The 130789-nt window shown below is 36.9% G+C and overlaps 11 protein-coding genes, 1 non-coding gene and 1 pseudogene across 12 annotated transcripts; 7 read left to right on the forward strand and 6 right to left on the reverse strand.

Moving 5' to 3' along the window:
• The first annotated feature begins 13074 nt into the window (after window positions 1–13074).
• On the forward strand, window positions 13075–13883 carry LOC119987926 (non-specific lipid-transfer protein-like). Its single transcript, XM_038832832.1, has 3 exons — window positions 13075–13113; window positions 13420–13769; window positions 13874–13883. Exons 1-3 carry the CDS (start codon window positions 13075–13077, stop codon window positions 13881–13883), a joined length of 399 nt encoding a protein of 132 aa, XP_038688760.1.
• A 5110-nt stretch (window positions 13884–18993) lies between these two features.
• On the forward strand, window positions 18994–19426 carry LOC119987927 (non-specific lipid-transfer protein-like). Its single transcript, XM_038832833.1, has 2 exons — window positions 18994–19331; window positions 19417–19426. Exons 1-2 carry the CDS (start codon window positions 18994–18996, stop codon window positions 19424–19426), a joined length of 348 nt encoding a protein of 115 aa, XP_038688761.1.
• A 29711-nt stretch (window positions 19427–49137) lies between these two features.
• Window positions 49138–52052, reverse strand: LOC119989739. Its single transcript, XM_038835415.1, has 6 exons — window positions 51676–52052; window positions 51174–51595; window positions 50419–50868; window positions 50036–50339; window positions 49825–49950; window positions 49138–49417 (listed from the first exon to the last, which is right to left on the reverse strand). Exons 2-6 carry the CDS (start codon window positions 51576–51578, stop codon window positions 49404–49406), a joined length of 1299 nt encoding a protein of 432 aa, XP_038691343.1. The 5' UTR covers window positions 51579–51595; window positions 51676–52052; the 3' UTR covers window positions 49138–49403.
• Window positions 52053–52188: 136 nt separating this feature from the next.
• Window positions 52189–55973, forward strand: LOC119989740 (ubiquinol oxidase 4, chloroplastic/chromoplastic-like). The gene is made up of 9 exons (XM_038835418.1): window positions 52189–52526; window positions 52747–52942; window positions 53152–53245; window positions 53419–53534; window positions 54076–54184; window positions 54488–54556; window positions 54972–55043; window positions 55166–55213; window positions 55493–55973. The coding sequence occupies exons 1-9, from the start codon at window positions 52375–52377 to the stop codon at window positions 55723–55725; spliced, it is 1089 nt and encodes a 362-aa protein (XP_038691346.1). The 5' UTR covers window positions 52189–52374; the 3' UTR covers window positions 55726–55973.
• An 8680-nt stretch (window positions 55974–64653) lies between these two features.
• LOC119987929 lies at window positions 64654–66861 on the reverse strand. Its single transcript, XM_038832834.1, has 2 exons — window positions 66727–66861; window positions 64654–66621 (listed from the first exon to the last, which is right to left on the reverse strand). The coding sequence occupies exon 2, from the start codon at window positions 65977–65979 to the stop codon at window positions 64654–64656; it is 1326 nt and encodes a 441-aa protein (XP_038688762.1). The 5' UTR covers window positions 65980–66621; window positions 66727–66861.
• Window positions 66862–67003: 142 nt separating this feature from the next.
• Window positions 67004–69515, forward strand: LOC119989093 (tyrosine-protein phosphatase DSP1). The gene is made up of 5 exons (XM_038834400.1): window positions 67004–67605; window positions 67713–67806; window positions 68761–68818; window positions 68919–68962; window positions 69026–69515. The coding sequence occupies exons 1-5, from the start codon at window positions 67376–67378 to the stop codon at window positions 69194–69196; spliced, it is 597 nt and encodes a 198-aa protein (XP_038690328.1). The 5' UTR covers window positions 67004–67375; the 3' UTR covers window positions 69197–69515.
• An 83-nt stretch (window positions 69516–69598) lies between these two features.
• LOC119990280 lies at window positions 69599–69727 on the reverse strand. Its single transcript, XR_005466004.1, has one exon. It is a non-coding gene; the product is annotated as a small nucleolar RNA snoR111 (small nucleolar RNA).
• A 645-nt stretch (window positions 69728–70372) lies between these two features.
• On the forward strand, window positions 70373–73364 carry LOC119989092 (annotated as a pseudogene).
• A 1399-nt stretch (window positions 73365–74763) lies between these two features.
• LOC119988290 (1-aminocyclopropane-1-carboxylate oxidase) lies at window positions 74764–76348 on the reverse strand. Its single transcript, XM_038833270.1, has 4 exons — window positions 76155–76348; window positions 75799–76025; window positions 75359–75692; window positions 74764–75242 (listed from the first exon to the last, which is right to left on the reverse strand). Exons 1-4 carry the CDS (start codon window positions 76257–76259, stop codon window positions 74952–74954), a joined length of 957 nt encoding a protein of 318 aa, XP_038689198.1. The 5' UTR covers window positions 76260–76348; the 3' UTR covers window positions 74764–74951.
• Window positions 76349–87023: 10675 nt separating this feature from the next.
• On the forward strand, window positions 87024–89560 carry LOC119989953 (plastid-lipid-associated protein, chloroplastic-like). The gene is made up of 3 exons (XM_038835734.1): window positions 87024–87770; window positions 88521–88716; window positions 89083–89560. The coding sequence occupies exons 1-3, from the start codon at window positions 87313–87315 to the stop codon at window positions 89395–89397; spliced, it is 969 nt and encodes a 322-aa protein (XP_038691662.1). The 5' UTR covers window positions 87024–87312; the 3' UTR covers window positions 89398–89560.
• Window positions 89561–89794: 234 nt separating this feature from the next.
• Window positions 89795–90268, reverse strand: LOC119987930 (probable transcription repressor OFP9). Its single transcript, XM_038832835.1, has one exon. The coding sequence runs from the start codon at window positions 90266–90268 to the stop codon at window positions 89795–89797; it is 474 nt and encodes a 157-aa protein (XP_038688763.1).
• A 7447-nt stretch (window positions 90269–97715) lies between these two features.
• On the reverse strand, window positions 97716–99800 carry LOC119989862 (polygalacturonase 1 beta-like protein 1). The gene has a single exon (XM_038835602.1). It carries the CDS (start codon window positions 99584–99586, stop codon window positions 97796–97798), a length of 1791 nt encoding a protein of 596 aa, XP_038691530.1. The 5' UTR covers window positions 99587–99800; the 3' UTR covers window positions 97716–97795.
• A 19791-nt stretch (window positions 99801–119591) lies between these two features.
• Window positions 119592–121035, forward strand: LOC119989880. The gene has a single exon (XM_038835617.1). It carries the CDS (start codon window positions 119844–119846, stop codon window positions 120843–120845), a length of 1002 nt encoding a protein of 333 aa, XP_038691545.1. The 5' UTR covers window positions 119592–119843; the 3' UTR covers window positions 120846–121035.
• The last annotated feature ends 9754 nt before the right edge of the window (window positions 121036–130789 follow it).

Genomic DNA, 130789 nt, shown 5'->3' on the forward strand with positions numbered 1-130789 from the left:
CTTTTCGAAAATCCATTTACATCCAATTGTAGATCAACCAATTCTCAAGTAAGATTACTTATAATGGATTCTATTTCTTTGTTTACAGCTTCTTTCCAGAATAGAGCTTCTGGAGTTGACATTGCCTCATTGAATGTCTAAGGCTCACTATCTATCATGTATGTTAGATAGTGTAATACCCGGATTTTGTCCGGGTCATTTTTGTTATTATTTCTTATTTCATTCAAACATTTTCTTTTTAAATATATTGTGAAAAATCCAAATTTAGAGTCCAATTGAATTTTTGTCCAGATCCTAATTAAATGTACACCAAGCCAAATTTGTGTTCTAACTCAAAGCCCAAAAAAAAAAAATCCAACCCAGACCCAATTAATTCAACATAAGCCCATAAACTATAGGCCAACAAATAAAACCCATAAAGCTCAAACCAAAACCCACAAACCCTCAAAGCCCAATCCCACAAAAAACAAAACCCTAAAAATCTCTTATCATGATATAACAGAGAAAACATTAAAAAAGAAAGGGGGAGGTGGCACAGTGAAAAAAAGGAGAAGGAGGGTGGCGGCAGAAAGAATTGGAACACCCATTCTCTCCAAAAAACCAACTCTCTGACTTGGTTCACACGGATTTCATTTCCCAAACACCTCTCTCAAAATCTCACTCTCTTATTCTCTATTGTCAGATTATTTGGGTTATCTTCCTTTGATTTACACTTGCTGCTTTCAAAAATATCCTTCTTCAAATTCCTCTTCTTCGGTCACTACATAGTAATAGAGATTTAGGATATCCATTGAGTTTTGAAAGTTTCATTTGATTTTGGTGTCTTGGTGTCGTTGGGTTAGTGAGAGCAAAAGAGAGGAAGTAGATGATAAAGATAATGAAGATTTTCATCACGCAAAGTCAAGAGCAACTAGACTGCACGGCAATGCCAATCCTATTAATCATGCAAATGTATATTCCACTAAATCAGGAGATCAAGCCAATGGAGTTGATTATGCCCATTCCTCAAATCATGCCAGCAATAAAGCTAATGGAGATATGCATCACGAGAAGTCAGGAGACAAAGAGATGTCTTAGCATATTGTTATTTCATTTACGTGATTATAGGAGTTAGCATTTATGCTTCATTCATGTATATATATGAACTAATGAAAAGGTAATCAACTACGAAGGAGAATTACCAAAAACCAACAATTCTTCATGGTATCAGAGGCATAATCCCACAAGCAGTGTAAACCAATTTTATTACATCCTTCATATTTGTCTCTCATGGAAGAACCCAAACTCACAATTCAGTCTTTTCACCAGTGTGCAAGTTTGGTGTCTAGCAAACTAGGCTCCAACAACTATCTCATGTGGCGTTCACAATTTCTTCATCTTACTCGCAGTCTTGGAGTTCTTCATCATCTCAAGAATGATGGGGGAAAACCAGCAGCTTTCTTGGAAGATAAGTGTGTGAAGCCCATGCACAATGGATAACCAATGATGGTTTACTCATTTCATGGCTTCTTGGTACAATAAAAGAAGAGGCCCAACCATCCTTTGATGAAGATGCCACATCGTATATTCTCTGGAGTTCGTTGGAAGATCAACTGCTTCCAACAACTATTGAGAAAGAAGGGCCTCTCAAAAATATGCTTATGACCATCAAAAAGGGGTCACGCTCTCTTGATGAATATGTAAAAGAATTCAAGTCCATATGTGGCAATCTTGCTGCGATCAAGAAACCTGTTTTTGATCTTGATAAGGTGTTCCAGTTTGCTTGTGGCCTAGGCCCAAAATATGAGAACTTTCGGCTAGCTATGGTGACAAAGCCTCCATATCCTACCTTCAATCAATTTTTTCTTGCTCTTCAAAGGCATGAACAAACTATGGTTACTCAAATAGAGGAAGAAAAAGTCTATATCGAACACGCTCAGGCCTTTCTCAGCCAACGAGGCCGTGGGAACAGTGGTAGAGGTGGTCGCAATGGTTTTAATTCAAGAGGAAGGGGATTCACTCCAGCTGGTCATTACAATACTCAGAATCGAATCAACAACAGCCCTGGATCCACCTCCAAGAATCAACAACAAACTGGAAAACATAAAGCACCTGAAAGGGATGAGCAGGTAGTTTGTCAAATCTGTGATAAAAATAACCATATGGCTCCTGATTGTTGGTACAGGTTTGACTACTCACATCAATCTGAGGATTTTCCCCAAGCTTTGGCTGCTCTCACTCTAAACAAGAGTGACTCCTCATTTGTTGTTGACTCAGGTGCGACTGCACATATGACCAATGATGCAGGTATATTGTCTCATCTGAAACCTTATAGAGGAAATGATGTTATTTATGTTGGTAATGGAAAAAAAATGTCTATTACACATATTGGAGATGCTCATGTGGGAAAAGTGGACCTTAAAGACGTTCTAGTAGTTCCTCACTTGAAAAGGAATTTAATGTCTGTCAGCAAACTTACTTCTGACAATGCTTGCACTGTTGAATTCACATCTTCAGATTTTGTTGTCAAGAATCAAAACCAGAAAATAATGGTGAAGGGGCATAAACGAGGTCAATTTTATGCACTAGATCAGGGTCTTCAAGAGGCATTTACAGCAATAAAGAGTAGCAGCTCATCTTCATTGTGGCACCAACGACTTGGTCACCCAATTTCAAGGATCTTATCCTTATTGAAAGGGAGACAAGTCATTGATGTCACTAACTGGAAAACTAAACCACCTATCTGTGTTAGTTGTCAATCGGGGAAGAGTTGTAAGCTACCATTTTCCTTACATAATAAAATTTCAGATTTGTCTCTTTTAAAGGTGCATTGTGATCTATGGGGACCCGCCTCAATGAATTCTAACCAGGCATTCAGATTCTATGTTGTCTTCATCGATGATTTTTCCCGCTTCACTTGGTTTTATCCCTTGCGGCGGAAATCAGATTTTCTCAATTGTTTTCTTAAGTTTCAGCGACTTGTAGAAAATCAATTTGATAGGAAAATTAAAAATTTTCAATGTGATGGTGGTGGAGAATTCACATCGTCTATCTTTCTTAACCACATTCAAAATTGTGGAATTCAATTGCAAATTTCTTGTCCTGGTACGCTGATGCAGATTGAGATGGAAATATTTCAATTAAATATTTTATTTTGGTATTTTAGGAAATCAATTGTTTGTAAATCAATTATTATTATTTTTCTAGGAGTCTAGTATCTTTTTTATTAAAAGTATTTTTATATATTTACTTTTAGGTATTTGTTTCCTATTAGAAGTGTCTAGGTTTCGTTTAGTTTACTATTTAAGATTGTAACCCTCATTGAGGAATGGGAGCTATTGATTGAATAAAACACAAAACAGAGAATTTCTTCTCTACACTTGCACGGCCAGTTCTTGGTGAATTGTCCTGCTGTAGCTGTTCTAGCTTTATTCTTTCTCTTTTGTTTACCACGTCCGCATCATTTGGTATCGGAGCGAGGTCTTCCTTCGCAATCATGGTATACGACGGTAGAGCTGATGGAGTCTGTGAAGGTCATGGTAGTAGGCGGGTTCCGAAATGAAAATCATGGGAGTAGGTGGGTTCCGAAAGAGGAGGCCTATGAACATGAAAATCATGGTGGTGGACGGGTTCCGAGTGAGGAGATCTACGATCAAGCGAGAGATGTTCTTGATATTTTCGATTCAAAGGTAGTTCTTATAGAAGAACTGATCTTCGATCCAGTTGGAGATCCTATCTTTGATAATTACAACGATGTTGATGACCTAGAGGTAGATTGGAAGTCAGAGTCGTACTTGGCTAAATCAGTGTTTGATTATTATCCGAAAGATATAGAGGAGTTTCTATTAGAACAAGCTGTTGGTGTGGAAAATCCTACAAAATTTGTAGCTAAAGAATGATTTCATCAAGGGCTTGTTATAGAGATACAACATGTGGAGTTTATTATTCCAAAATGGCTTGACAATCCACGTGGAAAATGCTCTTTATTAATGTTGTTTCTGAATTTAATCAAGAGTTAAAAGTGCTATGGTTTGGAGGCTTGTTCTTTTGTTGCAATGACAATGATCGAGAAATCCAGAGTTTTCTTACTGCAATTCTTTAAAACTCGAGGTCGAGTTTTCTCCAACAAGGAGAGAATGATGCAGATTGAGATTGAAATATTTCAATTAAATATTTTATTTTGACATTTTAGGAAATCAAATGTTTGTAAATCAATTATTATTATTTTTCTAGGAGTCTAGTATCTTTTTTATTAAAAGTATTTTTATATATTTACTTTTAGGTATTTGTTTCCTATTAGAAGTGTCTAGGTCTCGTTTAGTTTACTATTTAAGGTTGTAACTCTCATTGAGGAATTTGAGTTTTTGATTGAATAAAATTAAGAGACGGCTAGTCTTTTCTAATTTTTTGGTATTCGTTAGAATAAACAAAGTTTTGATGCCTTAAATCTGACATTCGTGTGTCGAATCAACAGATTTAAGTAGACTTGTTCCTGGTATTCGTGTGTCAAATCAACAAGTCCAAGTGCGCGTTCCTTCCACCACATTGCACTGCATCATACGCCCGAACAAAATGGTGTTGTTGAACGCAAACATCGTCATATTGTTGAAACAGGCCTCAAGATGATGTTTCATGCTAATCTGCCCTTATATTTATGGGTTGAATCCTTTCTTGCTGCCACTTATTTAATTAACAGGATGCCTTCTGCAGTTATACACAATGATACTCCATATTTCAATTGTATCAAAAGGAACTCGATTATGGCTGTTTATGGGTGTTCAGCTGTTTATGTTTTCTGTCTCTTCGACATCAAGGAGGTAATAAGTTCACCAAGAAAACTTATCCGTGTGTTTTCATTGGCTACATTCCACTTCACAAGGGCTATCGCTATTATGATACTCGAACCAAGCGAGTATATATCTCACGCCATGTGGTCTTTGATGAGGCACAATTTCCGTTTTTATCAGTTCATTCCAAGTCACATCCCTCTTCTGCTGAGCTCATAGAATTTCCTTCCTTAGATGAATGGCTTGGGCCAGCACCTGTTACAGAAAATTCTACGGCACATGTATCAAGAGCTCATGAAACAAGTTCCAAGTCAGACTCTGCCATGCACTTGTCACATGTTATTTGCACCGATTATGATTATTCTACAGATGATCATATAGAGCCGACAATGGATAAGATAAGGACTTCTAATAATGACATGGTCAATTTCCAGTAATGTTTGTGATGCTACAGGTATTGATGATCACACCAAGGCCTACACTAATACCAATATCGAAAAGGTATCTTCTCATGTTGTTACCGAGGCCTCCACTGATATCAACTCCACTCACATGCTTTCTTCAGATGTTGTAGTACCAAATGCCAACATTGAAGAAGTATTGTCCCGACCTACAGGTGATCGGCGCCCTCCAGCTCACTTAAATGATTATATTTGCAATCTTGCTGACACTGATTCTCCTATTGAACCTCGCACTCTCCGCTCTGCACTTAAAGACTCTCGGTGGGTGGATGCAATGAACGAAGAACTTCAAGCTCTCCAGTCAAATAACACCTGGTGTCTAGTGCCTCGTCCGTCCAATGTTAATGTAGTTGGCTCAAAATGGGTGTATCGAATCAAACAACGGAAAGATGGATCCATTGATCGTTTTAAGGCTCGCCTTGTTGCCCGTGGCTTTACTCAAATTTCAGGTGTGGATTATGATGAGACTTACAGTCCTGTCATTCGTCATACCACTCTTTGACTGGTCATTGCACTTTCCATATCCCTCAATTGGCATGTGAGGCAACTTGACGTCAAAAATGCATTTTTACATGGTTATCTCAAGGAAAGTGTGTACATGGAACAGCCCCCCGGGCTTTATGGATCCTCATCACCCAAATCATGTATGTCACCTCCGCAAGTCTCTTTACTGCCTCAAGCAAGCTCCTCGTGCATGGTTCGATCGACTTTCCTGTTTCTTGCTTCACCTCGGCTTTTCTTACAGCAAAGCAGATCCCTCTCTCTTTAAATTTTAGCAACACTCAACCACTATTTTGCTTCATATCTATGTTGATGATATCTTGGTCACCGGAAACAATGTTGCCTTTATCACAACCCTCATCCAGCAATTGGGGTTTGAATTTGCTATAAAAGACCTGGGAGCTTTGCGCTACTTTTTGGGGGTTGAGGTTAAAACCATTGATGGTGGAATTTTTCTCTCTCAAGCAAAATATATTAGAGACTTGCTACACCGAACAGGTATGACTGAAAGTAATCTAAATGCAGCTCCTATAGCTCTTAAGGACAAGTCCCATGCATCTTATGATACTCTTGTAGATGCTACTATTTATCGAAGTATGGTTGGTGCTCTCCAATATTTAGCTTTCACTAGGCCTGACATTATTCATGTTGTCAGTAGGGTTTGCCAATTCTTCGCTAATCCTACCATGTTACATCTTAAGGCTGTTAAGCGAATTCTCCGTTATCTCAAGGGCACCCAAGAATATGGTCTACGTTTTGTCTCTCAAAGTCCACTATCATTGTATGGATTTTTCGATGCCGATTGGGCTGTTGTCCAAATACTCGAAGGAGCACCACTAGTTTTTTGTGTTTTTAGGGGCAAATTGCATCTCCTAGTGCTCTAACAAGCAACCCACAGTTGCTCATTCTAGCTCTAAAGCTGAGTACCGCTTTATGGCCTCTGCCACAGCTGAGCTTACTTGGCTCACAATCTTACTTCGTGACATTGGGATTTCATTACACAAACCTCCTCAACTCTTCTGTGATAATTTCAGTGCTCTTCACTTGCCTACCAATCCATTATTTCATGCTTGCACTAAGCACATCGAAATTGATTATCATTTCGTTCGTGAAAAGGTGGCTATGGGCACACTCATCACTCGGTATGTGCTGTCGTCTCTCCAACTTGCTGATATTTTACCAAGCTTTTACCACGTGCAACTTTCATGTTTCTACGCAACAAGTTGGGACTTCATCTTCATTCCGCCTCCACCTTGAGGGGGCCTGATAAAGATAATGAAGATTTTCATCACGCAAAGTCAGGAGCAATTGGACTGCACAGCAATGCCAATCCCATTAATCATGCAAATGTATATTCCACTAAATCAGGAGATCAAGCCAATGGAGTTGATTATGCCCATTCCTCAAATCATGCTAGCGATAAAGCTAATGGAGATATGCATCACGAGAAGTCAGGAGACAAAGAGATGTCTTAGCATATTGTTATTTCATTTACGTGATTATAGGAGTTAGCATTGATGCTTCATTCATGTATATATATGAACTAATGAAAAGGTAATCAACTACGAAGGAGAATTAGCAAAAACCAACAATTCTTCAGACGAGATTGTGGGTAAGATACGAAAGAGGAGAGAAGTGATAAGCTGGTAGGTTTTGGAGAAATTAATAAATAGCAGAGTGAAAGAAGGGAGGGAATTAGAAAGAGGAAAGAGAGAGAGGTGTTGGGTTACAAGAGAGAAAAATGAGTGGTTTTGTATTTAATAAAAAAAAATGGAGAAAGAGGAAAGGAAAAGGGTTTGTTTATTTTACGTGTTGTTTCTTGATTGTATACACAGATTGTGATCACTTTGTTTTGTTTATTTGAATTCTGTTTTTGTTTGTTTTTGTTTTATTTCTTGAGTTTTGATTGTAGTCTTTGTTTTATTGCCACTATCCAAGTCCATTGGGTTATCATTCTCCATGGGATTTTTGCCCCCGTATAGTTGAGAACTCTACCGCCAGCAGTAAGATCCTTAATTCGCAAACTCTTTCCTTCGTGGGATTTTGTCCCCGTATAAGAAGAGTTTCTATTTTTGGAGTCGGGCTTGCCGGAAGGTTGGATTATTTTTGGTTCTCTCCTTCGTGGGATTTTGTCCCTGTATAGGAGGAACACTGCCCTTCGTGGGATTTTGTCCCTGTATAGGAGGAACACTGCCACCACTTTTGATTTGAGTCTATTTTTTTAGTCAACACTTTATTGGTATTTGTTTCATTTTCTTTTAATCGGAATAGCTGCCATCCGAACAAAAATGGTTTCAAAGACTTTAATTCAAATAATTATTGTCAAATTCGAAAGTGGGACATCCAAATACTTTGTTTTATGAACCTTTGCAAGTTCCTTCTTCATGGTATTCTGTACCAGTATAGGAGGAATTTTTCCAAAAATATATCTTCAAATATATCTTTGGTTGAATTTTAGTCAGCTCCTTCTTCGTGGTAATTTGTACTCATACGGAAGGAGTTTTCAAAAATCAATTTTTAAAGATACCTTTGGTTGAATTTTTTGAGCTTCTCTCTCGTAGTATTCTGTATCCGTATGGGCAAAGTTTCCAAAAATCAATTTTTAAGAAAAACCAAAAATATATTAGCCCTTGTCCAAGTGTTGGTAACTGTGTGAGCGGGTGTTGTGGGGTGCTAATACCTTCCTCACACTCAATCGATCTCCGAGCCCAATTTTCTAATGGTAGACCAGTATTTTCAAAAGGTGATCAATTGCACCTCCAAAATAGTTGGTGGCGACTTCATTGTTTATTGTAAGTCTACCCGCGTCGTGATTCCTGTTGCGCCAGATAGTCTGAACCAAAGGATTTAGAGATTTTTGATCTCTTGCTCCTTCTTGGTTCTATTTTATCGGCCTCTTGATCTTCATTCTCAGAATTCGATTCTTTAACCATTTTCTAAGAGGTTTTTATATTTTTATAAAGAAATGTTTCCTCAAAAAATTCAACATCTCTTGTTTCCATAATTGTATTAACATGGATGTCATCAATTTTAGATTTGTGTACCGAAAATTTGAATGCACTACTATTTTGTGCATATCCTATAAATATGTAGTCAACCGTCTTAGGTCCAAGTTTGACTTGCTTTGGTGGAGGTACTGCCACCTTAGCAAGACAACCCCACACTTTCAAGTATTTGAAAGAATGTGTTCTTCCTTTCCATATTTCATATGGAATACTACATGTCTTTTTGTGGGGCATTCTGTTAAGAATATAATTAGCAGTTAAAACTGCTTCCCCCACAAGTTTTGAGATAAACCAGAACTTATTAACATGGCATTAACCATCTCCTTTAATGTTCTGTTTTTTCTTTCAGCAATCCCATTTTGCTGAGGAGTGTATGGTGCAGTAGTTTGGTGGATTATTCCAAAACTTGCACATAACTCATCAAATGAGGCAGAATCATATTCTCCACCTCTATCGGACCTAAGAGATTTGATCTTTTTATCAAGTTGAGTATCTACCTCATTTCTATACTTGATAAAAGCGTCCATAGCTTCATTTTTGCTAGCTAATAAATAGACATAGCAAAACCAAGTACAATCATCTATGAAAGTGATGAAGTATTTCTTACCACCTCTACTTTAAATATATTTCAAATCGCATAAATCACTATGGATTAATGCTAGAGGCTCAGTGCTTCTCTCAATTGAGTGAAAGGGTTTTTTTAGCAAACTTTGCTTCAACACATGTTCACATTTATGGTTGTCATCCAAATTAAATTAGGAAATTAGCCCCAAGTTTGCTAGTTTTTTCATTGTACCATAGTTTACATGTCTTAATCTACCATACCATAGACAATGAGAAACAACAAAGTAAACTGAAGGCTCTGCCTTAATATAATTGGCTATAACAGCCTTCGGGTACACAAATTTGGATTTTTCATCCATTACAGCAACACAAGCCTTAAAAAGGCCATCACTAGCATAACCCCTTCCCACATACATTTCACCCTTCCTAATAGTAAACTTGTCGGATTCAAACACCATCTTGAATCCCTTCTTTATCAGGATAGGGATTGAGATCAGATTCTTGCGAACCTCTGGAACATGAAGCACGTTCATTAGGACCAAGGATTTCCCATATGTGAACTTTAAGATCACCTTACTTGTTCCCTCTACAGTGGCAGTATCAGCATTAGCCATGTAGATCTTCTCTCCATCATCTTTCTTTTCATAGGAGGCAAAAAGATTCTTGTCAGTGCATATGTGAGTAGCTGCACCTGTGTCCACATGCCAATCTTTGGTATTTGCCACTAGATTCACCTGGGAGACCATAGCACACAACATCTCATTATCTTCTTCACCTTCTTGCTCGGTCAGATGAGCTTGATTGGCAGGTTTTCCCTTACCCTTTCCCTTGTTGTTGTTTTGGCGCTTTCTACAGTCTTTGGCTCTATGTCTGGGTTGTCGCAGACATAGCTGTTGCCCTGAAACTTTTGTGACTGCTTGCCTTGGTGGTCTTGTTTCCTTTTCCCATCGAACTTGGGCTTGGAAGTTTCTACCACATTTGCCTTGGGCACCCTCGGAAGTTTACCACTCTTATTCATATTTTCCTCTTCAAGCCTCAGATGAAGGCTTAGATCCTCCATATTTATCTCCTTAGTTTTGTGCATCAAGCGATTCTTATAGTCACTCCACCCAGGAGGTAATTTCTCTATGACTGTTCCTACTAGGAAAGCCTCACTCAAATTCATTCCTTCTGCTTCAATCTCATGCAGGAGAAGCTGGAACTCTTCCACTTGTGCAACAATAGACTTTGAGTCTACCATCTTGAATTCATGAAACCGGCTCACCATAAATTTCTTTATACCAGCATCCTTGGTCTTGTACTTCTTGTGAAGATCTTCCCACAATTTCTTTGCAGTCGGTATCTTGCAATACACACCGTAGAGTGAGTTCACCAATCCAGTAAGGATATAGTTTTTGCATAGATAGTCTCCATACATCCATGCTTGCACAACAGCAACAGTCGAAGGATCCAACTCATCCGCACTTATGGTAGGACACACTTCTATGAGGTATTTTGAAAGCTCACAAGTGGAGAAGTAGAACTGCATCTTTTGTTCCCACCTCTTGAAATTAATACCACTGAATTTCTTTGGTTTTTCTCCGAAAATCACAGAATTCACACGACCAGTCATAGGATCAGCTATCCTCACAATGGGTGCCATCGGAGTGGTCACACCAATGCCACTAGGGCCAACCATACCAGTCACGTTGGTAGGAAGAGTAGTGCTACCTTAAGTAGTCATTTTAGTCACGTGATCTTGGGCAGCAAGACCAACTGGGGTCAGACCACCAGTGGTATTCTCGTCACCTCCAGGACGGTCGGTGGATTTCTCAATGACATTTGTCATTTTCACTACAATTCAAAAAACACTTATCACAAATAATGCACAAATATATTTAATAAAATTTGTGAGGTTGTATTAATAGTGACCAGGTCGTTCCCAGGTAAGAGGGGGCCTTCCGTTAAAATGACGCTCAATTAAACAATTTCTTTCCTTAGACAAAACTTTCTAGACATCACTTATAATACTAATCACAAAAATTATTAAACTTGCAATTTCAACATATGCACAATTATCACAGAAATTAAATCATGCACCAAAACATATAATAAAATTTTGTTATTTAAATAATTATTCAAAATGAATTAATAATAAAGTAATTTTATTGGACAAAACTTATGCAATAGCAATTGATGTGCACGTACATATAATGATAGACAGATGTTCATGCAAGTACTTTGGACAAACTTGTAAGCATAGAATTCAACAGTTAACAAAAACAACCAAATTCACTTTAAGATTGTTGGATATTTTATTTTTATAATAGAAGAAAATTGAAATGCCAAGTCAACAACACTATAACATACAATATGCAAACCTATTTTAGATTCAACAAAAACAAACAAATTCACTTTAAGATTGTTGGATATTTTATTTTTATAATAGAAGAAAATTGAAATGTCAAGTCAACAACACTATAACATACAATATGATTTTACGTGTATTATGTGTTTGTATTTCAAAGTCAATATATATTAATAAAATTTGTAGTGAAAACAGATGAAACACTAGTTTTAATTTTTCATAAACACACCTTTAATCACACTTTAGATAAAACACTTGTTTCATACAAAAAGTCCAATCAAGCATATATATCACAAAATAGAATAAATTTTACCACAAGATAACGAACCAGTTGAAGAATTGTAATCGGATGAGTTGGAACGTGAGTATCTATCAAACAACAAGGAAGAGCGAGGTACGGTGTGCACCGAATTTCCTTAAAGTGAATTTGCTTCTGTCTCGCGGTGTCTAGCAACTCCGAGCAATCATCTCCTAAGAAACAACGTTCCTTTCACCACTTTATTAGTGACACTCCAAAACAGGTAGTACAAAACGAACCAAGTAAGAACAACACTCTCAAACTATAATTTTGGCAGAGTTTCAACAGGGGAGAAGCAGAAGAATTTCGTGGCAACAACAGAGAAGAAGAATTTTCGTGTCTTTGAAATGAAGCTGCAGATCTCCTTATATAGGAGTTGGAGCAACCAATTGCCCAGAAAAATCAGACCAGGAACTACCCACTGAGTCTCTTGTCCAAATGCATTGTTGGGCTTGTAACAATGTGTAAAAAATTTAAGATGTGAATTGGATTGGGCCTAACACAAACCCACCACGTGCGACCTAACCGAACCGGATGGAAGGCGGCGGCGCGCGTGTGTTTTTAATCAAAGCCCATAATGGGGAGTCTCTCCCTCCTACAAAAGTTTGGGTGCCCTTGAGCCCAAAGTCTTACTACAAAGCTTGAGCTTATAAATACCACATCCACATTGTATTTTTCCAATGTGGAATTCACACACACACACTTATTGCACTTTATTCACCATGCTCATCATGCTCACTTTGGAGTCTTTTACATTCAACCAAAAAATGATTTGGTGACACTAATTGTTTCAATTTATTGTCCTTATAACAAGGATTAATTATCCATAAATTTTATTCAATAAATATTATTGAGCTTTCAATTAATAATGATCAAATGGAACTATGGTTGACCATCATTTTTCCAACAATAACTTCTTCATTAACATAGACCATACTCGCTAATCTATGAGAACTCTTAAATCGAAAGAAGGGATACAAAAATTACTTTTTTAGATATCTTGAAGAGGAAATGAAACCAACAACTACACCGCTAACAAGACTCTTAATGTCTATGGGCTCGTACAATGACCATTTAGGCCGTGGACCTGTTAGGCTCTCATTTGTCGTGGGCCTATAAAGTTGCATGGGTCATGGACATGTTGGGCTCTTCTAGGCCGTGGGAATGTGAGGTCATTTGTCTAGGCCATGGATTTGTTGGGCTCTTATAGGTCGTAGGCCTATTGATTTTGGTCCATACATACATTCAAGTAGGTAGAACCGTTTAAGCTTATCTAAAGGTAAACAAATTAAAAAAAAGATAATTAACTCCAATTCTATGCATTTATAGAAAAACATCTTGTCAAATAAGGAAATACATTAACTCAAATTTAATGTCCAAGAACTATAAATAGAGAACACACACATACTTGATTCTTCACAATAGTAGCACCTAAATTTGGTCTTAATCTAAATCTAAATCTAAATCTTTTTCCAAGGGTATTGAGAGAGTGCAGATGCAAATGATGGCTCGATCGATCTTGGTTATTGGTTTAGTATTTTTGGTTGTGAGCGCAAATGCTTTGGATTGCAACCAAGCTGTGCTTAGTCTATCACCCTGCCTATCCTTCGTTATTGGTTTTGCCCCAACACCCGCCGCTCAATGTTGTGCAGCGGTAGCGAACTTGAACTCACAAGCTATTACGAAAGAGCTACGTCAAGAGCTATGCAACTGTTTGAAAAATGCTTTCAAAGATTATGGGTCGTATGTCGCGAAAGCTAAACAAATCCCAGAATTATGTCATATTTCAATACCTGTGCCAATCGATCCAAATGTTGATTGCAGCACGTAAGCTCTCTCCTTTTTATACATACATACATACATGTCTCTCTGTACATATACTGTTGTTTATTTTTATCTGACAATAATCTTTCTTTCATTATTATTTGCAGGATTAACTGACTGATCCAATTTCAAACACAGTATTAGCCTTGGAGAATTTGAGGAGTGAAGAATATATATGGTGCTAAGATGTGGTTTCAAGTTCAATATATGTATCGAGGATAAATGATATAAATAAAATTTTGTATTTTTAATCTTCAAATATTCTCCTACTCTTTTTGGTATTTAATAAATCACTTTCATTTCTCCCATTCAGTGTAAATTAGGCAACCTCAATATTTAACTGAGAAATGAAAAAAAAAAAGAATAATAAATTATTAGAAACATATTGACATCTCCGAATTACTTCATATTAATTAAAAGCAATGGTGCTACAAAATTCTTAGATATGTGAAAAGAAATTGGGTCAAACCTTGATAGGGGGTATAATAACAAGATAAAGAAAGAATTAATGCCAATTCAGAGATAAGAGATAAAAGGAAAGGAATTGACTCGAAAATGTACTGAGAAAGCTAAACTTTAATGCTGTGATATTGTTGTTGGGTGTTTGGTTGAATTTTTTAAATTATTTATTTTTTGCTAAATTACAAGAAAAGGTATTGTGCATATTAAATTTGTTACCACGATTTTTGTGAAAAAAGTATACAGTAAATTGAATACCAATATTCTACATATTTATATAAAAAGAAACAAATATTTATTCTCTTATGTATAAAAAGGAATTGCTTGCCGTTCATATCTTCAAGAGAACAAATTTAGGGTCTGTTTGGTATCATTTTTGTTTCTTTTTTTTGTTTTAGTTTTCAAAAAATAAAAAATAAAAACAAAAATATTGTTTGTTTGTATTTTCTGTTTTGGTTTTTATGAAAACCAAAAACAGATTTTCAAAATTTTTGAAAACAAGAAAAAAAAGTTTTAAAAGTTTTGGAAACAGAACTAGTTACACTTATTATAGATTACACTTTCCTTAAGATTTCAGATTGCAAATTGCATAGAGATATGAAGACAATTATCAAATATACTTTGGGTTATTATTTTATTTCTTATGTTTTTTTATTTTTGCTGATGTTTTCAATGGTGAAATACGGCAAAGGTAAAACATATAGTGGTGTGGATATACTCCATATTATGAAAGTAAACGCATAAACACACTTTCTTTCTTCTTTCAGTTTTATGCTTTCAGTTTTAAATATTCAACCAAACAAGTTTCAATTTTATGTTTTCATTTTATGTTTTATGTTTTATGTTTTTGTTTTTTATTTTTGTTTTCAAAATTTTTGGAACTGATACCAAACACAACCTTAGATTTCAATCACTTCTATATACTATATTATTATCGAAAAATTAATATTCAAAGTTTGAGCGTAGAGAAGCCATTGCACTAGTACTACTTACAAATATAAAGTACAAATATTTCAAAGCCCTCGCCGGGCGAGTTCCTAGCTAGCTTGGTCTTTTCCCGACTCGCGCGCTTCTCTATCATCGATTGCATATAATCCCAAAAAAAAATCAAGTAAAGACCTGATGATGAAAAAGTCGAAAAACACCCACATAGGTCAATTACAACAAGAAAATAAAAGACAAATAATATTCAGTGCGACTTCGAATTGGTGCATCATGCATGTATCTGCGGATGATTGGGGGGTTTTTTTGGCTTACATCGTTCATACATCTGCGAGTGATCAGCTTATTATCTGGATCCAGAATGGACACTACTATGATTTGTCTCCATCCTGGAACCGGCCGGGTGCATGCATCTGCCAGGTGGATGATGAAGAAAGTAATCGCACAAGCCCTCATGTGACGATCAGTTTAATCAACGCGCTGCCTGTTCTTTCTATCTTCGTGTTCGCTTCTCCTCATTTAATGCTTTCGATCTTCGGCAATAACATTTGGGTTGCTAATCACTCGCTCTGGTTCTTCGTCACTCGGGTTTCAACTCCAATGGGTTATTGGGGTCTTGCTGTGTGTTCCACTATCTCTATTCTAAGCTTGTAAGAATATAATTCTTGAGAAGAAGATGAGCACCAGCGATGGTATAGAAGCATGGGTGGTCTTGGATAAGCAAGAAATGGCAATATTTGAGAGTGATTCAGAACTTCTGGCATATGTCACTTTGAACCCAGATGTGTACTCCTAGGTTATGCCACTCTGTATGTTTTGTTTTGTTTTTTGATGAATAAGATTTGCGCTGCTGGAGATGGCCTACTCATGACGTTGGAAATGCCTCTTTAATATTAGAGGTAAGTTTGTTTTTGGATGAATAATAAGGTTTTTGCTCTATATATCTTTGTTGCTTATTTTGGTCATGCCCTTGAAAATATATAGGATGAAGTAATATTGCATGTGTTTGATGCTCTTGAAATTGGGGAAGTAGCCGATTGCGATGGTCATAGGGCAGATGCAGGAAACCCCAAATTAGGTTAGGGAGAGTGAACTAGTTGGACTATGGTGTTTGTTAAACACTGTGGCGTCTATGTGTGTTATATGGGCATAAACCAACTTCTATATTTATGTCTTCCTAATTATGTTATTTGATTTGATCAAAGATAATGTTTTTTGCTTCACTATCCAACCTAGAGATTTTCATGCTTTATCAAGTTAGAGACTGTGAAATGCAAAACTAAAGCCCCCCGGAGTAAAAATTAAGTATTTGTTGCAAGAAGAGTTCAAAAATACCAACATTCAAATGGCTGAACAAAGTAAGGTTTTGAATACCCTAGGGTAGAGAAGCATACCTAAAGAGAGCTATTTGACGCGCTTCACCGGGAACTTGAGTGAGTACTGACTTTTGTTTCTTTCTTTCTTATCTATTTATGAATACTTCACAAGGTAGCAACTTGAGAGTCTAATTGCAATGCTTTTGGAGAACTTTTTTAGCTTTATGAGAATATATGCTTAAGGATTGAGCATGCTAAATTCTACATCATAATTAAATTATCTAAAAATTGAAAAATGTCATTTCTCAATACTTGCTTTAGCCGATATCAAATTACTACTTATTATGGTGGAACTTCATGCATGAAAACCATCGAAAAAGTAAAACATCTGCCGTAATGCGCGGGTTTGCGATCGTTGAACAAAATATAGCATATGGTCTCTCAACTATACCTCTAGTTTCACTTTCGTCTTTAAACTTTTTTTGTTCCTAACTTCATCCTTTAAAAATTGAAAGGTACCCGTCTATCCCTCAACTGATTTCGACATGACATCGGAAAAATCATGTGGTATCCCACTTGATTTAAATTTTACACATGACATCCCACTTGGCGTAAATATTACACTTTATAATATGCCTCAAAGGTTCAGCTTCCCATGCATGAAACTATACGATGGCACTTCAGACTCTGATGATAGCATCATCCATTACAGGCAAAAGATGTTTGCTATAGCTATCCGACGAGACCTACGGTTGCGTGTGTAAAGTCTTCGAGTTCAATTTGGCGTGAGCAACCTTATAGTGGTTCCTCAATCTACGGAATGGCCACATTTCCTCGTTCACACAAGCATTAGATACGTTCATTCAACAATTCACCAGCAACAGAAGGTTAGGAAAGTGCTCTGACAATTTGTACAGGATTTGATAATGGCGAAGCCTTGTGCGACTATGTCAGGCGGTTCAATTGGGAGAAAGTATCCATCCCACACAGTCTTGAGGAAAAGGTGAGCCAATGATAAATGAGGCAAGAAATATGATAGGCGCTCAGAGTCACAATTTGGTGAGTCGAGTGACAAACCCGCCAAGAATAGCCATCCTCATCGTGACCACCGATTGAGGGTCCTTGTGTACATCCTCAACATTAAACCAGAAGAAGTGGTTGAGCTCAACACCACTCAGATTGCATCGCACTGAATTACGAGAAGGTTGAGCTCCTCAAAAGATGTCATCTCAAGGATCTCTTGAAGAAAAGGGGGAAAGTTTTGCTGCCCAGGAAGGAAGAACATGAAGAAGACTCTCCAGGACCCTCGAGCCAAAGAATACTGTTGACGTCACCATTAGAGGCTCAGAGATTAGTGGGGACTCCAACTCTGCAGCCAGGCAACATGTAAGAGAGACGATGAATCCCGACGCCAGAATTGGGAGATTGACGCATGCCCCAACAAACCAAATCATAACTGTTATTGATAACGGGGTGTCCAGTTCACTCAATCCCCACCACGACACCCTCAGCATGCAACGTCATTCTCAGGCGACCTTGGCTGCACGAGTTTAGAAGTTTGGTGAGTTTGAAAATTGGTCAACCTTAATTGATAGGGTTTTAGACGCCAGATGTTGGCTACTAGCACATCAGACTGTTAACTGATGCACCAAATCATTTTTTGTAGAAAGTTAATAGATAGTATATATTTATCATGGCAAATGCAAATATGTAATTTATTCCTTGAAAAACTACTTAATTATTAAATAAAAATGATAACAAATATGAACTGTATGATGAAAGTTAGTAATAAATCTTTTTTATTTTTGTAAAATTTAAAGATAAATTTAAGATCAACCGTTAAAATTATATATTTAAATGCATTATGTATTTTAAAAAAAAATTATTTGATGCAGTGGTTGATAGTTCGGTGCATAGTGCACCAAACCTACCCTTGTTTCGCTATTGCTTCCCTAATTTTTACTTTGTTCATCTTTCAAGTGTTTTTTAAACCATAAGCTTATACCTAGATCAATGATAAGCTTATACCTATTTTTAATTTTTAATTTTTACTTTGTACCCTAATTTTTCAAAATGATAGTATATGTATTTAATTAAAAATAAGTGAGGATTTCCAATCCTTAAGAAGGATTCCTCTCAAAAGGAAATTAGAATTTCTTTTTTAGGAGGAATTCAAAATTTCTTGAAATTATAGATTTTAAGAATTCCACCAACCAACTATAGTAATCATTAGCAAAAAGAAAACTCTTATTCCTAAAAACCTGGATTCCACGAACCAATCGACGCCTAAAGTGGATAGAACCATTTAAGCTTATTCAACGCTAAAGAAAATTAGGAAGGAATTAACTCAAATTCCTTGTATACATAGACAGATGAAAATCCGAGAAAATAAAGCAATACATTAATGTTCAAGAACTACAAATAGAGCGCACACACACACACTTGATTCTTCACAAAAGTAGCACCCAAACTTGATCATAATCTAAATCTTTTCTAAGGGTGTTGAGAGAATGCAGAAGCAAATGGTGGGTCGATCAATGTTGGTTATTGGGTTACTGTTTTTGGTAGTGAGTGCAAAGGCTTTTGATTGCCACCAATCTGTGCTTAGTCTAATACCCTGCCTACCCTTCGTTATTGGTTTTGCCCCAACACCTGCCGCTCAATGTTGCGTAGCGGTAGCGAGCTTGAACTCACAAGCTAATACTAAAGAGCTGCGCCAAGAGCTATGCAACTGTTTCGAAAATTCATTTAAGGCTTATGGTTCGTATGCTGAGAAAGCTAAACAAATCCCAGAATTATGTCATGTTCCAGTTCCTGTGCCCATTGATCCAAACGTTGATTGTAGCACGTAAGCTCTCTCCTTTCTCACCCTCTTTTATAATACATGTATCATTTTTATCTCATAATAATTTTTCTTTCATTATTGTTTGCAGGATTAATTGATTAATCCAATTTCAAACGCAGTAGTAGCCTTTGAGAATTTGAGGAGTGAAGAATATATACGATGCTAAGATGTGGTTTTAAATTCAATTTATGTATCACAAGAATAATGACATAAAGAAAGATTTGTATTTTTAATCTTCAAATATTATCCTACTCTTTTGAGTATTTTATAAACCACTAGCATTTTCTCTCATTCACTGTCAATCAGGCAAGCTCATTATTTAAGAACAAAATTAAATAAACTCATGTCTTCTTACATGAATTAAAAATTAAAAACACAAAATAATTTGATTACATATCAGAAACACAAATATTAAGAATTCTCACAAAAATATTTCATGATATATTAACAGGGACGCAAGGATATATTTGCCATCGAGCTTGAGGGTGTGGTTGAATTGAGGGATTTTTTTTTTGGGGTGGGGGGGAGAGAAGGGAAGAGAAGAAATAGAATGGAAGAAAATGAAAGGTAAAATATTTTTTTCTCATTTGGATAGATAAAAAAAGGGAAGGAAGTGATTTGTTATTTATCTTGTTTGGATAGCCATCATAAAAGAAAAGAAATTAAAGGAAATTATTTTAATTTACTATTTTATTTTTATTTTTATGTTAAAATATTATGACAATGATAAAATTTTAACTTATAAATAACTTAATTCAGCCCCCTTCACTCCAAATGATCCCATTTTGGGGAGGAAGTATTTTGACAAAAATTTGATGAAATCTTCCCCCAATTATCTTCAAATCTCTCCCCTTAATTTCTTGTAAACTATCAAAACAAAAGAATTGAAGAAAAATTGGATCCAACATTGATTTGGGATATAACAACAAAATTAAAAAATGTCATTACAAAGATTAGGGGCAAAAGAAAATGAATTAACTCAAATGTAACTCCCTATCCAAAAGTAGACCTTATACCAAGTATGTACACATCAGTTTGAAAAATTATGTGCGCGCGGACCTGATGGCTCAAATTTAGGCCCAAGTCAGCTATCCAAAGGCCAACCTTGTCTGAATTCTACTATCATTCTAGGTTACCAAACAAAAATAATCATATTTATTAAATTAAAAATATCATGATATAGAAGAAAAACATACAAGAAAACAGGTTTTTAGCGATGGATGTTTTGCGACGAAATAAATTCCGTCGCAAAATATATAGTTTGCAACGTAATTTACACAATTTTCCATCGCTAAATTTCGTGAAAATTTTATGACCTTTTGCGACGGACTTTGCCACGAAAATTTCCGCTGCAAATTCCATTGCGAGCTGTGACGCGAATTAAAGCCAGCGTTCGCAACGGAATTTGCGACAACATATAGCAACGGCTTAAGCGGCGAAGTTGAATTCCGTCATTAAATTTTATCTTCTGACACCAACTTCAGAAAATCTCGCTTTTTTGGCACAAATTAGCAACATAATTGTATTTTCGCTGCAAATTCCGTTGTAAACTGTGACGCGAATTCCCGCCAGCGTTCGTAACGGAATTTGTGACGACATGTAGCAACAACTTTACTTAGCAACGAAATTTTATTTCGTCACAAATTCCGTTGTTAATATGCATTTAATGTCATAAAAAAATTGGTTTCTCATTCCGACCTCATTTCCCTGTTTTTTTCATTCTGTTCTTCACCTTCATCTTCTTTGCTACTTCTTTCTACTTTTATAATGGACGTGCCTGAATCTCGTACATGGATGTACAATAGGTTCGAACTCAGTCGAGTGGGACCTAGAGATGAGTTTTTTAGAGGGGTTGAGGAGTTCATTATTTATGCGTGTGGAAATAACCTGTGATTTGTAGACACGGGAACAATAAAGTGTCCATGTGTTAGGTGTAAATGCACAAGATTTTAGGGGTTGGATGATCTAAGAGTGCACGTATATAGAAAAGGTTTTCAGTCTAGATATCATTACTGGACAGCTCATGGTGAAGAAATGCCTGGAAGTCCTCCTGTGTCCACTGTCGATATGCAAGCAAATGCTGCAAATTATTACTGTCAAGACGATAATTGGGCTAATTTCAATCCGTACAAGCAGATGATGATGGACATTGCTGGACCATCAGCTGGTGATGAGTTCTTACATGGAGAGAATAACAACCAATACTTTGTGTCGGAACCTCCTAATCCCGATGTGCAAGCTTTCTTTGACATGTTGTCTACTGCCCAAGCTCCACTATGGGATGGATGCGACTCACACTCAGAGTTGTCTGCTGCGATGAGGCTATTAAGCATTAAATTTGACTACAATATGTCTAGGGTTGTTTCGATGATGTCATTCATCTTATGAAAGAGACTATGTCGAAAAATAATACGATGCCTATTGTAGTAACCGGTTTTCGTCTGGCCAAAAATACAAAAAAAAAATAAATAAATAAAAAATATATATATAAGAAAAGGGTTTGGAGGATTTCGGTGGAAAAGAGAAAAAAAGAAAAAAGGGGAGACTTTTGGGGGAAAAGTAGGGGCCATGACATAATTAAAAAAATAAATAAAGAAAAAGCCAAGAAATAAGGAAATGGGGGTCATGAGAGAAAAAAGCCAACAAAAGGAGGAAGACAAGGAGAAAAAGAAAGGAAAGTGGGGGAATAAAGGGAGAAATGTATGGCACAAATTGGGGAAAGAAAAAAAAAAGGAGACAAAGAGAGAAATGTGGCACAAATTGGGGAAAGAAAAAGAATAAAAGAGAGGAGGCGTGAGAGGAGAAGGAGGCTTTGGTTTTTGGTGAAGCAAAACAAAATAAAACACAATTGGGAGAGTGGAAGTAGCGGCACAAGACAAAAGAAAGAAGAGAGAAAGCAAAGAGAGGAAAGGGAGATTTCGCTGCAAGAACCAGAGGAAAGGGAAAGCGGGAGAGGTAAATATCAGAACAAATTTCTATCATTCTCGGCCTCTTTGTCTTGGTGATAATCTGGTTTTCGTTGCTCTGGGTTTTGTTCTCTGAATGCCATGATTTACTCCCGGTAGTAGCTCTGAATCCTTCGATACATGCAGTAGTATACATCCTTGGTTAATGTCCGTTTGCAATACTTTGTTTGGATGCTTGGGATCCTAGTGTTTGATATACAGTAGCTATTCCATTTCTTTCAGAGATAAATATATGTATATATATGTATAGTGTATGTATATATAGGTGTGCAGTGTGTGTACATATATATGCAGTGGGCGTGTGTATATGTGTGCATTGTGTGCGCGTAGATGTGTGTGGGTGTGTGTATATATATATATAGTGCATGCATATATATATATATATACAGTGTGTATGTGTGTGTGTGTATATATATATATATATATATATATATATATATATATATATATATTCTGTATCTGTGTTTGTATGTATACATCCCGTTTTGTATATTTGTATAGGTATATTTGAATATATGTGTTTGTATATGTGTGCTTATAATGTATATGGACTTGATTTGATTTGAATTTCTATGGCATTTGAGCACAATTTTAACCCATTTTTGTGTTTGATGTTGGGTTTGGATTGAGTGGATCACATGGGTCAAGAGGTAACTTAGAGGACTTGGGCCGGGACACATATTTGGAGATTGGATTGGGCTTGAGTAATGGACCGGGCTCTGTGGCCATATTTGTATTTGTATTTTTTTTATATCTTTTTATTTTTTTATCTCATTTTTATTTGGCATGTATATTCTTGTAAATGTAAGCCATGTAATAGGGTAGTGGAAATAATGAAAGGTAGTGTAAAGTAGTGTAGTTTAGTTTATTGCATATTTAATGTGATTAGTATGCATGTTTAGGGGTTTAGTTTTGCCAATCCATCTATTCAATAACCACATCTCTACCAAATTTTCACATAAACAAATTAATAGATACTATATTAAAGTCAACTAGGAGGAGGACTTGATGACATTCAGCTCCTGCCTAAACTTTAATTATGTTATCTATTCAAATTAAAGTATTATTTGTATTCACAAACACAATGGTAAGTTAATTTACTAGATACCTAAATTAAAGTTCATTAGGAGGAGGACTTGATGATATTCAGCTCCTGCCTAGGCTTTAATTATGTTATCTTTTCAAATTAAAGTGTCATTTGTATTCCTAAACACAATGATAAATTAATTTATTAGATACCTAAATTAAAGTTCATTAGGAGGAGGACTTGATGATATTCAGCTCCTGCCTAGGCTTTAATTATGTTATCTCTTCAAATTAAAGTGTCATTTGTATTCCTAAACACAATGATAAATTAATTTATTAGATACCTAGATTAAAGTTCATTAGGAGGAGGACTTGATGACATTCAGCTCCTGTCTAGGCTTTAATTATGTTATCTCTTCAAATTAAGGTATCATTTGTACTAAAAAAATAATGGTAACTAAATTGAAGTTAATTAGGAGGAGGACTTGATGACATTCAGCTCCTGCCTATGCTTTAATTATGTTATCTTTTTCAAATCAAAATACCATTTATATTGGACAAACAACTTTTCAAGAAAAAGCACATAGATCAATCTAGGTAACCTTTTAGGGAGTTGTGGGGTGCCTAACACCTTCCCCACACTCAATAGACCCCCTTACCTATTCTCTGGTTCGTAGACCATTTTCTAGTGTCCAATTGCACTTAAATCAATTGGTGGCGACTCTAAATCATTTTCCATCCTTTCATCGCCGGTCCGCGTCGTGACCCCGGTTGCGACACCTATGAACTTCTATCAAACCAAGAAGTCGGTGTCGAAACTAGGACTTAGGTATCAACGAATCGACTGTTGTACGAGTGGCTATATGATATACTATAAGGATGATGCAAATGAGAAGCAGTGCAAATTTTACGGGCTAGATCGTTATATACCTCAGAGAACTAGACGAGGAAATTACATGGATATTCCAGTTAGACGTATGTGGTACCAACCTCTGATTCTCAAGCATCAGAGGCTTTATAGCTCAACAGATACAGCAAAGGAGATGAGATGGCATTATGAGCATCAGATGGAGAAGCATGGAAATACTTTGACCGAACATATCGATATTTTGCTTTAGACCCACAAAATATAAGATTAGGTTTCTATGCATATGGTTTCACTCCTTTCGAACAATCTGGCAAGAACTATTCATGTTGGCCTGTCATTTTGACTCCTCATAATATAACGCCTGGGATGTGCATAAAAAGGGAGTTTATGTTCTTGACAGTAATCAATCCAGGTCCTCAAAATTTGAAGAGTAAAATCGACGTTTATCTACAACCCTTGATATACGAGCTCAACCAGTTATGGTGCGAAGGTTTGATAACCTACGATGTCTCCACCCAATAGAATTTTGTTATGAGAGCTGTGCTGATGTGGACTATCAATGATTTTTCTATCTATGGTATGCTGTCTGGATGGATGACATAGGGGAAGTTAGTATGTCCTTGCTGCATAGAGCGTTCAAAGGCATTTACCTTGAAAAATGGTAGGAAAAAATCGTGGTTTGATCCAGATACGACATATCCTTTTAGGCGGAACAAGGATGCATTTTTGAAGAATCAAATTGAGAGATTAGAAACTCCTCCACATTTGTCTGGGGAAGAAATGCTAGCGCGAGTTTGGATCTTTCCAAATATTACTGATACGGGCCCATTATCATTGCCGGGATATGGCCAAGAACATAATTGGACCAAGAAGAGCATCTTCTTGGATTTGCCTTACTGGCAAAAAAATCAAATACGACATAACCTTGATGTCATGCATATTGAGAAGAACGTCTTTGATAACGTTTTCAATACATGTATGGACATTAAGGGAAAAACAAAGGATAATGCTAAGTCTTGATTGGACCTTCCGCATTACTGTAAACGTAGAGCTTTAGAGTTGGTGGAGAATGGCAACGATAAATCTCTCAAACCGAAAGCATAATTTTGTCTCAACATGAAGCAAAAAAAGGTTGTTTGTCATTGGGTCTCCAATTTGAAGTTGCCAGATGACTATGCCTCCAACTTATGCAGGTGCATAGACATGAGAGAAGAAAAGCTGTTTGGGATGAAAAGTCACGACTGTTATGTTTTCATGGAGCAGCTTCTTCCAATTGCATTTCAGGCATTGTCGGAGCTCATTTGGGCTGCCATTACTGAGTTGAGTAACTTTGTAGAGATATATGTTCAACTACACAACGAGAGGATCAATTGATCATCATGGAGGCGAGTATTCATGTGATCGTTTGCAAATTGAAGAGTATATTTCCTCTATCTTTCTTTGATTCTATGGAACATCTCCTGGTATAGCTATCATTCGAAGTAAGGATGGGTGGGCCTGTACAATACAGATGGATGTATCCTTTTGAAATGGATTTTTATTCATATTATTATGATTTGTCAATTGAAGAATTAATATTATGTCCGACAGATTTTTGTAATAGGTTCATTCACTTCCCAAATTAGAAGGTTAAAAATAAAGCTCGTGTGAAAGGATCTATATGTGAAGCATATATAGTCGAAGAGACATCGACATTTGCTTTGTATTACTTTGAACCACATGTGAGCTCTCGACGAACCAGAGTGCCTCGAAAATGACGGTGGTACTTTCAACTCGGAATTCCCTAGAATTTCAATCTTCAACTCGGAATTCCCTAGAATTTCAATCTTCAATCAACTTGGTCATCTTGTTGGTGAGGCTGGTAGGCGCTACCTAACTGATAGAGAATACGATGCAGTAACATTATACATGTTTCTGAATTGTGATATTGTCCAGCCTTTTATAAAGTAAGTTACTATAAATTGTGTTGGAATTATAATGTGAATTTCTATATGTGTTGCAGTCTATTTATAGGTTTTGTGCTAGCATCAGCACCAACACTAAATGATGATGAAGTCGACTATCAAATTGAGAAAGGTTTCGCATCATGATTCAAACAATACGTAAGTATCTGTCGATTTTAATAACATGACACGATTTGATTTAATTGTACCAATATATTTTTAATTAACTTGTCATTTTTATGTTTAAGGTTTATGACCCACAAAACAGGATTACCGATGAACTCATACGAGAGGTGTCCAGAGGACCATTGAGAAGAGTTGAGATATGGAATATGTATTATGCTAATGGATACAAATTCGACACTGATGCCAGAAGTGCAAGCAGGTCAACAATCAACAGCGGTGTATGCATACGGGGGACCGATTTTGGAATTGAAAGGGATTGTCCAATTGGATTTTCTAGGACTACTGAATAAAAAAATTATTCCTTTTAATTGTGAGTGGTTCGACCTAACTCCTAATCGAGGTACTCGAATCCAAAAACAATATAGGCTTGTACATGTGAAACGTAGAGGGAGGTACAAGAAGTTTGATCCATTTATAATTGCACAAACGGAGCAAGTCTACTTTGCTCCTTATCCGAAAGGGATACGTGATAGACAAAATTGGTGGGTTGTGATTAAAACGAAAGCGAGGCACACAATTATTGCACAATTAAAGCAAATGGATTATGCCTTCCAAGACGATAAAGTACCAGTTAGACAGTTAGAGTCTCTTGTCGACAATGAAGCTGAACCTGCTGAAGTGGATGAAGATTCTACAAGGCAAATGATTGAGGAAGAGACTAATGATGACGATGAAGAAAAAGAATCAGAATTTGATGATTCTGAGACAGAGGAAGAGTCCAAAGATGATTAACAATGTGTGTATTTATTTTTTAAATCCATGATTTATCTCTGTACCGTGTTGTATAAAAGTGCAATATGTTTTGCTATTGATTTTTATCCTTGAACAATATTGAATGTTGCGCACTTCTTGGGAGACATATCTTAAATATTCCTAATTTTGGTCGTCGTTGTTTTCGGTTTAAATTTTCAAAAGCAATTTCTTGTGATCATTCTTTAATTGTAGATGGCTAGTGATCAATTGAACCAGCGTGGCTGCACCACATCTAGTCCAAGTCATGGTCATCATCGAATTAGACTCAACGTAGGGAGTGTCCTTCATTCCGCAGCCTCCTCGTCCTCATACGTGAATTCTCTTCAACCAAACATTCAGTATTATAAAGCTTTATCATCTCCCAATCACTTCACCACTGAAATGTCGACCTCCACCTAGCCCTCATATCCCACAAGCACCCACTATGCAGAGTTCGCCACCAGACACACAGGTTGTCAGTGGCTCATCGTCATATCATATTGGGGTTGAGCCTTCGGCGAAAGGCCCTCTATGGATACGAGTTGTTTAACACTCTATAAGTACAATTTTGCACTCACTTTTATTTTAGTAAACATTAATTATAGAAATATTTATGTCACTAAAATATGTTCTTATTCTTTAATTGATAGTTTTGATCCTTTTAATGTTACTCGAAAGATAACCACGATCATTAAGAGCAAGTATGAACGTCTTGTCACACAATGGAGTGATTTTACTAACGAGGAAAAGGAAGTTTATTTTAAAGAGTTCAAAGTAAGTATAAAGTACAAATTCATAGTTTATTTTTTAAAAATTGGCTGCTTAGATGGATATTTGAGAGCCCAGGTCCTTCAAAGAGAAGACTACTTGCCGTCATTTTAGTTGGTCGATTGTCACTTGGGTGGTTGGGGTTGGGTTCAAGTCACTAGGATTTCTAGATATTGTCATTTTGTTATTTTCAATGCTACTGAGCATAAGATAATCATTGAATATTAGAAAAAATAATTTCACAATACCCTGCTTTTAAAAATTTTATTATGTTCATCTCTGTTTTAAAATAACATTGGGTATAATCAATTAATTCAGATAAGTTAGTCAAATGATTTATGTAATAATACCTTTTTTTCGCCCTATTTCTGCCAAAATTCATAGAATCATATGTTTCATACTTCAACAACATGCTTCCATGTACTGTTTTTATTCTCTTTGCAAGGTGTAAAGTTTCTATAGTACATTTTTAAATATCTAATATTTGTTGTTCTCAACACCTATTAGATAGATATAGAAATCTATTTTATGGTGATTTTAATGATTTGTTGTTTGTCATGTCTAAGATCATTTTTATTGAGAGAATACAATACAAAGTAAATCATTGCATATTAAGAAACAAAAAACAAGGCAGAGAACACCAAGAAAGTTATATACTTGTCTAAAGATCTAATTGTGTCATATATGTTATTAACCTTGTATATCTTGCAGACTAAATGCAAATGGGTCCCTGCTGAAGATGGTGCAATAAAGAGACTATGAAATAAGAAGAGTGCGGAATTATTTCGAGACATGATGCATAGGGCACGAGAAAATCCAACCAAAGCTAGGTGGATCCTTATGGATGTCCTTGTTGAACTTTTTCGTATTTGGGCTAAACCAGATTACATCAAAAAAAGGGAACAGGGAAAGAAGAATCAAGCATCTGAGAATGACTTTTCTCATACTGGTGGCTTTATTCCCCACTCGGAGTGTCGTAAGAGAATGATAAATTTTGAGTAAAATAACCATTTTCAACAAAATCTAAGTATCATTCATTTGTGATTTTAATTGTAGAGGGTGGAACTTGGTCGGGAACCTACCCAGACAGAGGTATTTGTTAGCAATCATCAGAAAAAAAAGTATGCAACAATTTGTCAATGAACGAGCATCTACTACATACGTAAGGATTCAATATGTTTAATTTGATGCATCTCCTTCAGTCTATTTGATACTTTGGAATTCTAGGAAGTTCACTTTGAAGATGATTCGGATAAAGGTCGTTTTAAATGTTATTTGTGTTGTTTGTCATGCTTTTTTTTTTTACCTATTTTGAAGTTTGATTGTTTAAGATTTTATGGACCTAATTCTGATGACAAACATGGTTTTTGAGCTGGATATTCATCAGATTCATTTCTTTAGTATAATGCATTGGTGTCCTTTTTTACAAGTTACTCATCAGATTCATCGATTTAGTATCATGCATTGGTGTCTTTTTTTGCATGAAAAATTCAACAAGCTAAGGGACGAGATGCTGACACAACAATCACTCTCCTCCACCAATGAGTCACCTCTTGAGCCGGTGGACGAGAGTTCTTTATTATTTAAGGTGGTTGGTGGGAAGAAGAAAAAAGGGCGCGTCTATGGGTTTGGATCTAAGGCAAATCTTTTGGGCAATACTTCATCTTGCTCTAGTGGGCATTCTAGATTGTTTACTCATAGTTGGAGGAGTGCATTACTCGGATGAACGCTAACTTATTAGATGAGGTCAATAACTTGCGAGAGCGAATACAGGATCAAGAACGCGTGGCTTGGATGAACTCTGAGTTGTAGGATGAGGTAGGTGACTTTGGCAGCTGATGTAGGATCAAGAGCGGAGGATGTAGGAGTTCTTTTCTCAAATGCAAATGCAATCCCCCATAAACAACCTTGAGGATTCAGAAAAATAATAGATTTAGCAACGGAAATTGTATTGCAAATTTCATGATAAATTGGCAACAAAAATTTTCGTCGCTGATCAACAAAATATTATTTTTTAATTTATAAATTTGCAACGGATATTCCGTCGCAAAGGTTAGCAAATTAGCGATCGTCGCTATTGAACAAAAATTTTAATTTTAATATATTTTTTTGCAACGCAATATATGTCAAAAAAATCCGTTGTAAAATAATTTTGTTGCTAAAATTCCGTCGCTAAATTCCATAGTAACGATTCTGTCACAAAATATTTGCAATGGAATATTTTCAATTGCTAATTCTGTAATTTCCTTATTTTGTGACAGAATATTCCATCGCAAAATACATGTTTTCTTGTAGTGATATCCAATCTAGATTCAACGCATAACAAGAAAATAGGAAAACAATTAACACAAACAAATTTCCATTGTTTAAAAAGAGCTAAAAGGCAAGAAAAAATGGAGCAACACTCGAATGCTAGCTCTGTATTGACGGATCGAGTTTAACACAAGAGGGGGGGTGAATTGTGTCCCCAAATTCCAATTGGAATCCCTTTTTCAATTTAAACAAATTAATGGCAATTAACAAGTAGCACACAAATTTGGACTCAAGTTGGTTAAGATATGATAATTGGAAAATTGATGTTCTAACTTAGTCCATGTATGTTTGTTTTCAAAACTTAATTTCCAGCACTATCTCAAAAATATATAGTCATTTAAATTCAATTCATATAAATCAAATATTGCTTTAATGTTTCATTATCATTTATAAATGATTTAATATCATCAAAATTAGACATATAGGACCATAGGTCCAACAATCTCCCCCTTTTTGATGATTACAAAACATGCATGATATAAATGTCTATTTGATTGTAATTGAATTTAATATCAATTCAAAGTGCATTAAAAAGTTTAATGATATCAATTTAAAACAATTTTGAAACTCATATACAACTTTAGTTAAGTAAGCTTAGCTCCCCCTTAGTTTAACATCTATTCTCTCCCAATCATGGCATATACACTCCCCCTTAAGTTATGCCTATATATGCATTTTGGCAAATGATTTTAATGCAATTTATCATCATGTCTCTCCCCCTTTTTGTAATAATTCAAAAAGTGGAGAACTAAGGGGTTGATGCAAGTTTTGTAAAAGATTTTATCACAAAAGTGATTTAAGACCATAAACATGCTTCAAATAATATCAAAACTAGTTCTCATCAACAAATAGTCATGACAACACACCAATTGAACTAATAGAACCCAAGTGACCCAATTTGGAGCCTATCACACTAAGTGACCCATGGCCTCCTAATGACACTAGGTTACTCCCCCTTCAATCATGCATACCAATTTATACATTTAGCTTATAAGCACATATCACCAAGAAAATATAATAAGCATTCAAGTTCAAACTTGGGATATCAATCAAACAAGGATATGCATTCAAGTAATATGCACTCAAGGTGCTTCACACAAACCCAATGCATTTCTTAGTTTTATGAATCTATCCTTAGCTAAAGGCTTAGTGAACAAATCGGCAATATTATATTCCCCTTCTACATGTTCAAGCACAATGTTCTTTTTAGCAACATGATCTCTAATGAAATGATGTCTAATGTCTATATGCTTAGCTTTACCATGATATCTAGGATTCTTAGACAAATGTATGGCACTTATGTTATCACAAAGAATTGGAATGTTTGAAAATTCCATATTAAAATCAAGCATTTGTTGTTTAATCCAAAGCAATTGGCAAGTACAACTACCAATAGCCATATATTCGGCTTCGGTAGTGCTCAAAGCAACACATGTTTGCTTCTTGGAGAACCAAGATATGAGCATATTTCCTAGGTATTGACAAGTACCACTAGTACTTTTCCTATTTATTTTGCAACCCGCAAAGTCGGCATCTACAAATGAATGCAAGTCAAATGAAGATTTCTTATCATACCACAACCCTAGGGAAGGTGTGTCCTTTAAGTACCTAATGTCGCAACCGGGGTCACGACGCGGACCGGCGTTTGAGGATGAAAAATGTTTAGAGTCGCCACCAATTGATTTAAGGTGCAATTGGACACCGAAAAGACCTGCGAACCAGAGAAAAGGGTACGGGGATCGATTGAGTGTGGGGAAGGTGTTAGGCACCCCACAACTCCCGTTTGAAAACGGTTACCCGGATTAATCTAATGACTATCTTATGGAAACTTGCTCTTTGCAAGGTGTAATTGTTAAAGTTTGAATTATTACTTTCAACACACTTATCAACTTATGATAGTGTTTGAAAAAGAAAGCTTGGAATATTACTATCAATTTATGATAGTTTTTATTTGAAAATAGGTTTAAAATAACACTATCCACTTATGATAGTTTTGGGAAAAGATTTGTAAGAATACTATCAACTTATGATAGCATTAAAAAAAAAATTGTAATATTACTATCAACTTATGATAGTTTTTTTTATTTGGAGACACACTACCAACTTTTGATAGATTTAATTTTAAAACACCAACTTATGGTGTTAACGATAAAATGTCCTACCAACTTTTGGTAGGTTTAATTTTGAACACCAACTTATGGTGTTAATGATAAAATATCCTACCAACTTTTGGTAGGTTTAATTTTGAACACCAACTTATGGTGTTAATGATAAAATGTCCTACCAACTTTTGGTAGGTTTAATTTTAGATACCAACTTATGGTTTATTTAATAAAATGCCCTACCAACTTTTAGTAGGTTTAATTTTAAATACCAACTTATGGCATAAATGATAAAATGACCTACCAACTTTTGGTATGTTTAATTTTAAATACCAACTTATGGCATAAATGATAAAATGACATACCAACTTTTGGTAGGTTTAATTTTAAATACCAACTTATGGTATAAATGATTATTTGGAAAAGTGTCATCTATCAATTTAACCTATTATTGCCAACTTATGGCAAATTCATAAATGAAATCAAATAAGGTTCATAATTCAAATAAAGGAAATCAACTTATGATTTCTTTAATTGAAATGACCTATATTCAATTTTAAGCCTATATATTCATAATCCACACTTGTACAAATAATCCAAATAATAAATGTCGAAATTATACAAATCGACATGAATAAGATAAATTACACAATATGGGGGGCCAAATATACACAAATTGTAATAAACCAAACAAAATCTTGAAATTGCTTAAGCCTCCATCAACTCGTCCAAATAATATCCAAGCCCGAGCCTCGTCCAACAAAACAAACATAAAGAGAGGGAAAAATAGAATACTCAAATGTAAATCAAGATTTAAATCGAATCAAGACCACATTATGAGATTCACACGTATCTAAACCAAGAAAATCAAATCCAAATATGGTCTCTCCCGCTTTTTCCAACAAGAAATAGAAGAAAAAAAAATGCAAAGAGAAAGGGCTCAACATATTAGTATCCAAAACACTCCTAAGCATCACATATGTCCAAGGTGAATGCAAGAAACACCATGTCTATTCTTAGTCAACATCCGAGGATGCTAAAAATGAATCAAACATTGAAATCAAGTGTAAATAGAGCAATACTTGAGTGAAAGATATGAGGGGTATGAAGCTTCTACCAAAAAATCCAAAGAATCGGTTTTCCCCTTCTCTCCTTCTCTCCTTCTCTCCTTCTCTTCTTCTCTTCTTCCTCTCCCCTCTCTTCCTCTCTTCTTTTTTTGTTTTTCTTCACCAAAAGCCAAAGCCTCTCCTTTTTTCTTCCTCTCTCTCACGCCTCCTCTCTTCCTCTCTTCTTTTTTTTTTCTTGTTTCCTCTCTCCCCCCTCTTCTTATTCTTTTTCTTTCTCTTTTCCTTCCCCTTTTCACTTCCCTTTTTTTTTACCCTACTTTCGGCCACTTTATCTTTTCCTTCCCCTTTTCACTTCCCTTTTTCACTTCCCTTTTTCACTTCCCTTTTTTTTTTACCCTACTTTCGGCCACTTTATCTTTTCCTTCTTTTTTTCACTTCTTTATTTTTTTACCCTACTTTCGGCCACTTTATCTTTTCCTTCTTTTTTCACTTCCTTTTTTTTTACCCTACTTTCGGCCATTTTATCTTTTCCTTCTTTTTTATATTTTTTTTATATATTTTTTTTATATTTTTTATATGATATATATATATTTTTAATATATTTGTTTTTATTATTATTATTTTTGTATTTTGTATTTTTTTGGCCGGACGAAAACCGGGTACTACAGCTGCCCCCCTTTGTATGTCTTTTATGAAATAAAAGGCAAACAAAGGCGTAGTCAACCGCGTTTCGTACGGGCCTGAAATGCGCGGGATCATTGTGGCCATTCCCGGCTTGGCTAAAAAGTTTGTGCAAGAAAATAAAGGGGCACGGGATCACAAGGCCATTCCCGGCTTGGCCAATGTTGGTGCAAGAAAATAAGGGGTACGGGATCACTGTGGCCATTCCCGGCTTGGCCAATGTTCGTGCAAGAAAATAAAGGGGCACGGGATCACTGTGGCCATTCCCGGCTTGGCCAATGTTCGTGCAAGAAAATAAAGGGCACGGGATCACAAGGCCATTCCCGGCTTGGCCAACTGTTTGTGCAGAAAAATAAAGGGGCACGGGATCACAAGGCCATTCCCGGCTTGGCCAACTGTTTGTGCAAGAAAATAAAGGGGCACGGGATCACAAGGCCATTCCCGGCTTGGCCAACTGTTTGTGCAAGAAAATAAAGGGCACGGGATCACAAGGCCATTCCCGGCTTGGCCAACTGTTTGTGCAGAAAAATAAAGGGGCACGGGATCACAAGGCCATTCCCGGCTTGGCCAACTGTTTGTGCTAGAAAATAAAGGGGGCACGGGATCACAAGGCCATTCCCGGCTTGGCCAATGTTTGTGCAAGAAAATAAAGGGGGCACGGGATCACAAGGTCATTCCCGGTTTGGCCAACTGTTTTTTTTTTTTTTTTAATCTTTGACTTTTTTTTTTTTTTTTTTGGTGAAAAGGTGCTCGGGATCACTGTAGCCATCCCCGGCTTGGCTGAAAATTTTTGATTTTTGATTTTTTTTTATTGTGAAAAAGGTGCTCGGGATCATTGTAGCCATTCCTGACTTGGCTGGAAAAGATTTTTTGATTTGATTTTTTTTTTTTGATTTTTTTTTATTTTTTGAGAAATAGGTGCTCGGGATCATTGTAGCCATTCCCGACTTGGCTGGAAAAGATTTTTTTTGATTTTTTGAAAATTTTGTTTTATTGAGAAAAAGGTGCTCGGGATCACTGTAGCCATTCCCGGCTTGGCTGAAAATTTTTTATTTATGCAGTGATGATGCATGCACTGACCTATTTTGCTCAATTATGAATGTCTCATGAATGAATGGATGCATGTTTTCTCATGGTTTTGCCATCCTCCAACAAGCGCACAATTACGAATTGCTAAACCAAATTTGTTTCTCTGTCAGGGTTGACTTTCTGACTCACTGAGCTTTCAATGTATCTTCTCTAATCTGATTAGTGAAGGCCTTTTTCCATTCTGGATCCCAGCTCTTGAGCTATCTCTTTTCCTTTTCCAATGTGCATTCCCATAATCAATTCATTTTCCCTGAAATTTGCATGTTCGTACGCATCTGAATTCAAAGCTACCCATTTATCTGAATTTCCTTATTCAAATCTTTTTTTTTTTTTTTTTTTTGCACGGCTTAGGAATGTGAGCTTCTCTTTCCTGCTAACACCTGCTTCAGCTTCAGGCTTTTCACTCAGATCCTTTCCAGCTTAGGATGCCAAAATCCATCAACTTCCTATCAAAAGTATTGTCCTGATGCACTCATTATATTTCCTGTCAAAACTTTGTCAGTGATAAATTCAAAAGTACAGCCATGCTTGTCAATTATTGAAAGCAAATGATAATAATTTTTGGAGTATGAAATGAGAATTGAATTGGGATGTGGAAAAGGAGACAACAAGCAACAAAATTGAAGAAATGAATTTCCTCACAATTTGTATTGAAAAGGATAGGTGGTAATAAAATATTTTAGAATGAAATATGTACAAGAAAGCAGAGAAATCAAAGGCAGAAAGGACAAACCGAGCTTCTTCAAGATGAAATATGTGATAATTCAAAGATTGTACCAAAATTGCCTCAATTTTGGTGTGCACCCAATTAACAATAATCAAATCTGACTTGTATGAGCCTATCTCTGAACCTTCCATTTCTGCCAACAAACTTCTTCTTCTATGTAACAGACTAACACCTTAGCAAGGTAAAATATCTGATGGTATCAAGAGCACCCCAAAATCTGCCCCAGTTTTGGGTACATGTCCAATTAACTGATCTCCAACCCTTCAATTACGAAATTAATTTTGCACTCCCACCTATGTCAATGTGAGACAAGTTAACAGCCAACTCAGGCACCACTCATCAATTCAACAAACTCGTAATCCAACCATCCTTCTTCAAACAATCTGAAATTTGAACTTGCAGCCCAAATTGAAACGCCTGTGAGGTTTTTTTCACTTTAGCAGAATTTTTTTTTTTTTTGCCCCTATTTTTGCCTAGAGCGCCCTTGCGGGTTTTCACTCTAGCGGGTTTTTTTTTTTTTTTTTTTTTGGCTACCAATAAAACTTAACAACTTCCTTGAAATTGTCCCGAATGCGCATTTTGAGGGGTTCAACTTCAACTAGTGTCTTCTCAACCTTTTGAACAAACTTTTCCAAGTTAATCATGTGATCTTCATCCTCACTTGGCTTGGCAATTATGTTATCCCCATGCACTTCAATCTCTTTATGCATCATATCATGAAACAGAATGACCTTGGTTTGCTGACAAGTATCTCCCGCATTTTTAGACCAAATGGCATGACTTCATAGCAAAAGGTACCACATAAAGTAATGACAGTAATTTCCTCTTTATCTTCTAGTGCCATCGTGATCTGATTACAATCATCCTTTTTCAGTACCGGTGCAATATTTCTATATCATTCGGGGTATTTTACTACAGCAAGACATCCGACATCAAATTGCTTCTTTATTTCATCTCTAATCTTCCAAGTTTGCACCAATTCAAATTTCCAACCCCAAATTAACAACCTCATCCATTTGAATTATCTTTTCTTTTTGATTAAACTTGTTTCAACATTTCTGACTATATCTCAGATTCATCCTCAATGTTCAAGTCAAACTCGACATTGTTAATGGGTGCCCCAAAATCTGGTTCATTCGGTTCATCTTTCCATTATCATCAATTTCAATCCTGTCAAAATGGAATTTGCAAGATTTGGAATTTGCAAGTGATGGACAAATAAAGGCAAATAAATGTGGGATGATGAATGTAACAGAGGCATCAAAAACACGGGAATTGGGCAAATAAATGTAGGAATGATGAGTGTAACAGAGCATCAAAAACATGAGAACTGGAAGCATTGAACATGCAAAAGCTGTACTAGAGAAATTTATCAAAGTAAAGTAAAGACATGCTCATTATTAAAACCCAATCAATGGCCGTGAGCCGGACCACAGATGGTAGTGCAGATGGATTTTACTCTTGAAGGCTGCTGACAGAATCTGGCAATTCCAAATTGGTCCAGTTACTGAGTTTAAAACATAACTCCCCAAAATTTCTAGTGTTTGGACTTCCGTACCATATCCATGACTACGGCCAACATGTGCTCCAGCCTTTGCTGTCCCTCTTCTAGTGTTTGTAGCCCCATCTCTAGCCGGGCTATCGCTGCACGCATGCGATCTGATTGTGGAGATGCTGCAACTGCTGATGAGGAATCACTAGGTGGTGATGCTGAGTGACCTTCTTGGGTCTGCTTCTTTCCAGCAGAAGTTGTTTTCAAATGGCTGATGCTCTGACGCCATGTCCTTCTTTCCAGCATGGTGATTTGATATCCCAAAGAGGCTCGAGGCCGAGGAGGTCGAATGCTTTTGAACAAAAGCAACCTTGTGATAAGCCGTGGGAAAAATAACTTCCCCACCTTTGTTGGCTTCTTCTCGACAAAATCCTTGGCTTTGAAGATCGTGGCCAGATAGATCTTCCCAATATCAAACCACTGCCCTTTATACATAGTAATAATCATACTGTTGGACAGGAATTTTATTCTAGGGTATAAAGAACATTGTCTATTCCATCTGCAACAGATCCAAGTTGTACTGTGATCTCAGTGATTGCTTCGTGTAATTTATCTGGGTCATGAGTACTTGCTTGTCTGCCCCATGACATATATCGAACACCTTGTATAGCATGCTTTGAAACCATAAGTTGCCTTTTGTAGTCTTGAACTTTGTCGGTTGCTTTTTTAAGTCTCATTTTGGTTTCCCTCAAAGCTTCTTGTAGAGATTCGATGGTTTTCTGGGGATCGTCCTCGTATACGTCTTCCCTTATAGGGGAGAGGTTGAATCTGGGATCATTTTCACCTTCCTCTTCTTTAGAAGTAGAACCTTCATCAGTTCTAGACCTTTTTGCAAGTGGAGAGTTAGGAGTATCCATCCTTGAAGATTTCTTGAGGAAGATGAACAAAGTGTTGGACCAAGACTTAGCGTCTAGGTCAACATTGTGTTTTTTATGATTGTGTATGATTGTGAAGATGGAGACGGAGATGAAGATGGCTCAGAGAGAAAACACGCTTTTGCCAGAAATGATTGAGATGGAGATGAAGACGAAGATGGCTCTGCATATGCGAAGACATTCGCGGTGCCTGTCACATCAGTACTTACTTTACTGTCACCTTCCACTGTTATTTTCCCCGCTTGAGGACAACTCTTTTTTTCTTCCTGCTTCTCTTTTCAACCAGATAATAATAAAAAAACAAAACTGTCACACTCAACTGTTCATTTCCCCGCTTGAGGACGACTCTTTTCTCTTTTTTTTTTCTTCTTTTTTTTTCAACTTAAATAAAAAAAAACAGAATAATAATAATAAAAAAAAAATTTTCACACTCCCCAAGAAATTACGAATATTTGCACAGTGAGGCAGGGGACATAACAGACGATCAGGATTTAATCCAAGCAGGACCTTTTAAGCTGTCTGATAAGAGATTCCAACGGTGGTGGAGAACATGGCTCTGATGGTGATGGTGGTAATAAACATAGATCACAAGTCTCCGGAAGCTTTCTCTTGTTGTTGATGCATCTCTCTTTGTTTCCGTCTCCGGTCATGTAACCTTTCAAGCGCTTCACATCGGACAACTTCATTGTCTTTACAATAAAATCCTCTACTCCTTCTTCCAAGCATCTGTCGATTCGAGTCACTACGTTCTCAGATGACCTGATTACCACCGGAATCTCTCTCAAGGCAGACGATTCCTTGATTTTCTTTAGCAACTCATCTCCTGTCATTCCAGGCATACAGTAATTGGTGATAATTAGATCCACTTTCAAACTATCAAACCCAACAGGACAATTATTCTCCTCGTCTAATCCCAGAAACTGAAGTATTCTTATTCCACTGTCCACTGCAGTTACTTTACAGGAAGTAATCTTGAGCAACCTTTCAATGACTGGTCTATTAACAAGGTTGTCATCGACAGCCAAAACGTAAACCTCCTCAGAATCAGACATAGAATGATCCATTCCCACTTGATCAACAAGAAAATTAAGAGTCAATTTCCTCACAAACTGCCCCATTATATTTTTTTTGTTGTTCATTTTCATTGTTTTAGCAATTCACAACTGTAATCTTATACTATAAGGATGGCAAAGACATGAGTGAATTGGTGTTTTTTTTTTTTTTGTTTTTTTTTTTTTTTTCATGCATGACTATGAACTTATTTAGTTTGACAAAATGCAATGACTGTGCCTACGTGAATGCATGAGAGAAGAAACCAATAATGGAAATTACAATTAAAAATGTGTAAGGCAAAACATCGACGACAAATGAGTAAATCACACAAAAATAGAATATGCCATTACACTGGGTAACCTAAATTTCTGGAGGTTTTGGGCATGGATCTAGGGCTTTATAAAGTGCTTGGGTAAGTTTATCTAACTATTCTGCGAGGTCCCAGATCATGTTGCTTTTAAAATCCCAACTATTGGGACAAAAGCTCCTCCCTTAACTTTTAAGAGAAGTCGATCCGGTGAGGATATCTTCCACTACCCATGCGGAGACGGAATCTCACGAGAATAGTGGTCAACCCTCTCTAATACTAAAGGTAGAGCCCAGCTGGTAGGCTACAGTGAGTGTAAATGTATGAGATGACAAATACTTTACCACAACAAAATAAATCAACATCTCTGACATATAAAGGAAACAAACAATTAATCATACAAGAAGAAGTAACCGTAGCCAATCAATTTAATCATATGGGCTTGACCCTCTTAGGTTTAAAAAACCTGGTGTCCCCAGCAGAGTCGCCAGTTGTCGCAACAGGGGTCACGACGCGGACCGGCGTTTGAGGATGAAAAATGTTTAGAGTCGCCACCAATTGATGTAAGGTGCAATTGGACACCGAAAAGACCTGCGAACCAGAGAAAAGGGTACGGGGATCGATTGAGTGTGGGGAAGGTGTTAGGCACCCCACAACTCCCGTTTGAAAACGGTTACCCGGATTAATCTAATGGCTATCTTATGGAAACTTGCTCTTTGCAAGGTGTAATTGTTAAAGTTTGAATTATTACTTTCAACACACTTATCAACTTATGATAGTGTTTGAAAAAGAAAGCTTGGAATATTACTATCAATTTATGATAGTTTTTATTTGAAAATAGGTTTAAAATAACACTATCCACTTATGATAGTTTTGGGAAAAGATTTGTAAGAATACTATCAACTTATGATAGCATTAAAAAAAAAATTGTAATATTACTATCAACTTATGATAGTTTTTTTTATTTGGAGACACACTACCAACTTTTGATAGATTTAATTTTAAAACACCAACTTATGGTGTTAACGATAAAATGTCCTACCAACTTTTGGTAGGTTTAATTTTGAACACCAACTTATGGTGTTAATGATAAAATGTCCTACCAACTTTTGGTAGGTTTAATTTTGAACACCAACTTATGGTGTTAATGATAAAATGTCCTACCAACTTTTGGTAGGTTTAATTTTAGATACCAACTTATGGTTTATTTAATAAAATGCCCTACCAACTTTTAGTAGGTTTAATTTTAAATACCAACTTATGGCATAAATGATAAAATGACCTACCAACTTTTGGTAGGTTTAATTTTAAATACCAACTTATGGCATAAATGATAAAATGACATACCAACTTTTGGTAGGTTTAATTTTAAATACCAACTTATGGTATAAATGATTATTTGAAAAAGTGTCATCTATCAATTTAACCTATTATTGCCAACTTATGGAAAATTCATAAATGAAATCAAATAAGGTTCATAATTCAAATAAAGGAAATCAACTTATGATTTCTTTAATTGAAATGACCTATATTCAATTTTAAGCATATATATTCATAATCCACACTTGTACAAATAATCCAAATAATAAATGTCGAAATTATACAAATCGACATGAATAAGATAAATTACACAATATGGGGGGCCAAATATACACAAATTGTAATAAACCAAACAAAATCTTGAAATTGCTCAAGCCTCCATCAACTCGTCCAAATAATATCCAAGCCCGAGCCTCGTCCAACAAAACAAACATAAAGAGAGGGAAAAATAGAATACTCAAATGTAAATCAAGATTTAAATCGAATCAAGACCACATTATGAGATTCACACGTATCCAAACCAAGAAAATCAAATCCAAATATGGTCTCTCCCGCTTTTTCCAACAAGAAATAGAAGAAAAAAAAATGCAAAGAGAAATGGCTCAACATATTAGTATCGAAAACACTCCCAAGCATCACATATGTCCAAGGTGAATGCAAGAAACACCATGTCTATTCTTAGTCAACATCCGAGGATGCTAAAAATGAATCAAACATTGAAATCAAGTGTAAATAGAGCAATACTTGAGTGAAAGATATGAGGGGTATGAAGCTTCTACCAAAAAATCCAAAGAATCGGTTTTCCCCTTCTCTCCTTCTCTCCTTCTCTTCTTCTCTTCTTCCTCTCCCCTCTCTTCCTCTCTTCCTCTCTTCTTTTTTTGTTTTTCTTCACCAAAAGCCAAAGCCTCTCCTTTTTTCTTCCTCTCTCTCACGCCTCCTCTCTTCCTCTCTTCTTTTTTTTTTCTTGTTTCCTCTCTCCCCCCTCTTCTTATTCTTTTTCTTTCTCTTTTCCTTCCCCTTTTCACTTCCCTTTTTTTTTACCCTACTTTCGGCCACTTTATCTTTTCCTTCCCCTTTTCACTTCCCTTTTTCACTTCCCTTTTTTTTTTACCCTACTTTCGACCACTTTATCTTTTCCTTCTTTTTTTCACTTCTTTTTTTTTTTACCCTACTTTCGGCCACTTTATCTTTTCCTTCTTTTTTCACTTCCTTTTTTTTTACCCTACTTTCGGCCACTTTATCTTTTCCTTCTTTTTTATTTATTTTTTTTATATATTTTATTTATTTTTTTTATATGATATATATATATTTTTAATATATTTGTTTTTATTATTATTATTTTTGTATTTTGTATTTTTTTGGCCGGACGAAAACCGGGTACTACACCTAAGAATCTTCTTTATGGCTATGAGATGTGTTTGCTTAGGATTAGATTGAAATCTTGCACACATGCAAACACTAAACATAATATCGGGCCTAGATGCGGTCAAGTAAAGTAAACTACCAATCATTGACCTATATCTCTTTTGATCAACATCATTACCATCTAGGTCGGGTTCTAATTTGGTTCCCACTCCCATAGGTGTGGATGAACCTTTAGAAATATCCATGCCAAACCTTTTTAATATCTCATTTGTATACCTAGTTTGACTAATGTGAGTGCCAAGTGGGGTTTGTTTAATTTGTAAACCTAGAAAGTAAGTCAACTCACCCATCATACTCATTTCAAATTCATTCTTCACGCATAATGCAAAATCTTCACACATAGATTCTAATGTAGCACCAAACACAATATCATCAACATATATTTGCACAATTAGCATATCAAGACCTTTGTATTTAATAAACAAAGTATCATCAATACTACCACATTGAAAACCATTTTCAAGCAAGAACTTAGACAATCTTTCATACCAAGCTCTAGGAGCTTGTTTTAAACCATATAAAGCCTTGTCTAGTTTGTAAACATGGTTTGGAAATTTCTTACTTTCAAATCCGGGAGGTTGTTTAACATAAACTTCCTCATTTATCACACCATTTAAAAATGCACTTTTCACATCCATTTGAAAAAGTTTGATATTTTTGTAACATGCAAATGCAAGCAATAATCTAATAGCCTCTAACCTTGCAACCGGTGCAAAGGTTTCATCAAAGTCAATGCCCTCTTCTTGGCAATATCCTTGGGCCACTAATCTAGCTTTGTTCCTAGTTACATTACCATTTTCATCCATCTTATTCCTATAGACCCATTTTGTTCCTATAATGGTGTGGTCTTTAGGTTTAGGACAAAGAGTCCAAACCTTACTTCTCTCAAATTGTTCTAACTCCTCTTGCATGGCATACACCCAATCATCATCATGCAAAGCATCACGTACATTTTTAGGCTCTACTAAAGAAAGCATGGCAAAAGAGTTTAAAGGATTAGAATTGACCGTAGAGTCCCTTTTGGCTCTTAGTTGCCTTCCTTGATGCAAGTCTCCAATAATTAGTTCTTTTGGATGAGACTTCATCACCTTGTATTTGTGAACACCCGATTGTTCCATAGCATTTTCAGCTTCATTTTGTTCTTCATTTCCCTTGGGTTCACCTTCACTTTCTTCATTTGGTGGTGTTTCTTCATTTGAGATATTCATCTCCCTTAAGTTCTCCACCAAAGGGACATCATCTTCATCTTCTTCTAGCAATTGTACTCCATGTGTACCTTCATTTTTGTGCTTCAAAAGATGTTCCAAATCTGAAAATTTATTTTCTACACGCACATTTGGAGCAAGTGTGGTCATATCATCGAATTTAACATTTACACTTTCTTCCACAATTTTAGTTCTAGAGTTAAATACTCTATATGCTTTAGATGATGATGAATATCCTAAAAATATTCCAATGTCACTCTTTGCATCAAATTTATCCAAATTGTCTTTGGTATTTAAAATAAAACATTTAGCACCAAAAACCTTAAAGTAATCTACTTTAGGTTTCTTGCCATACAAGAGTTCGTAAGGAGTTTTCTTTAATCCTTTTCTAATGCTAAGTCTATTACTCACATAACATGCATTACTAGTAGCTGCGGCCCAAAAATATTTAGGAAGATTATATTCTAGAAGCATGGTTCTTCCTAGTTCTTGTAAAGTTCTATTCTTCCTTTCTACAACCCCATTTTGTTGAGGTGTCCTAGGAGCACTAAACTCGTGTTTAATACCAAAAGAAGCACACAAAGAATCAAAATTAGCATTTTCAAATTCACCTCCATGGTCACTTCTAATTTTTGAAACCTTTAAGTTATGCTCATTTTGCAATCTCCTAAGTAAGTTTTCAAAAGCATGCAATGCATCACTTTTATGCACAAGAAACAAACACCATGTAAATCTAGTATAATCATCCACAATAACAAATGCATAGTATTTTCCACCTAGACTCCTAACTCTACTAGGACCAAATAAATCCATATGCAACAATTCTAGAGGCCTAGAAGTACTAATATCAAGTTTAGGCTTAAAAGACTCTTTAGTTTGTTTACCCCTAACACAAACATCACAAACATGTTCAACATTGAAATTTAACTTAGGCAATCCTCTAATAAGTTCATTGGCACACAACTTTTTCAATGTAGACATTCCGATATGACCTAATCTTCTATGCCAATGCAAAGCATCATCATTCTTAGCAAGCAAGCAAGATATTTTAGAATTTTTCATAGCATCAAAATGCATTACATACATATCACCACTTCTACTTCCTAATTTCACAACATTACCATAAACATCAAACACATAACATTTATCATTTTTGAAAAGAATATCAAAGCCTTTATCGGCTAAATGACTAACACTCAATAAATTAAAAGATAAATTTTCAACCAATCTTACTTCACTAAGGGAGAAAGAAGAGTTACCTATGGATCCCAAGCCTAGGATCTTACCTTTGACCTTGTCTCCAAAGGTCACAAATCCTCCATTCTTCTTTGCTTCAAAGGATGTGAATAATGAAGCATCTCCCGTCATGTGTCTAGAACAACCACTATCCAAATACCATTTGCATGACTCGGATTTGGATTTTAAGCACACCTAGATAAACACATGTTTAATATACCTTAGGTATCCAAACTTTGGATCCTTTGGGGTTAGTAGCAATAAAGGCATATGCATCAATTTTGAAAGTTCTCATCACATATGCTTTCTTTTCAAAGTCATTCAACCCTTTAGGCACCCAAACCTTCTTCACATAAACTTTTCTCTTCCTAGGTGTAGTTCCCTTAGGAACATTAGCCTTACCCTTGGGGTAGGTACCATTTTTGTTCACGTTGACCGTGGCCTCCTTAGCCTCTAGGGTGTCCTTAAGTTTCATAGGATCATATCCTAATCCACTCTTGTCAAGATAATGTCTTTGAGATGCAAGAAGTTCATCCAATTTAGAAGAACTCATAGAAAATTTTGAAAATTGTTTTTCAAGCATATTGTATTTCTCATTGGCCATATCAAGCTCTTTTTGTAGAGAAGAAGAGTTAGGCATAATAATGCACTCATGATCATCCCATGTATCCAACTCACCTTCTAGCTCATGAATCCTAGCATGCAAAGCATCTAAGTCATGTGAATTGCTAGATGATGCAATGTTACTAGAATTAACACATGTTTTCAATTGATTTTTTAAATCCTCATTTTCTTGAACTAATGCATCAAGTGAAAAACATACATCATCATATTTAGATTTCAAATCACAACACTCATTTAGATGCATTTTTTCTACTTTAGAAAGTCTACTAACTTCTTTCTTAGCATGCTTGTGTTTATGCATCAATTTCTCATAAGCAATATAAAGTTCATCATAAACACAAGAGAGCTCATCATAAGAAGGTTTAGAAGATGTTACCATCTCATCCGAATTTGATGAGGACACTTCCTCTTCCTCATTTGCCATGAGACACAAGTTGGCTTGGAGTTCCTCTTCACTATCACTTGAAGATGATGATGAAGAATCATCCCAAGTGGCCTTGAATGCCTTCTTCTCCTTCTTCCCTTTTTCCTTCTTCTTCTCTTTCTCTCTATATTCCTTATGCTTCTTCTTTTGAAGCTTAGGGCAATCGGCCATAAAGTGACCTACTTTGCCACACTTAAAGCAAGTACTCTTTTCTTTCTCTTTCTCCTCTCTCTTTTCTTTAAAAGCCTTTCTATTCTTGAATCCTCCACGTTTGTTCATCTTCAAGAACTTCTTGAAATGCTTAGCTAATAGGGCTGCCCCTATTTCACTATCATCATCACTAGAATCCGAACTAGTGTCACTATTGATCCTAAGAGCTAAGCCATTTTTCCTAGGTGGTGCATCTTCCTCATCTAATCTTGACATCTCCAACTCATGTGTCATTAGACTTCCTATTAATTCCTCTATCTTAAGCTTCCTAAGGTCTTTAGCCTCTTTAATGGCTACTACCTTATCTTTCCAAATCCTAGGTAAACTCCTAAGGATCTTTTGGACCTTATCAACTTCCTCATATGGTTTGTTCAAAGCTTCTAATTCATTACATATGCAAGTAAGTCTAGAAAACATCTCCCTAATGCTCTCACCCTTCTTCATCCTAAAGCTCTCAAACTCGGTGACTAGCATGTTTATCTTAGAGTCCTTCACTTGACTTGTTCCTTCATGTTTCAACTCTAACATATCCCAAATCTCCTTTGCACTCTTACATTGAGCTATGTAATCAAATTCACTCCTAATAAGTGCAATGTGCAAAGTGTTGATTGTCTTATTATTTAGGTTAAGTAATCTCTTATCTTCCTTAGTAAACTCACTCTTTTCCTTATCTACCATCTCATCACCCGAAAGTTTCCTAGGAACATAAGGACCATTCTCTACAACTTCCCACAAATCATAATCAATGGAATTTATAAAAATTTTCATCCTATTTTTCCAAAAACCGTATTGCAAGCCATTGAAAAATGGTGGTCTATTCATGGATAGGCCTTCGGCCTCACCATAAGAATTAATATTTGCCATAAATATGCCAAATAGGATATAACTCCTAGTTTTAGCTAACCTGCTCCGATACCAATTGACGGATCGAGTTTAACACAAGAGGGGGGGGTGAATTGTGTCCCCAAATTCCAATTGGAATCCCTTTTTCAATTTAAACAAATTAATGGCAATTAACAAGTAGCACACAAATTTGGACTCAAGTTGGTTAAGATATGATAATTGGAAAATTGATGCTCTAATTTAGTCCATGTATGTTTGTTTTCAAAACTTAATTTCCAGCACTATCTCAAAAATATATAGTCATTTAAATTCAATTCATATAAATCAAATATTGCTTTAATGTTTCATTATCATTTATAAATGATTTAATATCATCAAAATTAGACATATAGGACCATAGGTCCAACATGTATTTGTTCTTCGGTTTGTGTTTTTGGTTATGAGTGCAAACATTGTCCATGCTGATCTATGTAACAATGCTATAGGCCAACTGTTAGCATGCAGAGCCTTTTTGACGAGTTCTTTCCCAATTTCAGGCGATGCGTGTTGTGCAAATGTAAAGAATTTGAATAGTATGGCGGCCACCAAAAAGATGCGTCAACAGCTTTGTACTTGTTTCAAGAATGCTTCAAAGAGTTTTGGTGTTTTGCCTGAGAAAGCAAAACAAGTCCCTCAGCTGTGCAATGTCAATGTTCCGGTGCCGATTGATCCAAACATTGATTGTAGCAAGTAAGCTCTCTTCCTATATATGTTTGTATTGTCTGTATACGGTGCTAACTAATTATGTTTGACAATAATTTTCCTCTCTGTCATGTGCAGGATTAATTAAAAGGAATGAACAAGCATTGCTTCGCTTAAACTTGAATCTTAGTCGTCTTTGTACAAAAAAGATATATATATATATATATAAGTATCAACAATAAATGATATAAATGAATATTTACTTTTTTATTTAGAATATTTTCGGATAGTTTGGAACATACAAACAAACTTGTTCCAATTACAAATCAATTCATCTCAACATATAACATGTTCAAAAGATCAAAAAAAAGTCAATATACTAGCCTAGTATTGAAAACCACAGAGCCGACCTTGGTTTACATATTGATATAAATGAAACAAGTGTAGAACCTAACATGGTGTATTATGCCCATCGATTTTCATAAGGGAAATTCTATATGCATGCAATTTTTTACTAAGTTCAGACCTACAATAATGCAGGTCTTTGATTGTTGTTTATAGGTGCTCATTTTTAGGCAATCTTTTAGCTAAAAACAAAAAAAAAATTCTCAAAATTTTAGACATTGATATAGACATTTTGCTATGTCAAGACCTATGAAAATAGTTGTTTGATGATTCTTTATAGATGCACCTTTATAGATAACATTTTTACTAAAAACAAATTTGGTCTGACAGTATTATTGATTGGTACGTATTCTTATGCAAATTTTTATGCATGCTCACACACAAATGGAGTAAATTTGAGACCACACAATTTTTGAGACTGTATTTTGCAGTCTCACATGTAAATTTAGTTTGAGACTGCACATCTTTATTTAATTTCAATCACGTCAATAACTGAGTAATGAAGTGTTATCTTGTGGACTCTGAAATGGATGATACCCTGTGACTCAATAGTTCCAATCACTTTAATAATTGAATTTTTTTTACCCTTCATCACATTCTATAAAAACAACAAACTTTAGAGACTATAGGCAAATATGAAATTCATTAACTGTATCCCAACCAACCGTACATTTATATTCTAATTAGTATTTTATATGGACTTATCCTAAAAGAAAGATAGAGTCATGGGTTGTTGGGATTTGTTTGAAATAATAATAGTCTGACTATGAAATGTGACCTTATATTATTATTTTGTGTATCAGTTGTTTTTATTATATTCTCCAATGTGTCAACAACTAAACTTTTATAGTACATTTCCTTGAATAAATTAAAATGAAATATTTTATATTTCACTAATTTCTTTGTATAAAATTTTGCACTGAAATTGTGCCGTCATAATAAGCATTTATACAACTTAAAGAGATAATAAGTATTTATACAATTTAAAGAGGTTGTCTTTTGTGACTTATGAGTGTTAGAGACTAAATTAATTTTTTTGGAGTAATTAGAGATTAGAGAGAGAGTCACGGGTTGATGGGATTGAAATGACCTAAAAAAGTGTAAACTGAAACTCATTTTAATGCACTTATATTTGCATAAAAACTTCCATGAAAGTGCAGACCTATTATTTGCATAAAAATCTGAGATAGAATTTGTTCTTTTTATTAGCTAAAAGGTTGTTATTAAAAAGAAACACTTATAAACAACAATCAAAGACCTACAAAAATTTAGGTATGAACTTAGTAAAAAACTGTTTGCATATACAATCATTGGGACAAATTTTCCTACCTTTACATATAGGTATGAACAAGGCATGCTTAGATTTTTACAAGCATCTTTGCCTGACCTCGTACTGGTGCCTGACTAGGATTGAGCTTTCATGATCGTTACCCAGGTCTCAGCACTTTCACGTCCAACTCACTGTCAACAGAACAGAGTGTGGATGAGAAAGAAACAAGAAAAGGGGAAGGAACAGAGTTTGAATACACACACACATAATGTTTCATTTCTCAGGTCATAATACATGCCATCCTACTCAGATAATGCTAGTTGTTGACCTCATACAATCCTTTCTGAGTATTTTGAACAAGCTCCTTCCTGCATCTACATGTTTAGCTTTTATATATGCTCATAAAATTAGTTACGAATCTATTCGATTCCTCATGATCTCTATGATTTGGGTTCATTTAACCTACCAAAACTGTGAAACATCCTTTGATTCAATACCTGATCGATGTGGACTAATCATACATGATGCCTTTCAACCATGAATTCAACAGCTAAAAAATTTCATGCTCTTAATGCACCAAAGAATGGTAAAGCAATACCTATTGTCTTATTGAGTAACCAGAGTAGAAGAGCTAGTTCAACTCCAAATACAGCATGGAGTCCTGTTCTGTCCAGCATGAATCCAAACACCGTAATCCCAGCTCTGTTGTTTTCGAGATACATCACTGCAGCAATTTTTCAAGCAACCAAAGATTACTTCCATATCAAAAAAATTGACGCAAATAACAAAGATGATCTCCTCCTACGAACCTAAAGCATGTCTCTTCTGGAATGAGATTGTATGCGCAAAAACTGGAACCAACTTGGAGTTGTCCAAATCATCTTCTGCATCATCTTCCTCATCATCTAATTCACAATCGATGTTGACAGGGTACACTCGGTTGGAAGTAATTTGAGTTGTTGGAGTCTCCCCATCTAGCTCATCAAATGAATTTATTGTTGCACATACATGCCATTTTGCAGCTAGGCTTGTAATGGACTGTGCTTTGTGTGTGATCTTTGTCGCGCTTCGCAGGCATATGAAGAGGCCTAAGACAAGAATAATGGAGCACAACTGCACCATCAAAAGATGTCAAGGACTAAAATACACATACATGACTAGGTGATTTGAAGGGTTAGGATGCGAGGATTACTGAAAGTTCTCCAGCCTCAAATATGTTGTTGTTAGCACTAGATCGGGTTGTTATGAGCAGGCAAATCAACTGACTAGCAGTAACCAAAATCAAAGATGACAAAATGAACTTCCGAAATCGATGACTTATGACCTTGAGACTTCTTCTGATCTTGAGATGTTGCTGTAAGATGGAACCCACTTCGGTTTCTTGTTGGAAGACTTGAGCAAAGTCCTCGAGCTTAAGAATTTGCAGATGGCAAATCAGTTGGTACAGAATGCAGACAAGAATATAGATCGATGTCCGATACAGCCACGACACCAGCTGCATTATGCAGATGATGGTGTCACTAACATACATGTTTCCATAGTATGGTATTTCATGAGCTCCTGTTGCATACCACCATATTCTGTACACAATCTCAACAGCAAAGCAGGGGAGGACAAATATGCATAGGAGCCTCATTGATCGCTGCAAATATGTAAATTTCACAATCTTAATTGATTTTAATCCAAATTCACAATTTGAACTGATTAATTCATTAATATCATTCACTAACCATTGGTTTATCAGTGAATTATTTGTGAAAAGAAAGATATGTAATGTTGGATCATACCATTAATACCCTCACCAACTTTACAAATGAACAATCTTTTACATCAATTTCATCATGAACTGAACCATATCGGATCAAATTGAAAGAACAAAAAATACCCAAAAAGATTAAGGTCGAATGTGCAAAATCCATGAAAAGATTCAGACAAATTCAAGCTCACCTGCAGGTGCTTCTGATATCCTTCTCGAACCTTGTCACTCTCATCGGACAATTTATCCAAGAAGAGGAACCTCCTGACTCCAAACTTTCGAGCCCAGGCAGATAAACATAGAAACGAAACGACTGCAAGCGAAGAGAGAGATAATTGCACAACCGCATCGTACGGTCGTTGGTGCTCAGAATCGCAAGTTGAGCACAAGAAAACGAAGTGGGAGACCAGAGGGGCACCAATGCCCAGAACAAAGAAGACAGACCATGAAACACCAGATTTCCAGAGATTGGAATGATCCAGACAAAACCAGCTGAGAAGTGATCGAAAGCTCTTGGATTCGATTCCATCTCGGTTCAAAGTCAAGGCACCACCTTTGTCTACCTTGTTACTAGAAAGCTGTTCTTCATCTTCCATAGTTTTGGAAACTTTGCCTGAGTCAGAATCTGAGTGTCAGAGGATGAATACATAAATAATTGAGCGTCTCAATTTGAGGGATAACTGAGAAAAATACTTGTTTTTGCAACTTCTAATCTTCACCCAGGACCAGGATATCATGTCTCGTCTTTATTACTACCAGACTTATCAACAACAAAAAGGAAAAATCACGCACACGTGACTCGTGATCAAATGATGCACGGGAACTAAGCTAGGCTAGCCTCTTTTGTATTCATTTCTTTATTGAACCACAAAAAACAATTGCTTTCTTTATGGGAGAAGAAAAAACTTGTGATCCACTACTTAATAAATCACAAGTCACAACTTGTAGGGGATGAGCGTACACGTAGAACTTTAGAACCATAGTTGGTGAGGACGACCCAAATCTACCATTCAGCTTAGACCTGCGTCAAGTTTCACGGTGACGACGACACAATTCTACTATTCAGCTCAGCTTCGACGTACCAGACGGGCCAGAAGGCCCAGTATTCTACATTGGTAAGAGTCCAAATTGGAAAGCGCTGCGAGGCCCAGACCTGCCAATGAGGCAATGACAAGGGAATATGCGCCAACCCCACCTTTTCCTGCGCAACGAGAAAAACGACAAAGTTGTTGCACAAAATCAATCTGTCCAAACTCTCTGAACAAACGACCTTGATAGTCTTGTTCTGGTTCCAAGTACCAGTCATACTTTTCCTACTTTCCTCTATTCGGGACTGATTTCTTATTCGATTTCCATTTCTCTACCATCTCTTAGAGCCAGAGCGAGAGAGAAATGGCGTTAAGTTTATCGTCGACGGTGTTTGCAGTTTCTGTCCCGTCAGTGAAAGCAACAAGTTGCTCTAAAAGCTTGGTCTCATTCGGCTCGTCAAAGTTAAATCCTTTGCGTTTCAATTCAATCCTCTCTTCACGTCGATTGCTTTCCAGGTATGCTGTTCTCTCGAGACATGACATGTTCAAATATTCTCCTATATTATTGTATTATTGAGTGGTTTTGTGTTGGATTATTGTTATCTCTTGATGTTCCTACCTCGAGTTCTCGGAAAATTTATATTGAACATCATAGATTGAGATTTTTTTTACTTGTATTGTTGGAGTTCATTTTTTGTTTTTGTTATTGATTTGGTTATTTGTATTAATCGAGTAGTAATTTGAATAAAATCAAATCGAAAACTTTGCAAGAGAATGAGGAGAAAGTGGTGGTGGAGGAGTCATTTCCATCAAAAGCAATTACTGATGGTGAGGAGCAACGAGGCTGTGGAGAGCTTCCGGAGACTCAATCGTCTAGTACATTGGAGAAATGGGTTATTAAGATTGAACAGTCTGTGAATATCTTTCTCACGGTAAATCTTATTTTTCCTTTGATTTCTTTTGAAAGCATGAGAATTCAATGCATGTGAATGCTTCCTGTTACTTTTACCGTTAAGGTTTCAACTTTCAATATGTTCTTTATCATGTTATCTGGAAGGTTGGGTAATGTTCATTCTCACTTCTTGATTCTCTTGTGTGAATCAATGTTGTTTAGATACATTCTAACTGTACTGTCATCCAGGAGACGGTGATAAAGATACTTGATACTTTGTACCATGATCGAGATTATGCAAGATTCTTTGTACTGGAAACTATTGCGAGAGTTCCCTACTTTGGTAAGTTTTACCCTTGATTTACTTATTTCATTTATACTTTGTCTAGAGGGTAAGTAGTGTGTTTAGTCAGGTCTCATTGATTTGATACTTGGCTTTGAGGAGGGCGCTGCTAGTTATAGTATTTTCCCCTGCTGTATATTGAATATTAAAGATATTATTCGTGTTGGTGGCAGCCTTTATTTCTATTCTACACATGTATGAGAGTTTTGGTTGGTGGAGAAGGGCAGATTATCTGAAAGTGCATTTTGCAGAGAACTGGAATGAGATGCACCATTTGCTTATAATGGAAGTAAGCAACTTCTGCATACAACTTTTTTCGATTATCTTATTCATATCCTGATAGCGTTACTTATGTTGTTTTGAAAAGTCACTGCAAGTGCCTCACACTATTAGGTATAGCTGGCAGTTTGTTGCATCCCCCTAAAAGTGCCGTATTATTATGAATTGTGATTATGCACATCTACGTTGCCAACATCTTCCGTTGTCCAACTGGATGAATGATAGGGACTAATGTTGCAAACCTGGATGAATGAAAAAAATAAAGGATAGGGACTAATGTTTCGTTTTGACATTTGATCAAGTGGAAGAGTAGGTTGTTTTGGGTTATAGACTTATAGTAGGTCATACGCTAAATTTTTTCCAATCATCATCATCCATGCCTTAAGCCCCAAGGATAGAATTCTTGTATGTGCATAATTTCCTCATCATCCATACCCTTTTGGCCTGAAATTCTGCCAATGTCTTTACCCAATTTCTCTGTAGTACAGTAGTACTACTTGCGCAATGTTCTACTCTTTTAATAGTATAAGTCTATTATCATATATTTGCAGGAATTGGGGGGCAATGCTTGGTGGGTTGATCGCTTTCTTGCTCAACATATAGCAATTTTCTATTATCTTATGACAGTCTTCATGTATGCTTTAAGCCCAAGAATGGCATGTAAGTATTTGTTCTTGATTGGCTGCATGATTTTTCTATGTAAATTATCTTCTTTCATTGAATCCTCCTTATATTCATAAGATGCATTTTGTTTTGCTTGAACTCATGGCACTCTATTATGTTGAAGTGAATAGGATAGAGCTGTCCACAGCCTATTCTGATAAAGAATTGTTTTATTTTTTTCACAAAATTTTAAAGATATTCACATTTGTTACCTATATTCCATGAGAGTGAGGAATAGTTCCATAGATATTATTATTCATATTCAATCAACTGTTGACTCCCTCTTCCCTGCTGGTGCAGATCACTTTTCTGAGTGTGTGGAGGGTCATGCATTTGCAACTTATGACAAATTTATCAAAGCCCATGGAGGTATGGTAACATTTGTAATTGACTAATTATGCATCTGCTAAGCTCGCTTTGTACATGTATGACGTGAAGGCTATAACTCATGTGTGCTACGGTTGGTTATATACTAGATTGCAAACCTTTAGCTCTGAGCGCAATTTTGATTTGGTATAGCATGGCTCGAATCCCTGGAGTCATCGCTTTAGACTTTGAGGCAGAGCTGGAAGGCTCCCAATGACTTTAGGACAACTCGTTTTTGGGGATTCAAGATTTTCTTCTTACATAAGCCAATATATGCTCTGACCACAGAGTCCTGTAAACCATCTTTAGTATGAAATGCAGTTTTAGTATATCTTTGCATATACAGCACGCCAGTTTTCCTCGTACCTCTAGGTATTACTTCACTGCTTTTATTCTGATGTTGTTCCATCCCATGCAGAGGATTTGAAAAAAAAGCTGGCCCCTGCTGTTGCTGTAGAATACTACACCAAGGGGGACTTGTATTTGTTTGGTAAGTTTTCCTCTCTCGGTTATTGGTTTGAATGGGTCACACAGTATTCGAAGAAGAAGTAGTTTTTACTTCTACCTTTCCAGTGCAAAATAGACCAATCATGAGTTTGCTTTTTTGTCCAGATGAATTCCAAACATCCAGGCCTCCCAATACTCGAAGGCCGAAAATAGGTGAGGACAAACTCTAATCTGTTATAGTGAATTTGGAGTACTATTATTTAGCTTTTCTGCAGTACCTCAAACTGACCCTGTGTTATAAATTTCTATGAACTAAACATGTTCATTATATCACCCGTTATGGCACAATCTCCAAATTTTGGTATTGTTATGTTTATATCTCTTGACCAACAAGGCAACAAGGGCTTTTCTAAAGTTATTCTTAGGTAAATGAAATCATTTTATTCAAGGACTATCTTTTAAGATCAAAGATATATTGTTTGTATTTTTCAGAGAATTTGTATGATGTGTTTGTAAACATCCGAGATGATGAAGCTGAACATTGTAAGACAATGAAAGCCTGTCAGACGCATGGGAATCTTCGTTCTCCTCATTCATATCCGGAGGGTGCATTCGAAGATGAGTTTGGCTGTATTGTTCCTGAGAAAGATTGCCAAGGAATTGTCGATTGTGTAGTGAAATCTGTTTCATCCTCATCCTCATCAGAGAGCCGGATAGACATATGAGAAACTAATACTGGGAAATTTACTTTTATTACTCGAGCCGCAGAAGAATACATAGACACAGCACATATACATGTTTTGTTTCAGAATATGGATTCACCTAAGAATACTTGGTGAAGAGTTTACTCCACAAAATATCTTCGTAGGTACAGTGGGCTCCATTTTGTACAATGAAGTTATCTTGTAAGAGGACGTGAGCAACACCATTATTTCAAGGAGTTAATATACTGTTTTTCCTGTGATCTTGATTCTTTTTCAAACACAATTCCTGATAGATACATTATTACTTGTTCTAGTTGAGGGTAGTTTTGTCATTTTAGTGGTTTTTAGGGTTGAGTATGAGTGCAATTGTGAGAGATAGCAGTCTTTTTTGGCATGGCAACAAGAAAATTAGGTAGTTCTCTGTTTCCTCGAAAACTAGTTCTTTTGGGAGGTTTCCTAGCTCCTCGAATTGCTAGGGTTGTTTACATTGTTTTGTGTATCTCCAATTTTTTGTGGACTCTATCAAATGGTATCAAAGGTATTTGGTTTTGCTCTAACATGATCGAACATGGAAGCCCGAATAGAGATTTTGGAGAAAGATATGGTAGATCTGAAGGATACGGTGGGGTTCTTGCAAGACGATATGACGACGCTAGAGACTAGCATGTCTGAGGTGCTGGAATTGCTGAAAACACGCGCTGCACCGGAAAAATGGAGAAAATGAAAACGAAGGAAGGGCAAGCCAGCATCGATGGAGAGTCACCTAACACTCCAATCAAGGCTGAAGAGAAGCGATCTACGCCGGAGTCAAGCTTCTATCGAGCGGATGTGTTGGCAAAGGTTCGTCTGGTGCGATTTGCAACTTTTGGTGGTGTCATGGAGATGGCGCAGGAGGAAGAATAGAGAATCGTGCTGCTTACTGGAGAAGCACGATCTGCAAACTAGCAATAGACCATAATTTTTTGGGCATGTTAAGTCGCTTGGGCTGAATGCAATCAAAGGAGCTGGTGAAAATTGCAAGTGGGCCACCAACTACAATTTTGGGCCTGCAAGATCCTTTGAGTCTGATATCATTATTGATTAAATTGAAGGGAAAATTCCAGATAGGTACTATTTGTGAAATTTTTGGACACTTAAGTCCATTTCAAAAAACTTTATCCCTCTAAGATACCATTAATATGTTAATTACTTTATTACCCTTATCTTCCTCCTCCCACAACACCTATAAATATTAAATTCTTGTGAGTGTTAAAGCTGAAAGATTAAACGAGGAATTTCAAAACTAGATCTAGTTCCTTGTTTCGTTGCTGAGAAAATTAAATCAAAGGAAAAGAAGAAATGTATGAAGAAACAAAGCATCTTCAAAAACCCATCACTCCAATTATTCTATAGTTCTATGTTTAGATAAACAGAGCCTTATGATAAACAATACAGAACAAAAGGGAAGGAAGGAGGGACTAACTTTCTGAAGTTGCAGGGCTTCTTGTCCCAGACAAATTCTTGTGAGAACATTCATTGCTCCGGCTTTTTTTTTTTTTTTTTTCTGGTCTTCAATGGCTTTCTCTCTTTCTTTATGAGTGACTGCAATTCGCTCTCTCTTGAAGTTTTGGGAAGAAGTCGGAAATGGCAGTAACAAGAGAAAGAACTAAATCACATCACTTCAAGCATATAGAGTCCGACAATACGTCAACACATGAAGTTATATGTCAACTATTAGAATATATTCAAATCTTTAATTCATCTATTTCATGTATTGAAGTTGTTGATTTTCAACAGCTTATTGTCTCACTGAACTTGGAAATTGATAATCAAATCAAGCAGGATTTGGACAATGTTACTGTTTCAAAACAGTAACATTGGTCTCCCTGTGTTATTATTTGGAAAAAACTTCAGATCCGATCGATTTCGGTGGCGGTTTTCCATACCACCATCACAGTTGGACTCCCCTCATTGAAGCACACAATGTCCAGTCAGGTACGGCCCAAAACAACCACCGGATATGGCCGTTTTAAAACAGTAACATTTGTTAATGTTACTATTTCAAAAAAGTTACATTGATCGGCCAATGTTACCAATATTACTATTTCAAAACAATAACATTGGTCGGTCAGTGTTATTATTTGGAAAAAACTTCAGATCCGGTCGATTTTAGGGGCGGTTCGCCATACCACCACTATCATTAGAATTCCCTCATTGAGACGCACAATGCCAAGTCAAGTACGACTCAAAACGGTCATCAGATATGGCCGTTTTAAAATAGTAACATTGGTCGGTCAATGTTACTATTTCAAAACAGTAACATTGGTCTGTCAATGTTATAATTTGGAAAAAAAAACTTCAGATCCGCCCGATTTCGAAGACAATTTGCAATACCACCATCACCATTAGACTCTCCTCGTAGAGACGCATAATGCCCAGTCATATTTGGATCGAAACGACAGCCATAAAAAGAGATGAGAGAGAGATGTAGTAGAGAGAGAGAGATTCAATAGGAGAGAGAAAGTTGTTGTGATGAGAGAGAGATGCAGTAGGAGAGAGAAAGTTATTGTGATAAGAAAGAGAAGATGAAGTGAGATAAGAGAGATGTAGCATATAACAAGAGAGAAAACCATATTAGATCTAATACTCTTTGAAAAAGGGCAAAAAAGGAATAAGATAATATTTAAATGATTTAAATATTATAAAAAATAAAAATGGACTTATGAGGGATAAAGTTTTTTTGAGTGGATCTAGATGTCCAACAGTTTTGAAAGTGGTATTAATAAGTCATTTTCCATAAATTAAAATGGTCATTGTGTTTCCATTTGATCCTCGAGGATTCAACAGGTTGGGTATTTTTATTTTCAACCTTGAGGACAAGGTTGTCTTTTAGGGAGGGGTATTGATAAATACATAATAACTTGTACTAGTTAAGGGTAGTTTTGTCATTTTAGTAGCTTTTAGAGTTAAGTATGATTGCAATCGTGAGAGCCTGAGAGGCAGTCTTTTTTGGCAAGAAGAAAATTAGGGACTTCTCTTGTTCCTCAAAAACCAGTTCTTTTGGGAGGTTCCCTAGCTCCTCGAATTGCTAGGGTTGTTTACAGTGTTTTGTGATTTCCTTCTTTTTGGTTGTAATCATCAGAGGTATTATCAATATATCTCCCATTTCTTTTTTTTCTTTTTTTGAAACCCAGGCGAACACCCTGGAACCTTCTCATTAATTGTAAGCTTTAAAAAAGAGACAACTTACACATGGGGAAGATGACATCTCCACCCACACAATACAAAAGAACATGAGTTCTTCGACGATAATCCAAAAGACCAAACCAATGAAAATAAAAAGGAAATAAGATCCTTCGAAAAAACCTAAAGCCCAAAAACCGCAGGACCATCTAAAGTGTCTCACGACCTGTGAGATATAAATGCCTCCTTATCTCTCTGAACAATGAGAGACAAACCATCTGGACCTTCCTCAACCCACATTCATGAAACCTCCAACTTCAAAGCTTCTTTAGCCATAAAATGAGCTCCCCCGTTACTCGTCCGCCTCACATGAGAGAATTGGCAAGACAAAAAACCCTTTAACACCCTCTTAATCTCCTTAATAATCCCGCTCCATTCCGTCAACCCAGACTCCTCACTTTGAAGGTCTCGAATAACTAACTGTGAATCCCCTTCCAAAACAATGTCTCTGAAACCCATATCAAGTGCAAACCACACAGTCGAAAGAGCAGCTTCCGCTTCCGCCACAGTTGGAGATAAAGCAATCGGCCTAGATAAAGCCTGAGACCCCAGCAAATCACCAGTTGAGTCCCTAATAACCACCCCCATACCTGTCTTATTTTTTACTTCATTAATCCCCGCATCCCAATTGACTTTGATAAAACCCTCCGCAGGTGGCTACCATACCTCTAGAGAATTCATATCTGGTAATGAAGGAGAGGGATCTAGCACACTAGGTTGAGCAGAGGAAATAGCGTACCTGGCCAACTGCAAAGAGTTCATGAATTCATTTTCATACAAGAATGAATTTCGTCATTGCCATATCAATCGACAAGTTGTAGCCAAAATAGCTAGATCAATACTTGAAAGTTTTGCCAAAGCTGAAGACCAAAGCTGCTCAAAATCCAAGAAACTTGCACTCAACTTCTGGTTAGGGAGAGAGCTATTTTCAAAAACCTTCACTATATAATCACAAGTCCACAACACATGAATTAGAGATTCCCCTTCTTTTTGGCATAATGGACATCGATCATCTGTAATCACTCGCCTACGCAAGAGATTAGAAAAAGTCGGAAGAGCATTGTTCAGAACACGCCAAAGAAAAGCCCGAGTAGAAGCATGAGATTTCAAAGACCACACCGATCTCCATAAGCCCTCTCTGCCATACCTAAATGAAGAAGTGATAGGTATGATAATACCTATTGTTTTTGGTAGAAATCTCCCCCTCTTAAGCTTCCTTTTGATAAATAATGAGTGTATTTATGTGTTGATTTGTATTTTGATAGGTTGATTGCGGTTTGGATGAAAAGCAACGGAAAATGGGCTGAATTGAAGGAAATGTCCACCGACCTTCGTGTGTTCAAATAGTCATAACTTTCTGTCATGTTATTGGAATCGCGTGAAATAAAAGGCATTGGAAACTAGACATCTTAAGATTTCCGTAGAAGCTAACATCAGGCAAATCGGAGGTCATATGGAGAAGTTATGGTCATTTGAATTGTGGGACTAGGCGTAACGCGCCTAGGCGTGCGCCTAGGCGTGTTCGCGCCTAGGCGCACCATTGTGCACGCCCAGAATCATTTATGCACGCCCAGTCCAGAGAGCATTTGATGTGAAGATGATTGAAAATATATACCACGCCTAGGATAGCGCCTAGGCGTGCGCCTAGGCGTGAATTCAACACGCCTAGGCGCACAAAGCAATTTTCTGGGATGTTTTAATTCGCGAATTGCCCGAGCCGCAGGGAACTTTTGACCAAAAACTGATTTTCTGGAGAGCGAAACCAGAGGGGGAAGGCGATTCTTGGAGCTAGGAGGAGAGATTCTTCAGCTCAACTTGGATTTACTCAACTAATTGGGTTTATTCATGATTTTCTCATCTCTCCTCTTGTGTTTTTCTCTCATTATGTGTAACTAAACCTCTTTTGCCAAGGCTAGGATGAAGCCTTGGGTTTGATGACTTTGTTTATGACTTGATTTACATATATATGAGTTGATTTGGGTATAAATCTTGTGTTTCTATGTTTGATTGCAATTTCTTCATGCTTGTGGTGTTTGGTCAACACTTTAGGTTTTTGGATGAAATTGTTTGGAGAATTTGCTTAGACAATAATATGTCAAGTAGATTATGCTTCTTGAAACACTTGATTATGAATGTGTCTCCCTTTAATTAGGTGACAATTTGTATGAATTCTAATCTCCATAGAACTCCATGAATTCCTATGTATGTTTAGACCAATAAGATGGCTAGAATGTATTTAGGAATATCCGACCTAGACCAATAAGATGGCTAGTAATCGATTTTAGGGAGATTTGGCTTAAGTGCGCTGAAACCGACTTAGGTACGGATTCGTTATGCCCGAATTAGCAAATATGTGTGTGAATTTATGTCATTGCAAGTCATTTCCCAAGGAGGATTCTGAAGCCTTGGTGTTCATCTCATTCATCTCATTTGCATTAGTTGCATCTTTATTCTAAGAAAATACCAAAAACACTTTGCTATTTGCTTGTTTTAGTTTAATTACCAAACCAAACAATCTTGAGTTGAACTTTACTTTTGTTTGCATTGTCCATACGTACATACAAATATACATTTGGATTAGATATAACACCGTCCCTGTGGATTCGACCCTTGCTTATCATTGTGCTGTAGTCGCCGACTAGTACACTTGCTAGTAAGGTTAATTTAGTCCCAACAAGAAAAAGCTTCCAGCATCCTCTTTCGAGATAAGGAACGGTGGTAGCCGCTCTTAACAGAAAACACACCCGACTTTGTCCCATTCCAGCTCAACTGGTCAGGGCCATTTCTGGGATACAGAGGAATTCTAAAAATCTTTGATGCAATCTCTTCTGAAAAAACAGCAACAATAAGATCCATATTCCACCACCCCGTATTTACATCCAATAAACCCACCACTCTATCCTCCTCCAAGAACCCATGCAGTCTCAGATTTTCATCCCATATTAACGGTTCTCCCAGCCAATTGTCCTTCCAAATTCTCACTGATCTTCCATCCCCAATTCTCCAAACTAACCCCGACTTAATTAAAACTCCAGCTAAAAAGATACTTTGCCAAGCATAAGACATACTGGCTTTGTGGGCTGCATATAAGATGGAAGAGTTTGGAAAATATTTAAGCTTCATTACACGCCCCACCAAGGAATTTGGATTCTTTAAAATACGCCAGAATTGTTTTGCTAAAAGAGCCTCATTAAAAGAAGAAGAACTTCGAAACCCTAAGCCTCCTTCCTCCTTTGCTTTACAAATTCTACCCCAAGACACCCAAGAAATCTTTTGTTTCTCTCCTGACCTCCCTCCCCACCAAAAGGACCGAAAGACTTGATCCAAATCTTGACACAAATTAACTGGAAATCTAAAGATCTGCATAGCATAAGTTGGAATTGATTGAAGAACCGACTTGATCAAAACCTCTCGCCCTGCAAAAGAAAGGAATTTATTTTTCCAGCTATTAACCTTCTGTTTAACTTTCTCAACAATATACATCAGCGATTTCTTCTTAGATCTTCCTAATAAAGACGGCAAACCCAGATAGTTTTCATAAGCTTTAATCTCCTTTACCCCAATCAAACTCTTCATCAAGTTCTTTGTGGCCATAGATGTGTGCTTGCTGAAATACAATGTTGTTTTGTCCACATTCACCATCTGCCCAGATTGCCTCTCATACACTGCCAAGATATTCTGAATACAAAGCCAATCAGATTTGGTTGCCCGACAGAAGATTAAACTATCATCAGCAAAAAAAAAGTGTGATACAAGCAGAGAACCACGACCAAAAGGAAAACCTCGAATAGTCTTTTTCTCTATCTCCTGCTGCAAGTAAAAACTTAGCACCTCCGAACATATAACAAAAGGCATTGGAAAGAGAGGATCCCCTTGACGCAGCCCCCTTGTTGGAACAATTAACTCCCCCGGTTCACCATTAACAATCACAGCATAGGTCACAGAAGTAAGGCAGGCCAAAATCCACTTTCTCCATTGCAAACAAAACCCCATCCGACTCATAATCGTATCCACAAAACTCCATTCCATTCTATCATAGGCTTTGCTCATATCTAATTTTACCGCCATATAATTAGAATGCCCCCTTTGTTTCGTGCTCATACTATGCAAAACTTCAAAAGCCATAAGAATATTATCTGAAATTAACCTCCCTTGAACAAAAGCAGATTGATTTTCCCCTTCAACACACTCGGCAAAACTTTTTTCAATCTGTTTGCTAACACTTTAGATATAATCTTATACAGCACATTGCATAAACTAATCGGACGAAACTCCGTAACACTCTCTGGATGCAAAACCTTTGGAATAAGAGCAATATGAGTGAGGTTTACCTCTGGTGGCATCACCCCTGATTTAAGAAAATTATCCACAGCACCCAATACATCCAGACCAACAACATCCCAATGTTGCTTGTAAAAACCAGAGGAAAAGCCATCTGGCCCAGGGGCTTTAATCTGATCAATTTGTTGAACTGCCAAACACACTTCTTCCATAGTGACTTCCTGCGTTAGCATCACATTTTGACTCTCTAAAACCATCGACTTAAAATCGAGAAGAGAATCTTCTGCAGATTGAGGACCCGAAGAAGTAAAAAGAGAATTGAAATAACCATGGAATGCCCTCTGAATATCCCCCTTCGCCTCCCAAACAAATCCATCAGAATCCCGAATTTTCTCAATACCATTCTTCTTCCGTCTATGGTTTACACAAGCGTGGAAATAACGCGTATTTTTATCACTCTCCTTTAACCAAGTCTGTTTTGCCTGATGTCTTAGGACCGCCTCCTTCTCATCACGGATACCCTCCAAAGAACTTCTGATCCGCGCCAATTCCATCTGGTTAGATTCATCTTCTTTTTGGATCTGCACAGCTAATTCATTAAGAAGAGTTTCCTCTTGATTTTTGCTCTCCTCCCTCACTTTGGCCACCCATCTCAAAAGAGGACGTAACACCAACCAAATCATTTCTCCTATTTGACCGCCTAGGCCTCCAAACCTGTTTAATCAGCTCTTTACACTCTTGCTTCCTCCCCCAGACTTGCTGATATTTAAAAGCAAAACTACCTGGAGCTTTTCTTCTCAAAGAAACCCCCCATTTGATTTCTAGACAGCAGTGATCTGAGTTTGATACACCAAAACTCTTTACTTCAAATAACCCCACCAAATCCACCAGCCCAGTCGAGCTTATTGCTGTAGAAAAACTACTCATATGACTCCCAATTAAAACACTGCCCCCCACCTTTTCAGTCAAATTCATAATCGCATTAAAATCCCCTAAGCACAACCATCCCATTTGAGGACTAGGACGTAAAGACTTCAACAAATCCCAGCTCTCTGACCTTTTACTTGCATCAGGGTGCCCATAAAAGCAAGTCAGACACCAAGAATTCCCCAACAAACCCTCTCGAATAGTTGCATTGATATGCCTCTGAGAATAATTCTCAATAGACACATCCCAGTTTGAGCTCCAAAACAGGACAAGGCCCCCCTTTCTGCCCAAAGGATCAACCACAAAAGCATTCTCAAAACCCCCGTAACTTTTCAATCTTATAACTAGGAACCTTAGTTTCCATAAGGAAACATAATTTTGGCACTTTTTCTTTCACCAAAAGGTGAAGTTCGCGAATTGTTCGGGGGTGGCCAAGTCCCCGACAATTCCAAGATAAACACGTCATGGCTCTCGGCGGGGCTGTCCATCAGCCCCCGCCTCTCTCTTGCTCTTTTTGGATTAGCAATCCTTTACATCACCTAACTGAGACCCTTCTTTCCTTCCTTCCTTTTCATGAAAACGTTTGTCTCCCACTTTACCCATGTTCTGCCGTTCATTGGGTGCTTCTATAGTAATATCCATCCGTGCCCTTCTCTTCCATTTATGAATGCCCTTGCCCACCCCCTTAGAGATATCCTCATCCCCCACTCCGTCCCCCTTTTTCCCCTCACCTACCTCTGTTATCCCCTTTAAGTCTGCTGGCGCCACCTTTGTCCCCTCTTGAGGCTTTGTTACTTGAGCCCCCATAGTTATTTGCATATGATTCATACTTTTTTGGGCATCTTCCTCCCCATTACTCCTATTCCCTTCTACTGTGTTACTGAGGGTCATGACCCCCTTTGGTTGGTTTGAGCTATCCTCCTTTGAACTAGAAATTTCCTCCAAACCGTCTTTTACATGCTCAATAGGTTGAAATTCCAGAACCGCCTCCTTCCTTCTATTAACTTCCCCCGAACCCATACTACCCTCATCAGAGTCATACTGCCCATACTCAGACTGCTCCCTATCATCGCTAGTTTGCCCCTGAGATTTCTGTCCTGACTTCTTGAAATTCGGCTCAGCTCTCAACCAACTATCGTACTGCATATTCTCAGAAGTAGAGTGGAGACATGATGACTTGGGGTTTGGGCAACCCCCTTTTGAATGAATCATACACCCACAACTAAAACAAAATTTAGGCAGCCTTTCATACTTGAAGTTCACCAAAACATCACGAGTAGGAAAATGAATCATCTTTCCCCTGGTTAAAGGTTTCAATAGAGACAAGCAAATGCGGACTCTTAAATAACGACCCCAACAAAGACCTTCAGGGTCAGCATCAACCTCTACAACATCACCAATTGTACCCCCAATTTTTTCTCCCAAAGCTCTTGACATTCCCGCTAGTGGCAGGTTGTGCAATTGAACCCAAAACCACTCCGTATCAAATTGTAAATCCTTGATGGGAACCTCACTCTCCATCTCCTTCAAAACAAGCAAGCTTCTATCAAACAACCATGGACGGCCTTCCATCACTCGTCTTTTGTCGTGCTCCGAATGGAATATAATTGCGAAAATATTCTTCCCTAAATCATGAAACTTCAGAGGCGCCGAAGTCTTCCACACGTTCATCATGTTTCTAGCAACCACCTCCGTTGCAATAAATCTATCCATAACTACCTTCCCAAATACTCCCCGTCTTGTTGAATCTTTCGAAAATGGCATATCCTCCTGATCCACCGAGATCCCTTGTTTTTCCTCATCCGTAACTTTCAGCTTTGACCACCGAGCTTCCAGATCTTCCATATGGCACTCCACACAGATAAAACCCACCAGTAAACTAAGTGAAAACAAAAACCTTGGCCACCCGACCCAAACTCGTCTTCTCTTCTTGATCTGAGACCAAGAACAGTGACTACACCTTCTCTTTCTCAAAACCCTAGGTTTTGCGAAAAGAGCGACTCTTGTGTACTATATCAATTGATAGATACATTATTACTTGTACTAGCTGAGGGTGGTTTTGTCATTATAGTGGCTTTTAACCTGTTAATATGAGTACATTCAGTAGCACACTCCTCTGCTAGGGTTTAGGATTTTTCTTTGGGCCTTTGGCTGTCGCCCTAACTCCAAAACAATGAATCAATAATAAACACCGAAAAATGGCATAAATCTAACAACAGATTTACTCAGCAACCCATTTGCCCCATTTCTTCTCCTAATACCAACTCTTCTAGTTGGTGCTTGTGATTTTGGCGTAAAACTTGAGGTTTTAGACAAAGTCCTCTGCCTTTTGAGTGAAATTTTGGTGTTACTGTCTTGGTTTGAACCATCAGGTTCAAACCTGGTGGAAACATGCACAATAACTAGAAGAAGATTGATTTCACTGATGTATATCCTCACTTGAGGATGAATCGGTAGCATAAAGATCATTGCAGATATGGATAAAGTCTTGCATCAAAAACCCCATAAAAGCCCATATTAGATTTGGACGAAAATCAAAGAAAAACTTAATAAAGTTAACGTAAATTGAAAAAATGAAGCAGATCCACGTACCTTTTTGGTCTCAAATACATCGAAATAAACTCGTTCATCGAATTTGGGTGGGTTTTTGGTAGATTAAAATGAATAGAGGAGGAGATTGGGGTCATGTGGTAGGACAATGGAGTGTTTAAAGATTAGGTATTTTGACGAGAGTTTGAGGTATATTTAATAAAATGTGGAATGCATATCGTATCTTTGTAATTTTTTTATATGGATAAGTGGGATATTTTTGTACTTTATTTAAATAGAAGATTCAAAGGAAATTTTTTCAATCATACCACATTACCACCACCGGCCTATGAGATATTTTGATCATATAATCTCAACAAGTGTTGACAACTGGGATTCTATGTCACAGCCCATCTCTGGCCACTGGCACCCCCATAAGCTCTGGTCGTTTTACCGTGTCATCACCTGATTGGTAACGACCAGGCAGCATTCGCCCTTTCCGACTCCATCTCCCTCTCCACGTCAATGTACCGTGTCATCTCGCACTGTGAAATGCAACCTACGGATACGCTCCGGTAGTATATCCTCCGAATCCTCCTTTCACTGTATAAAAAGCTACCCAGCATCGAAGATTCACCGTCAGATTCTTCCTCTGATCTTCTCAACATTCTATTCTTGAATTCGTCTTCAATTTTTTTTTGGCGGGAAAGCTATGCAGGTCGATAACCTTAGGGGAGATATTCGTGCGGCGATCGAGGATGCTTCGCCACCATCAACGCCGAGGAAGGTTACTTGGACAGAGGATGAAGTGGATAGGGACGAGGAGGAGCTGTTTGTGCCGCCTCTGAACTTCGCGATGGTTGACTATGGAATATTCAGGTCTGGTTTTCCTGATTCAGCCGATTTCAGCTTCTTGAAATCCCTAGGCCTGCGTTCGGTTATGTGAGTAATTCTCAGTAGTTTTTGGTTTTTCTTGCCCATACGCTTCTAGAAATGAGTTATCCATTTTGTTTTTGTTGTTTGAGAGGTTTCTTCTTGCTCTGGTGCAGATGTTTGTGCCCGGAGCCATATCCAGAGGTCAATAACGAGTTCTTGAAGGCTAATGGGATTCGCCTTTTTCAGTTTGGAATGGATGGATGCAAGGTACTATTCTTGTTAATTGTAAGCACAAGTTCGGTAGAATTATAACCATCGAGGTAATGGGAGACTGCTATACTATTGTGGATTTGATGAAGATTTCTGTACATTCTTTAATAATTGATATCGACTACCTGATTTCACTAATTTGATGTGCAATTGTTAATTTGGTATCCAAGCTGGTGACTAGATGGTGCCTTTAGAAGTGAGAATCTTAGAAATCGAAACTCTTCAATGCCTATTGCCTACTGGTTTATACTGGTAAAATTAGGGAGGATGTAGTTGGGTAAAATTTTATAAGCCTTTGTGCAAGTAGTTATGAAGCCAAACAGCTGCTTCTTTAAGATTTTGTTAGATCATTCTATATGATGTCCGTCCTGACTGTCCTTATTTTATTTCACAAAGATGGAGAACGCTATTGATTGTGCTACAAAAACTATTGATGTTGGTCAATATGATATTTGACTAGAAAATGGTGATTATTGGAACAGATTATCATATCATGCAATTGCACGCCTGCTGAATGGTACATCACATGCCTTATCTGCTCAAATTCTTGAATTACATGAAAGGCTAATGATTCATAATAACGTCCTCATTCCACACAATATCATCAAGTCTCTGAAATTGTGAAAGTCTTTGTACATAATTTGTTGTTTGTAGTAACTATCACATAATACTCATGGTTAACCAGTCCATCAGTTGTTTAATTGATGTTGACATGTATGCATTAGTAGTTTTAAGTAGAACACTAACTTTGGGTATATAGCAGAAAAATCAAATGGTTGCTCCTTTGGTAGTTGTTAGTGACTTTCATATTTATTGGACTTAGGATTTAGGAATACTGATTAGTGGACTCTGGAAGTTTCCTTCTGTTTTACCCTCTTGTTGGAGCTGGTATCGTTGCGCTTTTGGAAGTCTACTTGTGTAGTATGTACTAAGCTAATATACTGTGGACAGGAGCCTTTTGTAAACATCCCAGAGGAAACAATTCGCGAAGCCTTGAGAGTTGTTCTTGGTATCATGACTCCTTGAACTTCCATATTTATTTCTGCCAGAGTATTGCTTGGCTTTCCAACTGTATGCTTACAAAGTTTTTCTCTTCTTTGACTTGCAAGATATTAAAAACCACCCAATCTTAATTCACTGCAAACGAGGCAAGGTAATTTGTTATTTACCATTAACTTGGTACCCATATGAAACTTCCTGCTAATGTGCTTAATAGTTTACTTTGCAGCACCGAACTGGTTGTCTTGTGGGCTGCTTGAGAAAATTACAAAAATGGTGTCTTTCTTCTATATTTGACGAGTACCAGAGGTTTGCCGCCACCAAAGCGAGGTTGTCAGATCAGAGATTCATGGAATTGTTTGATATTTCCAGCGTGAGGAGGCACTAGCCAATATCTTTTTCATGTTCAAAGAGACAATAGAAACACATTGTGGTTGGGTTTTGGAGAATGAATTTACGGGTTAAGATGCAGTTTGTTACTTTGTTTCAAGCATATAATTTTAGGAGTCGTGTATCATATCAGCTCTCTGTCTAGGTCCCTTTTTTTCCTGAGATTGTTAGGTCGTTCCCTTTTGTTTCTTGTATAGAGGCTTTATTTTCTCAACATCTCTGGTTTTGATGGAGAAGGCAGTATGAATAATTGATTTTTGAATCAAATGGATTATAGAGGACCCTAAAGAGAGTGCATCAATGACTCAATTGGTTCCAACTTCCAAGTCTCATCAATCCTGGTTGGATTCCATTGTTTGAAGAAAAGAAAACAAAAAGGAATACAAAACAAAAGGTACAAATGTGGAAGAGCAACAATCGAATCGTCAATCCAAAGAAATGACGACTGAAACGATATCTCGGCCATTTGTTTTGCTATACCTCAACTGTTCTTCTACCAAGAGAATTAAATCGTCTCTCGAACAAAACACAGCACAGAGGCTATCATACCCCAAGAAAAAGAGCACACTCAAAGTATTCAAGCGCAAAGAAAACCAGATATCAACACCCACAACAAAATCTCAAAAGCTAACAATCGGAACAAGGGGTTTGGCATCGCTGGCTCCGTTTGCAGAGAGCGCGATTTGCTCTGTGAATAGTTACTACAGCCGTCCTTCCCTCCCACAACCAAGTGACCAACCCTAGTCGCCCTTTAAAAGAGAATTGAACTCGAAGTGGGCTTTTTATCTGGGCTGGGCTTGGGTACCTTTCAGTTGGGTGAAATGGGCCTTAAGGCCCATTCTAACAAATTCCACGTGTCTCGAGTTTTCCAGGAGGATTGAAGTGGATCCCCTGGTTACGCACGATATAATAGTTAATAGGATAATACTTGAGAACTCTAAAAATTATCTTCAAAAAACCTCTATTTAATATGGAGTATTAAATGTAAAGTGAATCTTATATATGTATTTTTAATCAATAATTATTTTAATTTTATATGGATTTGGAGGATTTTTGATAGTTAAAAACATTGTCTTAATGAATATATTCCATTGAAATGTTGAAGATTGAAGGTCAAAGGATATTGATAAAACGACTACTCATCCTACGGTTGATAATGACCATAAGAGTTGAGCCTGCTCATCTAATATGATGAATCTAGATTCTAGGGTTTCTTCAGCTTTCCGTAAAACCCCACCAGACTATCACCATCCTGCACTGAGCTCAACATTTCTCAAAATTCCCATCTAGTCCTTCTATCTTCAATTCAGTTGTTGAAAAACTGCACCACCTTGAATCGCAAGTTTCGGCTTTAATGCTCTGTCAATGGTAAGTACTCTGTTTCACTCTGTCTCATTTGTTAGAGCTTGAAATTGAATACTTCAAAGATTGGAACTTTGATCATATTTTGATACAATTCGAACTTTGCATCCATACAATTTTGTATCTGCGTGTGATTCTGCGGAGGGAGAGGGAGAAAGAGGGAGAGTATTGATATATGGGGAAGTCTGGAGCGAGGAAAAAGAAAGGTGGTGCTTCAAATAAAGTATTGGGTGATTCTTCAACAGGCCAAAAACCTAATGGTACTGTTGATTTTGATTCTTCAATTTTTTTGAAGAGAGCTCACGAGTTGAAAGAGGAAGGGAACAAGAAGTTTCAGAACAGGGACTATGCGGGTGCTCTTGAGCAGTATGATAGTGCTCTTCGCTTGACTCCGAAAGCCCACCCAGACCGTGCTGTGTTTCACAGCAATAGGGCTGCTTGCTTGATGCAAATGAAGCCAATAGACTATGATACTGTTGTTGCTGAGTGTACCATGGCACTTCAGGTCCAACCCCAGTTTGTTCGAGCTCTGCTTAGAAGGGCTCGTGCTCTTGAGGCAATAGGGAAATATGAAATGGCGATGCAGGATGTTCAAGTGTTGTTGGGAGCCGCCCCAAATCACAAGGATGCTTTGGATATTGCCCGGCGCTTGAGGACTGCATTGGGCCCTCGCCAGGAGGCACAGCAAGACCTACAGAGCCGCCCATCCCCTGCAGCACTTGGGGCCTCTGCAGTTCGTGGTGCCCCAATTGCTGGGCTTGGGCCTTGTTTGCCAGCACGGCCGGTTCCAAAGAAGGCAGCTACTTCTCCAGGGGGATTGGCTGTGTCATCTGTTAATAAGGTGGAGAAGTCCCAAATAAATGTAGCAACTGAAAATGGTTCTGAAACCAAATCCCAGTTGCCAAAAGTAGTGTTGAAGCCTTCAAATGGCTCTTTGAAAGCTGCAGGCAATCCAAGCAAAGATGGCCGGGGAGACCACCCCGCATCTTCATCGATCTCATTAACAGGTCGTGCACAGTCTTTGGAGGTGGCAATTCAATGGAGGCCATTGAAGCTTGTTTATGATCATGACATAAGGCTGGCCCAAATGCCTGTCAATTGTGCTTTTAAAGCGTTAAGGGAGTTAGTGAGCCAGCGTTTTCCAATGTCAAAGTCAGTTTTGATAAAATATAAAGATAATGATGGTGATTTGGTGACGATAACCTCTACTGCAGAACTTCGATTGGCCGAGTCTTCTGCTGACAGCCTCCTGACAAACGAACCTGATGCGGACAAAGCTGATTCAGTTGGGATGTTAAGATTGCATATTGTTGAAGTAAGTCCAGAACAGGAGCCACCTTTATTGGAAGAAGAGGAAGAGAAACCTCTAGAAATCGAGGAAACCAAGGGGGATGAAAGTGTCTCCCATTCATCACTCAGTGAATCCGTGGTTGAGGTTCCTGATACTGAAGTTAATAAGATAGAGAAAGAAGTTTCAATAGAGAAAGCAGCAGCTTCAGAAGATCCAGAGAGCAAGGAGGTGGAGATGGATGATTGGTTGTTTGAATTTGCTCAGCTCTTCCGGTCCCGTGTCGGTATTGACCCAGATGCTCATGTTGATTTGCATCAACTTGGGATGGAGCTCTGTTCAGAGGCTCTTGAGGATACTGTAACAAGTGAAGAAGCCCAAGGCCTCTTTGACAAGGCTGCATCGAAGTTCAAGGAGGTAGCGGCTTTGGCTTTCTTCAATTGGGGCAATGTCCATATGTGTGCAGCAAGGAAACAGATACCTTTGGAGGAATCTGCTGGAAAGGAAGTAGTGGCTGCACAGCGTCAAACAGCTTATGAGTGGGTTAAGGAGAAATGTTCTTTGGCTAAGGAAAAATATGAGGAAGCACTCTCGATCAAGCCAGACTTCTATGAAGGGTTGTTGGCACTGGGGCAGCAACAATTGGAAATGGCAAAGCTTCATTGGTCATTTGCACTTGCGAGGAAAATAGATCTCTCTGAATGGGATTCTACAGAAACACTTCAGCTTTTTGATGGTGCAGAGGAGAAAATGAATGCTGCAACTGAGATGTGGGAGAAGCTAGAGGAACAGAGAGCTAATGAGTTAAAAGATCCAATTACAGGCAAGTGGGAAGAGTTGTTGAAAAGAAGAAAAAAGCAAGGAAGTGGTACTGAAGGTGAGCCTTCTGGAACCACTAGTCAGGTTGAACTTTCTGCCGAGGAAGCAGCAGAACAAGTTGCTCTAATGAGATCACAGATTCATCTCTTCTGGGGTAACATGCTCTTTGAGCGTTCTCAAGTTGAATGCAAATTAGGGTTTGGTGGTTGGGAGAAGAAGCTTGATGCTGCAGTTGAGCGCTTTAAGCTTGCTGGGGCTTCTGAAGGTGACATTTCAATGGTTTTGAAGAACCATTGCTCCAATGGCGAAGCAGCAGAAAGGTGAAGGGAAAAAAGTTCAGGAGCTAAATTCTAATGTGCCTGGTGAAGCATGTGAGAACAATGAGGTGAATAAAGTGTGAGAGATGAGTATTTTTGCAGTCCTGGTCGGCTTCAATGAATTGTATTTGTATTCTACCTCAATAAGGAAAAATGAAACAGATAAAGAAGAGGCGAGCTTTGTTCCAACTGATGTTGGAGGTGAGAAACTTTTCTTTAGAATCGATAACTCGGGGTGCCGACAGTTGGCAAGGTACTCAATAATTTTGCTTGTAAGATGCGATGGTAACTCTGTAGGTGACTACTTTCAAACATTGTTTGCATACTGATGAGTTGATTTAAACAAATTTATCCACCTTGAATCTGATTATTTAGCATTACTTCTCCATCTTAGTTGCGTGGTTTGAAAATGCGCCCTCGACCATTATGGGGCATGCTGATTTTTTTTTAACTGTTATTTCAGATATAACATGTACTCACTTTGGAAAACATGCTTTCCTTGAACTTGTGGCTGTGACGTATTATATTGCATAAAAAGAGGTTAACGATTGAGATAATATGTATTCTGCAGTATTATATTTGCATAATGGAATGAGATTGAATTAGAGAGTAGACGATGACTAACATACTAGTGGTGCTTCCTTTGTTGCGACGATTTATAATTGAGAATTTTAGTAACCTCCAGGGGTACCAATTGGTACATTTGTCTGGAATTATCAGTATAATCTGTGTTTCTAGAGCATTGTTTCTTTCATCTACCTAAGTTAATCATTAATGGTTCCTGATGCTTACAGTAATCTGATTTTACCATACATTTTTTAAATCACCACTTTTCTGAATTGTGCTGTCATGTGGAGTCTTTCTTTTTCCTGGATCACACCAACAATGCTAAACCTTCTTTTTCCCTGTTGGCTGGTACTTTTTTGCTTATTAGTTTGTTTCATATTACAACTTTCATCTTAGCTTTTTCTTCTTTTAACTCACATGACCTATTTTGTATCCCACACTATAAGTTTTGGCATAACTAGACTGCCCCTCTACTGCATTTATAATCTCTGAAACAAAGGTATGTAATTTTCTGAGCTTATCAGCTGCTCCACAACATGATGTGTATGAGGTTGAGAAGTTCATTCATTATTCATTACAACGAATTACATGGTCCCATTTCAGCTGCTACTAGAATGGATTAATGTGGTTTTCCTTTTTCCCCCTCAATTGATTGTACTGAATGGTTTTATGTTCTGCCCATTATTATGGCGTCAGTATGTTGACTCCTTTCTCTCTGTGTTATTCAAACTCTTTTCTTCATAACTTAGCATTATTGGTACCATAGTTATCCCTTTATGGCTTTTTTGCTTTTCTTTTCCATGCCAAGAACATGAACAAATTTTGAACTTTTTCAAAAGCAAGAGGAAGAGTATCCATCAACACAACCATTGCTTATTAACATTTATCTTCCTTGGGATCTAAACTCTTCACTTGTAGAAGACTCTACAAATAGAGACAGATGACAGAACCGTCTTCTTATTGATAACGTTGATTATTCTGCTGGGAGACTAATGAGTGAAGGCCATTTTTGGCTTGCAAACAAGAGTGGGTGTTGAAAAAAGACCAAGTTACAGTCAACCAACTGTGACCCAAAACTCTATTATTGCAGCCTTGCAGGTCCATTGTGGTGTACATAATTGAAAAGTTAAACCTCTAAGCACAAGCAAATAGAATGTGTAAGGTCCACGAAAGGGAGAGAGCGCTTTTGGCCTTTGGGAAGGAACAACATAGTAATATGCCAAAATAGAACTTCATTATGAGAGTTTTTGCTTAGCTTTTCTACGAAGACTCTTAAATTAACAACACAACAGTACAAGACAAGACCCCACCAGACATCATGAAACATATAGCTAAACTCTCACTAATACAATATTAAAATTCACTTAATTAGCTTATTAACATAAACCACACAAAACCCATCAAACAGTGGCAATAGGGCCCAGTTTGACAGTGGATTCCATGTCCTTCATGGCCTCAAATCTTGGCTCCTTGGCCTGGAATTTGAGTCCTGCATACAGCTTCATGTAGTCCTCAAACACAAATTTTGGGTACATTTCCTTTGTGTCTGCTTCTTTCTCCAACAAAGCAGGAGCTGGGTAAATTATTGCATCACTGCCTGGATTGTAAAATGATGCTAATGACATCCTTGTCCCATCTGTTTGTGCAATCACCCTGTGCATCACACTCTTGTACTTCCCATTAGTGATCACCTACACATATCAAACACAAATAGATATCATTTCAACTGTTAAACCCATTTTCTTACATGTTCACTGAATGGAAAGAAGAACAGAAGGACAAGACTTTAATATCTAGTACACTGTACCTCAAGTTGGTCACCTAGGTTGATGACAATCGAGTGCTTCATGGGAGGAACATCAATCCACTGCCCATCTTTGAGTAGCTGGAGGCCACTGACCTTGTCATCTTGGAAGAGCAGAATAAGGCCACCAGCATCAGTATGTGCCCTGAGACCCTTAATCAGGTCTGGTTTAGGGCATGGAGGGTAGTTGCTGACTTTGGTCCCAAAAGTTGGACCTTTAGACCCATAAAAGGCCTTCTTCAGATAACCCTTTTCAAGCCCAAGATTTTCACAGAGCAAATCCAGAAGTTGCTCTGCTAGTTTCTCCAGTTGCTTTGCAAACTCCTTCATTAAATTCCTGTAAAAGTTGTTAAAACCAAAGAAAATGAATTAATTAGTCTCTTAAACCTTAATCCTTCACTAATTAAGCATATAATAAGAGTGTTGAAATTAAATTAATTTGCCTGTAATCATCTTCAAGATCAGGGATTTCATTGATGTTTGAGTCAGGTAGGTGGCGCAGGTAGAATGTGCTTTCCCAGTCCAAATCACTGATTTCAGATTGAACGGCTTCAAGTCCTTGGCTTGCCACCATTTCTTTAAACCTCTGTTCCATACACTTCTTGTAGTGCTCCTTAGTCAGCCTCTCCACCTTGTCCATAAACTCATGCGAAATCCCATGATTCACCAACTTCAGACAAAAACACAAAAATAAAATAAAAAAGACCCACAAATGTTAGAACTTTATATATACATACAAGTTAAAGAACAAAACCCATAAGCTTAATTTGTGTACAAATAAATATATTTATATATATACCTCAAAGAAACCCCAGTTCTCACAGGCATCTTTGATCAAATTCATGGTTGCAGCTCTCTCTTCACCATTGATCTTTGACAAATCAACTATTGGGAATGACTCCATTTTTGTTTTTCCTCCTCTCACTGGAACAAGCTAATCTCTCTTGCTTAGTCTAAGTAGTGTATACAAGTAACTCTCTGTTTGTGAGAATGGAACATTAAGGAGTGGTATTTATAGGCAATATAGCGAGTGGCAAAATAGGAATAAAAAATGAAGTAATAAAAATAACAATGCAAATTATCTAATTAAATTAAAGTAAGAGAAATTGGTGGAGCATGTATGTATGTAGATCACATCTTGATGGACCCCTACCATCTTTTGTCCAATTACCCACTTAAAATGCTACTCCAAATGATACCCTATTTTACGTTTTACAATTTGCCTTATGCCCGCCATCCTCGCGCATCAAATCAGTATTTTATTTTTTCTCCCCTCCTCTCCTCTATCTTCTCTCTCTTCTCTCTATCCTCTATATTCTTTTAAAAATATTAATGTGATATTGAAATATATATGAGATGTGGACTGGAGTGGTGTCAAAATAGAGATCACTGATGGAATCACTTAAAAACAATATTTTTGGATTAAAATAAGGAAAAAAAATATCATATATCCTATTTTGGGGGAAAGGATTAGACTTGCTTTAAGACTATGATGATTATTTATTTTTTTATTTTTTATTACAGTTTTTTAGTATTGGGAATTTGGGACCCATCGGCTGCTGTTGGGGTGTTCACTTGCTTGCTTTCATTTCTAGAGACTTGACAACACGGTGGGCCGGTGGCTTCGGCTGCTACTTTTCCCATGCACGCCCAACTCCACCAGTACCACTGCTCATTTTTTAATTAAACATATTATTAATTATTTACAAAACCACCCTATACAAATCCAAGAAAGCTAGCTAGATTACGTAGCAATATAATGTAATATGATTTGAGATAATTATATTTCCTTAGTAAAAAAGGATTCTTCGATCTCTATATATATTTATTTATGTGGGCATAATATAATTGCTTTCAATATTAATCTCAATTATCTTGTTTAATAATGACGTTTATATCGGATTACACTAAAAATAATTAAATAGAACTGCCTCTCAACGTTTTTCTTTTTTCTTTTTTTGGTCATTATTTTAATTTTCATGTTATATTGATATGCTTAAATGGCCAATAACATTTGTATATTATATATATATATATATATATATATATATATATATATATAATTATGTAAGCCGCCTTCAGGTAATATTGACCTTGTATATGTCATAGCTTTCGAGATACCATGACCAAAAAACTAAACAAAGTAGGCGCCCTCAAATTAATGAATCCAAATATATTAGTTAATATATATATATATATGTAGATATTTTTCCACTCCCATGAAATCTCAATCAAGAGATGGAGGAGCTAGAACAATGAAAAGAGACTAAAGGTGTGAAAAGATGTTAATCAACTAAATGCATCGATCTATGGAATTATACGGCAATCTAGTACTTTTGTAATTTGGCTGATCATTTATCTTTCGAGCAATAATATGTGTTTCCCTTTTTATTCCTTAATTATGGCAAGAACAACCCGTGTATGTCACTATGTCATGTCTTATTAGTACGATCTAAACTTTAATGCTAGCTAGGCATGCCAACAAAAGGTGGAAATCATCATAACTAGAACTCCAGACCAAAATAAAATATATATATATAATTTACATCACACCACATTACTGACTTGATTGAAACTTGATTTTCGAAGAAATATTGGTAGTCTTTCGGAATGTGGGTGCTCCGCAATTCTTTTAAAATTGTAGGGTGTATAATCTTAATCCAATTGTTTGATAGATATATCACATGTTACACTATATTTTTGTTTTCATATTTTTAAAATTTGTCTGACTTTTTATTCACCATTAGATGTGAATTGTAGATTTTAAGGAATTTACGAAGTACCCAAATCCATCTCTTTGAAATTGACTTTTTCTTCAAACAAATTATAAGTACGAAATTGAGTGTGCAATAAATTGTGTAATTCATTTGTAGGAAAAAAATTTCTTATTGTTAACAATATATAGCAGGTAAGCACACGGAAATTATTATTCGATAATAAAAACAATTCTTTTTATGGAGAATTAGGCAATCGTTAGATGTAAATTGTAGATTAAATTTGCGGAGCACCCAAATTCATATCTTTGAAGATGGACATTTTTCAAACAAATTAAAAGTATGAAATTGAGTATGTTATAAATTATTTAATTCATTAGTAGAAAAAAAACTCTCTTATTGTCAACAATGGCAGTTAGGCACGTAATTTATTACTCGATAATAAAAACAGTTCCTTTTATGGGAATTTTGATTTTTTTTATAAGCATTAACTCCCATAATTTAACACGCCAAGTCATACCAAATTTAATGAATTTTCACCTAATTTGAGAAATAAATTAACTACTGGATTACTGTATTATTTTGGAATATTATTTCCTAAAGCAGTTCATTTTTCTCCGCTGAAAAACGTCCCATAAATGCAAAGTAATTCGAGTGCATGCACATGCATTAATATAATTGGGAGTTATATAATTGGGTTGTTCATTTTCTTTTTTGCTGTTTGGTGTTTGGCTACCAAGAAAAGTTTTTATAAAAGCAGGGAAGGAGTTTTGTTTTATATTTGAGATAAGAAATATATAATAATTGGGAGTTATGGTGTGATTCTCTAATAGCCACCACTTAACCATTATCCAATAGGTAAGCTGGCCATGGGCGAAAAACACATGCACCTACATTTGTAGATTATCGTGATAAGACTTGCTAAATTCTGATCCTAATTTCACTACAATTTGGTAGAGTTTGACATTGCAAACCCTGTCTCCATGTTATATATATATATATATGCGTGCACTAGGCCACTAGCTGGGTAGTATACTAAATATTAATAATAATGTATCATGAGAATTATAATAGATATCATAGTATCATTACATTAATACAATGTTGTGCGTATATATATATATATAATCTTATCCAATATTTTTGGGTATTTCTCCTATTCTGGTTCATGCATTAGTGGTGTTTGGTTTCCCGGAAAAAAAAAAAGACATTTTTGGTTGTGGATAAGTCATTCGGGATACTGTAATATTACAGTGCACATGTTATGTTCAACAACATACCAAATTTGGAAAGACTGGATCGAGCAGGTCTCTGTGGATCCCAACAAATACCACTAAAACCCAAAAGTTTATTCAATAATGCATCATGAGAATTATAATTGCATTTTATCTTTTGAGATTGTAGCATGGGCACGTATGTACGTATGTACAAATACATATAGCATTGAACGACTCTTGCCATCGATCCACTATGTCAAGATAGATATATAAAGTATATAATACTATTAGTCATACAATAATAGCATAGTATATTCTAGCCCCCTGAATAAATTAATTATTGTTGTATATAACTCAACAAACTAACTTACAAAATACCCAATTAATTGTTAATAAAAATTAGGGATGGGCGGAAGATATTGATTAATATAGATAAAGGATAATTATGTAATACTACAAGCATTGAAGTATTCAAAGAGGTTTTTCATCATTTAAGATGTTGGAATTTAGTATGCAGTTTGTTTTGTGCGCAGTGACCTGATTTGATGACCTGACCCAAGAAGATTGTTGTGAATCCTACAAGTGGATTTTTCGGGAGGCTTACTTCATGGAGCGAAGGTGGGGCTAATAGATCCGAATCGGAGCGCTCCAGATGGGGGTTTGGCCCCGGGGAAAAAAATTGGGGTCCTTTAATATATTTTTCGGCCCAACTGTTCAGTAGGGTTAGAGTATATAAGTGTGATTGTAACCATGCAACCGTTATCTTCTATTCTTTCTCTAAACATTTATTAATTATATTGTTTTGTAAATAAGATTTACGTCCAAAGAAAAATCTCCTCGATTGCCCATCTCATGTCGGATCCCATTTTATTGGAAGATGAAATGTATTGTCGTTAGGTTAAAAGATTATGATCCAAAGAAGACAAGATATCAAGTTGGTAAGTCTAATCCATCAAAAAAAGACAGCTCAATAAACACAAAACACAAGTTAGGCTTATCTTTTAAAAGTCCAAGCTTTTATTTCCAAAGAAAGCAATGTGACAAGAGAAAAGGTAAACTCCAAACAGTACATGCCTTTGTACTGCAGACATATTATATGTGCAAACCTTCACCACTTCTTCATCTTTTTTCTTAGTGATCGATCATCGCCATCCAAATAATAAATAAAAAAAGGAGGAATGGATTAGGACACTAGACTAGTGTGTATAGTGATGATTCGACCCTCCAAGAGCGCCCAAAAGAGGCTCTTTTTTAAAAAAGACAAGAAAAACATGGAAAAAGAAGGATTTGGTGCAATTGGAACTCCACCCTCCACTAACTTCAATAAGTGATTTTTTTCATCGACTAAAGGTAACTTTTTTCAAAGATACTCTATGGTCTATACATTGTATGTAACGGGAAAGCATCAAGTAAATATCTCACATTGTTCATAATTCAACAATATATATTATTGTTTGTTATTTTACACATGCATGAATTAATTAATAGGAGCAAACTAAGGTTCAAAGGGGTTTGTTCTGTTTGCTTTACTTTATTTGTGTGTTTGTTCTATTTTAGCAAGGAAGTCACAAAGTTCAAACTACGAAAGTAGTAACATAGAAATGTCATGCGATATTGTGCATGCACTGTCTTTGTCTTATAAACTCTTGAAAATAATGTGTTTTTACTTGTGCGCTTACCATGAACCAAGGCCTTTAATTTTGGCCTTTCTGGGTCCTGGGAATGATAGGCTTGTGTGTTTGTTCTAATCAATTTAGGACCATTGACACTTGGTAAACCCATTGACACTTTCTACGTGAAAAGAAAACACAAAAAAAAAAAAAAAAAAAAAACCATTTTGGCTGAAGGTATAGTAGAGTTGAATAACTTTATTCAATGCACCGGATACACCATGTGGCTTGGTAATGTGGTGTGCTCGGACCAATTAAATGGTCATAACTCAACTGTCAATAACAATTCAGTTCAAAAGGTCATGAGAACAATTTCAATTAATGGAGCTTAACCTTCCATCTCTTTTCGAGTTTCAAATACTTTCAACAAACCCTAATTCTTTCACAATGCGCTTGTTTTCGACGAAAATAAAAAACTAAAACTCAAATTCATGAAATCCCTCATTCTCCTTTTCCTCTCCCATTCTCTTTCTCTTCTCTCTCTAAATGTTCCGAATCTCCTCCTTCATTACGCACAATATGGGATATTTGAGGCCATGAATTGATGGTTTTGTCATGCCGGAGCTCACTAGAAAAGAACTAGATTTATGGGAAAGTCCGCAGTTATTTTTCCGTAGTTTTTTTGTGATTTTGGGTCTCTTTAGTTAATTAATATTTATTGTTTTGATTAGTATTTGGGGATTTTAATCCAATCTGTATCATTATGTTAATTCATTACGCACAACATGGGATAGAAGAGTTGGAACCATGACCTTCATGAACTACATAATTTTTGTGCAGGATTAAATAGCACAAATGGTGAAGTACTGAAGTTGATTTCTTTTGATCATATATAAAGTAATTTCTTTTGTATAGGATTCTTGTATGTTCTCTGTTCATGAGGGACTTTATTTGCTGGGTTTACACTTTTGTATGATGAGTGGGATGAGGAGTATAAGGATGACATTTTGTATGATTTACTGAATAACAAACATGTGTTTGAATAAAGAGCAAACATGCATGTGTTTCTTTGAACTGCCATAACCATCTACTCCTTTTCAACTATGTGCAAATGACTTGGTTACAAGTCTTTGATTGTATAATTTAGATTAGCTAGGGAATGAAAACTGAAATTCAAAGAATCTGTAAATATTTCTTGCCAAAACAATTAAGACTTGTTATCTCCACTTCATTTTAAAAGACATGCTCTGAGAAATCATTGTCTGGGCCATTATGTATCATATTCGACATGCTCTTATCAGAAAAAAGGAGTGGCAACCAAAAAAAGAACCCAAATCTGCTTGTAAGCATTATTCAATTCAATATCAAATCTAACAAATACACCCACAACAAAGTTTTTTGTTTCTCTACCATATAGAAATTTACATCATCAAAATGTCCAAATAGATGTGGCATATGCCAAAATATAGCAAAATACATCATCAATACGGTGAAAAACCATTCAAAACAACTACAAAAAGGAGGGTGAAATCTCATACTAAATAAATTTCATGCATTTTGTCATCCCATCGCTCGGGAGGGTGAAATCCAAAAAGGAGTGTTGTAGGAAGCCTGACTCAATAAATCTGTAAAGGATAGATTTCTCCACTATTGACTTGCATTCCACAAGCTGAGTCATACTAAAAAAACAAATGAAGCTTATAAAACCTTCAATAAAAACCAAACCAATTTTTGAAAATCTAAACCATATACTTGTGGTTCTAAACTTGAATTCGTATAATAATATTCTTGATCTAAGTTAGACATAGATGATGGTTCTTGGTCGAAGATAGCAGTAGATGACGGATCTACATATACAAAATGATAGATCAACATAGTACATTCAAATGAAAGTTCATTAAAATGTTATACAGGGTAAATTATTACCTGGTAATGCAGCACTAGAGTAAGGGGTTGGACTTCTTGACTCCTTACTTGCTCTTTTATATCTCTTTGAAAGTGTACCTTTAAGTCTGTCATATGGAACACCTTTTGTTCTCTCTCTTGGAGTATCTGACAATGGCATCTTGTCATTCACGCATGACATATTAGCAAATCCATCTTCATTGTCTAAAGACATTGATGTCTTGTGTGCGTGCATTTCCTCCATGATTCTATCTAAATTATTATTTGTAATCTTTGTTGTATTTCCCATAGATGCCAAAAATGATTCAAACAACCAAACAAATGATAATGTAGTTTCATCTAACATACATACACAACCATAAAACACATTCTTCCAATAATGATTAACCCTAACAAAAGGAGCACAAATCATATTATACTAGTTTGTGCGGTAGGTTGTATCAGATACAAAAACATCTCCAAAAGAATCAAAATCTTCCGTCTTTGACAATCCATCTCTCCAAAAATCGTTAGTCAATCTATTTTTTTCATCAACTTGCGCTATTTTTTTCATCAACTTGCATAGCATAAAAAACATGGAATCATTTGCTTGCAATAATTTAAAATGATTCATGAGACTTTATGCATCCCCAGAAGTTATCAATTTTGATTTTTCAGATTATATGAAATTATGACAATTACGTAAAGTAAACCCAAAATTTTTGTACCTCCAGCTTCATTAACAATGTACAAATAAACTTTTGTTGCTCCAATACCAATATTTTCCAGTGAGCTAATAACACCTCTACTAGCTTGAGATATTTTTCTCGTTGACCTAATTAAGTGTCTTGTGTTCTTCCTTAATCAACTCATGATTATGCTCAAAAATTAGTTCAATTAGTTCTCATGCATCATTTTCAATTTTAAACTTAACATGAGTTTTGCAACCACATCTCTTCTCAATTCGCTCAACTTGTCTTTCCTCATGTACGTGGAGGGACATATGGTGGTTGTCCTTCACAAGAACATAGAAAAATACAACGACTCAACTCATTCCTACGATTATGATATTTTTTACCCCTCCGAACTCCAAACCCTTTGTAGATAGAATACTTGTTATAGGCGTCGTAAGCCTCATCTACATTGCTGAAAATCATCCGAACACGAATTTCAACTTTAGCCTCATTCTTGTTGTTTTTAACAACTGGAGATTAGTCACACATTTCATTACAATCTGCAAGCAAAATCAAGTCAACACATCAATTATATTTATCTGCAAATAACACAAAATCTAAGCAATATGCACAATGAAGCAATAAGATATGAGAAATTAAATGCCATTAGACTCACTTTGCTTTCAGATAACTTCAACCTAAACAACAAACCAATATTCGTGTGTTGCCACCCAAACAGAAATGCATTTGTCGATCGAAAAGGAAATGAAAGAGAATGAAGGGTACTAACTAAACCGTGGAAGGAAATTGCACTTTTGTCGATAACGGAAGGTTAAGCTTCGTTAATTGGAATTGTTCTCATGACCTTTTGAAATGAGCTGTTATTGACAACTGAGTTCTAACCATTTAATTGGTTTGGGCACACCACATTAGCAAGTCACGTGGTGTGTCCGATCCACTGAATAATTTCTCTGATGCAGAGCTTATAAAATATATATTACCTTGTGCTTTATTCTATACAAACTCTTACACAAGATTTATCCAAACATCATATAGGCTTGTATTAGTTAAGCAATTTATACAATATATGTATTACTTATTGTAGTAACCGGTATTCATCCGGATTAAAAAACAAAAAATAAAAATAGAAAGCAAAATGAAAAGAACAAAAAAATAAAAATAAAATCCAAATCCAAATCCAAAAACTCCTTTGTTTTAAATACATGGCCCACAAATTCACAAAAAAATTCAAGGTCTTTTCACTCAAACAAGCCCAAATCTTGGCCCAATATCTGTTCAAGTCAAAACCTTAGAAAATATCTAGGAAATAAAAAAATAAAAATAATATGAAAAAGAAATAAAAAAAGGTTAGATGTGTGGAGTGGATTAGAAGGTAAGAAAAAGACAAAAATGTAGGGTTTTGGTTTTGTTTGAAAGGGAGAGGAATAGAGTTTTGAGGTGGTGGCTTTTGGTGGAAAAAGGAGACTTTTGGAGAAAAAAGGGGCAGCCGCAGGAGAGGGGAAAAAAGAGAGAAAGAGAGGGAGGAAGAAGAAGGAAAAGAGAGAGAAAGAGAAAGAAGAAAACAAAGGAGGGTTTAGCTCATCTTCTTATCTCTTGAATTTTGTTCCCCAAAGATAATAATATAGATCCTTTGCACTCATTTCTCCTTGTTGAAAGAATATCTAGTTTTGATTTTGTTGGCTAGGATCTTTGTTAGAGTATGAATCTTGCATTCATTATTTGGATCATGTGTATGAGTATGGATTATGAATATGTAAGTTCGAAATTGAATATAGGTCATTTCAATTAAGAAAATCATAAGTTGGTTTTCTTTATTTAAATTATGGATCTTATCTAATTTCATTCATGAATCTATAAGTTGATAGTAATAAGTTTAAACAGATAAGTGACACTTTTCCAATAGTCCGTTTATGTCATAAGTTGATATTTAAAATTAAATCTAGTTTATACCATAGGTTGGTATTTTCATTAAACATATCAAAAATTGGTAGTACATTTTATTAAATCTATCAAAAATTGGTAGTTCATTTTATAAAAACCAAAATTTCATATATTTATGAAATACGCCCCAAAGCATAAATCCTTCATGAGTAGAGCTCAATCTTCAATTGCAACTTTCATTCATCAAAACTCTCCCACCTTCAACCAAATCCCTAACCCCCAAATCACAAAAATTATAAAAGAACCCAAAAAAGATGAAGAATTAAAATCAAATTGAACTTGAAGAATCCAAGCAGTGGGTGACGTAATTAGCAAGTGTCATGCTGGAGCTCGGATTGAAGGACTTCTTGCCTCAGTTTTCCCTCACGAGAAACCATAAAAGCTTTGATTTCTTTAATCCGTTTGTTCTCTTTCATGCTGGTCTCAATCTCTCGCTTCAACTCCCCTTTACGTGCCGCTAAAACCCTTTCCACCATAGCTAGCTCAGAGTCACGAAATGCATAGTGTAGAGAGCAAATCAACCCTTGTACTGTCTGGTTTCGGAGATCCGCATCCTCACTGTGGTCTACTTGAGATCCATAAGTCATCAATGTGTTTAGAACTAGTACAAGGATCAGGTAGAAAATGGGGAAAAGACGAGAGGAGGTGGGGTGTAAAGACCTCCAGCCTAACAAAAACATAAAGTCAAAGGGTATGATTAATAAAGTTCGGGTGTAATTAAAGTTTTTCACAGATATTTTACTTAATCTAAGCCCATTGACTCTTAAAAGCTAAACAAATAAGAAGGCCCATTGACACTTGAGAGTTGAAACTTAAAACCCTCAACAAACTCAAGCTCTTTGAATGTCAGATTTTGGGGGTTGTCTAACGTCAAATGTTGTCAGGACATCATTTTAGTTTTACTCCTCTCTGATAAATAAAATATCAATATTTGTTTTTTTACTTCTTCTCTTTCTAAGAATTTTGAGCATCTAAACATCAAAATTTCTTAATCATTCCTTCATAGAAAATGTTCATTATGATGTTATTCAGGTATCTGTCAAATTTCATATTAATCGAAGTTCATTTGATATAAAAATCATGTCTGAGTTTTCAACTAAGTTTAAAACACTTTAATGAAAATCGATTTTATGCAACACTCAAATTCATCACATAATGCATTAAATCAAATAACACGACAACGTACAATTATCAAAACTAAAATGCGCAAACCTTTGGTCCAACAGCAATAAGCTACACCTTGTCTCTAGAAGGTTGGCTAGCATAAATATTGGATGTGATCGTAATAAGCGAGTGGTTCCCTTCAGGTGAATTATTGAATTCAAGTCTAGATAAATAATTAACTCACCCATCATCGATACACATTTTTATGTTCTTATTGGGCTTACAAACAAAACAATCCATAGACTTACACTAGATGGCCCGTGAAGATGCTTCACGCCTTCACGGGCTTAGATCTTGCTCTTCGGTCTCATTGAGGCCCATTCTCATCTCATGGGACCCGCTGGGCTCGAGGCCTTATCTAATAGTAGTCTTTTTGCAAACCCAAAATACCGCAATTATTGTCAAATCAAATCAAATCAAATGTAGAATCCACGAGAAAAGCATGAGAGATATTTCGTCCAAAACACAACAAAACAGAGCATTCCGGACTGTTCAGCAGTTCACACACCCATCATGTTCTTGTTGTTTTGCAGAAAACACAAAACACATTCATCGCCGCACAACGCAACCACTGTTCCTTCTATTTCCCGATAAGAATCGACGAGTCCTCATTACGTCTCCAATACCCTGGGCCTCTCCATTTGTTGGTGACGCAACTCAATTTTTAGATACGTATATTACCCTTCGTTGCCACGCAAGACTGGTCTCAAAGACCCAATTTTCTCTCTGAAAATGGCGTCTGTCTCTCAATTCATCAATCAATTCCCGTGCAAGACACCCTCAAAGACCCTACCGAAACCCCAATTCACGTCGAGGCCGACGACTTTCTCTCTTAGTGTAATCAAAACTACCGCCATCGCCAGTAATTCGTTCCTGAAATCAGGGCTCGAAACGGTTCCGGCCAGACCCGCCTTCGTGGTCCGGGCCGTGGATGAAGATGAGTGGGGCCCAGAGAAGGACGGTCCTCCGGTGGCCGTTGCCGAGGTGGAGGAGAAGACGAAGGAGTTGATGGAGATCGATAGCTTGAAGAAGGCGTTGGTGGACTCGTTTTATGGGACTGATCGTGGACTCAAAGCGAGTAGCGAGACGAGAGCGGAGATTGTTGAGCTCATCACGCAGCTCGAGGCCAAGAACCCGACTCCGGCACCTACCGAGGCACTGACTCTGCTTAATGGCAAATGGATTCTCGCGTAAGCATATTCAATTTTCTGTTCTAATTCCCCACGAAAGTAGGAATCGCAAGCATATTCAATTTTCTGCTGTTCAATTATAATCTTAGATGATTTGATGCTCGTGAATTTGAGGGGGATTGTTGGTTCCTATAATTTTACCAAGTTTTCATAGGAACCAAACAAACTGTGGAAAAAATGTCAGCTTGTTTGGTCTAAAGTCTAAACTACGGAAGATCAATGACCATATCATTAGAGTTGATAAGCTCTCTGTTAATGGCGATGTGTTTAAATGAATCAGTTAATTTGGAGTACATTGGACATGGTGGATGGCACTTGAGTAGTAGACTGGAGGTCCCCAGATGTTGTTTGGTCCTGCTATGACTATATATCACAGGCTAGTAAAATGATTGAAGCTAGAAGAAGCTTTTATATATGTACTTGATACACACAAGCAATCAGTTATCTAGTTTGTTTTATCTATTTACTTCTGAATGTGATGGTGTTGGAACTAGTCTGTTAGTTTGATACCGGACTTTAACTGCAATTTTGTTAAGCCTAAATATTTTTAGCTGTGGTGACAGCATTTAGTAAGATGAAACTGCTCATAATGACTTTATTCCGTATCAATGATACACTTAACCGGTGGATATCTTCTGAGACATACTTTTAGTGGGGAAAAAAAGGGACTTAGCGAAGTTAGCGTGGATTATTATTGTCATTGGTCATTGATGTGGTATGAATTCACGCTCTTGGATGTTGTTACTGTAGGTACACATCATTTTCCGGTTTGTTCCCCTTGTTGTCAAGGGGTACACTGCCATTGGTGAAAGTGGACGAAATATCACAGATAATTGATTCGGAGAACTTCACTGTCCAGAATTCTGTCCAGTTTGCTGGTCCATTGGCTACTACTTCCGTTCGTACTAATGCCAAATTTGAAGTCAGGAGCCCTAAGCGAGTGCAGGTTTGTTTATCCAGGTTCTAACAGAAGTGATTAGAAAATTTGGTATGCTTTGTGAAATAATTCAAATGAAGCTAATTTCATCTTTATCTATGTTCTAACAGTCTTTCTCACCTCTTGGTATGTCTTGATTTCTTTCCCTATCATAATTCAATCTTCAATTTTGATAATAAATTTTTACTTATATTTTCCGTCACTCTTCATTTGAACTCAGATACAGTACTAAATTGTGTTGGCAGTGTTTTAGAAGGACAAGTTTAAGCATGATGCTTTGCTCTGTCCCATTTATTGAATGTTTTCTCATAAACTGGAAAATTTTGAAAGATCCAATTTGGCCATAGGTGATTTTAGCTTTTATTTCCAATGTAGATCAAGTTTGAAGAAGGCATCATCGGAACTCCCCAATTGACAGAATCAATAGAGATACCTGAAAACGTGGAATTCTTCGGACAAAAGATTGACCTTACACCATTCAAGGGCTTAATCAGCTCTGTCCAGGACACAGCTTCATCCGTTGTGAGGACCATTTCCAGCCAACCACCTTTGAAATTCTCTCTGTCGAACAGGAATGCTGAATCATGGTTGCTAACCACATACCTTGATGAAGACCTTCGCATTTCAAGGGGAGATGCTGGCAGTGTGTTTGTTCTAATTAAAGAAGGCAGCTCGCTCTTGAAGCCCTAAGCAAGCCTAAGCTCGCTCTTTGTTTGTATGTTAATAATTTACTGCTTCACAGTAAGCATACTTATCTATGTTATGGCTTATGTATATGAATTTAAGAGTGTCATGACAATGTTATCAAGATTTGGCAATAACAAACTTGTTTATCAAGGAATTACCTGTTTAAGTGCCTCGTAATGACACCCGAGCCATTAGTTGGAGTGGTAATGATGGTATGTATCACCCTGGTGACTAGAGTTCGAATTCCCTTCCTCGTTTCAAAAAAAAAACCTCGTAATGGAAATAAATAAAAATTGTGAGTGTTAAAACTGTTAATGCTTTCATTTAATCTTGTTAACAGGTGCATACCCATCAAACAAATCAAAATTGGATCTAACTAATCAAAATTTCAGAACTTTCATCAATGGCATTTACAACAGAGGAACAAATTGCTGCAAACTTCATGAAAAACTTCTAAAATAATTCTATGATGCTCCTCAGAGTTCACTGACAAATAGTAATTCAATAGACTACGAAGATCCTTTGGATCTTCAATCCGGTTTGCCATGATCATCTCAACCATGGACTCTCTAAAATCCTCTGTCGGATCATATGAACACTTCTCCATCGCCACCATCACAATGAACTTAGTCCCACCATGACTTCTTTGCTTTCTTTTCTCTCTACGCCTTGCCTCCTGCCTCTCTTTGATCATCTGATCCAGCTTTTCTTGAACCATTGCATGTGCTAGGCTCGACACGGATGGGAAACGATCGGAGTTAGAGCTCTCTGCTTCCTCAGAAGAAGAGACGCTAACCCTGCAACTGCAACACAAGGCCCTGCATCTGCTCTGTTCTTCAGGCCTCTGCTTCTTGTATTCTTTGGAGGATTTCATCCTAAAGCATGCATCAAAAATGGAGCTTTGAAGGAAATTTTTGTGGTTTATGCAAGAATTGGCAAGTGGGTCATGTTAGAGATGATTGTGTCTCTTGAGTTTAAAAAGAAAAAGATTCACAGTGAAGAAGTATATAAGATTGGAAGGCAAATGGGGGAACATTTGTGTTTGTTAATTGAGTCTGTGATTATGATCTGAATTAGACCTTTAATGATAATAATTCCCTCTGTGGAGTAGTGTTAGTTGGCAAGCTTTTAAAACCACTACTTTTTATGGAAAGCATGGGATCCTTGATTGAGTTAGTTTAAATGTGTATAAGAAAGCCAAATCTAGTTGAGCGGGTCGTTGGTTGAGATAATAAACTTGACTGTGGTAACTCTTAGCGGAATCGGGAGGTCGTGAATTCAAGTATCATGAGTGTTTTCATTATTGCAATTTGTGAGATGAGTCATTACTCAACTCAACGTGTGCTAATGCCCCCAGCGTTATCTTCCCGCATTGGGTCTCGGCCCAGGTCTCAACTGTCCATGGGTTACGAAATCTTCCATGTGGCTTGGAATTTACCAATCACTTATCTGATGAGCAGCTGAGTGGGTTTGTACTTTGTACTAATGTCACCCTGCATTATCTTCCGCACTAGGCCTCGGCTCAGGTCTCAACTTGTCCATGGGGTCGCTGGGTCTTTCTTATGGCTCCGAGTTTACCAACCCGTTATCCAGTGGACAGCTATATAGGTTTCACGTTATAAAAAAAAAAAAAAAAAAACACTAGCTGAACTAGGTTTCAATTGGCTTCACATGCTCTTTGAGAGTGATCAGTTCTAATTGTACTTGCAGAAGATGATGCAAATGTAAACTCTCTCATCAACTTACAAAAGAAAATGGGTTTTGAAGGAATGAATGTGTAGTTTCTAACAATTTTATGTCTTGCGTGCCATGCACTTTGCTTAATCTATTGCAGAATCCATTAACAATGGAGAAAATCTTGTAGAGAAATACATATCTGGATGGAATATTTGTTGGTTTCATGCACAAGGACTGACATAAGTTTAGTATTTGGCATGTGATAATCATTGTTACCTATTGTGAATCACTAATCCTGTTCTCATTCTTTATATTAACTATATCCTACTAACTACTTGTTTAATTAAAGTGCAAATTGAGTAAACACAACAGCACATGTTGCTATGATGATGATTTATGGAATGTAAACACAGGACACAAGAGTGATGGCACGCACACCAGCACAAGTTGGTTTTCTTGTGAAACAGAAACTTACGTAGACAAGTTTTGAAATACCGATGAAACCTCTCTGGACAATTAATTCAAGAGTTTTAAAACAATTGTGTTTTGACTTGTACTCTTTACCTCCTAGTATTTGAGTCAAGGTAAGGGTGGCTACACTGGGCAATTCAGCAAAAGATGATTGAGAGATGCCAGAATCCACGTTGTATATTTGAAAGTGGTTGACCTCCTTGCTTCTCTCATGGTACAATCTTCTTCCTGCTGAGCTCTATTCTCATGATGTGCCCAACAAGAACGAGTCGTTAATCGAGATGGTGAACTTGACCGCAGTGACTCTTGGGGCAAACGGGAGGTCGTGAGTTAAGTATCATGGGTGTTTTTCATTATCACAATTTGTGAGATGAGTCACTGCTAAACTCAGCGTATGCGAATATCACCCTGTGTTATCTTCCTGCACTAGGCCTCCACCCAAGTCTCAACTAGTCCATGGAGATTGTGAGGTCTTTCATGCTGCCTGGAATTTACCAATCATTTGTTCAGTAGACAGCTGGATGAGTTTCACATTAAAAAAAAAAATAGAGATGACAAGCCCACTGGACCAATAGAGAAAAGTAGTGCCCCAATGTGGAATGCATTATCAGTGGGCTTGACTGTACTAGAAATATTTTAGGCCGATACGATAAAAATCCATTATCTTGAGTTTCTTTTGACCCCAGCCTAGTAATGTGTCAAAGATATCAACAAAATATCAATGATATCTTTGACAAATCAACAAAATCTTTGAATTTGTTAAAGATATCAACAACATCTTTGATTTACTTTATTGACATTATTTTTCTTACTTTTCTTTTCAACGCCTATATAAAGGCATGTTGTACACAATCAACATATAGTGAAATACAGATCTTTTACTTCTCTAACATATCCTTTTACTTCTCTAACATGGTATCGGAGCCTTGGTAATCACTGTCCTATTTCATATCAGTTTCTCACCATCAAATTCTATTTCATCTTTCTTGCCTACTGCAGTCATTTCTTTCGTCATTCCTTGATCTGGTTGTTATTTTTGCACCTGTTTATTGCACTTATGGACAAATCAGATATCTCTCAACCCATCAACATTGTGTTAGATGGGCGTAACTACGTTTTATGGGCACAAGCCATGTGCAGCTTTCTCAAGGGTAGGAGACTTTGGCGATATGTCACTGGTGATTTCATTCTACCTACACAGTCCAAAGATGAAGTTGATGATAAGTTTGCTGAACGTTTAGAAACTTGGGATATTAAAAATCATCAAATCATCACTTGGTTTCGTAATACTTCAGTATCCTCCATCAATCTTCACTTTGGTCGATTTGATACTGCCAAAACTCTCTGGGATCATCTTGCTCATCGTTACACTGCCACCGATCTCTCTCATCAATATCAGATAATTCAGAATCTCAATCAGCTACGTCAACAATCCGGACAAACTGTCACTGACTTTCACTTTCAAATGCAGTTTCTCTGGGATCAACTCACTCCTACTGAACCAGTCTGGAAGAATACTGAAGATGCCAAAGCTTTTACCACATATAAAGACCATCGCCGGCTGATTCAATTTCTTATGTCCTTACAAGATATTTTTGAGCCTACTCGTGCAGCCTTACTTCATCAGAAGCCATTACCCACTCTTGATCAAGCCCTTGATGATCTTGTTTCTGAAGAAACACGGCTCTCAATCCGTCAACCACGACATCTCGACACAGTACTTGCCACTCCTCAGGTACACCAAACAAAGAAAGCTGACACTTCTTCAAAGTGTCGATATTGTCATCTATCTGGTCATCTGATACTTACATGTCCAACTCGCAAATGTCGCATATGTCGCAAAATTGGACCAAGACACTATGAACAAGATTGTCCCAGCAAAGGTGGATCAACTCAGGGCACTCATTCCAGAACACATCTTTCCGCTGCCACAACTGATCATACTGCACAGGAGAGTCCTGAACATGTACCCACAACCACTCAATTGACCAGTGATCTTGAGTCACTACTTCGTCAATTCCTTTCTAACTCTGGTAACCATTCTATTTCAGCATCCACCACTGTGTCAGGTAAATCATCATCATGGTTCTTTGACTCAGCATGTTGCAATCATATGACTGCTGACTCTACTCTTTTCACTTCCACACACTCTTCTTCGCATTTGCCATCTATACAAACTGCCAATGGTTCAAGGATAAAAGCTAGTCGTATTGGTCACATATCTACTCCAAACCTATCAGTGTCCAATACATTTCTTATTCCACAACTCACTTTGAACCTGTTATCCGTTGGTCAGTTATGTGAACTTGGTCTTAATATTTTATTTACTCCTTCTGGCTGTTCTGTACAGGATCCGAAGACGGGACAGACGCTTGGGACAGGCCGTAAAGTTGGGCGACTGTATGAGCTCATCTCTTTGCACCCTTTGCATCCTACTCTCCCGTGTCATCAGTTCGCTGCATCCACAGTTCCAGCTTCCTCTTTGAGTCTCTGGCATTCTCGATTGGGTCATGCTTCTGTTAGTCGTATTCAGTCTCTTGTTTCTCATGGTCATTTGGGAATTGTTTCTAATAATCATTTTGATTGTTTAACTTGTCCTCTAGCTAAACAATCTGCTTTATCGTTCAATAATAGTGATTCTGTTTCTCATGCACCTTTTGACCTTGTGCACTCTGACATTTGGGGACCTTCTCCTACTGCTTCTATGGGGGGATCCAAATATTTTGTAATTTTTGTCGATGATTACTCTCGTTTTACATGGATCTATCTCATGAAAACTCGTTCTGAATTTACTACAATCTATCATGAATTTTCTCAGATGATTAAAACTCAGTTTTCATGTCCTATTAAAACTTTTCGCACTGATAATGCCATGGAATATAAGGATTCTAAATTCTTAACCATTTTACATGACCATGGCACTATTTGTCAGCGTTCTTGTCCAGGTACTTCCCAACAAAATGGAAGAGCCGAACGTAAACATCGACACATATTAGATACTGTTCGGGCTCTTCTTATCTCCGCCTCTTGTCCTGCACATTTTTGGGGTGAAGCAGCTCTCACTGCTGTGTTTACCATCAATCGGATTCCTTCATCAGTCATTGGTAATCAATCGCCTTATGAACGTCTTTATGGGTCTGTTCCTAACTACAATTTACTCAAAGTATTTGGATGTGTTTGCTTTGTTCTCCTTCAACCACATGAACACACTAAATTAGAACCTCGTACTCGTCTTTGCTGTTTTCTTGGGTATGGGATAGAACATAAAGGTTATAGATGTTGGGATCCTATCTCCAAACGACTTCGCATTTCTCGTCATGTCGTATTTCTGGAAAACACTTTGTTCTCCTCAGTATCACATTTCTTATCTCTTCCTTCTCCCGCTAACATGGTTGATCTATTTCCTGATGAACCATCTCCCTCTGAGTCTTATATAGGTGACACTCAAATTACTTTGCCTGCTCCTGAACTGTCTTCCTTGTCTGATGGATCTACTGCAGACACTACCAGTTCCCCTACTCTTCGACGCTCTACCCGGGTAAGAGAACTTCCTATTAAACTTCGTGATTTTCAGTGTTTTGCCACTACTCTTACCTTATATGAGCCTCAATTCTATTCGGAGGCCAAATCTAATCGTGTTTGGCAACAAGCTATGTCTGAAGAATTGCAGGCACTTGAGCAATCTCATACTTGGGATCTTGTTTCTCTCCCACCAGATAAGTCTGCTATTGGTTGCAAATGGGTTTACAAAATAAAAACCAAGTCTGATGGTTTTATTGAGCGATACAAAGCCCGTCTTGTTGCTAAAGGCTTTACTCAGGAGTATGGCATTGATTATGAAGAGACATTTGCTCCAGTTGCTCGTCTTACTTCAGTACGCAGTCTGTTAGCTATTGCTGCTGCTAGAGGCTGGACATTGTCACAGATGGATGTGAAGAATGCCTTCCTCAATGGTGATATTGCTGAAGAAGTCTATATGAAACCTCCTCCTGGCTATTCACATCCCCCTAATACAGTCTGTCGCCTTCTTCGTGCCTTATATGGCCTCAAACAAGCTCCACGCGCATGGTTTGCCAAGTTTAGCTCTACTATTCAACAACGTGGTTTTCAATCCAGTTCTTATGACTCAGCATTCTTTGTTCGTCGGACAGCCTTAGGCTGTGTTTTTTCTACTAATTTATGTCGATGACATGATTATTACAGGAGATGATTATTCTGGTATCACTGATCTTAAGGAATATCTTCAACAACAATTTGAGATGAAGGATCTTGGTTCTCTAAGTTACTTTCTTGGCCTTGAAGTACTCTCGGACACTACCGGGTACTATTTATCTCAGGCTAAGTATGCTTCTGATTTACTTGCTCGGGCAGGTCTCACAGATAGTAAGATTACTTCTACTCCACTGGAACCTAATATCAAACTTAAACCTTCTGATGGTACTCCTCTCAGTGATATCACCCTCTATCGACAATTGGTTGGTAGTCTCGTATATCTTACTGTCACCCGCCCTGATATAGCCTATGCTGTACATATTGTTAGTCAATTCATGTCAGCTCCTCGCTCTTCCCACTATGAAGCAGTCATCCATATATTGCGTTATATCAAAGCAACTCTTTATTATGGCCTTCATTTTTCTGCTGCTTCCTCACTTGAGTTGCGCGCCTACTCTGACTCCGATTGGGCTGGTGATCCCACTGATAGACGATCAACCACTGGCTTTTGCATCTTGTTGGGGGATTCTCTCATTTCTTGGCGAAGCAAGAAGCAGACTTCAGTTGCTCGTTCGAGCACGGAGGCTGAATATCGTGCACTTGCTACTACCACTCAAGAAATTGTTTGGCTTCGTTGGCTTCTTGGAGATATGGGAGTTCAATCTCCCAGTCCTACACCTCTATTTTGTGATAATAGAAGTGCAATCCACATTGCTCACAATGATGTTTACCATGAGCGTACCAAACACATTGAGATTGATTGCCATTTTACTCGTCAGCATGTCACACAGGGAACTATTCAACTCTGCTCAATATCTACTCTTGACCAACCTGCTGATCTCTTCACCAAGCCACTCCTGCCAGGTCGTTTCAGAGACTTAGTTTCCAAACTCAAGCTTACTTCTACTGCACCAACTTGAGTTTGAGGGGGGATGTCAAAGATATCAACAAAATATCAATGATATCTTTGACAAATCAACAAAATCTTTGAATCTGTCAAAGATATCAACAACATCTTTGATTTACTTTATTGACATTATTTTTCTTACTTTTCTTTTCAACGCCTATATAAAGGCATGTTGTACACAATCAACATATAGTGAAATACAGATCTTTTACTTCTCTAACATATCCTTTTACTTCTCTAACATAATGAATGGTCACAAGAAAGGTGAAGTGGAGAAAGGAAGTTCATCATCAGATAATTTGTCAGTCTAGATGTTTGTTTTTGCAGGTCATTATTTTCTTTAACAATTTGAATTTGGATTATTTTTGTTTATGGTTTCTTGATGCTACACTCCCTGCCAAGTCTAAGAATATTCAATCCGGTATTTCATCTGGAAGAACAGAAAACCAATAATTGTAATTAATACCTCTGCTTTTATATTTTCGACTATGATTGAAATGCGTATACACATGAATGATTCTCTCATAATATGAAAAGATTGCACCTTCCTTGCTTGAAAAGATTTTTCAATTCTATATTTGGTATCCCATTAAAAGATTTGATTTGGATACCAAGTATGTATGGATTTTCATTGAATTATTGCATATATCTTAGAATTACTAGAGTTCTCTTAGGGTTAGATTTTCATTTGACTAGCTCCTAGAAAATATTATGTTCCATCAATATGTGATATTCCTACAAATTTGGTCGTTTGGGTAGGCGTAATTTATCAACATTCTGGTCTGGGGTTTAAGCTGCCTTGTGTTTCTTTGATTTAGGTACTCAGAACAAACCCTAAAGCCCCCAAACATGATGACTAGACGTTTCCCTCAAGACTTGGTCATTAACATACTTTGTTCTTCAATTCTTAGTAACTCCGAATTTGACAGTTAATTGTGTTTGCTGAGTGCATTTTTTGTGCAAGATAACAGTGACGATGAAGAAAAATGTCATAAAATCATCATTAACATTAATTATCAACTAACATCAATTATCAAGGAGAGGTTAATAACAACCCATTATTAGCTTAACTGAAACAAATATATAATTATATACTAAGTTAGATCGAAACTAAATTACCAAGCCCATGCCTACTCAATCAGCCATGGTCCAAGCCATATCATTCTCGAATATCCAATGACAGACCTCAATCTGGCCCGGACTTGATCCCAAAGCCAAAAATGCTCCATGGGTTGGGCTCCAGGCCTTGGTATCCAAATGACAGATGGCAACACCGTGGTTAATCTTGGCCTTTGTATCCGGATCCAATATATCCGCTCCATAAACCCGAACTCTAGGAACTGAATGGCAATAATACAGCAAATACGGATACAAACTCTGGTGACAGGACACTGACTTTGTTACTCTACCACCGTTTATCCCTTTCACTGACCCTATCATGATCTCCTGCTTTGACCCGTTCAAGTTCTCGGTTGTGCGAACCACCACGTTTCCGCCCAAAACCGAGCTTGCAAAGTCGATCATGTCTTCGATGGAGGCCACGCAATGCTTGGTTTCTCCGGCGCTTGGTGCTCTCTCACACTCGCTCAAAGCGTCTTTGATTATTCTTTCCATGGTAGAATTGTCTCTTGCAAGGAAGGTTTGCTTAATTTCAGCAAGCTTGGAAGTTGAGAATGGTAATTTGGAGACAATTGCCCGGGGCAAAAACGACCTTTTAGGCATTTTATCTTTGATATCCGGCATTGGCATCACTTTACCCTCCTTCAGCATCGATTCTCTGAAGAATTTGCCTGGTTCCACCCACTTATTCACCAAACTGCCACTTACCATCTCTGCTTCAGTGTACTGAGTAAACGTCGTTGCGTTCTGGTCTTTGTAGTCCTTGAAAGTAGTGTTCAGTGCATAGATCTTGAACCCCACGACCTCCCCTTTCGCTCCCGCACCATAGCTACTGAATTTATCTGTACCGTTGTGGAAGGATTGTCCGTAATTGGCAAAATCGATTTTCTCGGAATCGGATTTCTTCCCGTAAGATTGAAAGGAATCGTCTCCAACATTGGCTTGCTCTCTGTAACTGGTGAAGGTTTCACTGCCAGAACTAGCTTGTGCTCCGTAATTGTTGAAATTGTTCTCGGGAACATTTCCGTTGGAGCCATAAGACGTGAAGGTATCATTGTCTTGCTTCCCATTCTCGCCGTAATTGTTGAAATTAGAATCTATAGCATTCGATCCCTCACCATAGCTAGAGAAATCATTGGGAGTCCCGTTTCCGTTCTTGCCATAGGTGGTGAAAGTCTCGCTCCCTGCATTGGTTTGGCCTGTGTAACTCGTGAAGGAGTGGTCTCTCCCATTGGCTTCTTGGGCGTAGGAAGTGAATCGTAGATTAGGATCATTGACACCTTGATTATAGTTGTTGAACTCACCGGCGCCGGCGTTGGCTCCGCCAGCATAGCTGTGGAAGCTCTGGTCTACGATATTGCCATCAGAGGCGTAATTGGAGAACTCGTCCTTGTGACCAACAGAGTCACGACTGTAGCGACTGAACGAATCAATAGGGAGATTGTCGCCTTCAGAATAATTCTTGAAGGAATCTACTCCGCTGTTTCTGTCAGTGCCATAGTTGGTGAAGTTCCGATCCAGATAAGACACAAAGTTGGAGTCAGTGTCGTGATTCTCGAGATTGGCGGCCAAATCAGGGAAGCAAAAGAGGTTGGCGGAGGAGCAGAACGAGGAAAGGTGGGTTGAGAGCGAGTTCTGAGCCGCGAGTGCCGCGTAATTAGCCGCGTCGACAGCGCTTAGTGGGGATGCCTTGGAGAGAAGAAAATTTGGCTGCGGGAGATTGTTGTGAATCTCTCTGTTCCAATACCGCATCGAATAGGCCTTCGGAGAGAATGGATTATCTCCGGCAATATGAATCACCTGCATTGCCCCCAAAAAAACACAGGAATCAATTAATATTTTACAACAACAACAATTGATAATTAAGAGACCGAAAGAACCAGGGTTGGCTTACATTGTTGCTGAATGAAAGAAAGCAGAGGGAGAGGACCATGCAGAAGTTCATGGCTGGTTGAGTATAATAATCAATATATATAGTACCTGCAAAAAGGCATAAAACACTGTTATTTGTATCTAAACAAATTGCAACGAATCATAACTATATTTTATAACTATAATCAGTTCAACACAATGAATGGATTCAATCCAAAATCAGAGATCACATTAAATTAAACAATAGATCACCTAGCAAGTATAACTAAAGCAATTGTATTATAACTAAAAGAGATAAATTTGTATGGGATAGTTTTTGATTAAAAAAAAAAAAAAACTACGATTTTTCAAGTTGTGAAGCATATCATGAAACCGCATAAAAAAAATTGTCCCAATACATAATAGTTGATTTTGGAAAACTATTACCTACGTCTTCCAAAGGACAACTCTCGCAAAACTCTTGTGTTGTGTTCTTAGTCTATGAAACACCACATATATATATACACACTAATTACTTCCTTGAGAATTAAATAATAATATATAAGTAAACGAAATATTCTAAATCCTATATATATGTAAATGAAATATTCAAACCATAAATTCTATAAATATATATACATATACATATATATATATATATATATATATCAAACCATTAATGATTCTAACGTGTAATATATATTTGTTCAGGGAGGGGTGAACGCGTACTAGATATGTAATAATGTAATATATATCTGGCAATAAATCACATTAATGATTCTACTGTGAAAAAGTCTCAGTTTATGAATCTTAATTTTTCATTAATTAATTTATACAATCTACCGAAGCCCTCCCTTTGGGCTCGACATTCAACTTTTTTAGGCCTAGGCCCCGGCCCATAAAGCTCGGGCTTCGGGCCGGGTCTCGGGCCTTGACTTTTTTGATTTTTTTTAAAAAAAATACATATTACTTATAATTGATTAATGTCATAATTGTAGTTTAATTTTTATATAATTGAACAATATTTTATAGTGAGTGAAATATATACGTATTATGTATATATATATATACACATACATTGTAATAATATATATATATAATAATATATATATATACACACATATATATATTATATATTATATATAATATGTATATATATATATATATGCTGACACTGCATGCACTATCTGCATATGTATATATATACACATATACACAGAGAGTGCATGCACTGCACTGTCTGTGTATGTGTGTATATATATATGTATGTATGTATATATATATATAGAATATATGTAAATATATACATATTATATAAATAAATAATGTCAGGCTTGGGTCGGGCTCAGGCTCGGGCCGGGCCAAAATTGGCCCGAGGTGTTGGGCTTCAGGCAGGGCCCGGCCCCAAAAATGGAGCCTAGGCCCTGTCTACTTTCTGCCCGGGCTGGGGCTGGGCCTAGACCCGCGGGTCAAATGGTGACCCTTTACATCCACATGAAGAAACCAAGCCCATTGACGCCCTTTGCAGTTTGAACTTTGGAGCCCAATCTCGCATTTGGACCTCAAATAATCCAAAATCGGATGGGCCAGAGCCCAAAATTCACCAAACAGCCATGGCACCTTCCATCGTGAATAACGACGATAATGCTGCCGTCAAGTCATCTCCGACGACGGGACGTGTGGCCTCAGTTTACAGTGAAGTACAGATAAGCCGTATCTGAAGAATTGAGTCCCCAAATTTCAGTTAGAATCTTTTTTTACAAATTCAAACAAATTAATGTCAATTAACAAATAGCACACAAATTTGGACTGTAATGATTATCCTAATCAATATTCAATTCAATGTAAGATGTGATACAATATGATAATGATCAAATATAAAATAATTAAGAATTATACAAAATAGATTTTCAAACAACACACAGATTTTGCAATACAAATTTCACCTATTAAATGGTGTCTAAATGCGAAATTTTATATGCAATCTCACAACACCTTGATAAACAGTATATCAAAATTTTAGATCAAAATTCAAAGATTAAGTCAGCCTGCTAATCTCGAACAGATTAGGGTTTTTGAAAATCCTACAATTTGAAACAAATAGCAAGTAGAAGCAAGTAAGCAAACAAAATAAACACAACGATTTATAGTAGTTCGGAGACCCTTCTCCTAAGTCTACTACGTAGATTCACCAAAATAGGATTTTCCAACTCCACTAAGGTGTGGTTTTAAGAGTCCCACAAAACTCCTTACACAAGGGTTATTTGAACACCCCCAAACTCAATAACATAAGTTGCCCTCTCAAGGGACTTTGTACAATGATTGAAGAACAAGGTTCACACAACGATTAGCACAAGGCTATTTGGTGTGGAACTCTCTCAATACAACAAAGACCTCACGGGTATGGATGGAATTTTAGGTTTAAGAGGTGCTTTGGTATACAATCAAGTAGAGCCTAAGAGGATATAGAAACTTCTCTTCACAAAAGTAAATGTAGTGAGAAGATCTTGAGTATAGTGGCTCAATGGAGAAGATTTTCAGTAGCTAATGAGTGCTTGATTCACAAGTTGAAGCTTGATGTAGCAATAGCAAGGTAGCTTGAAGATTGATGAAAGTAGTAGCAAGAATTTCTTTAGTTTTCTCAATGGCTTCTCCAAGTTTTTCCAAGTGTGAGAGAATCCTACTTTATTTGTCTCTACACAATCTCCACCATTGGTTCAATCTTCAATCTCTCAATCTTGACATTTCATTCATGACTCAATCTTGGCCCTTGATATATTTGAATCAACAAATCCTAGCCATAGGATTTTGTAACCGTTACCCACTTCTCCAAATTAGAGAGCTTGGCAGATTTTGATATCAATCATTTGATCTACATGTACTTGCAAATCTTGACCATTCAAACTCTCTTTAATTCTCTATCATGGATGCACATTGTACTATGCCATCTTGTCCCTTCATTTTGGCTCCAAGAATCAAGTAAAATCTTCTTTTACTAAGTTTTGTTTGGTTGCATCAAAGGAATCCCCATAAAGCTCAAGTCTTGAATAAGAGAATGCCAAACAATAAACATAGGTGATGTGGCCTCTTCTCCAAGCGTTTTCCCTTTCTTATTTCTCTTCAAAGTCACGAAAATGTGTCACTACACCATGTCCGATCGATCGCAACTCTTCTCGGCCATGAAACTGCGACTTTGTTTCACCATTGTCCGATCGATCGCAGTGTTGGGCCGATCGATCGTCATTTGACTCGGGTGAGCAATCTTCATTTCTTATATTTTCACCCAATAAACGTGAGCAAAGACTTGGCCTAACAACAAATTCAACTCTGGCAGCCCATTTAGCTTCATAAAGATCTTGCATGGTGGAAGTTCCAGCTACTCAAATGACATAACATGGTCCATGTCTTCACTAGATACATGAAGTCCATAACCAATAGCCGCAGTCCCTCAAGGCTGGATTTATTCAACTTGATCAAATGCTTTAGTGGAAAGTTGGTGAATATAGGATTTTTCATAGTTTCCTAGAGCTCCAAACTCATTCTTAGAAACCGGATTTCAAATCTCTTGAACATACTGAATTCTGAGTCATATGAGACCACAATGATGATTAACCTACAAGGAAATAGGAGGTAAAACTCCCCAATTGTATGTAAGCTCAAAGAGCTTCATATCAAGAACATAGGTTAATTATATTTGAGAAACAACCCAGAAAATTCAGATTACTTCATGATAAATCATGTTATACGTATTAGAATGTCCGTATAAAGTTTCATAACAATTGGAAATCGTTTGGTCACTCAACCAAGCAAGTAGGTCACTTATAATGAAAACCGATAAGTTCTAAATGTAACCTTACTACCATTTTGCTAACTCAGTGTAAATGACATTTTCTCTTGAACTTTCCTCATTCAAATATGTTCATAGTGATGAAATTAAGGTGCACACAAAATTTCATTTAAATCGGAGTTCATTTGATTCATCACGTTAATAAATAACACAAAACATAATTTTGTGCATATGCACAAAATTTCACTCAAGTTTGGACCATCATCCTCTCTAGCTGGGTCTACTCATGTGCTCTGCATGTGCATGAGAGAGAGGATTCAATGTCAATGGTGGGTACTTCTTTTCTCTTCTTTTCACTTTTCATTAATTTCTGTCGTGTAATTTTGACAAAGGTTAGAGAGAGAGAGGAAAAATGGATATGGGTTTAGTTGTTTAATTATTTTGTAAGAAATATGATTGCAATGGGTTAGATCAGATCAACGACTTCTTTTTTACCCACCGATTCCGTGTGAAAAGCTGGTTTGACTTGTTATCATAATCTCATGTTCCATTTATTAACCTACCATTTCATTTTGCCAAAAAAAAAATTCATAGATGATATATATATATGTATGTATGTATATAATAGGACATCGACTAGGACAATTTTGGACATGTACAATGCATAATACACAATGAGCATTAACCCAAGATAATTATAAAGTCAACTTCACAAGTCATGACAATATGATGAATACCCGATGAATCTGGTATTGAATGTAGGTCTGCTTGAAGAATTATTTGATGAAGAAACAGTTAATATGATATTGCAACAACCAATTGGATCCCCATATATTCAAGACTCTTTATACTGGAATGGGACTTCTAATGGTGTGTTTTCTGTTAAGAGTGGGTACCACCGTGCCCTTGAAATTAAGAGGAGGACATTAGCTTCTTCATCTGATCCATCTTGTGACCTTGCTAACTCAGTGTGGCATCTTGTTTGGTCCTTAAATGTTCCTCCTTCTACAAGGGTATTTATTTGGCGTGCTGCCCATGATATCTTGCCTAATAATTTTTGTTGCATCAAAGGCATATTATTGATCATCCAAATTGTCCGCTATGTAACTATGCTTCAAAAACTACTTTGCATTCTCTATGGGAGTGTCCTGCTACTAGGGATGTATTTTATGCAAGTGCTAGGAAAATTCAGAAGATGAATTCAATATTTTCGGGCTCTTTTGCACAGTTTTGGAGTTTTATTTCACAATCCCTGGATTCTAAGGGGATGGCGATATTGACAATTACTATGAGATTGATTTGGCTTCGTAGGAATAAGTTTGTTCATGAAGGGGTTTGATGTGGGGTTTATGACCCGCTAAAAGTATAGCGATTCCAAACCCAAATTATACTCGCAAGTGCACGAATCAATTGTAGTACAGAAGTGGCAAATACGAGTGTCGTACCCACAGGGACTGAATATAAAATATCTGCAATTCCAACTCTTTGTAATTATCAATGGAAACAAAATAAATAAGGATTAACACAAATAAACAAACACTAGGGATCCGATTTCACCAACTCTATTGTATTTAAATTATTTAGCCGACAATTATCATTTCATTCATGCATGTCAAAGATCAAGTCCCCTAATTTATGTAATAGTCATGGGCATCTGACTTACCACGCCTATTCTTAATTGCAACCAACCATGGGCATTTGGATTGGCTAAGACAATCAAGAATGCATTAGGATTTATGGTAACTTATGTAGTGATCACAAAGATCCTAGCATATGGCATTTATGTCTAGGTAACTCCGGTATTAATTGCAAGAAGCTTGTCTCAAATTGGACATGGGCATTTGTCTCAATTTGCATCATGGTAATCAAACCTAGATGGTAGCTAAGCATCAAGATTTAATTATCAATAAAGAATAGCTAATTAACACTTGACATAGCATAAATAAACTAATAATTAATCAAACCAAATTTATTTAGATACAATAGAGTGGATCCATCATCACCCTAGTAAGAGGATTAGTTCCTCATACTAGGTTTACAAAACCAACAATTAATCTCACAAAATTCTAGAAAGAATATGTGAGAGAATTGTTGTAAAATAGAAAATAAAAACTCAAGAACTCACTCTCTAATTCTTCTTCTCCTTTTGCCTCTTTCTCTCCTCCTTCAATGTTCTTCACTTTTCTTTCCTTTAGCTTTCTATTTATAGGAAATTAGGAGCTATCCATCCATTGAATGACCAACCATGACAAAATAAGTGGAGTCACCATCATTGCATTTAAGTGGAGTCACCACCATTGAATGTCCAATTTGTACTATAATGATGGTGATGCATGGAATGATGTCAAATGATTTTGACAAATCATATGGTGGGCTTCCAAATGATAATCAAGAAATTGATCAAGATGGTAATGGACACAAGCATATGGGCTCTTCATGAAATGAGCTAGCAAATGTTGAACATTGGTTGGTATGAATTGGGCCTGAAAATATAAAAATAAATACAAAGTGAGTGAAAAATGATATTTGCATTTTAGTGGTGTAATAATCACTTTAAGCCCTAATTATGTGACAAATGTCTTAATAATTCATTATTAAAAGTGTATATTTTTGACACTTATCACAACCCCCAACCAGCTTATTGCTAGCCCCTAGCAATTCAAGCGTTCGGAAAATTCATATCACATATGTGAATAATCTAATTATCTCTTTAGTATGAATATTTTTAAGAATCCACCAACCACTATCACTTAAACAAATCATTCTGACTAAATCTCATATCACCCATTCTGTCTTAGCGTGATGTGTAGTGCGTAGTGAATTAAACATAAATATGTGGCTTTAATGTAATATTAACACAAACACTGCAATATCACAAGAATCATCAGACTCAATGAATAATTAATATCAAGGGATTTTATTTATTGATTTTTTTCTTTTTTTTTTATATAATATTTTTATGTGACTTGTGCAATGCTCAGTCTCATTAAGCTTTCTAAATGACCCTTGTAACAAGCGTTCAACCAATGACTCCCAATCCAGTTGGCTCAGGGCATTAGGTGTAAGGACACCCCAACGGGTTTAATAACTTGAGTCAAAAAGGCTACAAAACTTCGCTTGTCACATGGGTTGATGTCTTGATTTTTCTACCTTTTTACGCGAACACTCACTGCTTACTGAGGCAAGAGACCCAGTTACTCAGCAGAAAAACTTATAAACACTCCCATTTATTTATAATTGTTTTTTTTTGTTTTTTTTTATATATGAATATATACATGTATCCCAAGATATTAATATTCAAAGAATTCCAAATCAACTCAAGAAAATCACAATGTTCATAATTAATCTTAAATATCATACCCCACAAATATGTAATTCTGTGCAATTGATCCAATTATTAAATAGAATAGGTGAGACAAAACTAAAGTCGGAAAAAATCCACAAGTGATTATGGGTTTTCAACTCAAATTGTTATCCATACTTCAGAAATATTCAGACCAATTCAGAAATATGATACAAATATGACTTCCAAATCAAAATTTTATTTTATTTTATTTTTTTAATTTTTTTTTAGCAATCATTAAATAGAATAGATATTTAACAAACAAACGGTTCTAAGACTCAATATTCCCAAAGCACCGCAAACAAACGGAATTTGTCTCAACACCAGGATCCTTGAGACTGGATGCTAGGTTACTATCAACCTAACTAAAGAGATGTACCCCGTAGCAAGGGCAAAAAGGCTAACAAGGCCTTACAATAGGTTGTCATTCTCTAAGAGTTTCTGGTCGGCTCAATGGAACCCAAGCCAAGGTCAACAGTCCTTTGTATCTCCACTTTGGGGCTTTACAATTATGGGCATTTCGTCCAGTCCATGCTTAGGACTCCCAAATACCTTATCGGTGGTTGTTTCCTGGACAAACTACTAATTACTTAGCTGGTTGAGTTGGCATCCCTCCAAGAGATCAACTACAAGTGTTTCAAGTTTGCACCTAAGGTAGCACAGCACTTGCCTCCTCTAGCTACAAATTTTTTTTTTTTTTTTTTATCAAACCAGTTCCTCCCCCACTTAAAATCTTGCATTGTCCTCAATTGGAAAAGAAGAAAAAATATATATATATAAAATATGAAAAATATATATGGAAAGCTATGGTTCAGAGAAATACAACCTGACAAAAAAATTTCTGGTCGTTGCATTGCCATGTTTTTACTTTCGTATCATATCCTTGAGTGCAGCCAACATGTGCTCCAGCCTGTGTTGTCCATCCTCTAGTGTTTGTAGCCCCATCTCTAGCCGGGCTATTGCTGCTCATTTACACGCTCGAGGAAGACTTCTTTTTTTTTTTCTTTTTTTTTTTTGGTTTTTTTTTTCAACTAGATAATATAAAAAAAATAATAATAGATGAAAAAGAAATATGGGTTGCCTCCCATAAGCGCTGTATTTATTGTCTGGGCAAGACAGAGTGTTTCCAACACTCAATTACCTGGATCTTGGAGAGTAATGCTGGAGACAGTTCTGTCAAGATTAGCTTCCAAATAAGGTTTGAGGCGATGGCCATTAACCTTGAATTTGTTTCCCGTCTCCAAATTTTTAATGTCAACAGCTCCATGGGAATATACTCGAACAACTTGAAATGGACCATACCATCTTGAACGTAACTTCCCTGGAAAAAGTTTGAGACGAGAGTTAAACAAAAGTACCTTTTGACCAGGAGAAAATTCTTTCATTGCAATGTGTTGATCATGGTATCTTTTTGTCTTTTCCTTGTAAATCCTCGCATTTTCGTATGCCTCGTCACGTAGCTCATCAAGTTCATTGAGCTGCAGTTTCCTCTTCTCACCAGCTGCATCATAATCAAAATTCAACCTTTTTATTGCCCAGAATGCTTTGTGCTCGAGCTCCACAGGAAGATGGCAAGCCTTGCCAAAAATCAAACGATATGGAGACATGCCAATTGGAGTCTTATATGCAGTGCGATATGCCCAAAGAGCATCATTCAATTTTATACTCCAGTCAGTTCTTTTGATATTCACAGTCTTCTCCAAGATGCGTTTAATTTCTCGGTTAGAAATCTCAGCTTGTCCACTAGTTTGAGGATGATAAGCAGTGGCAATCTTATGTGTGATATTGTACCTGGAAAGAAGTGTAGACACACTCTTGTTCAGAAAATGCTTCCCTTCATCACTGATTATAGCACGTGGAGTGCCATATCTTGGAAATATTACACCCTGAAGTAACCGAATTACCACCTCACTTCTATTGGTTGGGCTTGCAACAGCTTCAACCCATTTGGACACGTAGTCTACTGCCACCAGTATATATTCATTCCCATGAGACTTGGGAAATGGTCCCATGAAATCTATTCCCCAAACATCAAAGATTTCAACCACCAAAATATTGTTGAGTGGCATTTCATTCCTGCGAGAAATGTTGCCAAGTTTCTGACAATTTTCACAGGTAGAGCAGAAAATGTGGGCATCCTTGTGAAGAGTTGGCCAATAGAACCCTGATTGTAAAATCTTTGCAGAAGTTCTCTGAGTACCAAAATGACCACCACAAGCGAATGTATGGCAGAATTGTAAAATACTCTGTTGTTCTTCCTGTGGCACACATCTCCGAATGATTTGATCAGCACAATGTTTGTATAAGTAAGGCTCATCCCAGAAATAATGTTTGGCTGTGGAGAAAAATTTCTTCCGTTGTTGGTGAGTCCAATTTTTGGGAATAACACCTTTTGCAAGGTAATTGGCAATATCAGCATACCAAGGTATCTCAGTTTGTACAGAGAAAAGCTGTTCATCAGGAAACGTTTCATTCAATGGAAGCTCCGTCTTCTCACCATCGTTTGCTTGAATAATACGAGAAAGATGATCTGCTACAACATTTTCTGCTCCTTTTTTATCTCTTATCTCTAAATCAAATTCTTGGAGTAATAACACCCAGCGAATCAATCTCGGTTTTGAATCTTTCTTAGACAACAAACATTTGAGAGCCGCATGATATAGACAATCACCTTTGATCCAATCAGGTATGATCGAAATTTCTCCAATGCAAAAACTGCAGCCAACAGTTCTTTTTCTGTTGTTGAGTAATTAAGTTGGGCATCATTGAGAGTACGACTTGCATAGTAAATGACATGTGGTAGCTTGTCAACTCTTTGCCCTAACACGGCTCCAATTGCATAGTCACTGGCATCACACATGAGCTCAAATGGTAAACTCCAATCTGGTGCCATCATGATAGGTGCAGATGTAAGTAATTGCTTCAATTTGCTGAATGCTTGCAAACACTCGTCATTAAAATGGAAAGTGGCATCCTTGGAAAGCAAATTGCACAATGGCCTGGAAATCTTCGAAAAATCTTTGATGAACCGGCGATAGAACCCCGCATGTCCGAGAAAAGACCGCACACCTTTTACAGAAGTGGGAGGTGGCAATCTAGAAATAACTTCAATTTTTGCTTTGTCAACGGCAATCCCCTTCTCGGAAATAAGATGACCAAGAACAATGCCTTCTCGAACCATAAAATGACATTTCTCCCAATTAAGCACCAGATTAGTCTTCTGACATCTCTCCAGAACCAAGGCAAGATTGCACAGGCAGGTATCAAAAGATGATCCGAACACGGAGAAATCATCCATAAAGACTTCAATGATGTGGCCCACCATGTCAGAGAATATACTTGTCATGCACCGTTGAAAAGTAGCTGGTGCATTGCAAAGCCCAAATGGCATTCTTCTATATGCAAATGTCCCAAAAGGACATGTGAAAGTTGTTTTCTCTTGATCCTCTGGTGCGATCACAATTTGATTATAACCAGAGTAGCCATCAAGAAAACAATAATGGGAATGGCCTGCCAGTCTTTCTAGCACCTGATCAAGAAATGGTAAAGGAAAGTGATCCTTTCTTGTGGCAGAATTCAACTTTCGATAATCAATACAAACACGCCACCCTGTCTGTTTTCTTGTTGGGATGAGCTCATTGTTCTCATTAGTAATTACCGTGATTCCAGATTTCTTGGGAACCACTTGAACAGGACTGACCCATTGGCTATCAGAAATAGGATAGATGACTCCTACATCCAACAACTTCAATATTTCAGATCGAACTACCTCCTTCATCGATGGATTGAGGCGTCTTTGTGCTTCACGTGAGGATTTTGAATCTTCTTCCAGTAAAATTCGGTGCATACACATAGTGGGACTTATGCCTTTGATGTCAGCAATGGACCACCCAATGACACTTTTGTATTGTCGTAGCACCCTCAAGAGACTTTCTTCCTCTGAATCAGTAAGGTTAGCAGCGACAATGACAGGTAATGCTTCTTTAGCACCAAGATAAGCATATTTCAAATGATCTGGAAGTTGCTTCAACTCTAGCTTTGGTGGAGATTCAATAGAACGAACCACTTTCGGAAGTGAAGGACCGAGGGCTTCAAATGTACGAATCCACCTATGATTCACTGGTTGTTGTGCCTGTAAATATGCACAAAATTCTGCAACTTCACCATCGTCTTCAACTTGCAGTTCAAGGAACGCAAGACATGTTGCCAAATGGTCAATAGATTGATGCTCCAAAAATGAATCATAAATTGAGCCATCAAAAGCTTCAATGCTAAAACACTCCCCTGTATCAGAAGGGTGTCTAGTAGCTTCAAATAGATTAAATTCCACCGTTTGTCCTTGTACAGTCATGGACAAACAACCCTTTTGTACATCCACAATAGTTCCTGCAGTGGCTAAGAAAGGCCTCCCCAGAATAATTGGTATGTTTCTGTCTTCCTCCATATCAAGGATAATAAAATCTGCTGGAAGGAGAAATGTATCAACTTTGACAAGAACATCTTCTATGATACCGCGTGGAAATTTTATTGACCGATCCGCCAATTGCAAAGTGATTGAAGTTGGTTGTAATTCCTTTTCGAGACCAAGTTGCACAAAAACTGAATATGGCATCAGATTGATGCTAGCACCCAGGTCTAGAAAAGCTCTCTCGAAAGAGACTTGCCCAACAGTACAAGGGATAGTGAAACTCCCCGGATCCTTTAGCTTTGGTGGTAGCTTCTTGTTTAGAACGGCACTGCATTGTTCAGACAACATAATCTTCTCATATGGTGCCAGTTTCTTCTTTCTGGTGCAGACATCTTTGAGAAATTTTGCATAGGGAGGAATTTGTTGAATCGCGTCAAGAAGCGGAATGTTGATCTCAACTTTTCTAAATATATCCATCATTCGCCGCATCTGGTCAGTCTTCTTCTCATTCACCAACCGGCTAGGGAAAGGCACATGAGACTCATTCATTTTATTCTTTGATAAGTCAGTTGGCTTGGGCTGAATTTCATCATTAGGCTTTTTGGCCTTTTCACCATCGTTCTCTAAAAATCCCACAGTTGTTCCGCGTCTGGTGGTAATAGCATTGATTTGTTCCTTGCCTTTTGGATTGACTTCTGGTTGACTCGGCAATCTGCCCAGCTCCCTTTCACTTAGTCGCTCAGCAATTTGACCAACTTGAACTTCAAGTTTCTGAATAGATCCATGTATGTTGCTGAATTGTTGGTCGTACCTGTTGTTTTGCTCCGTTGTTTTCTGAATAAAATTGCTGGTGTTGAGAGCTAGAAGAGCCATTTGCTCCTCCAAAGAAAGCTTCTTTGGTTCAATAGGGACTTGTTGTGTCATCTTCTGATTGTATTGCTTACTCTGGCCTTGTCCTCCCCAACTGAAATTTGGGTGATTTCTCCATCCTGGATTGTATGTATTTGAAAATGGATTGTTGTTGGGATGGAAGCCACCTTGTCCCACATAATTGGTATGTTCTTGTTCAGAGTTAGAAGACATAGGACATGTTTCCGTGGTGTGGTTAGATTGAGAACAAATGGCACACATCTCAACTTGGGTTGCTTGTTGGGAAGATGAAATTGCTTTCATTAACATGTCAATCTTCTTCTCCATGGCTTGCAACTGGGGTTGGTTTTCTACTCTGGTGTGGACTTCATATACACCTTTTGGAAGCTTTACCCCTTGCTTTACTCTAGATGAAAATTGTTGAGAATTTTCACTTAAAGTTTCAAATAAGTCAAAAGCTTCTTCACTGCTTTTCTCCATTAATATGCCTCCACAAGCTGAGTCTACGATGCTTGTGTTTGTTGCGTCGAGTCCTTCATAAAAAGCTTGAACTTGATCATCTTGTGACAAGTTGTGGTGTGGACATTTGAGCAGTAGCTGTTTAAAGTTATCCCAAGCTTCATAAAATAAGTCCCCATCTTTTTGCTGCCATGTTTGAATTTCCCTTCTTAATTGCTTCGTCTTCTGGGCTGGGAAAAACTTCTTCAAGAATTTTGTTGCCATTTGCTCCCATGTAGTGATCGATCCTGGGGTCAAAGAGTTGAACCACAGTTTCGCATTGTCTTTGAGAGAAAATGGAAACAACATGAGTTGTACTTCTTCTGACGTCAAGCCCTGAACAGATTGTGTCTTACAGAGTTCAAAGAATTCTCTGATGTGTAGGTAAGGGTCATCAAATGTTGTGCCTCGGAAATGTGGGACTGCATTGAGTAGAACTGGAGAGAATGTGGCATTGCCTTGGACATTGGGTTGAAATGTTATGCTGGATGGTTGCTCCATATTCTGAGGTATGAATGAATTCTTCATTGGCCTCCGAGCAGGTGCATTGACTGGTGGATTTACAATTCTAGCAAGAGCATTCTCAGGAGTCCCTTCTGCCATAGTTCCTCTTACTTCTCTTCTCAGTTGTGCAAGAGTTCGTTCAATCTCTGGATTGAATTTAAGAAGATTTGGATTTTGAGATCGACGTCCTTGCATAAAAGAAAATGTCAGTGATAATAACCCCTTTTTTTATTTTTTATTTTTTATTTTTAATTTTTTTCAACAAAATTAAAAGAGTGCGTATACACAAAATAAATAAATTAATATAAAAAAAATAAATAAAAAAAATGGGGCATAGAGGCCAACCATAAATATTAACAGAAATAAAAAGTTATAGTAGGCGGCTTAGCCGACCATATAAGTATATATATTTATATATATACAGGTGGGGCAGTGTAAAGCCAACCACAAATATAAATAATACTGTATAAATAAATAAATGTTACTGTTAGTGGCAAATACGAGTGTCGTACCCACAGGGACTGAATATAAAATATCTGCAATTCCAACTCTTTGTAATTATCAATGGAAACAAAATAAATAAGGATTAACACAAATAAACAAACACTAGGGATCCGATTTCACCAACTCTATTGTATTTAAATTATTTAGCCGACAATTATCATTTCATTCATGCATGTCAAAGATCAAGTCCCCTAATTTATGTAATAGTCATGGGCATCTGACTTACCACGCCTATTCTTAATTGCAACCAACCATGGGCATTTGGATTGGCTAAGACAATCAAGAATGCATTAGGATTTATGGTAACTTATGTAGTGATCACAAAGATCCTAGCATATGGCATTTATGTCTAGGTAACTCTGGTATTAATTGCAAGAAGCTTGTCTCAAATTGGACATGGGCATTTGTCTCAATTTGCATCATGGTAATCAAACCTAGATGGTAGCTAAGCATCAAGATTTAATTATCAATAAAGAATAGCTAATTAACACTTGACATAGCATAAATAAACTAATAATTAATCAAACCAAATTTATTTAGATACAATAGAGTGGATCCATCATCACCCTAGTAAGAGAATTAGTTCCTCATACTAGGTTTACAAAACCAACAATTAATCTCACAAAATTCTAGAAAGAATATGTGAGAGAATTGTTGTAAAATAGAAAATAAAAACTCAAGAACTCACTCTCTAATTCTTCTTCTCCTTTTGCCTCTTTCTCTCCTCCTTCAATGTTCTTCACTTTTCTTTCCTTTAGCTCTCTATTTATAGGAAATTAGGAGCTATCCATCCATTGAATGACCAACCATGACAAAATAAGTGGAGTCACCATCATTGCATTTAAGTGGAATCACCATCAATCACCATCATTGCATTTAAGTGGAGTCACCACCATTGAATGTCCAATTTGTACTATAATGATGGTGATGCATGGAATGATGTCAAATGATTTTGACAAATCATATGGTGGGCTTCCAAATGATAATCAAGAAATTGATCAAGATGGTAATGGACACAAGCATATGGGCTCTTCATGAAATGAGCTAGCAAATGTTGAACATTGGTTGGTATGAATTGGGCCTGAAAATATAAAAATAAATACAAAGTGAGTGAAAAATGATATTTGCATTTTAGTGGTGTAATAATCACTTTAAGCCCTAATTATGTGACAAATGTCTTAATAATTCATTATTAAAAGTGTATATTTTTGACACTTATCAGGGTTCTTACGCATCCCACACAAGTAGCACAGCTTTGACCACTCACTGTGGAGGAATTTGTTAAAGCTCAAATGGAGGTTGGGGTGCTGGGATGAATGAAGGGGAAACTAGCATTAATACTATACCAGAAGTATGGAAAGGGCCGGATGTTAATATGATTAAAGCGAATTGGGATGCAGCCATTCAAAGTGATAATAATTGTACTGGTTTTGGCATAATATTTCGAGATGCTGAGGGAGATGTTTTGGCTTGTTGTTCAGTGAAGAGAAAGGCAATACTCGATTCTTCTTTGGCTGAAACAATGACTGCTTTATTTGCAGTCAAGTTGGCTTTTGAATTGGGTTTCATAAATGTTATTTTTGAAGGTGATTCTTTCAATATTGTGGATGCTATAATTGGAGGAGAATCAAAGTTGACTATATGGTCCCCGGTGGTGTTGGAGATTAGAAGATTGATTCAGTATCTATCACGATGGAAGGTGGCCCACGTTAGACGTACGGGTAATATGGCTGCTCATGCATTGGCAAAGTATGCGTTTCAAATACAGGATATGCAAGTTTGGATTGAAGAAGTGCCGGGCTTGGTTCTAAGCATTGTTCAGGCAGAAAAGCTCCATTGGCTTGCTACCCAAGGGGAAACCATAAGGTAAGCTTTTAATAACGTTATATCATATTTTTCTTTTAGTTCTTTTATTTTCCTTTGTATTTTCCAGTTTCCTATTCTTCTTGTTGAATTCCACCATTTTGGTGGCCCAAGTGCCAAGTATAGCCTCCATTCTTGTTTCTCATCAGATGAGTACATGAATATATATATATATATATATGGTCTCTGACCTTTTTCAAACTCGCGTCAGACAAGGAGAATTGAGATTAAAATCTCTGAGTTTTTATTTAATTAGTTGACCCCCATACTCCTTTATTATGCTGGCTATATATTAGCCGAAACAAAGAATCCTAATCCTACACTCATAAAAATTCTAGTCCTATACTTAGCCTCAAATTCGGTGGCTATTACTGAAAATAAAGAAACTGAACACTGAGAATAGGAGATATCCTGGTTGGTCAGGTTGTCTGCCTAACACCTTGAGGTCCATGGTTCTATTCTCACCAGGGGGTTTGGGATTTGGGTAGTTTTTCATCCGTTGTGGTGGTCTTCATGCCCCTCTCAGACCTTTAAAAAAAAAAAAAAAAACTCCTACTAATAAGTAATTGCAAACCTAATTCAAATAAATAATTGATGTCCTACTTCTAAGAGATATCAACCTCCTTGAAAATCTTGGTCTTCATCACAATAATACCACAATGAATGACATGCAATAACGACATGTTGAATTATTAATTCTCAAGACTTTGGCTAATTATTGTCCAACATTGAAAGATGTGGATATATAATATCCCTTTATAAGGGCAAAGCTCCCCACTCTACAAGAAGGCATTTTTTTAGGTTTAAGTGAGTCATACAATTTATGCAAGGTTTGATTATCAATTTTGTTAATTAACTAGTTGCATGCTCGCGCTTCGCGCGATACATAATTAATTTAAAAAATAAAGATTTTTGATAATGTTTCGATACTTTGTTACCATGATGAATAACAGAGCTTGAATTATAGAAAATGAAGATAATTGTGAAATGAACAAATAATTACAATACTTTTTTCTCAATATGTTAAGAAATAATTTTCTAAGAGGGAGCGAAAAATTTGATGCATAAGGAAAAAATATGCTCGGAGTTTAACAATTATTATTTGCGTCGGTTTTTTGAACAAAGTTGTAAAATAACTAAAAAACATCTCATAAATTCTAAATTCTATAGAAAATATAGCGCACCTCCTTTGTCTCCTAGTTTTTACATCTCATTTATCATTGCTTCTTATGTCAGCAAGCCACAATTTTTCATACTATGTCAATAAGCATATATAATATATAATTTGTTGTATTTTGTGTCTCACATTTGATTAAATTCCTCATTTGTACGATCATCCACTAAGGGATTATCTTATACGGGATCATCGGGATCATCCTTTATGAAATCTCCTAAGAATGCATCCTAAACTGGATCTTTTTCATCATCAGAGTTTATTGAATTGTATAATTTGGTTGTTGTTTGACAACTAATTCCATGATTTGTAGGGTCATATCGTTAGGAATTTTGTTGAAATTGTTCATTTTTCCCATGAAGTTTTTGTAGTATCTCTTAAAACTTTATTGTGATCTTGTATGTTTTTGTGTGTTATTTTATACCTATATTGTGAATATGTTTCATTTAAACTTTTATCTTTTTGTTTTTCTATGCAATTAATAAGTGATAATTGATATGACTATTTGTTGTATTATTAAATATGATTTTAAAATTATTTGTATATTATTAACTGTATGTGTTTGTGGGTCTTAAAGTTATTCAATATATTTAACTTTTTCTTTTGTCGGTTACTTTTTGTTTTTTGTGTAGGTTTTTTTTAGGGGGATCCACATGACACCAAGGATAAGCTTTTTGAATCTTCCATTATATATATATAGATTGATTAATAGCCGTTTCTCGGTGTTGTATATTATTAGGTTGGGTGTTATGGCACGTACTGGTCCATTAATCCACTTACATATCCAATAATGCAAGTTTTAATTGAAGTCTGACTTTGTAAATTTATATACTTTAAAGATCTTCTTTTAGCCTTTTAGGGCATCACATTAATACCTCCCTAAAAAATACTTTGGAGAAAGAAAAACATTAAATTCCCTCACATCGTACTCCATATATAGAGAGAAAGAGGGCCCTACAGCCCCTACTAGTTATTTTACCTAGATCAATGATGAAAAATTGTTCGCATTTTACACCCTTATGTGATAATTTGTGTTATATATATACTTAGATCAATGATGAAAAAATTATTCGCATTTTACATCCTTATGTGATAATTTGTATTATATATATATATATATATATATATATAAACGTACTTTTGATTACATGAATAGTATATTTGCGGCACTACTGTGCCAAACATGTGGAACACGCTTCAATTTGAAGCTTGTGGACAGCCGTGCTAATCATTTCTTTTTTTTTTCTTTAATTTTAAATTAATACTGTATTAGAATAATAAATATTTTTAATAAAATAAAAAAATAAAAATCATAAAACTTAATATTATAATTTTAAAATTAAATTTAGTAATAAATAATACTTATAGTTATAATAGATTATATTTACAAATTTAATATTAATAGTTGTAAATATTTATAAGAAATAAAAAATCAAAACAAATATAGATTTTACTCAGTTTATAACCTAATGTCCAAACGGGTGCCAACAGCTTGTGGTACTGCTAGCGTTAACACTTTGGAACCATTAGGGATTGAGTATTGACAAGCTTCATTTTAAAGTTTATTCCCAACAGTCGCTGGTTTATTCCTTTTGTTATTTTTTCATTAGTTATTTTTTAATTGTCATTAGTTTATTATATATAATATTATAACACTTTTTAAATAATAGTTTAGAAATCTAAGTTTAAACTTTTTTAGTTTGATTTCAATATTAAATTTAATAAAAAAATTTATAATTAAATAAAGAAATTTTAAAAATCATAAAATATAATATTATAATATTTTTGAGATAATAATTTAATTCTAATTTTATTCAAATAGAAAATAATTGTAATTGATATTATAAAACTACATTTAATAATAAATTATATTTTAATATTTATAAAAATTAAAAACTACAAATGCATTAAAAAAAATTTAAAACTAGAAGTAAAATATATTTTCCACAGTTTATAAACTAACGCCAACTATAAGCTTCACCAAATAGCTAGCAATTTATTTAACAAATTATAAACAAACTTATTTTCACAACAAATAAACTCTATCAAACGGAGTCGTAATCTACATAAGTTATCCAATTTGAGTCTCCTAAAGCCACCCAATTGAGCTATTAATTGATTTATATTTCGGAATGGAATATAAATCAAAGAAATCCTTAATCATAAGGACTCATAGATTAAGATTGGTATGGGTCCACACAGCAATGGATCATTAGAAATGGGCCCTTATCAAGGGGGCCCATGAGTGTTAATGAATTTAAACTGTTTATGCCACTACATGACACATCGTTTTGCCTACAAACAAAACCCATTAAAAGAAAAACAAAAATAATTACCATTGGGCCTCTTTAATCTTTTTATGATCCTCTTGGATTCCTGTCTCGTCGCCACCATATAATAATATCTTAATATTAGCTTGCAAAGCCAACCACGTATACCATTGTGCCTTGAACTGGGTGGACCCCACTCAGATATTGTCACCTTTATAAATATAGTTATTGATATTTCCATAAATTGCAATAATCTTCAGATGTGGTTTTTAATTCTTTGACTTTTATGCTCAAATTGCATATATATATATATATATAAAATGACCAATGTGGGCACATGCATCTTCACATGCTATGCCAATTGAATGGACATCACTCATCATCTTTAGTCAACCCATTTGTATATTATGGTGTATGAAACCATGACATATATACTGTAATATTAATTAATATTGCCCATATGAATGCTATAGTTTTGTATACGGTTAAAATGTTGGTAACTATTTCTAGTTTCATCGGACAGGATGACAAGCATGAAGCATGTAGAGTAGTATTTTGAGAGCACATACAGGATCTACAGGCATACTATTCATGTGCCTTTACAAGCATGGTGGTAGATCTTAAAATTAAGATTTGGTCATTGTCTAAATCATGATGAGTAGTCACTCATGAGAGTAGCATATCAGATTGAATTTGTGGACCAAATTGGGAAAATGAAGTCTGTGTATTGCATTACTACACCAATAACAACTCTCTAATCTCATTCTATCCATGCGTTTGCGTTTGTGGTAATAAATTAATACCACATCTCACCATCACCATCACCATCACCATCACCATCACCATCACCATTTCTTTATTGTATTGCTAATGCTAGGCTCAACCCTCCTCCTCCTGGAACTCTCTCTTCATACCAACACAATAGAACCTTCCCTTCTCCGCTAGCTCTCACATCCTCTCCCCTCTCTCTCCTTCTTTGTTCTTATCTGAAATGGCCAGTCCAAGCATTCTCAACCACCAAAACCCACGCCTCCTCTCTCCTTGCAGCAGCGGCAGGAGGAGGTCCAGCACCTATTCCAGCTCCCCAGAATTCGAGTTCTGGATGGTCCGAAACCCGTCTTTCCCTCAGCCCAATCTCCTCTCCGCTGATGAACTATTCGTTGACGGTGTCCTCCTTCCTCTCCACCTTCTCGACAGCCGCCATGAAACACCGGACGCGGAACCAGAATCAGAGCAAAATCCCGAGGTAACCCATCAAGAAAAACGTCGTCTTGACCCACCCGACCTGCAAACGGTTAATCCGGATCCTAAACAGGAACCGGGGAGGACCGTGTTGAGCGTGTCGAAGCGATGGAAGGACATTTTCAAGAAAGGAGAGAAGAACAGTAAGGCAATCAAGGAGGAAGAAGAGAAGGATAAAGAGAAACTGAAGAAGAAGAAGAGTCATAACAGTAGACCGGGACGGGCGGATTTAAACATCAACATTTGGCCTTTTTCACGAAGTACATCCGCTGGAAATGTGACCCGACCCAGATGGGTATCCGGTGCATTGACGACCCGGAAAGTGAGTAGCGCGCCGTGCTCACGGAGCAACTCAGCAGGCGAGTCGAAGTCCAGAAAATGGCCTGCTAGTCCTAGTCGGGCCGGGGTCCATCTGGGCCGGAGCAGCCCCGTTTGGCATGTCCGCCGTAGTTCAGTGAAAAGCTCCGACCCCGTAGTTCGAATCGGTGAAAAATCGGTCGAAACTCGGCGTGGCAAGGGAACCACCACCAATGGCAGAACTAAAGTTTTGAACTTGAATGTGCCCATGTGCATTGGATATAATAGAACCCATTCGAGTTGTGGGAGCGACGGCAACCGCTCTATAGGCGTCGGAAGAAGCGGAGTAGGCAAGACTGATCGTGATTGTGGTGGTGGTGGCGACACCAACAATCTTGGAAGCAGTGCCAACCTCTTCAATTTGCGTAGCTTTTTCACTAAAAAGGTTTATTAAGCTTATTAATTAAATGTTAATAATCAATTAATTCTTACCCTTTCTTTTCTTTTTCTTTTTTTTTTGACTTTGAAGGCTTGTTTGGTAGTGTTTGATGTTATATATTGTTGATTATTTGTACAAACAAAGCGACCTTGAGAGTATTATATTATATGAGTCATAAAGGTAGATGAAAGCTTGTTAACTTTTATTTTTGCGTTGGGTCTCCTTTTCTTATTTTTCTTTGGATCTCTAGAGAGAGGTTGTGAAAAATAATGTCTTCATTCTTCAAATGCAGAAGTATTCTGTCCTTGTATGCTTAGCTTAGCATTGCTACTGCTTTCTCTATACCATGCAAGGGCGCGGATTCGCATAATTATTTGAAATTGACTCACTAATCGGAATATTGCAAAATGAATAAAGTTACAACTAAATGAGGTTTATCAAGAAAAAACACAATCTAAATGAAATGAAGCTCAGTCTTTTCCCAAGGGTGAGGCGAAAGGCCGCTATTGAGGGCCTCATATTTTTTAAAAAAACTATTAATATTCTATTACACTCAAACACATTTAAACAACCTATCAAATTCTTTTTTTTTTTAAAGAGGACACATTTTCTAAAATTCGCTCAGGGCCTCCAAAGAATTAGGTATATCAATTAAAGTAAGCCATAAAAAGTGTATTTGAATATGATATCATCCTGAGGTTATAATGGCCATTGTTAGGTTTTGGGTTACATGTACTTAGCATTGTTTTGTTAGTAAAATGGTAATGGCCACGTGGCAACAAATGTATGGTTCAGTAGCTATAAATAGTAGTAATTGCTTGTAATAGAATACGTTATGAAATGATATGAAATCGTTGTTGTTTTCTGTTCTCTGTTTTTGCTTCTGTTTCTTCCACCTCCATTGTTGCAAAGGTTAAGGTTTGAAAGGTTCCTATCAATTGGTATCGGAGGTTGCTCTTGATCCTAGATCGAACCTACTGTTCCCTTCCTTTGCATTTCTATACAATTTACTACCATGGGCAATCAAGTATTTGATGAAAATCTTGAAATTAGGGTATCAATTCTTGAAGCAAAGGTTGAAAGAATCTCTGCAGCCATGGATAAATTTCAAACCTTTGTTCATGGCGAATTTGCGAATTTATCGGCAACGATCGATTCGATGATTGATTCCAAATTTTCGGTCAGAATTGAGAAGCTTCGGTGTGATTAGGGCTTCCTAGTGTCAAGAAAGAAGATGACAGGTTTGACAAGAATTCTACGGAGGAAATCAAACACACCAGAATTCCTAGCGAGTCTAGGGATGATGTGGATGGGTTTTATAAGTCCGCCGAGAAACAAGAATCCAAGCCAGTAGAGGAGTCCGATCCGAATCGAAAGTTAGAAAAGATTGCTAGTTTAGGCCTGAACTTGAACCTAGCTTTGAAATTGACATCGACAAGATCAAATGGTATCCGGGAAAGCTTCGTGAGTGCTAAGATGTTTGAAGAAGTGTGGGAAGACTCCATAAACTTTGTGCACACATGGTGTTTGGTGAAATTCCTCATCCAGGTATGGCATCTTATACAGTCTCTTTTGTTGATTTTGAGCTACAAGAGGGTGAAAGAGGATTTGCACTCCTTATTTTTGATCCTGGTGGCTACAAGTCTGTGGCAAGAGTTTTAATCTTGTGCATAGAAAGAAATCTAATAGGTTATGTGACCGACACCAAAGTGTGTGTGTACTTACCCCAAGTGGAGGGTATCGTCAAGTAATAAACCGGTGAGTCCGGTATCGATCCACGAGGAAGCAATGCAAATTTGAAGTGAATGATATGCAAATGACTAGCTAACACTAATAAACACAATGAATATCAAATAAAAGCAAGTAAAAGAAATGGGCCGAATGACTCGGTAGCATGAGCGATTTTGTAATCAAAGTAAGCACAAATTGGATTTAAAACAATTAATTAAAAACCTAGTCTCTAATCCGTCCCGGTGGTTACTCGGTTCTCATACTCAAGGTATCATTGCAAACACACACAACCATACACAATGCATTGTGTGATACAATCAATCATGCATATGCAAAGAGAATTGGGATATAAGACTTCAATTCATACATGTAGGCCATCGGGTCTCTTAATCTACGATGAACGCAAAGGGATAAGCACCTAATATTATGGATTAATGTTCCCCCTTGGGGCTCGGCTTGGCTAACACCCTAGTTTCACACTCAAAGATCAATTAACCATAACTCTCCCATGCACATTCCTAAATTAACCCAAAACCCCATCATCAATACACATAATTAATAGCTATGCAATGAAAAACTCAATTAATTAAGGAAATCATGCAATGGGTTTAACAATTCTCAATCAAACACATTAGATGCAATCCCTAGACTAGACAATCCAAGAATACAATCAAATATGTCATTCTCATATATCCACTCACACAACTATCACGAAATTAAAAGAGAAGAATCAAAGCTACGATTCTTTGAACATACCTTGAGTAATCGAAACCTTGCATCCACCTTTCGGGATTAGAAACTAGAGAAGAGAACTACCCACTCATGATTGTTGCAATAAACATCCAATCTATTGTCATCTAAATCAGAGTTTATACAAAATCAAGAGAAATCACCAAAAATAACAAAGAAAACTTAGAGAGAGAAACTAGATCTACACTACTCCTATGGTGGCTTCATGTTGGAGAAGTGAATGAATAATGTTTAAATCTCAACCTTGCAATATGTAGCCGTTGCATTTGCATTATTTTCCAAGTCTAGCTTTGCAAGATTTGAGTTGTCATGTGCACTTGCAGCCATCTTTGACCATTTGGTTAAACTTGCACCAAATCTTGACCTTGGTATCTCCAACAATTTTGTCATCTTTGACCATTTGATCAAACTTGCACCAAATCTTGGCATTGGTATCTCCAACAATTTCCTTTTAAATGTGTAGCAACTTGCAGCCATCTTTGACTCCAAAAATCAAGTAAGATCTTCTTTTAAGTCAAAAATTGCAAGCAAGAATGTTGTCTTATGCACAACCATTGGATTCACCTTTAAATGATCATCTTAACCCTTCAAGTCTTGTTGTAATCTAATCCATTCATAATTCAAAACAATTCAATCTCGGCCATAGATTAGTGTACCGTTGGAGCTTGTAGTCTTCAAGAATATCTTCATAATCTAAGTCCCGACACCTCACAGCAAAAAGTGCCCAAAAAGTGCTCCAACTTGCCCGAAAAATGTCTGATTCCTACAAAACCAAGGGGAAACATTTGTAAGTGTAAAATTAAGCTAAAATGCAATCAAATACATTAACTAAGTGCTAGAACATCCTAATTAAAGGACATTAGAACCTCAAAATAGAGGTCTAATCACACCCCCCAACTTAGACGTTGCTAGTCCCTAGCAATGCAACCACTACCTAAAACTAAAATTTGCTAAATAAAATCCTAACTCACTGACGTAGGCATCACGGTTGCATTTAGCGCATGCAACAAGCCTTTAAACCCCTAGGTCACCCTAGTGGACGAGTTGTAGTCTCGTGAGGGCTTATCAGAACGATACCCACAAACACTTGCCAAGGGACCACTATTACTTTGAAAGCACCATAAATGATTCTTAAATTCTCACATGCAAGAAATAGAGCTAATCTCCCAATTCTCCTGCTTAGTCAAAAACATGCAAAATCTTTGGAAAATCAATCTCAATCCCCTTAAAAATGACCAAGAACATTTTATACTATGAAAAATATATGTGCAATCAAGCAAGGCAACTCAACACATTCACACAAGTAAAACCTTGTTATAGAACCTTTTGGTGTTCATAAATCCCCAATCCCGAATGTACACAAAAACATAAAAGCATTGTGCTAAGTGAATGACTTACACAATTGGATTAAATGTATGTGTTTATGAAAGATAATTTTGGATGGGCATAGCTTTGAGAAAGAAATCACCTACAAGAGCAACTAATGCATTCACCTACTCACTTGCTTACCTTGGATCAAATTCATCAAAAGGTTAACTGGGTTGTAATGTGGTCATGGGACAAGGTAGGAAGAATTTGGATCTAGGTAACAAGTTGCAAGGTTAAGTTCAAACATGTGAGCTAAATTCTCATTTTGTCACCCCTTCCATTGTACCACAAATTCAAACACTTCTCATCCTTTACACACAAAGGATTAACTTTATTGCATACACCTTCTTTTTTTCTTTTTTTTTTTGATGTTTTTCTTCTCTTTTCTATGCATTTTTTTTCCTTTCCTTTTCTTTTCTTTTCTTTTGTTTTTTGTTTTTTTGTTTTTTTTTTTGAATATAACATCATTTATACAACAACCCTCATAATTTTTTTTTTATAATAAGGAGGGGTAATATCACTACCGATTTATTTTTCAAGCTCCTACTCAACCTTGCAACCAAAGGTGGGAAATATTTGGGAAAATAGCTCACACAAGGCTTGTAAGTGAAATCAAGAGGCTTAAAGAAATTTAGGGCTTATAATCACTCACAAATGAATAGGCTAAGCTCAAATCTCTCAACCTAGTGAATCTTTCAATCCTAAGTTCACAAGCAAGTGGCAAATACAAAAATCACACTTCTCAGTAATCAAATATAATATTTGCAAAGCTATTGAAGAACACGCTCATAGGATGTCAAATGAATATCAATGAAGAGCATCACCCAAAACCCAATGTATATCAATGAAGAATGGTTCAAAAGAATGAGAAGGGTAAAAAGGTAATTTTTCAGACAAAAGGATCCAAAAACACAGTCATACAAATGCTTTAATACCAAGATGTCTGCTCAACTACACAATTTTGATATCAAACTAGGTCTCAGTCATTCCAAGAGAAATTGATCATAGTCATCCCACTCAATCACATGCATCGATTTAGCAAAAGAAACCAAGGAACCTACTCTACACTTGCACGTGTGAACAAGAATAAGAAATTAACAATCAAATTGGTAGTGAATCCCAAAAGCATCTACCATTCCCTTCCTAAAGTCCATCTAGCATGTATGAACAACAAAGCACAACACAATAGGATAGAGGGTAGGAAATCATACCATACTCTTCAAAAGTGATCGGAATCATGAGAAACGAAGCATATCCTGAAAAAGTTAATACCAACCACACTATCCAAGCATGACACAACAAGAAATTTTTTATTTTTTATTTTTTCAAATTTTTGATATTCACAAAAGCACACCAAAATAAAGCAAATTTCACAATGAATTCACAATTCCCTCACCCCCCAACTTAAATGAGACATTGTCCCCAATGTCAAGAATGAAAAACAAGGCAAGAACAAATTGTGAAATGCATTGTGAACATACAAAAACACACCAAAATTAAGGGTAAGAAAATCAAAACATAACACACAACCATGTCACAATTCTCACCCCCCAACTTGAATAAGTGCATAAGGAGCTAACATTGTGAAATGGATTGTGAGCATACAAAACACACACAAAAATTGAAATCAAATTAAAACTAATCACAACCATACTATGGTACAAGGGTGAAATCTAACCATGACACATGGGAGAACTGGGATCCTTGAGATCCCAAGAACATCCTCATAATCACTACTCCCATGTTGAGGAACATGACGGACCACACATGATTCGGTCCCTTTTTTCCGAGACTCACATGGAAAAAATTGTAATTGGGATTTGGGACGCCATACTTTTTTAATTTCTGTAAAAAATTTCTGTGCAAAGTAGCATTTAGAGGACTTTTTAAATCCACTTGGCAAAGGTATTTTTTTTGGTTTTTGAGGATGCACTTGGTATGATTCAACTTTGAGTGGGGAAGGCTCTAAAGCTCCTAAAAGAGAGGACAAAAATCCCACACCGTAAATAGTTAAGGATTTCAAAACTCCTTTCATAGCATCTCCCTCAATCAAAAGTTTACTACCTTTCTCAACCAATGCTAGTATAACCTCAATTGAATCATGTGCAAGTGTCAACTTTAATTTGTCCTCAACATGAGAGTGAATATAAAGCTTAGGGACGTACTCAATTTCCCTCTCAAGGTCTAACTTGTTCCCCTCTTTTCTCACTTTATTTTCCTCTTTCTCTTCATTTCTCTTCTCTTCGCTCTTTTCCTCAACCTTTTCAACTTGAGCATTATCCTTGTCTCGACATGATCTATCTCCAACTATAACATTTTTCACCTCACCACCCACTTCTTCCACTAATTTCTCATCCTCACTTACCTTAGGAGTCATGGTATTGTCAATTACTATCCCACTCCTTGAGGTAATGATGGGTTGTTCTTGTTCTTGCACATTCAACCCCCCACTTGAAGTTTCGAATTGAGATTCTAATGTTTGAGTGATCTTTGTCAATTGGCTTCTTAAATCTTCCAATGCTCTATTGGTTTGCTCACGAAATTCAAATCTCCTTTGATTAACCTCCAATTGAGCTTCCATGAATATTTGAAGCGTATCCTCAAGTGATCTCTCTTGGGGTGGGGTGTATGGTTGGTAAGATGGTGGAGCTATACATTGGTGTGAAGATTGTGCTTGCCTAAAGGGTTGGTACTCATGTGCATGACTGTAGTCAAAAGGAGGAGGTGCATGTAAATTTTGTCCGAAGGGAGCATATTGTGGCACTTGTGGCATTTGATAATACATAGGTGGGTAGACATTTTGTGGGGCAAATTGCGCCGCATTGTCTTGTTGAAGTGGTTGAGGTGCATTTTGCAAAGCATGCTCAACTTGAACATTTTGCAAATTTTGGGCATTGCCAATTTGGACATCTTGCCCTTGCACCGGATTCATCAACTCATCAATATTCACATGTTGCAAAAGACGACGCAATGCATCAAGATTCATATCACCCCCACGTACACTCCCCGCATCACTCACATTTATATCACCACCTATCCCATCTCTATTAGACCCATGCCCACTAACATTATCTCTAGGTTGAGACATGATGGCAAAGAACAATAGCAAGTAACACACAAAAGTAGCAATCAACCACGTCAAGTAACACAAGATTTTTTTTTTATTTTTATTTTTATTTTTATTTTCAATTAATGAACAACCAAGAACAATATTAAGCAAGAACAAGAGCAAGGATAGGAATAGAGCAACAATCAACCTTAGGAACAATAACACACCAAGATGTAGCAAGTAGTGGTAAAAATAAAAATGCACAAAGCTCTCTCAAACAACGTATCAATACCAAGCAGCAAACAAGGTGGCATCCATCGCCCATAGGAATCTAAGTTAGCCCCATCCGCCAAGTTCTTCTCACAACTTTTTTTTTGTTTTTTTTTTTTTGTTTTTTTTTTTTTTTTTTTTTTGTTTTTTTTTTGTTTTTTTTTTCAGCAACTACACTAATTCAACTACACTAGAAAGCAAGTAAAAAGGAGGAACGAAGTTACCCTTGAAGCGTGACCGTGCTCCTTCCTTATTTGATGGTGTTTAATAGCATAAAGCTAGCATCTACAAGCCACCCAACTCCGTCTTTGACACTCGCTTCCCCGGCAACGGCGCCAAAAACTTGACCGACACCAAAGTGTGTGTGTACTTACCCCAAGTGTAGGGTATCGTCAAGTAATAAACCGGTGAGTCCGGTATCGATCCACGAGGAAGCAATGCAAATTTGAAGTGAATGATATGCAAATGACTAGCTAACACTAATAAACACAATGAATATCAAATAAAAGCAAGTAAAAGAAATGGGCCGAATGACTCGGTAGCATGAGCGATTTTGTAATCAAAGTAAGCACAAATTGGATTTAAAACAATTAATTAAAAACCTAGTCTCTAATCCGTCCCGGTGGTTACTCGGTTCTCATACTCAAGGTATCATTGCAAACACACACAACCATACACAATGCATTGTGTGATACTATCAATCATGCATATGCAAAGAGAATTGGGATATAAGACTTCAATTCATACATGTAGGTCATCGGGTCTCTTAATCTACGATGAACGCAAAGGGATAAGCACCTAATATTATGGATTAATGTTCCCCCTTGGGGCTCGGCTTGGCTAACACCCTAGTTTCACACTCAAAGATCAATTAACCATAACTCTCCCATGCACATTCCTAAATTAACCCAAAACCCCATCATCAATACACATAATTAATAGCTATGCAATGGAAAACTCAATTAATTAAGGAAATCATGCAATGGGTTTAACAATTCTCAATCAAACACATTAGATGCAATCCCTAGACTAGACAATCCAAGAATACAATCAAATATGTCATTCTCATATATCCACTCACACAACTATCACGAAATTAAAAGAGAAGAATCAAAGCTACGATTCTTTGAACATACCTTGAGTAATCGAAACCTTGCATCCACCTTTCGGGATTAGAAACTAGAGAAGAGAACTACCCACTCATGATTGTTGCAATAAACATCCAATCTATTGTCATCTAAATCAGAGTTTATACAAAATCAAGAGAAATCACCAAAAACAACAAAGAAAACTTAGAGAGAGAAACTAGATCTACACTACTCCTATGGTGGCTTCATGTTGGAGAAGTGAATGAATAATGTTTAAATCTCAACCTTGCAGTATGTAGCCGTTGCACTTGCATTATTTTCCAAGTCTAGCTTTGCAAGATTTGAGTTGTCATGTGCACTTGCAGCCATCTTTGACCATTTGGTTAAACTTGCACCAAATCTTGACCTTGGTATCTCCAACAATTTTGTCATCTTTGACCATTTGATCAAACTTGCACCAAATCTTGGCATTGGTATCTCCAACAATTTCCTTTTAAATGTGTAGCAACTTGCAGCCATCTTTGACTCCAAAAATCAAGTAAGATCTTCTTTTAAGTCAAAAATTGCAAGCAAGAATGTTGTCTTATGCACAACCATTGGATTCACCTTTAAATGATCATCTTAACCCTTCAAGTCTTGTTGTAATCTAATCCATTCATAATTCAAAACAATTCAATCTCGGCCATAGATTAGTGTACCGTTGGAGCTTGTAGTCTTCAAGAATATCTTCATAATCTAAGTCCCGACACCTCACAGCAAAAAGTGCCCAAAAAGTGCTCCAACTTGCCCGAAAAATGTCCGATTCCTACAAAACCAAGGGGAAACATTTGTAAGTGTAAAATTAAGCTAAAAATGCAATCAAATACATTAACTAAGTGCTAGAACATCCTAATTAAAGGACATTAGAACCTCAAAATAGAGGTCCAATCATTATGTACTTGCTTTGATTTGGTTAATGAATGTGAGACTAGAAGTAAGAATGCTTGTTATTGATGATCTATTGTCTTTGGGAAATGGAGGAGTCAGAATTGGATTTGGAATTGTTGTTGGAGTTGATTTTGACTTGTATGTCCTTGGAGTTGGCAATGGAGGTGTGACCATTGGTTATGTAGCTATGGAGTTTGCTGAACAAGGGGTTAAGTTCGGTGAGCTAACAATCATTTCTAAGGAGTGGGTAGCTCCTTATAAGCATCCTGCTCTTAGCAAGGCTTATCTTTTCCCAATGGAAATTGCAGGACTTCTTGGGTTCCATGTTTGTGTTGCAAGTGGAGGAGAGAGATTACTTTCTGAGTGGTTGGACACAAGAATTGTAAAAATTGATCTTGCTGCCAAGACACTTGTTAGTGCTGCTGGAGAGACATTTGAGTATCACACTTTGATCATTTCAACTGGATTTACAGTGATAAGATTATCAGATTTTGGTGTACGAGGCACTAATGCCAAAAATATCTTCTACTTGAGAGAAATTGATGACGCTGATAAGCTTGTGGAAACTATTAAAGCAAAGAAAAAATGGGAAGGTTGTAATTGTTGGAGGATACATTGGTCTTGAGCTTAGGACCACTTTGAAAATCAACGATTCAGATGTTACTACGGTTTACCATGTATTCTGGTGCATGCTTATACTTTTTATTGCTGATATATATAGCTAATAGGGAATTTGCAGGGATTTTACAGTACACCTCATTGATGAAGATTCTGCT

This window comes from Tripterygium wilfordii, chromosome 21 (assembly GCF_013401445.1).
Source record: "Tripterygium wilfordii isolate XIE 37 chromosome 21, ASM1340144v1, whole genome shotgun sequence".
NCBI classification, from domain to species: domain Eukaryota; kingdom Viridiplantae; phylum Streptophyta; class Magnoliopsida; order Celastrales; family Celastraceae; genus Tripterygium; species Tripterygium wilfordii.

What these genes read in the sequence shown, in the direction of transcription:
- LOC119987926 (XM_038832832.1), top strand. Translation starts at nt 13,075, where the DNA reads ATGGACATGTTGGGCTCTTCTAGGCCGTGGGAATGTGAG. An exon ending in CTAGGCCGTGGGAATGTGAG is followed by an intron (nt 13,114 to 13,419) that starts GTCATTTGTCTA and finishes TCTTTTTCCAAG; the next exon opens with GGTATTGAGAGAGTGCAGAT.
- LOC119987927 (XM_038832833.1), top strand. Translation starts at nt 18,994, where the DNA reads ATGCAGAAGCAAATGGTGGGTCGATCAATGTTGGTTATTGGGTTACTG.
- LOC119987930 (XM_038832835.1), bottom strand. Translation starts at nt 90,268, where the DNA reads ATGAAATCCTCCAAAGAATACAAGAAGCAGAGGCCTGAAGAACAGAGC.
- LOC119988290 (XM_038833270.1), bottom strand. Translation starts at nt 76,259, where the DNA reads ATGGAGTCATTCCCAATAGTTGATTTGTCAAAGATCAATGGTGAAGAG. An exon ending in AGAACTGGGGTTTCTTTGAG is followed by an intron (nt 76,026 to 76,154) that starts GTATATATATAA and finishes TTTTGTCTGAAG; the next exon opens with TTGGTGAATCATGGGATTTC. An exon ending in GATCTTGAAGATGATTACAG is followed by an intron (nt 75,693 to 75,798) that starts GCAAATTAATTT and finishes CAACTTTTACAG; the next exon opens with GAATTTAATGAAGGAGTTTG.
- LOC119989740 (XM_038835418.1), top strand. Translation starts at nt 52,375, where the DNA reads ATGGCGTTAAGTTTATCGTCGACGGTGTTTGCAGTTTCTGTCCCGTCA. An exon ending in TCACGTCGATTGCTTTCCAG is followed by an intron (nt 52,527 to 52,746) that starts GTATGCTGTTCT and finishes TTAATCGAGTAG; the next exon opens with TAATTTGAATAAAATCAAAT. An exon ending in CTGTGAATATCTTTCTCACG is followed by an intron (nt 52,943 to 53,151) that starts GTAAATCTTATT and finishes ACTGTCATCCAG; the next exon opens with GAGACGGTGATAAAGATACT.
- LOC119989093 (XM_038834400.1), top strand. Translation starts at nt 67,376, where the DNA reads ATGCAGGTCGATAACCTTAGGGGAGATATTCGTGCGGCGATCGAGGAT. An exon ending in CTAGGCCTGCGTTCGGTTAT is followed by an intron (nt 67,606 to 67,712) that starts GTGAGTAATTCT and finishes GCTCTGGTGCAG; the next exon opens with ATGTTTGTGCCCGGAGCCAT. An exon ending in AGCCTTGAGAGTTGTTCTTG is followed by an intron (nt 68,819 to 68,918) that starts GTATCATGACTC and finishes TTGACTTGCAAG; the next exon opens with ATATTAAAAACCACCCAATC.
- LOC119989953 (XM_038835734.1), top strand. Translation starts at nt 87,313, where the DNA reads ATGGCGTCTGTCTCTCAATTCATCAATCAATTCCCGTGCAAGACACCC. An exon ending in AATGGCAAATGGATTCTCGC is followed by an intron (nt 87,771 to 88,520) that starts GTAAGCATATTC and finishes TTGTTACTGTAG; the next exon opens with GTACACATCATTTTCCGGTT. An exon ending in GGAGCCCTAAGCGAGTGCAG is followed by an intron (nt 88,717 to 89,082) that starts GTTTGTTTATCC and finishes TTTCCAATGTAG; the next exon opens with ATCAAGTTTGAAGAAGGCAT.
- LOC119989739 (XM_038835415.1), bottom strand. Translation starts at nt 51,578, where the DNA reads ATGGAAGATGAAGAACAGCTTTCTAGTAACAAGGTAGACAAAGGTGGT. An exon ending in TTGAGGCTGGAGAACTTTCA is followed by an intron (nt 50,340 to 50,418) that starts GTAATCCTCGCA and finishes TTGATGGTGCAG; the next exon opens with TTGTGCTCCATTATTCTTGT. An exon ending in CCAGAAGAGACATGCTTTAG is followed by an intron (nt 49,951 to 50,035) that starts GTTCGTAGGAGG and finishes AAATTGCTGCAG; the next exon opens with TGATGTATCTCGAAAACAAC.
- LOC119987929 (XM_038832834.1), bottom strand. Translation starts at nt 65,979, where the DNA reads ATGGAAGATCTGGAAGCTCGGTGGTCAAAGCTGAAAGTTACGGATGAG.
- LOC119989880 (XM_038835617.1), top strand. Translation starts at nt 119,844, where the DNA reads ATGGCCAGTCCAAGCATTCTCAACCACCAAAACCCACGCCTCCTCTCT.
- LOC119989862 (XM_038835602.1), bottom strand. Translation starts at nt 99,586, where the DNA reads ATGCAGGTGATTCATATTGCCGGAGATAATCCATTCTCTCCGAAGGCC.